Genomic DNA, 139,705 nt, shown 5'->3' on the forward strand with positions numbered 1-139,705 from the left:
GCCCACACATAAGAACCTCCTCTCCCCGCCCAGTGTCCTGCCCCCACTGCCCCAGCATGGCGGCGTCATTGCCTTCTCACAGGTGGACTCCTCTCACCCCCAGGCCTCCGGGTGGTCACCTGTTGGTCTGGTCCTGCCTCCTGCCAGCGTGTCTTAACCATCTCCAGCAGGACCTGGAGGGAAGGCGGCACCCAGGACCGAAGAAGGAGGCCTGAGAGTCAGGGACACGGACTGAGCCCTTGCTGCTGGGAGGCACACCTGCTCCTCTCTGCAGGAAGGACAGCCCGCTGCCCCAGCCAAGGGAGAGCTGGGCCCTTGGTCCTGGGCCCGGAATGGAGCCACACGGCACGTGCAGAGGCCCCCCTCTCAGCCCGGAGCCACCAGACCTGCTGAGCCTCCTCTGCGTGGACAGCATTCAGGAGCTTTTCCAGGACCACACTGGGTGCCAAGTATCTTACTCTGCAGCCGCCTCTGCCGCAGTCCCAGCCCTGATGGCCCCCACCACAGGTTCCACCTGGTGCTCCTCAGGGGTGAAGAACCCTGGATGGTTGGTTTGATGATGGCCGTTGGAGGGGTCTTGGGTCATCCCAGAGGAAACTTGACCTTGGTCTTGGGGTTCTTTGGACCACGGTGACCTTGATGAAGCAGACCACCCAGGGGAGCCCCTACCTGGCCCACACCAGACTGTCTCAGCCACTGGACTGAAGATGTTTCTGAGCCTGGGAATGTCCCATTTAGCTCATGCATCCGTTCGCTGTGGCTGCTGTAAGGAAGTCCCACATGCTGGGCAGCTTAAACAACAGAAATTCATGTTCCCACAGTCCTGGAGGCCAGCAGTCTGAGTCAGGGTGTCAGCAGAGCTGGTTCCTTCTGGCGCTGAGGAGACGTCCAGGCCTCTCCCAGGCCTGCTGATCTGCTGACAATCTTTGATGTTCCTTGGTTTGTAGAGCATCACCCCATCTCTCCCTCCATCTTCACATGGTGTTCTCCCTGCCTGCGTCCGTCTGTGTCCAAATTTCCTCTTTTTATAAGAAAACCAGACATATTGGGTTAGGATCCACCATGAAATGGCCTCATCTTGACTACATCTGCAATGACCTTATTTCCACATTCTGAGGTACTGCGGGTTAAGATCTCAACATATAAATTGAGGGGACACCATTCATACCCCAGCAGCTGATAACACATGGTTTGCCAAGAGATGCCAGGGGGGTCCTGTGCTTGGGCTTAAGGCAAGGAGAGCCGAATCCTAATCTCCTCCAGTCCACAAAAAACCGAGGGGCAGGGGGACTCTTACTGCCAGGGTTACTAGAAACACCTCCTCTGAAGGTTTGTGTCCCCCTGCTCAGTATCTGGCCCCTCTCTAGTGTCTGTGTCTGTCCTCCTCCTCCTCTTCACCATCCTGTCAGGTGGCCCTGTAGGGCTGAGAACAGGCCTGTGTCCCAACAGGATGATCCTACCCCCAAAATGTCTCTTGAGGCGCCTGTCCCTTCTGCCTCTCCCCAAGCCTGGCAAAGGTGAAAGTTCCAGCCAGTGTTTGTGCTGTGCCTGGCCAGCTCACAGGAGGCTTTTAAAAAAATAGCATCCAGATGCCTGAAGGAAGCTATATTGTAAATTGTGTTCTATTTCTGGGCTCCAATATCTAAATGAGGCGATGCACCTGTTGGGTATGAAGGGAGGGAATTTCACAGGCCTAAAATAAAGTTGAATGTTGCCCTCTGTGCCGGCCCATGGAAAATGCTCTTATATTTATATCTGGACTGGTGTAGGGCAGGGCAGTGGAGCACCGGTTGGCAGAGGGGTGAGGAAAGGCCCGGGCACCTGCCAGGAAACTGACATGGAATGAATGGGGGGACGTCCCACTCAAAGCTACATGGCTACAGTCATACCTCGAGGCCACCACGTCTCCCACCGGCCATGCTGCCTGCGGCAACCTTGGGGCTCACAGCTTCCACCCTGCCCTCTCCCCTGATCGTTAGGATTAGTTCAGAAGCCCATTTAACATTTGGGTTTCCAGAGCCCCCTCTCCACACCTATAGAATGAGAATCAGAACAGGGTCTCAGTCTTCACATCCATAAGCGACACACTCAAGGGGCAGACTCAGTGAGCACCAAAGCCCCACTGAAGCAAGTCCTGCTCCATAAGGGTGTCTCCAGCACAGCAGTTCTCCCATTGTAGACACAGCTGGTCCTCATAGCCAATTTGCCTGGAGGTCAATTCCTCCCCGTGATACCATCAGCAATCAAGACTTAACTACAACAAGACTGTGCACACAGCCCACAAAGGGGTGCGCCAAGAGTGTCCACCTCAGGTAATTAGGGAGGCTGAGCCACTGGGCCCTATAGGACACCTAGCACAGAAAGCCACTCTATCAACACAGGGAAGCAGCCAAAATGCAGAGACAAAGAAACATGTCACAAACGAAATAAATGGAGGAAAGCAAACTACTGGATATAGAGTTCAAAACCATGGTTATAAGGTTACTCAAGAATCTTCTAAAAACCTCTGAGAAATTTAGTGAGACCCTCAAGGATATGAAAAAGGACCAATTAGAAATTAAGCATACACTGATTGAAATAAAGAATAATATACAGAGATCTAATAGCAGACTAGAGGACCCCAAGAATCAAGTCAAAGAGTTGAAATACAAAGAAGCAAAAAACACCCAACCAGAAAAGCAAAAAGAAAAAAGAATCCAAAAATATGAAGATAGTGTAAGGAGCCTCTGGGACAGCTTCAAGCATACCAACATCCGAATTATAGGGGTGCCAGAAGAAGAGAGAGAGCAAGATATTGAAAACCTATTTGAAGAAATAATGACAGAAAACTTCCCCTACCTGGTGAAAGAAATAGACTTACAAGTCCAGGAAGCGCAGAGAACCCCAAACAAAAGGAATCCAAAGAGAACCACACCAAGACACATCATAATTAAAATGCCAAGAGCAAAAGACAAAGAGAGAATCTTAAAAGCAGCAAAAGAAAAACAGTCAGTTACCTACAAGGGAGTACCCATACGACTGTCAGCTGATTTCTCAACAGAAATCATGCAGGCCAGAGGGAGTGGCAAGAAATATTCAAAGTGATGAATAGCAAAAAACTACAACCAAGATTACTCTACCCAGCAAAGCTATCATTCAGAATTGAAGGTCAGATAAAGAGCTTCACAGATAAGGAAAAGCTAAAGAAGTTCATCACCACCAAACCAGCATTATATGAAATGCTGAAGGGTATTCTTTAAGAAGAGGAAGAAGAAGAAAAAGGTAAAGATAAAAATTATGAACAACAAAGTGACAACAAATACATATCTATCGCCCTAGCTGGTTTGGCTCACTGGATAGAGCATCGGCCTGGGGACTGAAGGGTCACAGGTTCGATTCTGGTCAAGGGCATGTACCTTGGTTGCAGGCACATCCCCAATAGGGGGTGTGCAGGAGGCAGCTGATCGATGCTTCTCTCTCATCGATGTTTCTAACTCTCTATCCCTCTCCCTTCCTCTCTGTAAGAAAATCAATAAAATATATTTTAAAAAAATACATATCTATCAACAAGTGAATCTAAAAATCAAGTGAATAAAAAATCTGATGAACAGAATAAACTGGTGAATATAATAGAATCAGGGGCATAGAAAGGGAGTGGACTGACAATTCTCGGGGGGAAGGGGGTGTTGGGGTGAGGGAAGAGACTGGACAAAAATCGTACACCTATGGACGAGGACAGTGGGTGGGTAAGGGCATGAGGTGGGGTGGGAACTGGGTGGAAGGGAGCGATGGGGGAAAAAAGAGGAACAACTGTAATCTGAACAATAAAGATTTATTAAATATATATACACATATATACATATATATACATATATACATATACACATAAATATATATGAAGAAAAAAGAAAGAAAAAGGTCTCAGGCTTGTTCACGCTCATTCCCAGGTGATGTTGGCATGGCCAACTTTCTTCTCGGGGGACTGCTATGTGGCCCCCTCCTACTCAAGTATTTACTCATCACACTCCGTCTTCTCCCTAAAGAAAGCCTTCTGATCACACTATCCCAGCATGTGGTTGGAGCCTCTCTCCAAGGTGGGACCTGGGACCTATGGTGTGGGAAGCAGGTGCTGTGACAGCAGCCTGGTTAAATCTGAGCAAAGCAGGCTTCTAAGAAATCAAGAGGATTCTAGACAAGAGAAAACCAGGTAATGTGCTCTCCAAGTTGGGACAGCGGCTTCACAGCAAGAAAAGTGCTCCCAGGTGGCACGTGACAGGTGGACAGGGTGACACCACAGTGCACAGGAGAAAATGACTGGGCACCGCAGGCCTCCTCTTCCCTGACTCACAGACACGAGTGCCTGCCGCCTGAGCTCCAGCCCTGCCAACAGCTGTGAGGGGGACACCCAGCCTCAGTAGCTGGGTCCCTCACCCCACTCCCTGTTGAAAGAAACCCCTCTTGAAACTATAGCCACGCTAAGCTTATGCCTTCCCTTCCAGACCCCGAAGGGCTCTATAAATACCATGTTGGCCCTGGATATTTGGGGGTTCTCTGAAAATAGCCCACTTGTTACTATCTATACTCAGAGAACCCACTCTTGGCTTCCACTTGATAGCTAAGTATAGCTCCCTGGCAAAGTTCAATGGAACAAAAGTTTCCAGGCCCTCATCACCTTGTGGATGGAGGAACATTCTGGCTGCCAAGACCCAGAGGAGCTCAGAGAGAGGCTAGACCTGATGGGGGGCCTAGGAGCACCCTCCCTCTCCTGCTGGAGCTGAGGAGCCTGCAGGGCTCTTGGTAAACAAGGGTGTCCGTGCAGGTCCAGAAGGGAGGCGCCCTGATTCCAGGGATGTCGGGGTTGAGCCAATTCCATTAGGAAGCCTTGGGTTCTGTCTGTAACAAAGGAATCCTGCTGACCTCTATTTCAGAATTCAGGAAAGTGCCAAGTAAACACAAAAGTAAAAACAGGCTCTTAGGTACGGAAAATAAAATATAACTGCTAACTTTACCTGTAGACAAACCCTATATCTCAACTCCTCTTAGAATCCATTTCTTTTTCTCTTTTAAAATATATTTTTGTTGATGTCAGAGAGTAAGGGAGAGGGAGAGACAGAAAAATCAATGAGAGAATCATTGATCGGCTGCCTCCTGCACGCCCCCTACTGGGGATTGAGCCCACAACCCAGGCATATGCACTTGACCAGAATCGAACCCGGGACCCTTCAGTCCATAGGCCAACGCTCTATCCACTGAGCCAAACTAGCTAGGGCAGAATCGATTTCTTGATCACCAAGTTCTGGCTGAAGTAACTCTCCCCTCCAGCTGCCCCGCTCCAGCCCATGAGCTGCCTGAAAGCTAGCGTGGCACCTGTCAGGGCATCCACAGGTGCCAGTAGAGCCCTAGACCAGCGGTTCTCAACCTGTGGGTCGCGACCCCTTTGGCGGTTGCACGACCCTTTCACAAGGGTTGCCTAAGACCATCCTGCATATCAGATATTTACATTACGATTCATAACAGTAGCAACATGACAGTTATGAAGTAGCAACGAAAATAATTTTATGGTTGGGTGACAACATGAGGAACCGTATTTAAGGGGCCAGAAGGTTGAGAACCACTGCCCTAGACAGAGTTAAAGTATGGATGGTGTGCAGGGCGAGAGCGGCGAGGGGCAGGAATTCAAACCATGTCCCTCCTGTTAGGTGTGGGTGTACCATCTTTGGGTATCGAGTAGAGAAGTTGGAGGCCCCTTCTCCCCCCCGATGTTACAGTCAGCACTCCCCCGGCTGGCCCGGCACTGGAGCACTCGTCACCTGTCCCTCAGGGCACCTCTTGTTTTCTCTCCTTGGTTTTCCCTGTCAGGATCAACTGTAACTGGCCATTAATCATTTCAGTTTTGCTTATCCAGTTCAAAACACCAGCACCCATTTCCTTCCCCCGGGAACAGGCCTGGGGCCCAGGACACAAGTGACACCTTTATGGTAACTCAGAGGAGAGGCGTAAGGGTGGTCATGGGATCACAGGTGAAATCTGTGAAATCTGCCTATTCACCTTCTGAATTGCAACTGTTTTTGAATTGGCCAGAAAGAAAAGGCTGAGAGTGAGGACAGTCATGAGCCTGATCCTGCTGCTATTCCTTCACTGAGAATGGAGCCAGGATGGCCTGCTGTCTCCCAGGACCCTCCCGTGGGTGGGCGTGGCACACGTGGGTGAGGCGTGGCCTGCTGTCCCGCGGTCCCATCACCTCCTCCCCCCTCACAGAACCAGCACCCCTATGCCAGCAGACCTCACAGGGATCCTCAGACCCCTTAGGCTACGCTGAAGGAGACTTCTCACTGTTTGGCACACATATCAAAAGTGCAAAAGCAGCGGGGGCTCCTCTGCACCCACCAAAGCAGCACAAGGCAGAGGCCGGCAGGAGAGCCCAGCTGCTGTCGCCATAGAGGCAGACACTAAGGAGATTCTCAAAAATGTAAACAAGGCCACTCAACATCTGGAAACTTTGTTTCAGAAAGTAGCTATTTTTCACAAAAATGTTAACATGTGATGGGTTCCTTAATGATGATTTTAAATAAATTTAATAAATCTTTTAAAAATTATCAATTGCCCGGCCGGCGTGGCTCAGTGGTTGAACGTCGACCTATGAACTAGCGAGATCACGGTTTGATTCCCAGTCAGGGCAAATGCCTGGGTTGCGGGCTCAATCCTGTGGTGGGGCATGCAGGAGGCAGCCGATCAATGATTCTCTCATCCTTGATGTTCCTATCTCTCTCTCTCTCTCTCTCTCCCCTCCTCTCCAAAATCAATAAAAATATATTTTAAAATAAAATTAAAAAGTATCAGTTTTAATTTCTAATATGGGTAAATATCAGATAGTTGCACCCCGCATAAATAATAGCTCTTTAGGGTCCTAATTTTTAAAAGATTTTTTTATTGATTTTTAGAGAGAGAGGAAGGGAGGAGAGACATTGATCGATCCTGCACACCACCTACTGAGGATCAAGCTGGCAACCTGGGCATGTGCCCTGACTGGAATAGAGCCAGCAACCTTTTGGGTGGAAGGGATGACACCCAACCAACTGAGCCATACAGGCCAGGGCAGTCCTCAGTAATTTTGAAGAGTGAGACACAGAGCTTGAGACTCATCACTATTCCACGTGGGGCTGTTAATATGTGGGCATGAACCCACTGGTGCCAAACAGCCGCCCACCCCAGTGCTGGGAGAAAAGCTTGAGAGAGGGTCTGCGCTCTACCTCACGGGTGACTTTAAGGGTTCTTAGGGGTGACGCCATGTGTGTATTCTGCTTTGTCCACGAACTCTGGGAATGAATCCCTGAGGCCATGCGACTTCATCGCAGCCCCACTGCATCAGCGGGAGAACGGTCCCACACTCGCTGCTGGGAGCCCCACATCCCCACACCCATGTCAGTCACTTCACCCGAGTCTTTCAGACCAGCCTCTTCACCTCGATCCCCAGCGTTCTCACCTTAGTTCACACTCTCACAATTTCCATCTTTGATTCGTCCTTTACCCTGTACCTCCAGATCAGCTCTGCAACCTGCTTCCGACCTTGGCATTGAGCACAAGGCCAGTTTCTCCCACAAACCCCCACCATATGGTAGCAACCTCTGTACCCCCCCCACGCCCAACCTGTATCTGATCCAGGGTACTCACTCAGAAAACATCAAGGGAATAAAGGATACTAAACAGGGAACACGCAAGGCTCAGTCTAAATCAAACTTTTTCCCCTTAACCCATCTCTGGGGCTAATCTCACAATCGTGGCTTCCTCTCAGCCTTGATAAGAAATCTCTCTTTAGCCGACACCGGTTTGGCTCGGTGGATAGAGCGTCGGCCTGCGGACTGAAGGGTCCCAGGTTTGATTCCGGTCAAGGGCATGTACTTGGGTTGCGGGCACATCCCCAGTGGGAGATGTGCAGGAGGCAGCTGATCGATGTTTCTCTCTCATCGATGTTTCTAACTATCTCTCTCCCTTCCTCTCTGTAAAAAAACCAATAAAATATATTTTAAAAAAAAAAAAAAGAAATCTCTCTTTAGTGCAGACTTAATGGCCACAGTGAACCCCAGGAGGCAGGGCAAGCAAGCCTCCTGCTCACGGGGCCACATGAACCAGCCCTGGGTCCATTTGCCCAGACGGGCTGTGTGCAGGACAATGGGCGCACCAGCTTGAAGGCGGGTGAACTGAGTGCACGTCCTCTTATGAAGAAAATACTTTCCGTGGTGAGTGACTCGGGCAGAAGGACGCCTGGGCAAGTGCAGGGTGGTGGTGCCAGCCGGCCGGCCCAGCTGGCCAGTTTCCTCGCCACGTGTGTACAGTCAGCGGTGGCATGTTTGGAGCCCTCGTTTTAGAAAACTGGAAGCTAGAGAAGCATGTGAGTTACTCATTGATTTAACCACATGAACATTCTGTTTCTTCTGAAAGGCACCCAGAGCTTCTTGGGGGACCATAATAACCAACCTTTACTGTGGATTGCCCCGGGCGTGACACTGGCATGACCCTTCTAAGGCTTTATCCCTCTCCTACAGGTGCGGAAGCTGAGGTACAGAGGTTAAGCAGGTCAGTGGCAGAGCTGGGATTTAAAGCTCTCTGGATCCAGAGGCTGTCATCTTCGCTGCCCAGTGAGAAAGTCCGAGCTTTCCTTTCACTTGGGAAGCAGAACTAGGGTGCCAGACCAGGACGGCAGACAGTGCTCCACATGGGGGCCAGGACGAGGGCCGCCAGGATGTGCAGGAAGGGTGGCTACCTGGACCTGGAAGAAAGCATGTGGAGCTCTGGAATTCAAGGGTGGGAAGCTGGTTCTCTTTCACCCACCGGTTAAGACAGTGGTTTTCAACCTTCCTAATGCCACGACCCTTTAATACAGTTCCTCATGTTGTGGTGACCCCCAACCATAAAATCATTTTCGTTGCTACTTCATAACTATAATTTTGCTACTGTTACGAATCGTAATATAAATATCTGATATGCAGGATGTATTTTCATTGTTACAAATTGAACATAATTAAAGCATAGTGATTAATCACAAAAACAATATGTAATTATATATGTGTTTTCCGATGGTCTTAGGCGAACCCTGTGAAAAGGTCATTCGACCCCCAAAGGGGTCGCGACCCACAGGTTGGCGACCCACAGGTTGAGAACCGCTGGGTTAAGCGAAGAGAAGAGAAGAGAAGAGAAGAGAAGAGAAGAGAAGAGAAGAGAAGAGAAGAGAAGAGAAGGTGTAATAAACAGAAGGAAAATAGGACTGGAAGGAAGTGTAAGGAACAGGAAGTGCTCAAAATGTTATAGAGCTGACCAGGGTTTGAGAAACAAGACAGAAAACAGCACAGGAGAAAGGAAAGAAGGAGATCAGAGGGCAGCGGCAGAGCAGTAGCTCCAAAGGTGGATTTAGAAAGGATTTCTCCTGAGCAAGGTGTGATGTCCACTCACTAACAGCTGGACTAGGAGCCCAAGTAACAGGCAACCTGCCCAGTGAAACACCAGGCACACAATAGGTGCTCAATAAACGTGCAGCCTTCTGCACTCTGCTTCAGCCGTTTCTACTGGAACCACAAACCTTCAAGGGAAGATCAGCAGCTGGATGCTGGCAGGCAGCTGGAAGGCACCTGATGATTCGCCAGAATACATGCGAGCAGGGGTGCTGAGGGGCCACCTGAGGCAGGTGGAGATGCACAAAGGATCCCTGTCACTGCCTATAGTTAAGTGTGCACGTCTGCTGGCTTCTCCTGAGGCCTCTCCTTGCCTTGTAGACAGCTGTCCTCTTCCTGTGTCCTCACATGGTCATCCCCCGTGCCTGTCTGTCTTTATTTCTCCCCTCATGTTGCATTAGAACCCATCCTACTGACCTCATTTTTAACTTAATGACCCCTTTAAAGACCCTGTCTCCAACATAGTCACATTCTGAGGTCCTGGGGGTTAGGACTTCAACACATGGATTTTCAGGGGATATAAACCAGGCAATAAGAGCTTCCTTTCAGAACCATTTAATCTTACTTCAAAAATGAGACAGTCCTCCCGCTAGCACGGGAGGTGAACTGACGTGCCCAGGGTTTTCCTGCTACAGTGGCTGGATTGGGACTTGAACCCAGCAGCCTTCCCCAGACTCAGGCATCCTTCTGGCGCCTCTCTCCTACGAGGGACAGCAACTCTTTCAGAGGGTGGTGGACTCTGATGTGATGGGCTCCTTGATTTTCCCCAAGCAGCAGCCATTGCTTGCCTTCCCTGGAGCAGACTTAGAAGCCTGTGGTCTAGCCCGCCCTCCTTCTCCAGCAGCTCCTCCAGGGGTTCAGCTGCCCAGGCATGAGGGCCGGCACCCCAGCCTTCTGGCTGCCCCACCCTGTCTCAGAGGCTCCCTGGAGGCTCTGACTAGAACATCAATTCCACACCCAACATGCGTACCCAAGACTAATTCCTAAGCAGAATAAAGAAGGAATTTAAAAATCCAGAAATAAAGTCCTCTCTTCTACGGCTCTTTCTCTAACGGAGAGAAAAGGGAGACAATTGACATTTGCTGAGTGCTTGCTCCCTGCCAAGCCTGTCACCTCCTAACAGGCTCCCAAGAGAAAGGGTTCAGTTGGAAACGGTTGTGCTCAGAGGCTAGGCCTGCGACAGGCTCACTGGCCAATGGCAGAGCAGGGGTTCCAACTCCAGCCTCCCTTCCTCCAAGAAGCAGACAGGTAGCTATGAATGGAATCTACAAGTGGAAGGAAGGAGCACCTGGAGTACTGAAAAACGTGAGGAATTTCAAGAGAGGAGGAGGGACTATGCAAACAGACAAGGTTGGGCCTCAGGCCAAGGTACTGGCAGAAACAGATTCTTCGAGTCTCTTCCTTAATGCGACAGGCCATGCAGAGGACCCGCTGTGCTTGGGTGAGCACTCTGCTATTGTCATCTTGGAATTCTTCATGCTTTTTGGAACAAGGGACCCACATTTTCAATTTGCACTGGGCCCTGCAAGAATCATTGATTGGCTGCCTCCTGCACGCCCCCTGCTGGGGATCAAGCCCGCAACCCGGGCACATGCCCTTCACTGGAATAGAACCTGGGACCATTCAGTCTGCAGGCCGATGCTCTATCCATTGAGCCAAACCAGGTAGAGCTATTAAATTGATTTTTGAGAGAGAGAGAGAGAGAGAGAGAGAGAGAGAGATTGATTTGTTGTTCCACTTATTTATGCATTCATTGGTTGATTCTTGTATGTGTCCTAATGGGACTGAACCTGCCACCATGGTGTATCAGGAAGACATTCTAACCAACTGAGCTATCCAGCCAGGGCCTAATTCACCTTTAACAAAAATACTCTATATGTAACAATTGCAAGTATCAAAAATATTATTTACTGGTTGATTACTGACTACTGAAAAATAACAAAATACTGTTTTTTCAGAGTACAGCTGCCCTTTGGCACCCCAAATGAGGATTTCTCATAATAAGAGCTACAAAGTAATTCATGTAGTGATTAGTTTAGGTCAATGCTTTCTTCTTTCCTATTATTCTTTTCTTCTTCCTCACCCCCAACCCCCAAAATATCCTCAAGTGAGGATTAACAACAACAAAAATACATCATTTGAGTAATTTCAATAATGTACAACTCCTCATGTAAAATGATGTTTTGTGATCACAATTACTTCAAAAAGTAATTACATTCAGCCCTGCCTGGGTGGCTCAGTTGGTTGGAGCTTCGTCCCATACACCAGAAGGTTGGGGTTCAATTTCCAGTCAGGGCACATACCTAGGTTGTGAGTTCAATCCCCAGTCGGGGTCTGTACTGGAGGCAAATGATAGATGTTTCTCACATCAATGTTTCTCTCTCATCTCTCTCTCTCTCTCTCTCTCTCTCTCTCTCTCTCTCTCTCTCTCTCTCTCTCTCTCTCTCTCTTCCTCTTGCTCTGAAAATCAATAAAAACATATCCTCAAGTGAGGATGTTTTAAAAAGTAGCAGCTCTAGCCGGTTTGGCTCAGTGGATAGAGCACTGGCCTGTGGACTGAAGGGTCTTGGGCTTGATTCCAGTCAAGGGCACGTACCTTGGTTGCAGGCTCCTCCCCAGCCTGGGCCCTGGCCGGGGCACACGCAGGAGGTAACCAACCAATTTATGTGTTTCTCTCACACTGATATTTCTCTGTCTTTCCCTCTCTCTTCCACTCTCTCTAGAAATCAATGGAAAAACTATTCTCAGGTGAGGATTATTAAAAAAAATAATTATATTCAAATAACCTGACATATCATGCTTTAATCATTATAGAACCATGACTTGGACACATGGACACTTATAAGTTAGGCAAATGTGAAATGCTAAAGGATGTGAAGGAAGGAAGGAAGGAAGGAAGGAAGGAAAAAAGAGAGAAACAAAAAAAAGAAACCAGGTTAGCCCAGCCAGTGTGGCTCAGTGGTTGTCAACCTATGAACCAGGAGGTCATGGTTTGATTCCCAGTCAGGGCACATGCCCAGATTGTAGGCTTGATCCCCAGTGCGGGGAGTGCAGGAGGCAGCCAATCGATGATTTTCTCTCATCCTGATGTTTCTATCTCTCTCTTCCTCTCTGAAATCAATAAAAATATTTTTTTAAAAAATACACAGATCATTTAAAAACATGGAAGAAAATAAAAGACTTAAAAGTGGTTGCCTTTGACAAGTGGAACCTGGAGGAGAGCAGGTGAGGTTCAGGTCTGGTGAGGAACAGACTGGAACAGTCTGTTTAATTGACTTTTTAGAATGGATTTTTAGAGAGAGAGGAAGGGGGAGAGAGAGAGAGAGAGAAACAATGATGTGAGAGTGAGACATTGAATGGTTGCCTCCTGCACAACCCTTACTGGGGAATGAGCTTGCAACCTTGGATTGGGAATTGGACCATGATCTCCTGATTCACAGGTCAATGCTCATCCACTGGGCAGTAATTAACTTTTTATTGTTTATTTTTATTTTTTAAAGGAGAGACTTTATTCAGGTGAACAGTTTGTAAACAGGTACACAGTCTCCAGAGGATCAGAAAGTGTGCCTTTTATTTATTTTTTTAAAATACATTTTATTGATTTTTTTAAAGAGAGGAAGGGAGAGGGATAGTTAGAAACATCTATGAGAGAGAAAAACATCAATCAGCTGCCTCCTGCACACCCCCCACTGGGGATGTGCCTGCAACCAAGATACATGCCCTTGACCGGAATCAAACCTGGGACCCTTCAGTCCGCAGGCCGACGCTCTATCTACTGAGCCACACCACTAGGGCAGTAATTAACTTTTTAAATCATCTTATATAATAAAAGCCTAACATGCAAATCAACCAACAGTGGAACAACCGGTCGCTATAATGCACAGTGACCACCAGGGGGCAGATACTCAAAGCAGGAGCTGCCCCCAGCCCACAGGCCCCAGCCAGCCAAGGTGGCTGCCAGTGGGGGCCCACCCCACTCGCCCCGCCAGTCGCCCCACAGATCGGGACTGATCGCCAGCCAGGCCTAGGGGCCCTACCCATGCACGAATTTTGTGCATCGGGCCTCTAGTGGATATATAATAGTCTAGTCTGGCTGCTAGAACAAAAAATACCCTAGATTGGGGGTTTAAACAACCATTGATTTCTCTCTGTTCTGGAGGCTGGAAGTCTGAGATCAAGGTGCTGGCAGATTCAGTGTATAGTGACAGCCGGATTCCTGGTTCACAGATGGCTGTCTTCTTGCTGTGTCCTTGCACGGTGGAGGGGGCGATAATGTTCTCTGGGCTCTTTTACAAGGACACTAATCCCATTCATGAAGGCTCTGCCTAATCACCACCCCCAAAGGCCCCATCTTCTGATACTTTGATTATAAACTGATTATAACAGTGAAACAGAAAAGTTGCCCATATAACGGAGGTCTAACACCTCGCATAGTATCTGGCACAAAATAGATGCTTAATAAATATCTGTGCTCTCCCTCCCATCACTATCACAGCAGAACATAAATTACTGGGGTTCACGGGTGACTTGTTTTCAACCCTTTCCTCCGTAGCTCAGAGAATACACCATGACTATTGTCCAAAGCAATCAACCATTAATTCTTCAAAATAAATTTGAGAGGCTTTGCATTAAACAGAAAAGTGGTTGCAAGAAAAACTTATAATAATCATCTGAAATACAAGTGTAAACAACAGTGAGATACCACTGTTCACCCATCATACTGATGGGTGAGCCACTGTGCTGGCACAGTATGCACACTAGACTTCAACAATACATTCAATTTCCAGTGGCAACTTGCCCACAGCTGTCAAAATTACGTCCGGCACATTCCACTTGGCCCAGCGATTCCAAGTCCAGGAATTTCTCCTATAGAAATACTTGCACCTGGAGAGCATTATACTAAGTGAAACAAGCCAGTCAGAGAAAGATAAGTATCACATGATCTCACTCAAATGTAGAATCTAATGAACAAAATAAACTGTTGAACAAAACAGATCCAGAGACAGAAACATGGAACAGACTGTCGAATCTCAGAGGGAAGGTGGGGAAGGGTGGAATGGTGAGAAGAGACCAACCAAAGAACTTTTATGCATATATGCATAACCCATGGATGCAGATAATAGGGTGGTGGAGGCCTGGGGCAGGGTAGGCTATAAGGGGTCAATGGGAGAAAAAAGGGGACATATGTAATACTTTCAACAATAAAGATTTTTTTTAAAAAAAGAAATACTTGCACATGCACATGTTAACGTAAAAAAAACCATTGAAACCTGTAAAGAATTTTTGTGAGTTTATTTGAGCCAAACTGTAGACATATGCCGGGAAGCAGAACCTCAACGAATTGAGATAGTGCTCCAGAGAATGGCGGGGTTACATTTGTATTTACACATTGCAGTCAAAGGAGGGACATAGGTGGGTTATATGAAATTCATTGGTGATAGATTAAGGAGGAGGGATAAAGCAAAGCAGGGGAAACCCTGGGATTGGCTAAAAAGTAAAATGATGGACACATACTTAGGTGGATGCAGGATCAATTAACATGATAATGAAGGAATTTGTGGTACTTGTCCTGGGGCCCAGCACATTTCGGTGTGCCCCAGGGGCTCCAGACAAAGGGAAGTTACAAGTTACCCAGACATTTCAAGGGTATGTTGTCATAGATGCAAAAAAGACAGATAGGCTCAGTTAAGGTGAAGGTTGACCTTGTCAGTGAAGATACAGGTCTAGGATGTAGCTGCCCACCATAACTGCTTTTAGTCAAACTTTAATTTCATACCATCCTTTGTGGTTACTTTAGGTCTCTGAGTTTGCAAGACCGCCATGCAGGCCTCACCTAAGCCTTGTCAGGTCAGCATGTGGCCCCCTTCGTCCACAAGTTAAATATCTAATCACTATATTGTACATCTGAAACTAATACAATACTGTATGTCAACTGTAATTGAAAAATTAAAATCTTATTTTAAAAAGATATGTAGTTTTTCTGGCCATAATGCTATTATTGCATACTTAATAGACTACAGTATAGTATAAACATAACTCTCATATGTACTGGGAAACCAAAAAATTCCTGTGACTCACCTTATTGCAGTGGTCTGGAACCGAACCTGTAACATCTCCAAGGTGTACCTGTATTTTGCATAAAATATTGGGAGAAAGATACACAAAGACACTGTAATAGGGCCCAGGGTGGGAGATGTTGTATTACTCTTTTTTTGTTTGTTTTATTGCTTAAAGTATTACAAAGAGTATTACATATGTCTCCTTTTTTTTTTTTTCTCCCCTTGACCTTCCCCTGGCCTCCCCTACCCCCCAGTGTCTTGTGTCCATTGGTTATGCTTATATGCATGCATACAAGTCCTTCGGTTGATCTCTTACCCACGCCCCCAACCCTCCCTGGCCTTCCCACTGTAGTTTGACAGTCTGTTCAATGTTGCTCTGCCTCTGTATCTATTTTTGTTCATCATTTTATAATGGTCTCTATTATCCATGAATGAGTGAGATCATGTGGTATTTTTCCTTCATTGACTGGCTTATTTCACTTAGCATTATGCTCTCCAGTTCCATCCATGCCGTTGCAAATGGTAAGAGTTCCTTCTTTTTTACAGCAGCATAGTATTCCATCGTGTAGATGTACCACAGTTTTCTAATCCATTCATCTGCTAATGGGTACTTAGGCTGTTTCCAGATCTTAGCTATGGTGAATTGTGCTGCTATGAACATAGGGATGCATATATCCTTTCTGATTGGTGTTTCTGGTTTCTTGGGATATATTCCTAGGACTGGGATCACAGGGTCAAATGGGAGTTCCATTTTTAGTTTTTTGAGGAAACTCCATACTGTCCTCCATAGTGGCTGCACCAGTCTGCATTCCCACCAGCAGTGCACGAGTGTTCCTTTTTCTCCACATCCTCTCCAGCACTTGTCGTTTGTGGATTTGTTGATGATAGCCATTCTGACAGGTGTGAGATGGTACCTCATAGTTGTTTTGAACTTTGTGTTACTCTTAATTCTCTTAATATCTTGACTGCAGTCTGAACCATTTTAAAGCTAAAAATAAATTTTTATAAAGGGAAGAGAAAAATGGGGTTACTACTGTTCAATGGGTAAGGAGTTTCAGTTTAGAATGATGAAAAAGTTCTGGAGATGGATAGTGGTGATGGTCACATGTCAGTGGGAATTTACTTAATACCACAGAACTGTGTACTTAAAGTGGTTAAACTGACGAGCTTTATGTGTATTATACCACAAGGGAAAAGCCCATGTACGTGTTTATGTGGCAACCCATTTCAACCCCTAAAAAAGTAATCCTTGCTTATATGGAGCTTAAAAAAGGAGAGCGGGGCCCTGGCCGGCGTGGCTCCGCTGGTTGGAGCATTGTCCGGGCACAGAAGGGCCCGCGGATCCCGTCAGGGCACACACCTAGGTTGCGGTTCCATCCCTGGTCTGGGTGTGTTTGGGAGGCAACCAATCGTTTCTCTCTCACATAGATGTTTCTCTCCCTCATCCTTCCTCTCTGAAATCAATTAAATGTGTGTGTGTGTGTGTGTGTGTGTGTGTGCACGCGCGCGCGCGCGCGCGTGTGTGGATTTAAAAAACCCTCACACACATCCTTGAGGTAGGATTTAAAAAAAGAGAGAGATGGAACTGGAGAGCATTATGCTAAGTGAAATAAGCCAGTCAATGAAGGAAAAATACCACATGATCTCACTCATTCATGGATAATAGAGACCATTATAAACTTTTGAACAATAATAGATACAGAGGCAGAGCTGCCTCAAACAGATTGTCAAACTGCAGCAGGAAGGCCGGGGAGGGTTGGGGGGGCAGGAGGGAGGGGGGTAAGAGATCAACCGAAGGACTTGTATGCATGCATATAAGCATAACCAATGGACATAAGACACTGGGGGGTAGGGGAGGCCAGGGGATTGTCAAGGGCGGGGGGAAAAAAAGGACACCTACGTAATACCCTTTGTAATACTTTAAGCAATAAAAATAAATAAATAAAAAAAGAGAGAGTGGGCTTTGAAAGCGCTTATCTCTCATGCTTAGCAGCTGCCACCCAGCGGCACAGGTCAGAATGCGGAGCTCGTGGGACCCCCAGATGACAGGGCCAGTGAGGAAGCGTGGGCGGCGGGACCCCGGGCGGCGGGGCGCCAGGAGACCCCAGGCGGCAGGGCGGACTGGGTGGCGGGCCCGAAATCCCGGGGGAGCGGGGGAGGCCTTGCGAGATACTGTGCTGGGGAGCCGGGGGCACTCTGGCATGGTCACCACAGCCTTTCGACCCGAGCTGCTCCCGCGCCCCACTCAGCCTCCTCTCATCCAGGAGAACCCCTTGGACGGAACCTGCTCAGCCGCCCACCGGGGAGGTCTGACCGCTGGATCCGCAGCGCTCCTAGAAGTCCGCCGCTCTGCGCTTGCGCAAGCCCCGCGCCTGCGCGACCGCGCATCACCGGAGGTTCCACGCCTGGGCACGCTCTGTGCTTACGCAGAGCCCGAGCACGCACGCCGGGGACAGAGGGGCGGGCTCAGCCTCAGCAGTCCATCGTTCGATCCCGCTTATTGGCTGAGAGGTGGAGCGTGGGGAAGAACCCGCCATTGATTGGACAACGTGCGAACAGCTGGGACCGCGTGGGCCAATGGTGAGGCCTGCTGGGGCGCGGGTTCCGAAGCCTGGCGGCTGTGGGCTGGGGTCGCTAGTGTTCCTCGGCCATGGCCTCGGAGAAGCCGTACCTGGCGGTGACCTGCACCGCGCCGGTCAACATCGCGGTCATCAAGTACTGTGAGTGCGCGGGCCGAGGGTGCGCGCGTGGGGACCTCCAGCCCGGCGCGGGTGGGCGGTGGAGGAGGTGATAACGCGGTTGGAGGTCCATATACAGTTGTGAGCACTCACTCCAGCGGCCCACCCGGCCCGGTGGTGCGGCATGCGATGCCCCGGATCCACTCCGGGACTGGCCACACGGGACGTCCATACCCGCAGAGGTGGGGACACAGCCCACATAGGACGTATATCTTCTCGGGGCCCGGGACACTTGATGGACATGGTCCACACAAGATGTCCATCCCTAAGATGGAACTCAGCTCCCACGGTCACGCCCACCCCAGCCACCTGGGATCTGCTCTGCATTTCTAGCATGTTCTCTTTTCAAGAATACTTCATCAATGAACAATGGACGCAGCACGTAGCGTTTTGGAACTGGCCCACTTCACCCACTGTAATCTCTGGAGGCTCATGGTAGTGGCATCAGTGCTTTGCTCCTTTAGTGCTGAGTCCTGCCCCCTGGTGCGGCCCGGCCACAGGTCCTACACCCTTTGGAAGGCAGCTGGGTTGCTTCCAGCTTTAGTCTGTTAGGAATAGAGCTGCTATAAGCTGCTTGTATGGATTTTTGTGAGAACATCAGTTTTCATTCTTCTAGGGCAGCGGTTCTCAACCTTCCTAATGCCGCGACCCTTTAATACAGTTCCTCATGTTGTGGTGATCCCCAACCATAAAATTATTTTCGTTGCTACTTCATAACTGTAATTTTGCTACTGTTATGAATCGTAATGGAAATCTCTGATATGCAGGATGTATTTTCATTACAAATTGAACATAATTAAAGCATAGTGATTAATCACAAAAACAATATGTAATTATATATGTGTTTTCCCATGGTCTTAGGCGACCCCTGTGAAAGGGTCGTTCGATCCCCAAAGGGGTTGCAACCCTCAGGTTGAGAACCGCTGTTCTAGGGTAAATGCCCAGGAGTGCCATTGCTGGGTCATAGTTGCATGTTTAGTTGTTTTCTTTAAAAAAGAAACTGTTAAATTGTTTTTCCGAGTGGCTGTACCATTTTACATTGTTTTTTGGCATTTGGTGATGTCACTGTTTTTTGTTTTAGGGGATACATCGTGGTTTTAGTGTGCATTTTTCTGCTGGCTGACCTTTTCATGGGCGTATTTGCCATCTCTGTATACTATTTGATGAAATGTCTCTTAATGTCTTTTGTCCATGTTTTAATTGAATTGTTCGTTTTACCATTGAGTTTTTGAGAGTTCATTTTATATTTTAGATACTGATTCTTTGTTGGATACGTGGTTTGCAAATATTTCCTCTTACTCTATAGTTTATCTTTTCATCTTCCTAACAAGTTCTGTCAAACAGCCAAAGTTTAAAGCATTTTGGTGAAGTTTAGTGTATTAGTTATTCCATGTATGCTTTTGGTGTCAAGTCTAAGACCTCTTTGCCTAGCCCTACAACCTGAAGATTTTCTCCTAAAAGGTTTACAATTTAAATTGAAGTCTGTGATCCATCTGGAGTTATTTTTTGTATAAGGTATAAGACTTGGGTGGAGGTTCATTCGGTGACCTATGGATGGATGTCCAGTTATTCCAGCAGCTTTTGCCAAAAATGCTGTCCCTCCACTGAATTGCTTTTGTATTTTTATAAAAAATCAGTTGGGTTTATTGATGGGGACTCTTTCTGGGTCTCAAAGATCACCTGCCGGGTATGAATCCTTATTACCTCCCGTAACTCTGCCATTCCCCCAAGCCAAAGTGCAGCACATTGTGTGTGCTTAACAAAGAGTTTTGAAATTTCCAGAAGGTTTACTTTGTTTGCCATAAGATACGGAGGTAGAAGTGCTCAGCAGCAGTGGGGTGATTTTGGGTGTCTCCAGGGAGTATGAGCAGGGAGACTTGAGGTATTTTCAGTAACTGAGGCTGCTCCTGTTTGGGAGGAAAAGACAAAAGCCTACCAGTCAAGCGTTCAGTACCCAGTAGGCACTCCAGGGTGACTTGTCCAATGGGTGAAAGACGATAAAACAAAAAAATGAAGCAGAAAGATGGTTAGCCTCCAGCTCTGCTCTGGGACCTGGAGCACAGTGAAGTGGGTAGCAATCCAGGAGGGCTTCCTGCAGGTGTGGGTACAGCAGGAAGAGGACACAGTGAGAGAGCAGGGTCCAGGGGTGTGGGGAACTGTGGTATGGGAGAGGGGGTGACAAGGGAGCACTAGTGGGGAGGAGTGGGGCTTTGGTGGGTGGGGGCAACAGTGCCCTGGTTTGCGGGGCTGGGAAACTGATTAGCTTACCTTGGGTTGTCTGTTCCAGGGGGAAAGCGAGATGAGGAGTTGATCCTGCCCATCAACTCCTCCCTCAGTGTCACTTTACACCAGGACCAGGTTAGTATGGGCTGACAATAAACACCAAAATAAAAATTTACTAACCTTTTGTTTAATAATTGATAGTAATAAATCCCCAGTCCATGAACAGTGTCCATTCCATGCTCCACTGTTAGGAATGCTCGTCGCACATGCACCCCCAGGTCTCCTCTGAGGATCTGTCCCTTCACACTCGTGCCCGGCCCAGTGGCTCTGCTGTGGGAGATGGAAGCATCAGCCTCACCTTGTGTAGCAGTGGTTCTCAACCTTCCTAATGCCGCGACCCTTTAATACAGCTCCTCATGTTGTGGTGACCCCCAACCATAAAATTATTTTCGTTGCTACTTCATAACTGTAATTTTGCTACTGTTATGAACCGTCATCTAAATATCTGATATGCAGGATGTATTTTCATTGTTACAAATTGAACATAATTAAAGCATAGTGATTAACCACAAAAACAATGTGTAATTATATATGTGTTTTCCGATGGTGTTAGGCGACCCCTGTGAAAGGGTCGTTCGATCCCCAAAGGGGTTGCGACCCACAGGTTGAGAACCGCTGCTGTATAGGGAAACCAGGCTTGGGGCTGAGCCTATCTACCACACTGTCTGACCCCCTCCTGTCTGGCCTCAACCTCCTGTTCTCCAGCAAGGCTGTCCCTGCCCCTGAGTGGGTGACAGTGATAGGCCATGGCAGGAAAGGCCTCCTCAGCAAAAAGGGGTGCTTTGCCCCTGAGGTGGCCCTGCATTTTCTTTCCCAGTTAAAAACCACTACGACAGCTGTCATTAGCAAGGACTTCACTGAGGACCGGATTTGGCTTAATGGCCGGGAAGAGGACATAGGGCAGCCGCGTATCCAGGCCTGCCTGAGGGAGAGTGAGTGGGGGTCCCACCTGGGACGTTGGGGCCAGTTCCAGCCTGTTCCTTCCCCTCCTTCTCTTCCTTACTCTGGGTGGAGTCTGAGCACAGCAGGCGCTGCTTCCTCCCCACCTGGCTCCGAGAGCCCCCGGGGATTGGGGACACCTGTTAGCACAGCCAGGTCTGGGGCTTTCTTGAACAAGGAGGCCTGCAGAAATTTGAGGCAGAGGCCCGGTGTCAGCTGTATCTCTGACCCTTGGCAGGCGAGATGCCAGGAGCAGGTCAGGGCAGCTCTGCCCAGTGGCTATCTCCCCCTCCCCACAGTCCGCCGTCTGGCCCGAAAGCGGAGGAGTGGTGACGAGGAGGACCCGCTGCCTCTCAGCCTCAACTACAAGGTCCACGTCGCATCGGTGAACAACTTCCCCACAGCCGCAGGCCTGGCCTCCTCAGCTTCAGGCTATGCCTGCCTCGGTGGGTGCCCACAGGAGACTCATGCTCTTGCAGCTTTCGGGGAGCCCTCGTCTCAAGAGGCTGAGGCCTTGGTTGTCTCACACATCTGAACGTTAAAGTCTTCTGAGGGTTCCATACATCAGACCCTCTAGGTTGTATGTGACAGAAGCCATCTCAAACTGGCTTACGTCTAAAGTAGGGACGTAACAAAATTCCAAGGAGTGCAGCTGCCTTCTGGTGCAGCTGGCCCCAGACTCTCCCACTGCCTCATTGGGCATCCATTTCTTCCTATGAAATCCTGTCTTGCTCACCTCTGTTGGTTCACTCTCTGGTAGGATCTCCCTACTTAGGGGCAAAGCTGGTTACCACAGTGGCGGTCAGTGGGCTCACACCGTCCTCATAGCCAATGAGATCAGTGGCCCATGAAAACCCCAGGGATGATGCTTACTGGCTTGGCTTGGCTTATGTATCCCGGCACCTTCAGGAGCCGGGGGGTGGGTGAGCCAAGCCGGGAGAGGTGCCAGTGTTGGGCAGAGCTCTTGCCTTATGACCCTGTGCATCCTGGCATCAGACCCTTGATCAGGCCCAGCCCTGCTCCTTCACACCCAGCATGCCAGCTACTCCAAGCGTGTACATTTTCAGGCCTCTGTGCCTCGGTTCCTGCCCCAAACAGCACCCCTTAAAAGCCCAATTTTGTGCCACTCCTTGGAGAAACTTTGGCCCCTTGGCACTCAGTCGTTCAGGTCCCCAAGAGTGGCTCCCCTCCACTGCAGCTCCACGGGCTCCAGGGGTCTTTGTATGTCCAGAGCGCGCCTTTGGGAATGCTGAGTGTATGTGAGCGTGTGGGTGGCCACATGGGTGAGTAGGTGAATGCTAACCGTGAGAGTTGGTGGCTGAAATTCTGTCATCTCAGAATTTTTAATTTCCTGTAAGGCACGTTCTCCTAGGGTGCTGAGCATATCTTAGTCCCTCTCCCCTGTCCACCTTCCCTCCTGTGCCTACAGCCTATGCCCTGGCCCAAGTCTATGGGGTCGAGAGTGACCTTTCGGAAGTGGCCCGCCGCGGTTCAGGCAGCGCCTGCCGGAGTCTATACGGCGGTTTCGTGGAGTGGCAGATGGGGGAGCAGGCTGATGGGAAGGACAGCGTTGCCCGGCAGGTGGCCCCTGAATTACACTGGCCTGAACTCCGAGTCCTCATCCTTGTGGTGAGTGAGACAGCCGTGGAGTGCGGGGACCTCTTGGGCTGAGCTGGGAGTGATGAAATGGTTCTTCACAGGGCGTTCAGGAATGACGCCCATGTAGTAAGAGGGTTGCTGATCTATATGCTGCTGTTCTCAGGACTGTCATCTCTGCCAGTCAGGAGGCCTCCATGGTCAGGAGGTGCTGGCCTCCACCCTACTGCCTGTACCAGTGAGGGGAGGGACAGGACAGGGTGGGTGTTTAGGGCTGGGGCCTGGGTGTGAGGTCTAGGCCATCTCTCCTCGGTACAGGTGAGCGCTGAGAAGAAGCTGACTGGCAGCACAGTGGGCATGCAGACCAGCGTGGAGACCAGCCCCCTGCTCAGGGTAAGGCTGGCACTGGGGCAGGTGTCAGCTCCCCAGGGAACAACCTGCTTGTCAGGATACATGCCAGGCTCCACCCACATCCTCTGCAACTGAGCTCATCTGCTCTCCTGGATGTATGAATGCTGGGGCCTGGGGGAGGCCCTACCCGCAGGCCACTGTGCTGGGAAGCAGCCAGCACCTCATTGGGAAGCACCTGTGTCTTGCAGTTCCGGGCTGAGGCGGTGGTGCCGGCGCGCATGGCAGAGATGATCCGCTATGTCAAAGAGAGAAATTTCCAGGGCTTTGGTGAGCTGACCATGAAGGACAGCAACCAGTTCCATGCCACCTGCCTGGACACCTTCCCACCCATCTCTTATCTCAACGACACTTCCAGGCGTATCATCCACCTGGTGCACCGCTTCAATGCCCACCATGGGCAGACCAAGGCAAGGTGGGGCCGGGGCAGCACCAGAATCCCACAGAGTGGGCCTCAGGCCATGATCTTCAGTAAAACCAGCACATGCTTGTCGGTGACAGAGCGCCACGGAACCTGCTTCATGCTCTTGCGTGCAGAGCAGCAATAGTTTCCGTCGCACTCTGTTTCATTTTGGTTGTAAGACCCACTGAGGGATCCCAGGCTGCACTTTAAAGCACTGGTTTGGGGAGCTCCCTTGCCCTCAGTTCTGAGTTGTCCAGCAGAAGTGCCACTGCTCTACTCGGGGTTGGCCTCGCGGGTGCTGTGGGAGGCCCTGGGTCTCTGGGCAGTCTAGAGCAGCGGTCGCCAACCGGTGGCCCGAGGACCACTGGTGGTCCATGAGGTCCGAAAGGTTGGCGACCGCTGGTCTAGAGGGTCTGGGCCAGGCAGAGCCACTGTCCAGATAGTGACGTTGACTGCATGGGTTCCAGGTGGCGTATACATTTGATGCAGGCCCCAACGCGGTGATCTTTACTCTGGACGACACTGTGGCTGAATTTGTGGCTGCCGTGAGGCACAGCTTTCCCCCTGAGTCAAACGGAGACAAGTGAGTTGTGGGTCCCCCAACTTGGGAAGCCGTGGAGGGAGGAGCAGGGTCTCCTATTGGGATCAGGGACAGCTGCTCCTGAGGCTGTGGTGCTGAACGGGGAGTCCCGCAAGAAGTGTAGATCCCCTTGGACCACAGGCAGTGTGTCACCAAGTGCGCCTTGCTGTGACTGGGAACTTCCCATCACATGCCTTAGCCCGTGACAGACACACCCACGCACATGGCATCGTGGCTCCTGTGTGGACAGTGGCTACAGCCCCGCAGTGGGGACAGAGCATTTGGATTTCTTTGCACCCATTTTAATGGTCCCTTCTCAACGTGGGGACACCTTCCTGTTAGAGGTACTGGAAAGGGGGGGCGGTTTACCTGTCTCCATAATTGGGACAGCACTGGTGGCTAGTGGGTGGGAGGCCAGAATACTAACTTCCTTACCAAGTGGGACAGCCATGATGGCCTGGGAGGCCGGGGGTGCCCTCATCAGAAGCTCTGTACTCATGGCCCTTGTCACCGCAGTGGGTGGTGGGCAGAGGAACACAGTGATGGACTCATGCCCGAACTGAGGCGTTTAAGTTGTTACCCCACTGGGTGGAGCAGTAGCCACGGGCCATGGGTGAATCCAAAACCTCAGGGAGGTTTCCTGAAACCCTCCCTTCACGGTGACCCCAGCCTGGCCCTTGGTCATTTTATGTGTGGTGAAATACACTTTGAAGTGTATAGCATTAAGTATATTCATTGTTGTGCAACCAGCACTTCTTTTGGTTCGAGAATTTTTTATCACCCCAAAAGAAACCCTGTACCCATCGTCAGTCACACCCTTCCTGTCTTTGGTCTGCATGCTCCTGTCGATGGGCACACAACACTCCTGCCTTCCTTTCCCCAGGTTTCTGAAGGGGCTGCCCGTGAAGCCTGGCCCGCTCTCAGACGAGCTTAAAGCTGCACTGGGCATGGATCCTACCCCCGGCGGCATCAAATACATCATTGCCACTCAGGTGAGGCCTGGTACCAGCCCTCAACACCAGGACCTGGGGCCTTCACGGCCCAGCACACCCAGGGAAGTTTCTATCCAGTACACAGGCTTCATGGCCTTAGACCCAGTGTGTCCACCAGGTGAAACCAAGTGAAGGGGTTCCCTTTACCCCCACTTCGTCAAGAATAACAGCAATTTCAAGGTATCTGGTCCACTGGTTTGTTTCACTCACTTGCTTTCAGGACACACTGTGACTTGGGCTGTGTTCCCAGTGCTTAGGGGAGAGGGCAGGGCTGGCCATGGAGATGGGGATCCTGGGGACCCTCAGCGCTCACCCACTGGAAGCAGATCAGGATCCTTGCTCAGTGGCTGAGCTAGGATTTCACTCAGATGGTTCAATTCCAAGGCCTCATGACTCTTTGTCTCTACCTTTCACTCAAGTCTGGGTAGTGGAGGCTGGGACCACGTGGCTCTTGCCTAAGGGAGTTGGGCAAAGGGCCAGGGCATCACCACACGGTGGTCAGCTTCTGACCTGTACTTTCCTGGGAGGCTGGAGGGTACACCTGTCCTTCCCTGTCACCCAACTGAACATTGATTTCTCTACCTGCCAGGTGGGGCCCGGGCCTCAAATCCTGGACCACCCTCACGCTCACCTCCTGGGCCCGGACAGCCTACCGAAGCCAACAGTTTGACCGCCTCCTTGAGCGGAGCCCTGGCCACCACTTGGAAAAAGGACTGCTTTGCTGGGACTGGGGAGCTGGGTGTGGCAGCAGCTGTGCCATGCTTGTTGGGACTGGAGGGTGGCTACCTGGCTCCGGGCTGGTCAGTGTGCTATGGCCAAGTGGGGGCAGTGAAGTGACTACTTGCAGGCTCCCAGGCGGCCAGGAACAGGGCACCCCGCCAAGTGCCTCACCTTTCCTGCCTGTGCCGTGCTGAGATGAGGGCTGGGATGGGATGTGGGACCTGGTGGATCCAGCCCATTGGGTTGAGCTGCTGGTGTGCCCAGGTGAAGGGTCTCTGACCCTGAGCTCTGGGGCTACGTTCACTCGCCGAAACAGGAGCTGTTTCACTGAGATGACGGAGAGTTGGCATCCCTCTTTGGAGCTGGAGGACTGGTCACTGTTCAGGAAGCAACTTCTGCAAGCTCAGGATCCCTCTACAAAGTGCTTTGAGCATGACAGTCACCCTAGCTCCTCTGCCAGAGCTCAGAGCGCTGCGTGTGGAGAGAATGTTTCTTCATAAAAAGACTAGGACTGTGACTCCAAGGGAGATGGGAGAGCAGCCCAAGATGCCTTGTTATACGGAAGCCCCACTGTCACAAGGAGCCCTGGCAACTGGGAATAAAGCCAGAATTGCTGATCAGGCTTGGCGTGCTTCTGTGTAACCAGCGTCCCTGTGTGGGCAGTGGGCAGCACTCATCGGGAGGGCTGGGGAGGGCACGGCCCATGTGCTTCTCCTGCCAAAGAACTTGGAACTTGCCCACTTGCTGACTTGCTCCTGAAGAAGCTCCTTCTGACCCAAAGCTCCCCTTCAGTTGCCCAGCCTGCGGTGGGGTACTCATCACACAGCCACTCCCATGGCCACGGGCCACACTAGATGGCAGACATGGTCACTAGGGCTCTGACAGGTATGGGGACAGGGTTCGGGTCTGGCTTGAAGCTTCCAGTCTACAAAAGTGGGAAACGCGTGCAGACGGCACTGATTCGGGAAGGTTCCCTCAGCCCAGAAGCTTATGGTTTCTGGAACCCAGGAATGGCTGGTACTTCTATGAATGGCTGTACTTACATTAGTGTGTGAGTCATTGCACTCTTCCCCACGCTCCCAGCTTCAGCACCATCAGCTTGCGGGAAAAGGAGGGTGGACACCGGTGCCCTTTGACCTGCCTCCGGGTTCCCTGCCTCCACCCCAGGAGGGTCAGATGCTGCTGCTGACCCTTAAGGGAGAGGGCAGAGGAGGGAAATGACAAAGGGACAGGACCTAGCACTCCTACATTCTAGATTTTCCTAGCTTTGCACACCTTGTTCTCCTCCCCTAAGTTAGTCCTATGAGCAGAGGGTTGCCCACCACACCTGGCTAGCCCAGGGTCAGGAAGTGAGGGTTGGACCTGCCACTGTCCTAAGTAGCAAATATTGGCTTCTATGGAGCCTCGCCCCAGGCTCAGGCTCCTTCCTTGTCTGAGGCTCTTCTCCCTGGAGTGGGCATGGCTCTGGACCTTTAAACCCCCTAGGAACTTGGCCTGCTCACACCTTCCAAAGGAGACCCTGCTGGCACTTGCAGGAGGTTCAGCATTTTGGGATGACACTGCCTAATGAAGCGGGTTCCAGCGCCCCTTCCCCCGGGCAGTGCTTAGGGCGCTCCAGGTTGACTGCGGTGGAGCTGGCAGAGCACACTCCCAGCACCAAGCAGGCATCCAGGTGGGTGCGGCCTGCGGTGGGCCCGGGGCGCTGGAGGAGGTGAGGCGAGGGCCCCTCGGACCTGCAAGCTTGAAGGCGTCGGGCAGGCTTCCTGAGTGCCCACCACCGTGGCTCCCCTGCTCACCCAGCCTGTCTCCTAGGGGCGGGGCCGGGGCCGGAACTCGGGACGCACTGCTGTTCCGCGGGGCGGGGCGGGGCGGGGCGGGACTGCCCCGGGAACTAGGGGGCGGGGCGGGGCCGGAACTCCGGGCTGCGAGGCAGCGGGCGCGCGGGGTTCAGTGTCCCAGCGGAGCCAGCCGCGTCCGCCGCCGGAATGGGGCAGATCGAGTGGGCCATGTGGGCCAACGAGCAGGCGCTGGCGTCCGGCCTGAGTGAGTGCGCCGGGCTCGGCACGCGGGCCGGGGCGGGGCGGGCTGGGGGCACAGGGACCGCAGGCTGCGAGGAGGGGATGGGGTGGGCTGGCGATGAGGACCTGGGGAATCAGCGACCCGAGGCTGCAGGCTGGGGCAGTTGGGGCGCCGAGAGCCCAGGCTGCGGGCCGAGGGACCGGGTGGGCGGGGCCGGGGCCGGGGAGCCAGGGTCCTGAGTCAGAGACTCCGGGCTGCAGGCCGGAGGTGGGAGTTGAAGCTTGGAGGTGTGGCCCCGAGACCCCTGTGGAGACCCGCAGCTGCGTGGCGGGAGCGGGGAGCCAAGGGCGGGCTGGGTTCGGAGGCGCCCGGCAGCGGGAGACCTCGGGGCTGCGGAGGTTGTCCGGGAACCCTTCTGCGACTGCAGACCCGCGTGCCCCCGTCCCCTCCCCCCACTGCGGTCCCCTGTTCACCTCTCCACCCCGCCGGGACCTCTCCAGATAGAGGAAGTTGCAGCCCTGGGGGAAGAGGCTGTCGTCCCGGGTGGTTTCCGGAGAGTCACCGCCCTCGAGGATTGGGAAAACTGGGCGGGGACCACCTGCTCCCGCCACCCCTCCTGCCCTGGAGTGGGGCTTCCGCCCCGGGGTCTCCAGGGGAGTGACCACCCCCCCTTCCAGCTCTGAGTTTTCCAGGATATCTAAAACTGCCCAGAGGGAACCCTCCCAGCTCAACTTCCAGACTGCATCTGGGGAAGGATGACAGGCCCCCAGGCACCCTGAGCCTGTGCTCAGGAGCTCTGGTGAAGAAAGCAGTGCGGTCTGCACCCTGCGTTGTACCGGGAAGGGAACCTTTCAGGACGTGTGGGTGAGCTGGGCCCGGGCAGGGTCGGCAGCAAGAGGAAGCTGCCCAGAGGCACTGCCCGCCTCCGGGGACCTGCCACTCCCAGGAAGGACCTGCACCTAGTGGGAGTGAAGATTGTGGGGGACGTGGTGATGAGCAGGGTCCCAGCCCACCACCATTGCCCTGAGAAACACCCTGAGACCCCCCTGCCAGCTGGGGACTGGAGGAGCCTGGCAAAGCTCTGGGAGGGAAGAGAGTAGACATAAACGAAGTCCCTCTGGCCTCAAACTGTAAGATCACATTTTGGTTTGAGCAGCTTTGGTGAGGCTCAGTGGTCTGTTCTGTGTGCAGGCAGGTCATCCCCCTTTTGGAACCTAGAGTACTGAGAGCTCAGTGGGTCAAATCATTCTTTTTTATTATTATTATTATTTAAATCATTAAAAATTTTTTTTATTGATTTCAGAGAGGAAGGGAGAGGGAGAGCTAGAAACATTAATGATGAGAGAGAATCATTGATCAGCTGCCTCCTGCATGCCCTACACTGGGGATTGAGCCTGAAACTCGGGCATGCGTCCTGACCAGGAATCGAACTGTGACCTCCTGGATCATAGGTGGATGCTCAACCACTGAGCCACAGCCAGGCACAGATCATTCTCGCTTCTCCCAGAGCTGTCCCCAGGCTGTCCCCCTGCCTGCCACAGGTGTGAGGCCTTAGACTGCTGCAGGCCGGCCTCCCTTTGTCCTACAGCTCCACAACCCCTTCTCTACCCCCAAGAAGTAGAAGGTGACAGGGCTCCTACTGGGAGCTCTCTGAGAGGCCCGGGTTCTAGTCCCAGTGCGTGCTGATAGTGACCCTCCTAGCGTCCCCACGCATGGCATGCCCACTATGTGCAGGTTGTCCCTTCCTTGCCTTAGCTAATGTTCAGTGTTGTGAGGCCAGAGCTGTTCTTATGTCCACTTTATAGACAGTAAAGTCAAGTCCTAGAGAATTTACAAGCTGTGACTCCATTTCCACCATCAAATAAGGCAGTTTGTTGGAAGGTCTCCCAGGGCCCTTCCCACTCTGAGTTCCTCCTCTTGCTGACTTTTTTTCCCGACTCAGAATAAACTGCAGGCACCTGGGACTGCTCAGGCCTGGCTAGGCCCTAATAGCAAGTGCTTCCAACAGGCTTTTTTATTGCAGAAAATCCCATCTAATCAGAACATGTCACCTCCTGCTGAAAATACTGCAGTGGATTGTGAAGAAGAAAAGCCATATTCTGACTGCTCTGCCCCTACCCGCCTCCCTTCACGGTCACTCCAGCTGCACAGGCCTCCTTTCTGTTCCCGGATCTCCTGGACATACCCCAGGGTCTTTGCAGAAGCACTTCCTTCTGTCTGAAATATCCATGGCTTGCTCCTCCATTCATTTCTCAGTTCAAATATCACCTACTCAGAGAAGTCTTCCCAGAGCACCTGGACATCTCTGTCACAGTCCCTGTTCTAGTGCAGTGCTGGATGTTTATTTCTGTTCCCTCCTGAGACCATAAGCCCCCTGAGAGCTCAGGCCTTATCTGTCTAGTTCCCTGCACCTATAAGAGTCCCAGTATACTGTAGTGCTATCTGCTCATGCGTTCCTGGCCAACCAGTGGTATCTTGCTCCCCTTTTGCTAATGGCAGGCAACAAAACAGGCTAGAAAAGAGAAAATTATATCCCCAAAGATAAGTAGACCACAGGCTGACTGAACACATGGGGAGAACACCCCTTCTCTCTTACAACTCATAGAAGTACGATGAGCAAACCAAAAGAGTTATTACATAGTTGAGCTCAACTCCAAGAATAGGAAATCAGGCAACAAAAACAGTGAGGTTTCAAGGTGCTGTGCTGGGGTGGAAGGAAGAGGCCTGGGGAATCGGGACTGACAGAGGCTCAGGCTTTTACCCAGTGGGATTTGGGGGCCTCTGTGTAGAAAAAGGGCTGAAATGGAGCTGCATGCTTCCAGCCAGAGCTGGGAAAGGTTGCCTGTGTAAGAACAGACTAGAAAACTATCCCATCCAAGGAAGCTTGTCATTTGTTGCCATTTGATGAAGAAAGTCCCAAGACAAAACCCCCAGAAACTCAGGCCTGTGCTGTGCATGGGGTGAGGGCTGAGCCCTACCCTTTAATATAAGGACCACTGACCAAGAAATTCAGATAAAGTCCACCCAGGACTGGAGAAGCCTATAGACCCCATAGAGGCAAATGTGAAACTGTTCTGTAAGGGCATTTCCTCAACCAGGGCACACGGATTGACAGGAAGACAAGCCCTGCTGGGCGTAGCTCGCAGATACCCACCATTTGAGGAAGCAGACACCGTAGACTGGAAAATGTCCTCAGAACTGGTGCCATTAGGAAGAGACTTGAGAATATGGGTACATGTTTAAACTTGAGGGTGTGTTTGAAACTGTTCAAAGAGATAAAAGAATAGAAAATTATACAGGACAAAACAAGAAATGACTAATACAGGATGTCCAGAAATAAACAAAATATAAAGTCATTAACGGTCAATGGATGAGTTAAACACGATATAGAGATGAAGAGAAAATGGAAGGTGGATCTGAGGAAACCACGGAATGCAGCTGAGAGAAACTGAGTCATGTACAATCGTACAAGAAGACCCAGCATCTATATAATGGCAGTTTCAGAGGAGAGAATAGAATGGAAGGAGGCAATGTAAAAGGGATAATGGATGAGAAATTCCAGAATTTAACAAGAAAACAAAGTTCCTTACAGAATAAAGGGATTTATTTAAACCCCTTCTTATCACATTGTAATGAAAATACAGACCATTAAAGAACTTAAAATTTACCAGAGAATAAAATGGATTAGTATCTGACTGATTTCAGACTTAATCATCAATAATAGATGCCAGAAGACAATGGAATAATATCTTTAGTATTGAGACAGCATGAATTCAGTATCCAGATAAACTATTATTCCAGAATGAGGGCATTTTGAAGTATCTAGAGAGTTACTGCTAACAGACCCTCACAGAAAGAGCTACTAAAGGATGTACTTCAGCAAGAGGGAAACTGAATCCAGAAGGAAGGACTGGGATGCAAGAATGAAGACATTAGTGACTAAGTATTGTCTGTAAATAATTAATAGTAATGGGTAATTTGGGAGTGAGATTGAAGTTAAACAGTCTAAAACCCACATGTGGTTCAGGAAGAAGAATTTAAAATTAAAGTTCAATCAAGTCAGAGGAATAACAAGGACACTTGTTAAAGAGAAAACACAAAATAAGATAAAACAAGTTCAAATTATCTGCAATCACAGTCAATGAAATCTGTTAAATTCACTATCAGATTGGTTAAAATATTAAAAATTTAGCTATATTAGCTTATTTGTAATAGCCCAAAACTGGAAGCAACCGAAATTTCCCATAGACAGAAGAACGGATAAATTGAGGTTGATTCATACAATAAAAAACTACACAAAGAATGAGCTAGTGATTCACCCAGACCACATGAATGATCCTGACAACCTGTTGAGCTAAAGAAGCCAGATCTAGGGTTCCCGTGTTGACCGGCACAAGAGAGCTTTCTGGGCTGATGGGAATCTTATGCCTTTATATTATACTGTATGTAAAAATTATATTTCAATATATATTGCTAGAAATTCTGGGGATGGATACACAACAGTGTGAAGGTACTTGATGCCACTGAATTGTTCCTTGAAATTTTTATGTATATTTTACCACAATAAAAAAAATTACTGGGGAGAGAAGGCCCACTGGGATCATACAGAGCTGAAAACAAAGGGAGGGGGTAGCTGACAAGTCCTAACCAAAGAAGCATGAATGATTATCAGTATCAGACAAAAGTGAAAGGAAGGTGAAACACAGGAATAGAGACAGAACAGGAACACCATGCAAGGAGGAGAGGCATCCGTGGAGCAGACCCCACATCAGCTGTCAACGGTGCAGTCTTTAAATGCAAAAACTCAACGAAGGGGTCACAGCGCTCAAGAGTGAGTGTCCAGGCCCCTCTTCCTGCCCAGGGCTGTGAGCTGGCAGGGACACAGGCCCAGCTCCACCAGCCTCACCCCTTCCCCAGCTCACGTGCCTCTTCCTAGGGGAAGGTATCCTCCATTATGTGTGGGCGTCTGCAGCCACCTGAGTCCACTTCCTGGTTGAGGGACTCAAGGGCAGCTCTGTGGTGAGCAGGTGGCCCAGCTGTGGGAGGGGGAGCACTAGGGGAGGTGGCTACAGCCACCTGTGGGCCCCGGCCATGCATGCGAGGATGGGATGGGGGCATGTCTCTCCCATGGGTTAGGGCTTCTACTAACCTGCTTCTCTGCCCACAGTCCTCATCACGGGCGGCATCGTGGCCACTGCTGGCCAGTTCACCCAGTGGTATTTTGGCGCCTACTCCATGTATCCTCCCACTGTAGACCCCATGGGGCAGGTGGCACTGCCAGGGGTGGCACTAGTTGGCTGCGAACAGAGATACCACTGCCTCTGGGGGCACAGCACTTCACAGTTTGCGGACTGCTGCTCACAGTCCTGGCCCTTTAGCCTCAGCAGCATAGGCTCAGCTGTAGTTTTGGAAGCCAGGGCTCAGCAGGGCATTGACTTGTCTGGCGCTGGCAGGGAGTGAGAGGTGTCAGCACCCCCAGGGATCCTCTCTGTCCCCTCTTTTATCAGCCACCCTGTAGGCTGGCTGTTCCAGGTCCTCTGAAACCCAAGACAGGCATCGGGGAGGGAGGTGCAGGAGAGGCAGTGAAGTGGCCAGACCCATCGAATCCCACCTGGCTGTTCGCCCGCGATGTGGCTCTAGGCGGCTGCTGCACCCCTGTTTCTCATCAGCAGAGGGGTTCACTGTGGCGCCTCTGGCTGAGCTGGGCTGTTCCTTAACCGCAGCTTCAGTGTAGCAGGAGTGTTCGTCTGCCTGCTGGAGTATCCCCGGGGGAAGAGGAGAAAGGGCTCCACCATGGAGAGATGGTGAGTCCCCCACCTGCTCTGGGCTTCCTCCCAGGACACTACGAAGCTCCAGCACCAACCCATTTATCCTCCCGGGCAAACCAAGGCTGGTGCCTGCCTGTACAGCTGCTGTGGCCCACGGCCCCTGAGGAAAGAAGCTGGGGCGCTCTGGGGCAGGGTGGGAGGTGGGGTTGCTGAGTAAACCGTCTGTCTTCCCTCCTCACTTGGTCCAGTGGACAGAAGTACATGACGAAAGTGGTGAAGTTGTTCGGGCCCCTCTCCAGGAACTACTACGTCCGGGCCTTCCTGCACCTTGTGTGAGTCCCCGCCTGCTCCTGGGGAGATCCTCCCTCCTGGCCTGGCTGCCTGGGCGGGGGCGCTGGGGCAAGTGCGGTCTCTCTCAGCCGAGCTGTTTTTCCAAACAAACCCAGGTCCCAGGCTCTGCCAGAGGTTCCCCAAACCTGTACTTGTCATCTCTTGCTGAGTAACAGTTCACCCCAAACCTTAGCAACTTAAACAGGAACAGTCAGGGTTCTGGGGTAGACGGAGCTCAGCTGGTAGTTCTGCCCCCGCACGCACGTGCCTGGTGGTGACTGCAGAGGCCAGAATACTCTGTGTCCCTGCAGCTGCCGGGGCGTCCCTCCAGCACGACGGCTGGACCAAGCGCAAGGGCCCCAAGATTGTTAGGGTACAAGTCAAGCAGAGGACAGCTCCAGGGACCCAAACTTAAAAGCCCAGCCTTGGCAGGGCCAGGTGCTCCCTGAGTCCAGGCTCAAGGGGACAGCACACTTACGGTCGGTTTTGTCCTGAGATCTTATGGCCTCTGCCCAAGACCTGGACCCCCTGCAGAACCCCTGTGGCTGCTCTTCTGAGTCTCCCATCCTCTCCCCCTCCCCCCAGGCTGTCGGTACCAGCCGGCTTCCTGCTTGCCACCATCCTGGGGACAGCCTGCTTGGCCATAGCGAGTGGCATCTATCTGCTGGTGAGTGTTGTCTGTGGTCAGCCCTGCTGATGGTTGACACCTCAGTCCCTGCAGCCACCCGTGGGCTGAGCCAAGGCCAGGAGCCTGTGTCCTTGCTCATGCGATGGGGATGTCAGTGATGCTCCCCCACCCCCACCCCACAACAGGCCTGGGTGCCCTCGGGGAGGCGCCAGGCTGAGTGGGCCCCTGCCCTCCTAGGCCTCTTCCACCCTGTGTGCTGCCTGGCTTCTTGACTCAGCTTGATGGGCACGCTGGCCTGACCTCCCTGTCCTCCTGGGGGTGTCTGGGAATGTGTACCTGGAAGTGACCTCCAGGAGGTCTTTCCGAAACCCAGGGATTCCTAGCTCCCTCTTCTTTGCAGGGCCCCCCTGTCCCCTGAGAGGGGTGGGGGCTATGTTGGGGATGGACCCCAGAGGCCCCCCGGGCCCAGCCACTCTGTGTCCTGCAGGCGGCCACCCGTGGTGAGCAGTGGACTCCCATCGAGTCCAAGCCTAAGGAGCGGCCGCAGGTGGGGGGTACCATCAAGCAGCCACCCAGCAACCCCCCACCCCGGCCCCCAGCCGAGGCCCGCAAGAAGCCCAGTGAGGAGGAAGACGAGGCGGCAGCGGGAGTCTCCAGTGGCCCCCAGGAAAACCCTATCCCAGTGACCGATGAGGTTGTGTGAACTACTCTGAGTGGCTGCTGTCTCATGTCGCTTTCGGTGGGGGGACCCACCCAGACCCCCGAGGTACCCCCTTGCCTGCCCTGCGGAACCACAGGCCCTCTCTTGGTGTCATTCCCAGAAGCCTGTCTTTTCTCAATGGTACTTGAAATCACAAGCATCTTCTATTCCATGAAATACAGTTTCTGAAATTCCAAGTATTGAGTTTCTACTCTGGCAATGAAGTTCCCAGGCCTGGGAGGAGGGAGTGTGTGCCCCCCACCAGCTCTCCTGGATCTGCCCAGACTCACCTTCAAGAACCCCCAGTCCCACCTGAGCAGCTGAGTGAAGTGGGAAAGCAGGGGAGCAAGGGGAGGCCCCAGGGAGCCCAGCAGCCTTCACCTTGGGTGCCACCCAGGATGGCCAGGCCGGCTGTGGGGGCTTCAGGTCTGCCCTTGCCTCTCCAGTCCTGAGGCTGCAAACACACCAGACACCTCTCTCTCTCTCTCTCTCTCTCTCTCTCTCTCTCTCTCTCTCTCCCCCTCCCCCCGTCCCAGGAGGGCCAGCCGTGGTCCTCCTGGACACTGCCTGCTGCTCCCCAGCCAGGAGCCCCAAGATTTGCCTGCCTTTAGCTCACACCCCAGCCTGGAAGCCCCTTCCTCCTGAATGGGCTCTCCCCGGGCACTCACTCCCCCAAAGTCTGGAAAAGCCCTTAAACCCTTTGCCTCCTGTTTGTCCCACCTGCTCTCAGCAAATCCTACCTTCAGAACTGGGGGTCTTCTAACATTCCAGGGCCAACACTCCACTGTACCAGCCCTGCCCCAGGAAATGGCCACTCCAGCCTCCAGGACAATAAAACCACAGGCCCCCTTGACACCCCTGTATGTACCCCCACGCCCCCTTTGGGCTCTGTCTTCATAAATCTGCTTGTCACCTCCCACTCTGCTCTGTCTCTGCAGGCAGTTTCCAGCACTGCAGTTGACCTGCTGGCACCCACTCAGCACCACAGACTCCCACAGTCTAGGACAGATACTCTACTCCCTGGCCCCAGTTACTGCCTGCTCCTCGGCTTCAGCCACATTGACCACCCTTGACCCTCAGACACAGGCTGCCTTCTCAGGGCCTTGCACAGGCCATTCCCTCTGCCTGGAACACAGGTCCCTGGCTGGCCATGCCGGCCTTTGCCCAGGTGGCCTCCACGGCCTCCCTGACCCTCTGTTTGGAATTGCAGCCCCTGCCCCTTCCCTGCATCACTGTCCACCGAGGGAGCACTTTACTGCTTGTCCTGTGGTTGTCAGTCACCCCCATGTGTGGGCAGGCAGAGATCTGTCCGCTTTGTTCACTGCTCTGCTCCCAGTGCCCACACACAGAAGCTCAGTAAACACGTGCTGATCTCACAGTCCTTCTAGGCTCTTCCCAGGCACTTGCACGCAATGGGCACTAATCGGTGAGTGGAAATCCCACGGCCCCAAGTCAGCCTTGGAGCTGGCTGGGCCTGTGCCTCACAGGCTGCCCCAGGGCCCCTTCCACAGCTGCTGAGGCCACACTCCTAGAACCTGAACTGAACGCCTCCAGCAGTAACGTGCCTGAACGGGCAGATATGGGACTTGTGCAGTGAGAGCACAGGCTGGGTTGTCAGGTAGCCAGTGGGGCACCTGGCCTAGGGGTGTTGGCCTGCTTGGCTGCCCCTGGTCTGGCAGGTCACCAGTGGTGAACAGAAGCCCAAGGAGATGCCTGGGACATGGGGTGGCCTTTGGAGCTGCCTGGGGCTCTGCTGGGGTTGGGGAGCATGACTCAGATACCTGAAGGTGATGGCAGTCACCCAGGCTGCAAAGCCACCCTCCTGGGAGTTACCCTCAGAGATGTATGTCCCAGGGGTGGAGAGGGTGCTCACTGTCATTACATAGGTTTGGCCTACGCCTTGGGCCTGTCAGTAGAGGAGGGCCGGCCTACATCACATCGGCTGGGCTGTGGGAGTGAGGGCCATCCCCGGGCCCCAGAGCCATCTCTAGGGGGTATCGCCAGGTGGAAACTGTAGGGGCCAGCAGGGCACACCTGTGCTCCACTTTACAAACTCATTCCCCACCTGGTCGTACGTGGGGTTCCTACAGACTTTTCTGGACACACCAGAATCGGGCCACAGGGCCATCTGGGGGCCAGGGCCAGGCAGAAGGGCGGTGAGGAGGCAGTTTGTGCCGTGGATGCTGTGCTCCAGGGAGTGTTTATCATTTTAATGACACACATTTACAACAAACAGTTTTAGAAATACAGGGGTGGTGGGGAAAGGAGCTTGGGGGATCCCAGAGGGACCACCAAGGTGGGGGCCATCAGAACACATTTTCTGTTGTTTTAAGAAGTTATAGAAAAGTAACATTCCTCTAGCCCACTGTCTGTGAGGAAAGGTAACAATGTGGAGAGGGGGCTGACGAGCGCAGGGTCACTTGGCCCTTCCCGTGCCCAATCTTCACTGTTCTTCCCTCAAACTAGAGGCGTGGAGCCCTGGTACCCGCCCAGGGACCCTGGGCAGCAGAAGCAGGGCCACCCAGGGCATATAAATAGCCAATAAATACACATAAATAGGAGGGGCCCTCTCTGCAGAGAGATCCCCACTGTCCAGTCTGGGAGGTGATCCCCGCCCACAGCACAGCGGGACAGCTGAGGCCAGTGGTCACCGTACCACCCTGGGCAGGACGCAGGTGCAGCCGATGGGCACTCTGATGTACTCCGCGTGGAAGGCAAAGGCCCCAGGCGTGGGCACCCCGGATGCGTCCAGGGAGCAGGGCCGGCGGCGCAGCACCAGCAGGCTCTGGTGCAGCGGCACAGAGTTGAGCGCTGCTGTCTCGCGGCCGGTCCTGGCGCTGATGCAACCCCTGCACAGACACTCAGCGACGGCCAGCTTCTGTGGGTAGCGGTTCTCGTCCGTGTCCACACTGCCGGGAAAGACTGGTGAGGCCCTGCCGAGAGCCTCAGCAGGCCTGCTCCCCCCTTCCTGTTGTACCCCATGGCTGCCCCACACTCCCAGGCTGCTCCCGGCCTGAGTGAGAGCTGAAGCGTCAGGCTGCCAGGAGCCCAGTAAGTGATGATTGCCCGTGTCTCCAGTGCCCTCTCAGAGGCCTCCCTCCGTTCCGCCCTCTGAGCCCAGCCCAACCCTTGCAGGGGCTCAAGTGAGGGCCCCCGATTTTCCTAGGGGACGCTGGTACCCAAGGTCTGAGCTAAGATCTGAGACAACAGTGGCAAGGAGGAGCTCATCGGATGGAGCCTCACCCTCCGGGGCAGGGTCCTGGCTGGACAGAGGTCAGAACGCTCATCCCATTGAACTGGTGAAACAGACTCGCAGAGCCTTCCGGAAGCCAGTGCCCGGAAAGGGGAGGGAGCAGCCCACCGCCCACCGTGGGGATCCAGTGCCCAGGGAGCCCAGCCCTCACCGGTATCGCCAGGGCGAGATGGAGCGCTGGTGGATGTCGGCTTCTAGCACCTCCTCAGGCTGCAGCACCGGACACTGGGTCCCAGCTGGGGGCCTCTCCTGCCACCTCCTACGGCCCACTGCCTCCAGGCTGGACACCAGGGCTACTGGCAAAGTCTGCTCCCACTTGGCAGCTCGAGCCAGTAGGTGTGTGGGAGCCTGGCCCAGGGGCAGCTCCTCGGCTGAGTAGCAGCGTGGGGTCCCATGGGTGTGGCTGTGGGGGCCTCTCCAGAGTGCGGAACCGTGGTGGGCCAGGCCGGCAGATAGCCAGAGCAGAAGCAGAAGGCCAGGGAGGAGCTGGTGAAACAGGTGGTGGGCTGTCAGGGGGTGTCCAGTGAAGAAGGCACCTCGCTGCCACCCTGGCTTGCCCTGTTCTCTGTGGAAAGGTAGGGCATAGCCCACTCTCTACAGCTGGGGAAACTGAGGCCTAGAGAGGCTACTAGACCCTTAGCCCAAGCTCCCCAGTGGACCAGAGCTCCTGGGTCCTGGCTCCCTCCTGCCCCAAGATTTGGAGGGGCTTCCTGGACCCCATCCCAACATCATTAGCCCAGAGCTCAGGGAACTGCCAGTCCTTCTGGGCCAGATGGCACCATTCCAGGTGGCGGCGTGGGGAGAGACGGCTCACCATCTCCGTGGTGGCGGTGGCGGCTGGACTCTGAGCAGCTGGTGTGTGCCCGGTGCAGTCACAAGCACACCTGGCTGTGGTCCTGGAGTGCACCAGGTGCTAGACCTGGCCGTGGCCAGCTGGCAGCGCCCTTTATACCTCTGGCCACACCTGGGGAAAATCCGGCACCATTGCTTCCTCCTTGGGAAGTGCCCAGCCCCAGCTTCCTTCTTCCCTCCCTGTGGGTCTCTACTGACTGTCCCCTCCTCTCAGCCCAGGGAAGAAGCCCAGCCCTCACTCCAGACCCCCTCTCACATCCCATTACTCTCCCTCCTCCACTCAGAGGGACTCTACCCCAGGCTAAGCACCTGTGGATGGAGTTGAAAACAGGTCCTGCCTACGTAACATTCTTGAACTTTGTGTGAAGGGTTTTTGCTGAGCCTTCTGCAGCTCACTTCTGATTCCACTGGTATGTCTATATCTGGACCCGCTGACCTGGGTGCCTGGCGGAGCCTGCTCATCCGACGCCGCAGCAGTGCTCCTCCAGGATGGCGTTCTCCTGCCCGGCAGGGGACATGAGGTGGGTTCCATTTCTCATCTAAGATGACGAAGGTCAGGCGAACACTAGCGTCTGTCTCTACCTGCACAGGTGGGAGAAGTTCCAGGAGAGACTTGGGGGGCTGGGCCAGTGAGCATCTTCAGGTTTCTACAGGGTGGGCAAAGGTAGGTTTACAGTTGTAGTCGAAATAGAGTTTATTCTTTATTCTTTATTAATTACTGCATTATTTTTCATATGAACAACTGTAAAGCTACTTTAGCCCACCTTGTATTTGGGCATCTGTTTTCTTTCTTTCTTTCTCTCTTTCTTTCTTTCTTTCTTTCTTTCTTTCTTTCTTTCTTTCTTTCTTTCTTTCTCTTTTTTTCTCTTTCTCTCTCCTTCCCTCCCTCTTTTCTTTCCTTCCTCCCTTCCTCCCTCCCTTCCTTCCTTCCTTCCTTCCTTCCTTCCTTCCTTCCTTCCTTCCTTCCTTCCTTTCTTCCTCCCTCCCTCCCTCCCTCCCTTCCTTCCTTTTTCTTAAACAAAAGTTCAAGCTAAGATGATTGAGATGGAGTGGATGAAAATGCCTTGGAAATGATTTATTATTTACTATTTATTTATTTATTTATTTATAGAGGAAGGGAGAGAGAAGCATCGATTGGCTGCCTCCTGCACGTGGCCTGAAGGGGAACGGACCCACCATCCCTTGGTGTATGGGAGGACACTCCAACCAGCAGGCACACAGGCCAGGCGTGCCTTGGAAACTGGGGTGCAGTGCACCTATGTCAGGAGGCTTTATGTAAGGGGCTCCAGGAGCCCACCTGCATCCCACCCACTCAGTGCCGCTGGAGGGAAGAGGGGTGCTGGGGCTGCCTTTGTTATCCTGAAAAGGAGTTTGGAGTCAGATCTTACAAGGTTTTGAATGGGGTTTGAACATTATCCTGGAGAGGGCTGCCTGGGGTCCCTGGGCACTCTCCTGGCTGAGGGCCTGTCTCTCCTGGTCTCAAATCAGAGTCTAAAATGTCCAGCTGAGGAGAGTCAGGGGTGGGGTGGGGTGTCTTTCTTCACCTGCTGGCAGGTGCCAGAATGTACATACCGTGACATTGCCATTCTCTTTACATTTGAAACTGCATAACTGATGTGGCATGAAGACCCCCTGAGGGGAGGGCCCGAAGAAGGCCCCTGGTCACCTGGGCTCTCCCAGCTTTTCCATTCAGCAGTGTGTGGCTCTGGGGAAGGACTTGCTCTCTCTGGGCCTCAGTACCTGCACCTGTAAACAGGGCTAAGCTGCCCTCTGGGGAGCAAGTGAGGATTATTCTGAATGATGGGTGGATGGATGGAGAGATGCATTGAGTCCCCAGGATGGCCTCTCCTCTAGTGCCCCTACCCACTCACCCTCTGCTTGCATGCTTCCTGCAATGGGAAGCTCACCCTCTGCATTAGTTTGCTAGGGCTGTCAATAATAAAGTACCACAAACTAGGAGGCTTAAAGCAACAGAAAATTATTCCCTCACAGTTCCGGAGGCCAGAAATCCCAAATCAAAGTGTCAGCAGGTTGGTTCCTTCTGGGTTCTCAGTGAGGATTCTTCCTGCCTCTTCCAGCTGCATGTGGCTGCTGGCGATCCTTGGAGTCCTTGGTTTGTAGACTCTGCCTTCCTGTTCACATGGCCCTCCCCCCGTGTCTGTGTCTTCTTCTCAGGACACTCAGCCTAATCCATCAGGTTCTCGTTTCAAGACCCATACCTCCATTATGTCTGCAAAGACCCACTTCTCAGATGAGGACACATTCCTCACAGGTACCGGGGCTAGGACGTCAACATATTTTTCAGGGGGACACAACTGAGCCCAGTACTCCCTCTACCAGGTGGGTTTGGTCTGGTCAAGAGAGAGACCCTCCTTAGGCTGGACTGACCTGTCTCCCTGCTGGGGCACTTGGCGGTCTCAGAAAAATCCCAGCCCCTTCTTGCTGCCTCCAAAAGGTAGTGTGAGCCCCTTGAGGACAGGGACAATGGCCCCAACACACCCTGCCCAGGTACTTAGGTGCTCCATTAACAAAAGGGAGATAAGCCTGGACTCCCCCATGGGAAAAACAGGGTGACAATGTCCCCACATGCAGGGGCACTAGGAGGCAGGCCCGGAGCTGAGTCAGAGCCGGAGGGAGCAGAGGGAGGGAGGCCAGTGGGCAGCAGCGCTCTTCCTTTGGGCTGACAAGTCCGGCTGCATTCATGCAGGTGCTCAATTAGGAAATGAAAAGGCTATAAAACTGTTGTTTGTACCAGGCTCCTGGGTGTCCCCACCCCGAAGGAATGCATGGATGCTTGAGTCCAGCAGGGGGAACAAAGGGTGTCCCCTGCCCAGGCCAATCTGGTAGGGTGTCTGCATTTTCTGTGTTCCTGTTTCTGTTCTGAACAGCTGACTGGGTGGGTGGCGGGAGCTGCACTGGGTGGAGGAAACTCATCCCTGAATTCATACTCATTCTTCCTCACGTTGGGCCCGGGAACTCCCAGCACCGTGCCCCAGAGGCGTGAAGGCCGGTTTCCTGGAGGAAGTTGGCCCAGGGACTGAGAGACAGGGGTCCAGCAACGCCTGCCGAGGCCAGAAGGGCACAGGGTGGACTGGGGCGGTGCCTCATTCCTGGGCTGCTGAGGCAAGTGCAGAAGTCCCAGGTTGGGCAAGACTGGAAAGGCGCTGCCAGAGGAAGGCAGGAGGGCGTCCTGAAGGTGGTGGCAGGAAGACCCCCCTCAAACCACATCCACTGTACCACACCCCAATGGCCACACCCCCAAAAGTCCCAGAGACACACAACCAAGAGGATGGAGATGCAGGAAGAATGTGTGAGAAGATTTAGAAGGAGGAGGAGGCATGGATGGAGACAGGTGCAGAGTCACAGACAAATCCAGGAACAGACTGGCAGAGGAAAGGCAGGGCAGAGAAAAAGGCAGAGGCCAAGGCGGGAAGGCAAAAGCAGGAGACACAGGGACAGATACGCCAAGGACCTGTGTGGCCCCGTCAGTGGCTCGGGGCCCTTCCAGCCCTGACTGGACAGAAGCAGTCAAGTGGGCCTGCAAGAGGGGTTTGCTCCAGGCTCTTTGGGCTCCAGGCTTGAAGTTGTCACCTATCCTGGAGGGAGGCCCACCAGCAGAGCTCAGTTCCCCAATCTGTGAAGTGGGGGTGACAATTTTGGCCCCCCCTTCCTGGAGGGTATGGCGTTCCCAACCACTGAGCCCCAGGCAGCCCTGCCTGTGGTCAGTCTATCACACAGCCCAGTTTTCTTGTTCCCACAGCACTTTGCGCTGCCAGGAATGACCTCTTTACCTCATCCTTGTCCAGGGGGATGCTGTCCAGGGTGGGGAGGGGAGTCCCTGCTTGTTCACCCAGGGCCTGGCCTTCAGCCAGAGCTCCTGAGCCGCCCCTGCTGAGCGAGGATGACCGCTGCTCACGGGGGCTTTCAGTGGGCAGGGGAGTTGGCAGAGAATGGGGAGGGGGCAGGTGGAGGCCCAGGGTTTGAGGGAACAGCAGGGGCTGGGAGATGGAAATCAAGACCTGACCCCTTCCTCGGGAAGGCCCAGTGTTAGGAGCTTCCTGCCTAGTGCTTCCCGGGTCACACCTGAGAACAGTGCTGTGGCAGCAGGCATGGAGGGACTGAGGGATGGGGCCAGCTTGCCTGAGCTGAGAGGAAGCAGGATGAGTCAGGTCAGAGTTCCAGGAACCAAAACAGCATGTGCAAAGGCTCCAGGCAGGCGGGAGGGGTTAGCATGTGCAATCCCTCTGGCTGTGGAGTGAGGACTGGAGGGAAGGGGATCCACAATGTTCTGGACACTTGAGCAGACTGGTGGATAGAGATGGAACTTGAGAAACCCATAATTATTCCCACTATTTGCATGTAACCACCTGTCAGGATCAGTCCTCACATTCCCTTGAGGGCAAAGATGCCTGAGGATCCCATCCAACAGAGGCCTCCCTTTTCTCAGCTGCCTGATCCGAAATGTTCTTTCCACTAGACCTTGGGAGAGGAAGAGCTGGCTCTGGGTGTGGTCCTCGCTCCTCCCAAGACAGCCACCTGCCCAGCCTAGCCCAGGTGAGCTCCTAGTTTAAACCTAGCTTGGGTCAAAGGGACCTAGTGCTATGGCTCCAGCCGAGGCATTAGAGGTCAGGATCAGGTCAGCCTCTTGGGACCAGAAGGGGCTGGTGGGGTGAACAAGGAGGGCTGAGGACAGACTATGTAGTGGGCTCACCTGTGGGCTCCTGGCTCAGAGGGACAGTTGCTGCCCAGCTGGATTGCAGGGCCTAGTGGCTTGGGGCACAGAACTCACAGGGACAGGCTGTCCTGGGTTCTGACTCGTGTCCTTGGAAGCTACTCATTCAGAAAATGGGAGTTCCCTTTGCACTTGGCTTTGACCTAAAGGCAAACCAAATAAGCCTTTAAAACTTGACTGAGGCTGCTGTGACGTAAGAGGATCTGGTGTCCTGTGCTATGCGAGGGGCATAGACATGAAATGAAAACAGTACACTCAGGAGGCCTGGCTGCATGGCCAGCCCACACTAGCCCCCTCCAAGCTTTCCTGTCCAGTGTAATTGCTGTATAACTGTGGGGCAGGGCACCGTGGAATGCACCCTGTAAGCTGGTCGAAGCTCAGGCAACAGATGAGAACCCCAGGCTGCTGCCTGACACTGGCCGGCGGGGTCCTTATAGGCTGGCAAGGGACTGCCATGGAGCTGGGGAGCTGGCAGAGAATGGGGAAGGGAAGCAGAGCTGGAACTGGGGGCAGCAGCGTGGGCTCTGGGGGGCATTTTGTCCACAAGTCCTTATGGTACTTGCTATATGATAACCTGAGGGTGGCAGGGCACCCGGAGGCCTATGGTACCACTTTGAGTTTAATCCCACTAGGAAGGACCCTGAGCGAGCACTCAGGTCCCCCATCCCCGCCCTGGTCGTGACCCCACTGCGGCGGCTCCAGGCTGCGGTGGGTACTGCCAGTGCTGCTGCTCTCAGAACTGCTGGCATTTCTGCTCTGCAGTGGGCGGACGGAGTGGTGTGGGGGGACTGGCTGGCGCATCTAAGGCTCTGAGTGGGGAACTGGCTTTGGGGATGGATGATACAGCCTGGCCTGAGGAGCATCCTTCCTGACTTCTGCAGCCCCAGGGCCTCTACTGGGAAAGGTGTTCACAAAGCCCCACCAGAGCCAGTTCCACTGTGAAGAAGCTGAGGAACAGCACTCCCTGGGGGCCGGGGGCAGAGTGCTTGGGCTAACAGGAGAGTGAGCAATTACTGTTCTGGGTTGAAGGCTCCCAGGGAACGGCACAGGGGCCTCTGGTAAACTCCATGTCTTCAGCCTCCATCAGCCAGGGACCCCTAAAGAGCAGGTGGGCCCCGTGAGGTGGCAGAGCCCGGTGCCATGGGGAGGGTAGAGGGTGTGGAGCCCAGGCAAATGCAAACAGCACCACCAGGGCAAGATAGCTGCTTATCAAAATATTTTTATTTTAGGAGACCCCTCAAAAAAAGACCCTCCACATTAGACAGACGCCCAACAATACCCATGGCCTTTTTTTTTGGTCTTTTCTGTATATTTTCATTTTCAAATCAACTAAAACAATTTGATGCTTAAAATAAAAGACAGGAACTATTTCCCAGTCAGACTTTAGTCAAGAATATATATATATATATTTTTTTGATCCTGGGGATGGGCAGGGGTGGGGAAGAGGTTGCTCAGTAGCACTAGGTGTTCCTGTCCACAGTAGGAGAGCCGTGTGGTGAGGACACGGCACACAGCAGGGCGCGAACTTGCCTGACTAACCGAGGGAGGAAGAGAAGATGGGGAAGAAAAAATGTATGGGCCAGCTGATCCGGGCATCTGGGACTTAAAATTTACATAAAACTGTGCCATGTCCTCGCTCGGTGCTGTCTGCCTGCCTGTCTGTCTCTGCTCTGGGAAGGACTGGTCAGTGTGGTTGGGAGAATGCTGAGGTTCAGCGTCATCTTCATTATGTGTGTGTGGCTTCTTTTCCAGCTGAGAAACTTTTTTTTATTTTTTAATTTTTAAAAAGAATCACAGCCAAAATAAGACATTAACTGCAAAATCCAAAATGGCTGCGCTTACCCTATTTATAAAAACACATAGTCTTTGCCTCTGGCAGGGGAGCTGAGCCCGCGGGGCCCATTACACTTTCCCGGGAATCTTGGCCCGCTTGCGAGCAATGGCGTCCTCCACGGCTTTGAGCTGTTTTAGGAGCTCCTCCCGCCTCGACAGCGTGCTGGCCTTCCCTGATTTGGTGCCCGTGGAGGCGGCAGTGCCGGCGTCTGAGGCTTTACCAGGCACACTTGTGACCTTGCTGGAGCTCTTGGACTGGGGTGACAGTTGACGCTTCCTGCGAGGGTGGGGAGATTGTTAGAGGGGTCCGAGTGCCTGTTCCTCTCTGAGCTTCCTGCCAGGTGGGGGACATGAGGCCCAGTCTGGGGGCCTAGACCCTGTAAGCTGTACCTGCCAGGCAGAAGGCAACCTCTACCCAGTGAATGGTCAAGAAGTGTCCAGGGTCAAGCTAAGCATACTGCTGACCTGCCCCCTCCTGCTTCGGGACCTTGTATGCGACCTCCTTCTGTGGTGAGCTGAAACCCCACACTGCTGACTTAGGAGGACCCCCGAGGCCTTGAGGCCCAGATGTGTGTAGAGGGTTGTACAGCTCTCTGAGTCCTGTGCCCGCCCTCCCCATATCCTCCCCCACCCAACCCTTGATCCTGAACTGCATGGTGTAGGGGCACAGGGACTCAGAGCCGACTTCCAAAGGAAAAGAAAATTACTCCTACTTCATATGCCTGAAATGGAAGGTACAAAAAAGCTGTGACCATCTGCCCCCAAAACTGACCCCCCACCTCAGGCTGTGAGCTGAGTGCCTTAGGCTGCTCCTCATTCCAGGGCCCAATTGGGGGGGGTGGTGGTTGAGTGAGACATGTGTTGGGCCGCCTTCGTGCCTCCAGATCTAAGACATTCCCCAGGTACCTCTGGGTCTGCGGGGCAAAGGAGCCCATGTAGTGTGGCCATGGCACAGGCAAGCACTCACCTGTCTGGCAGGGCCACAGGAGCCTTGGAATTCTGGCCTCTCTGCCGTTCTGGCTTGGGAGAGCCCAATCTCCCACCTGACTTCCGGTCCCGAGAACCTGAAACAATGTAAGACCAGGGTCCCAGTTACACATGGTCTGGTGCAGCCTTACTGATGCTAGTGACCCCATTCCAAAGAGATGTGATAGATCAGCACAGCTTCCTCATTTTTAAAGGAAGAAGCAGAAGGGCAGAGCCGGTGAGAAAGGAGGAAGGCGGGCCCTGATCATGTCAGATTGAGAGCCCAGGAAAACCCCGAAAGCGGAGCTCCAATTTGGGTTCCAGGTTTCCTGAGCTAGCATCTGAACAGACCACTGAGCAGTCAGACTCTTTTCACTAATACCGAGGCCCTGCCCACTCACTGTGCCCTCCTTTCCCACAGCCCAGGGTGGAATTTCCGGAGCCCCTGTGTTTTGTGCTATCACTGGAGATGAGTACCCAGCCGTTATCTGCCAACCAGATGTTAGAAAAACAAAAAACAATGCCACTCCTAGTTATTTTTCATGGGAAAAAAAAGTTATTTGTATTCAAATAGAGTAGCTTATAAATAAATATTAAAGCCCGGTCTGTGTAGCTCAGTGGTTGAGCATTGACCTATGGACCAGGAGGTCACAGTTTGATTCCCTGTCAGGGCATATGCCCGGGTCATGGGCTAGATGCCCAGTAGGGGGCGTACAGGAGTCAGCCAATCAATGATTCTCATCACTGATGTTTCTCTCTCTCTTGCTCTCCCCGCCTTTCTGAAATTAATAAAAACATTGAAAAAAATAAAACTTTTTCTTAGTTTTAACTTCTAATACTGTGTTGATAATTCACAAGATCAGAGAAGTTCCTTGGGGTCCTCAATATCTATATATATATAAAAGCCTGTTTGACTGTTAGCTATGACGTGCACTGACCACCAGGGGGCAGACGCTCAACACACAGGCATGGAAACATGGAACAGACTGATGGATCTCAGAGGGAAGGGAGTGGGCGGGAAGAGATTAACCAAAGATCTTATATGCATACTAGCCCTGTGCATGGATTCATGCACCAGTGGGGTCCCCCGGCCTGGCCTGTGGGGACTGGGTTGAAACCGGCAGTCCATAATCCCCGAGGGGTCCTGGATTGGAGAGGGTGCAGGCCAGGCTGAAGGACCCCTCCCATGCATGAATTTTGTGCACTGGGCCTTTAGTTTTAAAATAATGGATGAGGTCCTGGTCCCTCTGCCCGTCAGGCCCCTGCAGGGATTGAGCTCACCTCGGTCTGGGGATAAGTTGGCCCGCTTGGCTGGAGGAGGGCTTAGCCTGTCCTTGTCTGAGGGCTCATATCGCTTCCTGCCCCCTCTATCAGCAGCCTGAAAAGATGGAGGGAGAACAGTGAGGACACAGGGTCTGAGCTACTGGCCACCAGGAGGAACACAGTGAAAGGAACATAGTGTGACGTCCTCACACCAGGACCTGTTCTCTGCTCCCCTCTTCTGGGCTCCCTCTTTGTGGTCCTGAGTGAAGCAAAGCCCATGGTTTTGGGGCCTTTTTCTGTAGTGAAGTTGCCAGCAAAGATGCTGTGCTCCCTGTGGGGGCCACGAGCCAGAGAAAGGACTCTAGCAGACTCAGCTTCTTGCTCTTCCGGCCCCATGGGTCCTTGGGAACATCAACTCACAGAAGCCAAGTTTGCTTTGCTCTGTCCCAGTGCTGACTTGTGGGAACTGGCCAGCCCAGGCACAGGGAGGAGGGCCAAGGGTGTGGGTTCTCAGGACAGGGAGAGCACCCACCAGGGGATGATCCGATGCCCCAGGACATGCTATAGAACCCATCTACCCTATGCCACACGCCTGTTTCCCACAGGGCTGACCATCAAGGCAGGCAGATGAGCAGGGGTGATATCTGGCTACCAAGTTCAAATGGCCATTTGGTCCCCATTTGGTCTCAGTCCCAGGATGAGCAGAAGGTACGTGGCTCCCTGGAGCTCTCACCAGATGTGCCTAGGGCAGCCGTGGGCAAACTACGGCCCGCGGGCTGGATCTGGCCCATTTGAAATGAATAAAACTATTGAAAAAAAAGACCGTACCCTTTTATGTAATGATGTTTACTTTGAATTTATATTAGTTCTCACAAACACTCCATCCATGCTTTTGTTCCGGCCCTCTGGTCCAGTTTAAGAACCCATTGTGGCCCTCGAGTCAAAAAGTTTGCCCACCCCTGGCCTAGGGCCTCACCTTGTTCAGCAGTGTCAACTTGATCTCCTTGTGTGCCACAAATGTACCCTGCTGGGGCTGCCCAGAGGGTGCCTGCTGGGGAGTTGTGGGCTGCTGGGAGGATTTACTGCCTGTGGAAGATTTTGAGGATTTGGGTGGCTGTGTGGATGAATCCCTTTTCCGCTTATCCTCTTTAATGCCATCTTCTTTTTTAGATTTTCCTGCTGACAAAAAATGCTTGGTCATGGTCACTGATACTAGATAGCGGTTTCCCAAGTGCCACTCGGTGGAGGGGTGCATTATCAAGCAGGCAACATGTGCACAGGGACGAAACTGGGAGTCACCATGCTCTTGTCTGACCAGCTGCACGCAGTGCTGAGGCTACATGCACCCTCCTTCCATGAAGAGCCTGACTCTCCTCTGGAGCCACTACAGCCAGGACACAGGGAGCCCCCATACCTTTCTCCTTCTTGGTCTGGGCTGGGGTGGGGGACCGTGAGCTGGCTGAGGACACAGGGCTGGCCAGGTCTGCGTACATGTCGTCCGAGTCCACGCTGTGCACTGAGCTGCTGCTTGACGTGGCGCTGGACACTGAGGAGACGCTGCTCACGCTCAAGGACCTAGACACATAAAAGCCCATGTCTCTGACTGAGGACGGGTTGATTGGGTAGAGGGGGGCATTCCTATGTCTACTTTCCCCAATTCCCAGTTTAAGGAACGTGTACCCACCAAACCGGAAATTTCAGAGGGGACTCTGGGCAGTTCAAAGGTGCCACATAGTGTGCAGATGCTCACACCATTTGCTGGACAAGAACATATGAGTAAGCGTGACTCAAGAGTTAGTGACGATAGAACTGAGAGTCCTGGTTAATGATGCACAACACAGGGAGAGCTTCAACCCGCAGACACCAGACACTAGATGGGGGACGGCTTTAACATGGCATGTCTCAGGAAAGTATGCAACGATGCCATCTCACAGGTCCTTGGTTCTTTCTCAGCCCATGTTGCACAAGGACTGAAATGCACAACGCTGCTACATCAGTGTCTGCCGAGTGCTTTCTCTTTAGCTGAGAAAACACCAACCACTGTTCTCTAAAGCTGTCAGATGCTGGACAAGGGAGGGGGAAAGAAAGAAAGCCCAAGATTTTTTTTTTAAAGGTTAGGTCTTTAAACCTATTTAGAAAGATTTGGGCAAATGTATATAAACCACCTGCTGCCTAGAACTAAGAGAAAGTTTGACTTAAGGGACCTAAAAGGCCGTCCCCAGCTGCCTCAGGCATAACAGGCCAGGGCAGGACCCAACCCTCCACACAAAACGAGCACGAAGCCTCCGTGTGAGCCTCTTTCAGTCCTGACCTGGAAGCACCCTGGCTTCAAACCTGCCAGGGGCTTATGGGGACAGAGGGCGTCCCAGCCCCTCCACATGCTTGGAGCCACTGGACCAGGCTCCCTACTCTGTGAGCATCAGTCCATTCTCTTCTCTGCATCCAGGTGGAGATAGCCAGCCAGCCACGCTGCTCCTGAACAGCACTGACTGACAGCTATCAGCTGTTAGCCACAGGCTGCCTGATGGGGAGAAAGGCTCACACCTGAGGTGACCTCTCCTAAGGTCCTGGATCCTGACTGGGAGGCAGGAGCAGGGGCAAAGAAGCTGATGGGGACTGGGGCCAGAGAGATGCTGAAAATTACCTGGATCTGGAACTAGAGCCGCTGTAGCTGCTGCCACTGCCACTGCCACTGATGGTCCGCCTGCAACACAATAGAAAGTCCCGTCACATCTCTGAAGACTCGACAAAGGGCAGACAGTCTCTCTTCAAAACCAGGGCTAATCACTGGTCCGAGACAGATGTCTAACCAGTAACTTGCCACAGACTCAGAAGTGGGTAGGGCTCTATTTTCTTTTAAGTGCATTTTTTTTTTCTCAAAAAATAAACTTCTCTTCAGTGTCTTCCCCCCATCCCGCAACTGCCTCTTTCCAGGGAAGATTCTGGCTGTCAAGGGAGTGCCTTCCCACCTCAGGTGGAGCAGTGAGATGGGCTCATGCCTCCCATGGGGAAACAGGCTCAGTGAGGTGGCCTAACTAGCCCTAAACCTCACAGATCAGGGATAGAATGGGTTCCTGGCCTGGGTTGCTTTGTCCAGGAGATCCCCTCCCCTAGCCCTGGCACCAAAGAGACAGAAATCCCCATGAGGCTCCCCAAGAGTAGTGTGTTTACCTCCTGGGGGGGGTCCTGGCTTGGCGCTCCCTCCTCCTGGCTTCCCGAGGGTCTCCTGGCTTGGCAGGCTCAGGGGTGGGGGCAGTGGTCTTGGGCGCCTGTGGTGGGGCTGGAGGTGGGGCTGGTTTCTTCACCATCTTCTCTCTGTGTCATGAGATGCAAAGAGGTCAGACCTGGTGGAGGAGCCCAGCCAACGACCTCAGGGTGTGACTCCAGGGTGCATCGCCAGGAAGGCCAGGTGGGCTCTTGGAACGTTTCTGAAGCTTTAGGCCCACTTCTCCCGACAGGCGGGAGCCAGAGGTGCGTCAGCAGCAAGAAGATGGCTCATCTGAGAGCTTTTGAGAATCGCTGAGAGCTGGTGCTGTGCTCCCCCAGACCTCCTGTCCCACATGTGGGGGTGGCCCCTTGAGGGTGCTGCAGCATGTTCACATGTGGAAACCACACTGCAGTAAAGAAAACAGCCCCCAAAGCTTGTTTTTTTCTATCTGCTAATTGTTTTAGTGGTGCTGAGCACTCCTGATTCAGATGGAGTACAGAGCATGTGCCTATCAGAGACCCTGTCAACAAAGTGATCTCAGCAGGAAACAAAGTCTTGGTCAAAAGCACAGTGTCAGAGGGGAGTCAAATCTTTGCTGATGAAAATGAAGAAACGAAGCAAGCATCCTGCGTGACTCTGTCTGTGAAGTCCTGGTAGGGGAATAGCCACTGCAGGGGCTGGAGTGTCTGGACTGTGCAGTCTCACAGGTTTGTTAACCTGCATTGAATGGTACAATGTAGACGGATGAGTTGTGTTGTTCATAAATTATATCTCAATACAATCCTATCTAATAAAAGAGTAATATGCAAATTAACCATCACTCCACGACTCCCCAGCAACCAGCAGGCAAGCGTGGCCTGCAGGCAGCACCCAGCAGGGCCTGCTTGGCCGTCGCCAGGGCAACCCGGGAGCAGGCAAGTGCAGCCTGCAGGCAGCATCCAGCAGGGTCTGCTTGCCCATGGCCATGGTGTGGAGCAGGCAGGCCCTGCAGAGAGCAGAGAACCATGGGGAGCAGGCCTAAGCCATCAGTAGGACATCCCCTGAGGGCTCCTGGATTGGAGAGGGTGCAGGTCAGGCTGAGGGACCCCCCACCCCCTGTGCACGAATTTCGTGCACCGGGCCTCTAGTTCATTTATGAAAGTTAGCTGTTCAGGATTCCCTAAGTGTTTCTGAGGCCTTTTAGCTCACTCCATTTAGGATAAAACACTGGTAGTATGCAGCATTTCAACGCCTATTATACAGCAGGTATGGGCTCTTTCCCCACTAAACAAGTAACTACTATAAGAACAAGTCAGGAAGCAGGGGCTATCACAAGGACAGGGCCCAAGGCAGGTATGCAGGTCCAGTCTGCTCACATGGAGGCTGCCTTGCCCCTTAGGTGGCAGGATTGATGTCACAGAGAATTAACCACCGACCTCCCTAAAGTGCCTGGCTGAGACACTACATGTCAGGTGTTATAGAATTTAGGTGTTCATATAGTTCTATATGTTTCTAACTTCTCCCATGAGCCATATCTATTGAGAAGGATCAATGTGACTTATTCCAGGAGCAGCAAAGGTGAAGAGGAGACAGAGTCTGGTAGGCTGCTCCTTTCAATGCACTGCAGACACAGCCCCAAGGCTGAGCGTGTCAGGAACCTCCTCCCACCTGCCTGCCTGGTAAGAGGGGGGCTGGTGGCTGCACTTCTTTGGAACCCCAAGGAACACGGACATTACCACCCCCAAACAGTACATGGCCCCTAGGTCTACAGGCCCACCTCTAAGGGTACTGTCTACAGTTCCCCTGGGGCTTGTCCACATATGAGATATGAGGGAGGGAGGCGGATGCTGAGTCAGCCTGGCCTGACCACTAAGCACTTACCCTGCTTTCCCAGGAGGCAGAGCTGGCTCCCCCTTGGTTCGGACAGAAGGTCTGTGTGGAGAAGGCGTTGGAGAGGGGGACGGGGATGAGGAAAACGATCGGGACCTAGGGAGTAAACAGAAGTGTGAAAAGGGAGCACCACAGTGCCCTTGTCCAAGTATGAGCATGCTGGGGATGCCACCTCAAATTCACAGAGGAGGCCACCATGAATTTCTACTTATTTGCCTCAGATTCCTACTTATTTACAGGATTTCAGACAGTTCTTGGTCATTTCATAAAGTACATCGCCAGAGGGGAAAGGAGAGTGCTGAGGGGATAGCTGCTACAACACTGGTGAGTCCTTCTGAGGCCCTGAGCCGTGGGGCATATAAGCATGGGCAGGACCTGAAGGGCACAGGCTCTGCTCTCTGTGTGCGTATGAAACCACAATGAGGAGACACACAGCCTGACCAGGCCCTGGCAGCATGGGAGAAATGGAAGGCCTAGTGGGGCACCTCCACTCAGGTGGGTGGCCCCAGGAATGGCCAGCAGCACAGGCCCACACACAGACGTGACAGTGCTATGCGGCAGAGACTGGTCTGGCCCAGGGAATGTTCCAGCTAAAGCAGTGGTCGGCAAACTCATTAGTCAACAGAGCCAAATATCAACAGTACAACGATTGAAATTTATTTTGAGAGCCAAATTTTTTAAACTTAAACTATATAGGTAGGTACATTGTTATTAACTTAATTAGGGTCCTCCTAAGGCTTAGGAAGAGCCACACTCAAGGGGCCAAAGAGCCGAATGTGGCTCGCAAGCCGCAGTTTGCTGACCACAGAGCTAAAGGATACAAGTGAGCTCATTTGGATACAAGCTGCAGGGGTCAGAAGGAGGGACGAAGTGCTGGACTGGGTGGAGGCATGGCCTGGCCAGGTTGCTGGCCCCACCATTCAGGATTCACACAACATCACACCGGAGGCAACCCTTTAAAAGGTTTATGGGTTTGCTGTATTTTTCTCCTACTTAGAAATGGTCATGTAAGATTTTCGACACTTTCAGCCAAGCAACACCAACAGCTAAGCTAAGACTGGGCTTTTGCAGTCACACATGCTGCAATGTATAGAGACAGAGCTACATAGGAAAAATGCTCTTTTCTCCTGTCTTCACACTCACTGCCTTTGGCTGGGCAGCCTGCCATGGGAGACAGGAAGGAATGCCAGGTTCACTTCCAAGCTTCTGTAACACTGTGCAGCCCGGAATCACCACATGGTGGGGGTGGGAGTGTCACCTCCTCAGAGTAACCTCATCCCTGGTTCCCATTCCTCAGAAGGCTGCTGCAGAGCCAATGCCCACCTGGCGTGCTGCAGGGGGGCACTCTGCTCATGCTCTCAGGTACACATGGGCCTGCCTAGGAGCCAGCAGAGGCATGGAGCCAGGGAAGAGGTGTGCTGAGTGATGGACATTGGAACAGTATAAGCACAAGTCACGGGGAAGGGAAGTGGTGAAAAAGGGCACCTAATTTTGTGGAAATGGCTAATTTCCAAACTAAAAATATCTGAAACTGGTTCAGTACACAGGGCTGCGTCCTGAGTGGAGTTTCTTTAGAAATGGATGACGAGGAGGCCAAGCATCCTCCTTGGGGTCCACCTCCTGAAAGAGCAACCGCGTTTCCGCTGACTCTCGTGCTTGCAGCCCCCTCCCCTCCACACCTAACTCAGCATGAAGAGCCTGGCAAGCCCAACAGGCTGAGGTAGTTTTTTGTCTGCTGTTTGTAGCCTTGGGCCTTGTCATAGCTGTCCCAGTCCTGTCCCTGACCTTAGAGACTCAATGCCATAGGGCCTTCTTAATCTCTCCCGTGTCCACTGAATACATACAAGAAAAACTGTAGGTAACTTCCACATGTGATTTCTAAAATTTCTAAGTTTCCCAGCTTAGTCTCAGGCTTCTTCCTGCAGCTTACCAGCCTTGTTTCTTAAATGAAGCCATACAAGGTTTCTCCCATTGTTGATGCTCTGATTAATAGCTTTCTGTCTTTCACCTCATCTCCTACAGGCAGCATTCCATGGCTGGCAGCTGTTCTTGGTACTGCTTCAACTTCTGGCAGGAAAATTGTGAGGCCCTAGGACCCATAGCTGACCCTCCAGACACACTTAGAAAAAGGTTTTCTTTCTTTATTTTTTAAATATGTTTTTGATTTTTTTATAGAGAGAGGAAGGGAGAGAGGGAGAGAGAGAGATAGGAACACCGATGAGAGAAACATCCATTGGCTGCCTCCTGCATGTCCCCTACTGGGGATTGAGAGCTTGTAACCTGGGCATGTGCCCTGACCGGAAATTGAACCGGCAACCTTTTGGTACATGGGAAAACGCCCAACCAACTGAGCCACACCAGCCAGGACAGGTTTGCTTTTCTTTTTCAAGGTTATTGATATGCACAAGATTCAACATTCGTGGAAAACAGGCCCACATATCATCTACTGTTTGTTCTACAGCCCACTTAAAATGTTAACTTGCCAAAACCGGTTTGGCTCAGTGGATAGAGCGTCGGTCTGTGGACTAAAAGGTCCCAGGTTCGATTCCGGTCAAGGGCATGTACCTGGGTTGCGGGCACATCCCCAGTAGGAGATGTGCAGGAGGCAGCTGATCGATGTTTCTCTCCCATCGATGTTTCTAACTCTCTATCTCTCTCCCTTCCTCTCTGTAAAAAATCAATAAAATATATTAAAAAAAAAAAAAAAAAATGTTAACTTGACTACCAGATTTAATAGCTCTAACGATCTAATGCTGTTCTAATCCTCTTGACAACTGCCCTAAAGTAAGATTGGCTGCCAGGAAGTAGTGCCACTGTGAGACAACAAACCACTGCAAGATAAACAGGTCCACTTGTTCCCCAAACATCTAGTGATATGCTTCCCAAAGAAGCGTGTGTGTATATGTACGTGTGGGTATGTATATGGGTGTCTGTATGTGTGTGATGCCTGATTTCTGATTTTAGTATGCTTCCAAAACAGGCCAACATAGGTGCTGTGTCCCCTGATATGCACTGTGTGTTAAGATCTCCCAGCGCATGCAGTTTGTTAATTGGCCCCTCGCTATGTATTCCGTAGAATGTACCACAAGACACATAACTTGGTGAGACTATTCTGAAAACAGCACCTGGAAGAACACTGTCAGGATGGAGACATGCCACAGAGACATACACACCCAGATATGCACCACACACACACACACACACACACACACACCCCCACACAACCACACACACAGGATAGAGACTTGGGACGACTTGGGCCACACCCAATAAGCTCTGGGGACATACCTGGACTGGCTGCCTGAGAAGGAGCTGTGTCTGGAAGACCGGCTAGAGTAGGAGCTGTAGGATGAGGACCGGGACCGAGACCTGGACGAACCAGAGCCAGAGTAGGAGGAGGACCGTGAAGACGACCTAGAGCATCAAGGGGAGAGAAGAGAGACCAGGTCTTTCTCTACCTTGCCCTGCCCACCGATGCCAGGCCTGCTGTCCTCAGATACAACAGGGCTATATTCACATCCAGATAAATACCCCCTCACAGAGACACACTCACCCAGATACACCCACCCACATATACCCCCCAGACACACCCACCCCTCTAGATACATCCCCCTCACAGACACACTGACCCAGATACACCTGCTCCAAACACACACACCTACCCAGATACGCACTCCCTTCACACGACACACACACACAGATATATTCCCCGCACTCACATATACCCCACCACACTCATACAGACACATCTGCCCTTTGGACACCCTTGTGGACATGCTTAGTCCCACCCTCCTTTTGGTGGGAATGGTGTTTAGAAACCAAGACCTGGATGCTGGGTATCTCACTGTTATTTTTTTGTTTTGTTTTGTGTATCTCACTGTTGCTGTGACAGAGCTCCCAGGCCCTCAGTGTACAGAGCCAGGATACGTGTGCCTGTGTGTGCAGGTGTCTGTGCACACATGTGCCTGCATATTTCTCTATCTGTCCATCTGTGCATGTAGTGAACCCTGACTCCACACTGATATTTCCAGTTCCCATCTAACACTGCGGCTCCCCTGGGTCCCCTTTCTGATCTGTAGTGTCTCTTTCTGACAGGGAAGAGATCCAGCTCTCACCATCCATGACATCCTCACTTGTTTGCGCAGAGCTAGTATATACACAGGTTTCAGAGCTGCTAACCCTGGCTCCCGTCGGTCTCTCCTCTCAGTGCCTCTCCCGGAGTGACCCAGGCAAGCATTCTCTCCAAACACTCCCTGCCCCCCACCCTGGTTCACTGGCCAGGTCTGTGTTCTACTCTGAGTTGCCCGCATCCTGGCTGATCTCAATATGTGAAGCTGTAACATGGTTCTAAGTGCCAGTCTAGTTTGCTGCTAACGCTGTAGCACCCAGTTACTCAGTAAGTTGAGACCAACAAATGCCTGTTTAGTCTTACTGAGTTTTCCCCAGACCATGACAATATCACTCCTGTGTGTTTATGAACCAGCTGTTCACACCAGCCTGTCTCCTTACCTGGAGGAATTGGAGGCAGAGGCTGATGAGGCTGACGTTTTTCGACGCCTTCGTGCACGGCTAGGAGAGACCGATACACCAAGTTTCTTCTTGGGAGACTTGGACCGGCGCCAAGGGTCTTTCCACTCATCTGCTCGCTTCACCTGTGGCCCAGCGGAGACTGCCTCCTTCTTTGGTGGCTCAGCTTGTCGGCTAAAAACAGAGAGGTTAGCAATTCTCAGGCTACCTTCCATTTGACTGTATTGCTACTTTGTGAAAGAAACTGAGATGTGAGATTATGATCTAAGTGGCTTATCTGAGAAATGCCTGAAAAATAATGGGTCATCTACAAGAGGTAGCAGATATTCCACTTAAAACAATAATTATCTTGAACAATAATTATCTCTCCATAAATGGTTTCTGCTCACATGTGTCTTTTTCAGGGGAACACCCATCTTTCTCCTTCACTGTATCTAACTGTACTGGTGTTTCCTTTTTGTAGTATATTACTTATTGAATTCCTATCTTCCCCAATAGAGTGTAAGCTCTGAGAATGACAGGGAAGGAATCAGCCTTATCTAATACATATTCTCTAGAGCTGGTACACAATAAATACTTATGAAATTAAAGGATAACAAAGTTGTTTTTTTTTTTTATTAGAAATTTTGTGAGTTAACAAACCCAAGTCTTAAAAACACTGGTTTAATTCATCCAGAGAACATCCTGATTAAAACCCCAGTGTCCAACTGAGGGCTGGTAGGTTATCAAGGGGAGACTGCTGAGCTCAACAGCAATTCTTCTAACTCCTGGCCAAACTATGTAAATACTAACTACAGGTGGGCAGATGAGACCAACTGGAAACAAATCAAGGCCTAAACGTGAAAGCCACAATCTGCACTGGAGAACTGGGAGTGAAGGGAGGCGGCAGTCACGCAGTCCTAACTGTGGGAGCCCACCCACCACTGTCCATGAGCTCAGGGTGCAGAGAAAGTGGGAGTGGGAAGCTCAGAAGCCCTTGGGAAGAAGCTCAGTACCAAATCAGAAACACCTACAAACCTAAACATCCCCCCTAAACATGAGCCGAAGTGGAGTTCCCACCAACAGCAGCTTAATACGAAGGTATCTGCTGGACCTGTGATTTTTAAAAATTCAAATATTATAAGTTCATTTAAAAGTTTTTAAAAATACAGAAAGACAAGAAAATAAAAGTCCTGCTATCTCAACTCTCCAGGGACAGCCAAGATTTCGCATCTCGGCACGTCCTCCCCATCTCTTATTTCCTACAATGTACGCTTGCACGTGTGCTCACACTCACTCTAGACACAGCCGGGACCTGCCTGTGACTGCTGGGCTAGGCAGGAGCAGCTCTTCCTGTCACCCGTTTGTGGAGATGTGGTCTTTCTCGACTGTGGCAATTCACTGTCAGATGTTACATAATCTGAATGTTTCCACACGGTTAGCTGTTTTTTTAACTTTTAGAAAACACAAATAACATTAAAATGACCCTTTATATATAAATCTTACGGACATCTTTTTTTTTTTTTTTTTTTTTAAGGTCAAATGCCTAGGAAGTGAAACCAGTGGGTCAAAACAAACGAGCATTTTACAGATTTGTGGTAGACTGTCAAACATTTTACCCTAAAGTGAAAAACCGACTTATAATAACCCCACCAGTATGAGGTGTCCATTTTATCTGACTCTCAACAATGCTGGGTTCCTGCGTTACCAGTGAAACACCGTAAGCACCACCAGAGAAAAATAAACCCCAAATGCTGGCAACTGTGGGGTCTTCAAAGTCTAGATGGTTCATACTAAACCTTGTTCTTGCTAAACGTTAAAATGTAGCCCAGTATTTTGTTTGACTGATGAGACTGACTGAAACCCAACAACGGCAAATACTGTTTCCCATTTGTTCCTATTGGTACCTCCAAGGCTGGAAGTTTCTGTCTTCTATACGTCTTGACACCTGTGAGTTCTGGTCGTCTGTTTTGTTTTTGGCCAATTTTCTCATAAGCTCTTCAGTTACAAAGAATTGGAACTCTTTCGCAGGTTACTTGCTTTTTAAGGTTTTGGGTGATGGTGTCTAACATATAGAACATAACATTTTAACTGTCAAAGAAATTCCTTTTCCTTTTCTTGGGTAGCTTCTTATAGGCTTATAAAGTCTGTCTCCGTTCCAAGTCATACTTGCATTTTTCTTCTAGTTGATCTAGAGTTTCTTTCAACTATTCCTGAAGCACTGGCTAACCAGCTCCTCTTTTCTAAGCCGTTTGTGACGGGATGTTATCTTTTTTAAAAATATATTTTTTAATTGATTTTTAGAGAGAAAGGAAGGGAGAAGGAGAGAGAGGGAGAAACAACGATGTAAAAATGTAACATTGACTAACTGCCTCCTGCATACCCTGCATGGGGATCGAGCCTGCAACCTGGGCATGTGCCCTGAATGGGAATCCAACCGTGACCTCCTGGTTCTTTTTTTTTTTTTTAAAATATATTTTATTGATTTTTTTACAGAGAGGAAGGGAGAGGGATAGAGAGTTAGAAACATCGATCAGCTGCCTCCTGCACACCCCCTATTGGGGATGTGCCCGCAACCCAGGTACATGCCCTTGACCAGAATCGAACCTGGGACCCTTCAGTCCGCAGGCCCAGGCTCTATCCACTGAGCCAAACCGGTTGAGGCATGGTTCTTAAGTTGATGCTCAACCACTGTATCACACTGGCTGGGCTGAATGATGATATTTTCAATTTATAATGGGTTTATTGGGATGTTGAAAAGCATCTGCAGTTAAAATTCCAAACACTCTTAAACTCTGACCAACGACTTCTTGGTAGGCCCTGCCACTGTTTATCCATAGAAGATCTTTAGCAACAGTTAGACCCTGCTCCCCCAGTTCCACTGGGCTTTATTTATTTATTTATTTATTTTTAAAATATATTTTATTGATTTTTTACAGAGAGGAAGGGAGAGGGATAGAGAGTTGGGAACATCGATCAGCTGCCTCCTGCACACTCCCTACTGGGAATGTGCCCGCAACCAAGGTACATGCCCTTGACCTGAATCGAACCTGGGACCCTTTGGTCCCCAGGTCGACACTCTATCCACTGAGCCAAACCGGTTACGGCTCCACTGGGCTTTAGATTAGAATGTTATTAAACTTATTAATAGCATCTTGCAATTATTCATGTCTTCTTTTGTGGGTGTCAGCAAAGGATAATAGTTTTCTTCAAAAAAGGTCCTGCCTTTTTGGGGTAGATTTTCAGTTACTATTATAAATTCTCTTCACCAGCATTTCAACATCTAGTTATATTATATCATAACATATAAAAACCATTACCTGTTGATATTTTCAGAACTGTTTAATCAATCCACCAAGTAGCAAGTTCCATGCCTACTATTTGCCAAGAGTAACATACCAGGAGCAACACCCAACATTTAAAAACTGTCCTAAGGACACACTAAATTGAGGCATAAAATCTCTGTTATCTTGGCCCAAACCCCGAGAGCTATTGCCACAAAACCTCATAAGCATGTCTTCCTGGAAGAGTAATCCAGGAAGGAAGCAAAACCTGCCTGAGGATTCCAGCCTGTCATAAGCCACCAGGGAGCTGCTTTCACATTTATACTTCCTGTGTTATTCTTATTCTAAAAATGCAACAGGAAATGGAACACCTTGGTCACTAGGTTTTTCATTAGTTATCAAAGTGGTCCAGCTCTATCAACTTGCAGTCCTTCTAACAGGGAGAGAGGAACAGATGGAAATCAAGGGAATGATTCATGACACAGCTGTGACAGTACTGAAAGTTCTTGCTGTAGTGACTGGGAAAGAGAAAGAATGCTAAACCCTGCCCCATCACAGCATAGAAAAGAAAATCATTTGAGACCACAGACAGGTGACCGACACAGGCCTCCATAATCTTTTAGAGGAAATGTTTCCTCACCAGGAAGAATCTTTCATTCACTCTGGAGATAAGACTATGGGTTTCAAAAAAGGCTGGTTCTTTTAACAGTGCTGGAACAAGACCTGGAGGTGTCCCTAAAATCTTTCATTTTCTGGGCTGGTGCCATGGATGGGCCTGAACACTCATACCACCTCCAGAGCAAGCCCTACACAGAGGGAGCATACAGCTGGCTCCACTTCTCCCTGAAAATCTTCTATATATATAAAAGGCTAATATGCAAAGTGTCCCCTCGGGAGTTTGACCACTCGCTATGATGTGCGCTGACCACCAGAGGGCGGTGCGGAACGAAGGAAGGCCCCGGCTGGCAACTGGCAGCTGGGGAAGGGAGGCCCGGGCCAGCAGCCGGAAAGTCCCAATAGGCCCTGATTGCCGGCCAGGCCGCCCGTGCACGAATATAGGTGGTACTTGGATGTAAAATCATGCAGTTGGCACAAAATGAAGATCAGGGATCACTGTTATTGAGTCACTCTGCAGACCACTAAAGTCAAATATTAATGAGCTGAACCTCAATTGGTTTCTCTCCCCTGACTTGGGAACCCAAACCAGAAAGTAATGTTTTCAGACTTGGATGCAAACTTAAGTATCTATTTTAAGTTTGAAAAGAATGACTGAATTAACAATAAAAAGTTCATTAAAAGTTCCATTTGGGCCTGCCGGCGTAGCTCAGTGGTTGAGCATTGACCAATGAACCAGGAGGTCACAGTTCGGTTCAATTCCCAGTCACAGCACATGCCTGAGTTGCGGACTCAGTCCCCAGTGTAGGGTGTGCAGGAGGCAGCCAGTCAGTGATTCTCTCTCATTATTGATGTTTCTATCTCTCTTTCCCTCTCCCTTCCTTTCTGAAATCAATAGAAAATATATTTTAAATAAAAGTTCCATTTGGGAAAAATGTTCATATTATATTGGGGAAGGGTAGAGGGAAGAGGCAAATCAGGTATGCTCCCAAACTCTCAAGCACAGTCAGTGTGGCAATGGGCCCACGCTGCAACAGCAGCAGTCATCTCCAGGCCATCTTTTCTACCTTTTCTCTTTATTCTTCAGAAAGTTTTCCAAACTTTCTTAAATCATCATGGTTTACATGTATTACAGAAAACACCTCAAACATTACCTAGAAGTTTTCCGTTTCTGCAAATAAAATCTTTTAATACCGTTAGCAAGTACATACTCTCAGGGATTTTACTAGTAATTGATTTTAGTGACATGTTCTCATCTCTTATAGGAACCTCCAAAGGAGAAGTGCCCCTGCCCACTGAACGAAGGCGCTGGAGTCTAAAGTAGCTCATACAGAACCCAACGCCACAAATATCAGTCCTCAACAGTATCTATACAAAACACCATTAGGGCCAGCAGAAGTTGTCCTGTGCACAGTAGCAAATTAAACATGACCCAGTCAGTAAGGGAACAATAACTAGAGAGCAGGGATTAGGCTGATGGCCCTGGAAATCCTGGTAAGGCTGGCACCTCTGACCATGGAGTCCATGAGCCAGGACCCCAAACAAATTTGCTCAGGCTGTGAAGTCATTCTGGTGCCTCAAGCTGATGGCAGAGAAGTAGAGCTGCTTCTGCTTTCTGAGAGTGCAAGACATTGGAAGCCGAAGCCCTTCTCTCACTGAATGACAGCACCCCAGAAGAGAGCCTGGAAAACTAGAGACAAACTACACCCAAATGGAAAACAACAGGCTTGCCATGCCACCCACCAAAGACGAAGATGTAGATGGGAAGAAAACCCAGCTGAATGGAAACAGCTGGTAAGACAGGACCTCAGCCAGAAATACTGCCATCAAGAGCTAGTGGAATAGATTTGGAATTTGCATAACACTTCTAAACTGGGGGGGAGAGGGAGGAAGGGGAAAGATGGAGGGAGAAGGATGACTCTTCAGTAATCTCTGACGGAAGAAGTGCCCTTACCAGGCACAGGTATGACACAATCTTATCTCCCAGGCACCCGATCCTTTGTTCAAGGCCATGGAGAGAGGCTCCAAGGAGCAGAGATCATCTGTTCTATGACTGTCAAACAAAATGTCACAACAAGACACAGCAAAGGGGCCTTGAGTCAACTCAGGAGGAGCTCACATCTTACATCACTGACAGGTGTTAGTGCCAATGATGCAAGGTGGCCATAGAGCATGTCTGGAAACTCCGATCTGGGCAACTGCCAGGTTTGGGGTCAAAGGTAAAAAAAGATAAAAAGAATGAAAGTTCATTTCTAAAATAAAAAAAGGATACACATCTAATATTTTAAAGAAAGGGAATTCGAAGTACACGGACTTTCTCTCAACCGAACTCACACTCAGTTTGGAGAAGCTCGGAATACTTTTCATGGCAGCTCCTCTGTGCTATTTCATCCAGGAACTTTTGTGGAACGTTACAATGCTCACCTTCCTTAACACTGAGCAGAACTGGCCACGGAAGTCTCCAAGTGCACTCAGGGGCCACCACACCCCTTTCCTGGACTACCCCGGGGGCCCCTCCTGCCTGGCCTCCAAGTGCACACTGCCTTTGAATCCCTTCCTGCCCTATGCCACACAAGACAGGAGACTCCTAGTCCCAGGTCACCTGGGTGGATGCTTGCCAGCAGAAGAATCCCAATCCCTCCCTCCCTCTGGAATGCCCACCTTGAGTAAAGTCCCGTGCATTCCCCTCCAAGGACTATCATTACTTTTTACGATCCACCCAGCTGGCTGTAACCCCTCCTCCAACCTCTACCATGCTGCGTGGCCCTCTCTTATGGACCTACGCACAAGTAAGAACGTGATCTAACTTGTATTTCCTATTCCCATTTCTCAACTGTGTCTCTCACAGGACTGAGCAGAAGGCCTGTAGCACATGCCAATACATGCTGAATCAACAAGGCCAGAGCAAATCCCAGAACCCTGACAGGGTGGCAGTGATGGAGTAGGGCTTTCCAATGACAGTCCTTCCAAGGGAAGGTGGGAATAAGTTTTCCCTGGCGGGGGGTGGGGTGGGGACGACACTTGGGGATAAAAGACCCATCACTTTAATCCTCAGATTTTGAAAACTTATTTAAACTTAACCATAAGCAGGTAAACCTGAGAGAGGTAAAATGTAACTACTAACAACTTACCTTTTAAATTCTGAGTGAACAGAAAAAATAAATCTGTACTATTTCAAGTGGTGGGCAGATATCATTAAGACTTCTTGTTTCCAAGGTGAGGGCTTGTCATTTGAATACATTTTATGAATTTCCAAGACTATGAACACTGGCTTAGGTTTCATGTCATTTCTCCACATTCCATCATCCTTGGTCCCCACAATGAATACACAGCTATGACTATAAACAGAGTAAGGTTCACACAGGCTCAACAATGCTTCTTTCTAATTCAGGATTGTACTTGTATTCATCTGTACTTATCTAAATCCTACCCATTCAGATGTCTATATGAATGCATGACAGACAACTATTTATCTTTTCATCTTTATCAGTCGGGCAAGTTCTGGATAATTTAGTCTGTAAGGAGTCAAGAAATGAAACAGGATACACTTTTTTCTCAGCCCAGCCGGTGTTTCCCGCACCAGTGAGACAGGCTGAATCCAGACCAAGTGACCAGAGCGCCCCACCTCTGCTGATGGCAGTTGGTGCTGGGATGGAGGCCCATAGAAGAAGCATAAGTGAAAGTTTGGGGGAGGAAAAGAAGGGAACAACCCAGGTCAGAAATGGGGGACAGATGAGGGGAGAGGGGAGAGAACAGACCTACCTAATTTGGTGAAAAAAGCTGTCTCTGATTTTGGGTAGAACTCACTTAATCAAGCTTCCCGAGTCCCGACCTACTAGCTCAGAAGGACCAAAAATAGAAACATAAAATCAAGCTTTTCTGTTCAAATAAATATACAAAATTCCAAAATAATTTAAAGAGTGATTACTAGATAAGTATCACATGATCTCACTCATTTGTGGAATATAATGAACATAAATTGATGAGCAAAAATAGATCCACAGACATAGAAGCATTTAACAGACTGTCCAACCTCAGACAGAAGGCAGGGGAAGGTGGGAGGGGAGAATAAGAGATCAACCAAAGGACTTGTATGCATGCATATAAGCATCCTATCTAGTAATAGACAAACATGGTAATTGACCGTACACCTCCCATGGGCTAATCAGCACGACATGCAAATTAACCACCAACAAAGATGGCAGCTAATTTGCATACTGCAGGCAGGGCGGGACAGCGTAGCCGCCATCCCGGGCCGCAGGCTGGCCCCAGAAGCTGATGATCAGGGGGAGATGGGGGGGGGGTCTCCTGCCCAGGCCTGACACCTCTGGCGGAGGCGTCAGGCTTGGGCGGGGGGTGGAGCCGGCAATCGGAGGGGTCTGGGGGTCCCCTGCCCAGGCATGATGCCTGGGCCAGAGGCATCAGGCCTGAGTGGGGGGCGGAGCCAGTGATGGGGTGATATGGGGTCCCCTGCCCAGGCCTGACACCTCTGGTGGAGGCGTCAGGCCTGGGCGGGCGTCAGAGGGAGATGGGGGTCCCCTGCCCAGGCCTGATGCCTGGGCCAGAGGCATCAGGCCTGGGCGGGGGGCGGAGCCGGTGAACGGGGTGATATGGGGGTCCCCTGCTCAGGCCTGAGACCTCTGACGGAGGTGTCAGGCCTAGGCAAGGGGCCGATCCTGCAATCGGAGGGTGATGGGGGTCGACGCCTCTGGCCAAGGCTTCAGGGCTGGGTGGGGGGCGGAGCCGGCAATTGGAGGGGTCTGGGGGTCCCCTGTCCAGGCCTGACGCCTCTGGCCCAGGCATTAGGCGTGGGCAAGGGGCCGATCCTGCGATCTGAGGGTGATGGGGGTTGATGCCTCTAGCCTAGGCGTCAGGCCTGGGAGTCCCCTGCCCAGGCCTCATGCCTGGGTCTGAGTTATCAGGCCTGGGTGGGGGGGTGGGGGTGGGGCCAAACCAGCGATTGGTGTGAACTACAGAGGAAACACCTTTTCTGACTACTAATTGGTTAAGCTCCCTGTATGCCACTGGTAATATTCTTAGTAACTTGGGTAATAAGAATCCAAAAAGGTGATCTAGGGTTTTTCACCACACTCCTGGCGAAAAAAAACGAAGGTCCGTTGCTGGAGAGCTAAGAAATGTCATATCCTGCCCTAGCCGGTTTGGCTCAGTGGATAATGCCTTGGCCTACCGATGGCAGCGTCTGGGTTCAATTCTGACCAAGGGCATGTACCTAGGTTGCAGGCTCCTCCCTGGCCGGGACCCAGGTCAGGGCTCATGCAGGAGGCAACCAATCAGTGTTCCTCTCACTTTGATGTTTCTCTGTCTTTCCCTTTCTCTTCCACATTCTCTAAAAATCAATGGAAACATATCCTCAGGTGAGAATAAAAAAAAATAAATTATTATTATATGAAAGACACATCTTGAAAATGCCTAAAGAAAGTTGTCATTTTTTCATGGTGAAGGGATGGGAGTCCGTGTTGATGAAAACACCTTGGTGACTGCGGTGACTGGCAGTGGCTGCAGCAGCGGGGTGATGGGGCTGGTGTCTTCCCCTGATCAGCCGGTCACCTCCCACAAAGGGAGGCCAGACTGTGGCTAAGGCCCTATCCCCAAGGGGAGCAGAGATTGGGCCTAAGCCATCACTAGGACATCCCCTGAGGGCTCCCAGTATGTGAGAAGGAGCAGGCTGGGCTGAGGGACACCCCCCACCAGTGCACGAATTTCGTGCACCGGGCCCCTAGTCCTATCTAATAATAGACAAACATGGTAATTGACCATACCTTCGCTACGCCTCCCATGGGCTAATCAGCGCGATATGCAAATTAACCGCCAACAAATATGGCGGCTAATTTGCATACCACAGGCAGGGCAGGACAGCGCCATCCCGCCTGCCCCGCCGCCATCCAGGCCTGCTATTTGCCACCCGGGGCGGTGGGGCGGGACAGCGCCATCCCGCCTGCCCTGCCACCATCTGGGCCTGCTACATGCGACCCGGGGCGGCGGGCATCCCGTGTGTGACCCGACCCGGGGCGGCTGGGTGGGGCAGCAGTGATCCGCCAGTCCGCCCGGGCGTCCCATGTGCGACCTGACCCAGGGCGGCGGGGTGGGACAGCATGGCTCCTCTGTCACCCCAGCTTCCTCATCACAGCTCCCTTGGGGGCCTAAGCCTTTAGTCGGACATCCCCCGAGAGCTCTCTGGCTGCCAGAAGTATGTCTGACTGCAAGCTTAGGCCTGAGGGGACCCCCCCCCCCAACAGTGCACAAATTTTTGTGCACCGGGCCTCTAGTAACCAATAAACACAGATAGTAGGGGGGTAAGTGCATGTGCTGGGGGGTGGGAGTGGCCGGGGAGAGGTCAATGAGGAACAAAGGAGACATATGTAATACTTTAAACAATAAAGAATTTAAATTAAAAAAGAGTGATTATTGTAACAGAAAAACTCATCAAAGCAGCCTTTTAAAGAATGAACTCTCTCAGTATATCTAAAATATGTGATTTACCCTGAAAGTTCTGTAAGCACATTACTTTGCCCAATGTTAGGAAAGCATGAAAAAATATAACAAATTTAGACCCGGCAGGGTGGCTCGGTTGGTTGGAGTGTCATCCTATACACAAAAATGATTGCAGGTTCGATTCCCAGTTGGGGCACATACTGTATTGTGAGTTCAATCCCTGGTCGGGGTGCATATGAGAGGCAACTGATGGATGTTTCTCTCATATCGATGTTTCCCTCCCCTCCCCGCCCCCGCCCCCCGTCTTCTTTAAAATCAATAGACATATCCTTGGTGAGGATTAGAAAAATACACACAACTAATTTAGGGAGGCCAACTCATTGCAATTCAGATAAAAAATAAAAACATCACAACTAAGTATCCTGCTGTAGCCATAAATAACTCTAAAATGATGGACTACAGTCCTAACATTTACTTTCAGAAACACAACTATATACAGGAAAGGAGCTTGTTTAATGAGAAGATCAAGAAGAAGGAATGACAGCCTAGCCCAGGGGTGGGCAAACTTTTTGACTCGAGGGCCATAATGGGTTCTTAAACTGGACTCAGAAGAAGGAGCTGTGGCCGTGTTTCCCGACATTGCCATGTTAACACTGCTGCTGGTGAAGGAGCGGAGGGGAGAGCAAGAGAACCCTCCACTCTTTCGGCTCCGTGGGCCGGATAGAACAGCTAATGGGCCAGATTCGGCCCGCGGGCCGTAGTTTGCCCACGGCTGGCCTAGCCAGTGTGGCCCAGTGGCTGAGCATCAACCTATGAACCAGGAGGTTACAGTTCGATTCCCAGTCAGGGCACATGCCCAGGGTTGTGGGCTCAATCCCCAGTGGGCAGCGTGCAGGAGGCAGCCAATCAATGATTCTCTCTCATCATTGATGTTTCTATCTCTCCCTCTCCCTTCCTCCCTGAAATCAATATTTACACACACACACACGCGTGTGTGCGCGTGTGTATGTGTGTGTGTATAAATATATGTGTGTGTATATATATACATATATATATATATAAAATATTAATAAAAGAAGGGATGAAAGCTGGTTTCATCCACCAAAAAACTGTTAGAACTAATAAACGAATTCAGTATATTTGCAGGATACAAAATCAACATATAAAAATCAGCTGCAGCTCTATACACTAACAACAAACTATCTGAAAACAAAACAACCCCATTTACAAGTATATCCAAAATAATAAAAATAATTAGGAATAAATTTAACCAAGGAGATAAAAGACCTGTACAATAAAACTTACCAGACACTGATGAAAGATACAAATAAATAGAAAGATATTCCATGCTCACGTACTGGAAGAATTAATATTGTTAAATGTCCATTCTACCAAAAGTGATCTACAGATTCAATGCAATTCCAATCAAAATTTCAATGGCATTGCCCTGGCTGTTTTGGTTCAGTGTTTTGGTTCAGTCTACAGACTGAAGGGTCCCAGGTTTGATTCCGGTCGGGGCACGTGTTGGGTTGCGGGCTCGGTTCCCGATGCGGGGCGTGCAGGAGGCAGCTGATCAATGATTCTTTCTCATCACTGATGTTTCTATGTATCTCTCCCTCTCCCTTCCTCTCTGAAATAAATTTAAAAAAATATTAAAAAAAAATTTCAATGGCACTGATCATAGAAATAGAAAAAAAAATGCTAAAATTCTTATGGAACCATAAAAGAACCAAAATAGCCAAGCAATCTTCAAAAAGCAGAACAAAGTTGGAGGCATCACATTTTCCAATTACAAACTATACTACAGAGGTATAGTAAGCAAAACAGTATGGTACTGACATAAAAACAGATATGGATCAGCCTTGGCCAGTATGGATCAGTTGGTTGGAGCATGATCCCATATACAGAAGGCAACCAATTGATGCTCTTTCTCACACTGATGATTTTCTCTTTTCCATTCTCTTTTTCTCCACTTTCCCCTCGCTCTAAAATCAGTAAGCATATCCTCAGGTGAAGATTAAAAAAAAAAAAAAGGAACATAGATCAATGAACAGAATCAAAAGCGCAGAAATAAATTCTTGCATATAAGGTCGACTTATATTTGACAAGGGAGCCATGAATGCTCAATAGGTAAAGAACAGTCTTTTCAATAAATGGTGCTGGGAAAACTAGATATTTATATGCAAAAAAAGAGGAGGGGGAGGGTGAGGAGGGGGAGGAGGAGGAGGAGGAGGAGGAGGAGGAGGAGCAATTAGACTCCTATTCATTTCAAGAATTAACTTGAAATGAATGAAAATCTTAAAGGTAAGACCTGAGGTCATAAAACTCCTAGAAGAAAACAGAGGGGAAATGCTCTTTGATATGGGTCTTGGCAATTTTTATAGGACACCTAAAGCACAAGCAGCAAAAGCAAAAATAAACAAATGGGACAACACCAAACTAAAAGCTTCTGAACAGTAAAATAAACAATCAACAAAATGAAAAGACAACCTATAGAATGGAAGAAAATATTTGTAAACCCCTACAACTGAATAGCAAAATGCCAAATAGTCAGATTTAAAAATGGGCAAAGCTTCTGAATAGACATTTTCCCAAAGAGGACATACAATCAACAGATATATGAAAAAATGTTCTACATCACTAATCATCAGAAATGCAAGTCAAAACCACAATAAGTTATCTCCTTACACCTGTTAGAATGATTATTATCCAAAACAAGCAAGCAAACAAACAACCCAACAAACAAAAAGCCCAAACAAATCCAAGAAATAAGAGTTGATGAGGATATAGAGAATGGGGAACCTTGCACTGCTGGTGGGAATGTAAATTGGTGCAGCCACTATGAAAAACAGTATGTAGAGTCCTCAAGAAATTAAAAATAGAACTACCATATGATCCAGCAATCCAATTCCATTTCTGGGTATATATCCAAAGGAAATGAAATAACTCTAGAGGTATACGCACTCCCATATTCCCTATAGTATTATTCAGAATAGCCAAGACATGAAATAACCAATGTCCACAAACAGATGAGTGGATTTAAAAAAGTGGTAAATATATTCAATGGAATATTATTCAACCATGAAAAAGAGCACCGTGCCATTTGGGACTACATGAATTGACCTTGCGGGCATTATGCTAAGTGAAATAAGCCAGATAAAGACTCTGTTCTTATTGTATATTTTCATATTGGAATCTAAAAACTCATAGAAACAGAGAGAAGAATGGTGGTTGCCATGTACTAGGGCAGCAGTTCTCAACCTGTGGGTCGTGACCCCTTTGGCGGTCGAACCACAGGGGTCGCCTAAGACCATCCTGCCTATCAGATATTTACATGACAATTCATAACAGTAGCAACATTACAGTTATGAAGTAGCAACGAAAATAATTTTATGGTTGGGTCACAACATGAGGAACTGTATTTAAAGGGCCAGAAGGTTGAGAACCACTGTGCTAGGGGGTGGGAAAAATGTTGGTCAAATTATATAAATTTTCAGTTATAAAATAAGTTTTGGGATCTAACATATAGCATGGTGACTGGAGTTAATATATATATTTTAAAATATATTTTATTGATTTTTTACAGAGAGGAAGGGAGAGGGATAGAGAGTTAGAAACATCGATGAGAGAGAAACATCGATCAGCTGCCTCCTGCACACCCCCTACTGGGATGTGCCTGCAACCAAGATACATGCCCTTGACCGGAATCGAACCTGGGACCCTTCAGTCTGCAGGCCGATGCTCTATCCCAGGGGTGGGCAAACTTTTTGACTCGAGGGCCACAATGGGTTCTTAAACTGGACCGGAGGGCCGGAACAAAAGCATGGATGGAGTGTTCGTGTGAACTAATATAAATTCAAAGTAAACATCATTACATAAAAGGGTACGGTCTTTTTTTTTTTTTTAGTTTTATTCATTTCAAATGGGCCGGATCCGGCCCGCGGGCCGTAGTTTGCCCACGGCTGCTCTATCCACCGAGCCAAACCAGCTAGGGTTGGAGTTAACAATATTGTATTGTGTATATAAGTTGCTAAGAGAGTAGACCTTAAATTTTATCACCACACACGCAAAAAAGGTAATTATGTGAGATGATGCTGGTGTTAACTAACCTTAGTGTGCTAATCATTCACAACATAAATGTGTCAAATCATCACATTATACACCTTAAATTACACAATGTTTTATGTCAATTGTAACTAAATAAAGCTGGAAAAAATAAGAGGCCTCCCCTTAAAAAGAGAAAATAAACTTCATCACAAAGGTGAAACGACAAACCACAGAATTGGAGTATGGATTTGCAAATTAGATATCTGATAAGGGACTTGTATTTAGAATCTATAAAGAGTTTTTAAGACTATCAAATTTAAAAATGGGCAAAGGATCTGAATAGATATTTTCCCAAAGGAGATATATATATATATATATATGTCCAATACGCACATGAAAAGATACTCAACCTCCTTAGTTATCAGAGAAAAAGCAAATTAAACTACGATGAGATAGCATTTCATACCCATTAGAATGCCTATAATAAAAAGGATACATAACAAGTATTGGCAAGGATGAGGAAAAATTGGAACCCTCAGACATTTCTGGTGGGAATGTAAAATGTTACAGCTACTTTGGAAAAGTCTAGAGTGCCTCAAAAGGTTAAAGATAGTTACCACATGACCCAGCAATTTCAATCCTAGGTTTTCACCCAAGAGAAATGAAAAACATGTTCACACATAAAGGTGTACATGAATGTTCATATGCATGACAGCTAAAAGGGAGAAACAACCCAAATGTTCAAGGAATAGTTAAACAAAAGATCATATATTTTGACCAAAGGACCAGTGCACAAAAATTCGTGCACTCGGGGTGTGGTGGTGGTGGTGGTGGGTGTGTCCTTCAGCTCGGCCTGCGCCTTTTCGCAGTCCGGGACCCCACTGGGGATGTCCACTTGCCAGCTTAGGCCCGCTCCCCTAGGGGAGCGGGCCTAAGCTGGCAGTGAGACATCCCTCTGGCAGCCTGAGAGCCCTTGGGGGATGTCCGACTGATGGCTTAAGTCGGCTCTGAATCGGCTTCTGGCTGAGCAGCGCTGCCCTGTGTTGAGCGTCTGCCCCTTGGTGGTCAGTGTGTGTCATAGCGACCAGTTGTTCTGCTCTTAGGGTCAATTTGCATATTACCCTTTTATTATATAGGATTCCATTTATATGAAATGTCCACAATAAGCAAATCCAGAGACAGAAAGTGGATTAGTGGTTGCCAGGAGCCAGATGGGTGTTTGGGGAAAATGTGAAGTGACTACTAATGGGTACAAGGTTTCTTTCTGCGGGACAAAGGTGTTTTAAAATTGTGGTGATAGCACCACAAGTCCATGAATGCTCTATAACCAAATGAAGTTGTACATTTTAAACGGGTGTATTGTATTGTCTGAGAATTATACCTCAATAAAGCTGTAAAAAGCACACACTAAATTTCATCTAATTCTTTGATTTTCTAGAGAGGACCACCTTTCCTGCTCCAGTATTTAAATATGTTTAAAAAGAAAAATAAGCTGTGCGAAGCCCGAGCCAGCCTTGCCCTTTGGGCCTTTACTGTGGAGCATGTCCTCACTGCCACACAGAGAACAAATTAAGTGGAGAGGCCAGCAGTCCACCTGGAGACTCAAGGTCCTGCATTCTAGCTGCTAGAGCACCACACTGTGGCTAGCAACAGACATGCACAATCTAATTTCTTCTCTCAAGCCCCAGATGAACTGGGAATACAGGACTTTACTGATTTAGGAAAATAATAGGGTGGTGCACACAGTGCATGCTTCACAACACACATGTTACATGACGAGGCAGCAACTACTAATCAAAACACATTAACATTTCTTCAGCAACTTACTTTGGGACTGCAGGGAAAGGGCTGTGGGAAGCAGGCAGGGCCAAGACAGTGGAGCTGCAGGCCCTTCCTCCGGCCCCACAACCCAGCAAGGAGCCCAGTGCTGGGTGGCCTACCTTGGTGGCTGTGGGGAGCGGGGCTTTGGCTTCTCCTTTTCCTTCTCCCGCTCTTTCTCTCTGTCTCGGTCTCTGTGCTGTCTGTCCTTCTCGTCCCGTTTGGCTCGCTCTCGCTCCCACTCCTCTTTCCTCCGCTGCCGCTCCTTGTCGCGCTCTCGCTCCCGCTCCCGCTCCCGCTCCCGCTGCCGGCGCTCTCGTTCTCGGTCTCGCTCACGTTCCCGTTCGCGCTCTCGCTGTCTGTTCTCTCGCTCTCTTTCCCTTTCCCGTTCCTTTGTTGAAAAGCCAAACACACAAACACACGCCAGCTGCGATTGAAACACTTATAATGGAAAGTACAAAGAAAATGCAGAAGAGCAAGTGAATGAAGATTAGGGAACAATCTCTGGTGGTGATTTTGTACGGTTTCTCCTTAAAACACAACGTTAAAGAATGGATTAGATGCTAACTTAGGGTGCAACACAACCTAAGAGTGAACGCTTCCAACCACTAATTCTAACCTCATCAGCATCCAAGGGCTGGTGTGAGTCCTAGTTGCCAGCATATGAGCCAGGGCCTTCCTGGCCTCAGCTCTTCACATGTGGGGTGGAGACAACCAAGACTTTGCACAGGCTCAGGCCTGGGCATCCAAAGCACTGTGCGCAGTGGTGTCTGAAACAGAGAGTGCACCTCAAAATGGTGGCTCTTGTTTTTCTAAGCATAATCCTTAAACATCTTTTTCAACTATTACTCTGTTCTCATTCATGTATTTGCTCTAATATTCAAAATTAAAAGTGAATAATGCCTAGATCACAGCACACTGGCAGGCTGTGAGCTTTAGGTGGCTGGGAAGAAGTGAAGTGCACTCCTGACCTTCCTGCTGGTCCACCGTGGGGGGAACGTGGTGGAAAGGGACTCCAGCAGGTCCCTGCTATATTCCAAGGCAGCCCTGCCTGGCACGAGGCACCGCACCCCTATAGCCCAACCCTAGTGAGGAATCTGCTCTACTGGGTAAAGGGGCACGGATGGCCAACCAGGGTCCTTGTCTCTCCATAAGCTCGCCATTTGATGGGTTTCCAGGGAAGTCACCTTCCTTTGGTCCTAAAAATGCATGGCTATCACATAAATCTTAGCATAAAAACTACTAAACTGCTTCTAACTGATCTCTTTCTAGTAGCAGCTTTTTCATATCACCCTAATTCAACTTAAAGGCTGAAGCATATATATTCACAAATACAGATAGTCCTCGGGTTATGTCAGACTCGATGTGTCATTTCGTGGTTACGTTGCCCTCTCCCATTTATTTAAAAAAAAAAAAAAAAAAGTTGCCCTAACTGATTTGGCTCAGTGGATAGAGCGTCAGTCTGTGGACTCAAGGGTCCCAGGTTCGATTACGGTCAAGGGCCTGTACCTGGGTTGCAGGCACATCCCCAGTAGGGAGTGTGCAGGAGGCAGCTGATCAATGTTTCTCTCTCATCGATGTTTCTAACTCTCTATCCCTCTCCCTTCCTCTCTGTAAAAAATCAATAAAATATATTTAAAATAAATAAATAAATAAATAAATAAATAAATAAATAAATGGAAAAGACAAAAAGGCTCCTACCCCCCTGCATTTAAAAAAAAAAAAAAGGTTGTCATTTTGACATATGTACATATGTGCTTTATGTTTTTTATTATTTATTTACCACAAGTAAAGGTCAGGAATTGTTATCTTTTAAATTTTTTTTATTGTTTCACTTCACTACTGCTGTGTATGTGCTCCATGTGAGTGACGTAGGTACTTATGTAAGTGGGTTCTGACTTAGGCAAAAATCGCGTTATGTCGCGCCATAGGAATGGATCTCCGACGTAACCCGAGGACCTACTGTATACACTAAACTCTCAAGAGAAGTACTATTATAGACCAGCTCTCTGTTAGACAACGACATGGTTGGCAGAGGCCCAAAGGAATGTACTGAATTGGTTAAGCATAACAATTATAAATGATATTACTAAGGAGCCTGAAAAAGTAATATGCTTAAGAGGGTGGAACACCCTGCAACTTGTATTAATACCCCAATCACCAAGTGTAATTTAAAAAAAAGGAAAGAACATAGATAAACCCAAGAAAGTCTCTGTTCAAATCACCACATATTTAATATGTGGATCTGCATTAGTTCTTCAGTCAATGGACTGGAATTAGTACACTGTGCTGACATAATTAAGCGCACATGAAGTCCTAGAAATAAAAAAAGCGGGCAATTTTAACAAATCAATCAGTGAAGTTCAGAGCTGCAAATCTAAGTCCTACTTACCCGGTAATTCTGGTACGGTTCTGTTTCTGTATATTGCACCCTGAAATTCTCATACTGCCCGCCACGCCAGAACCGGTCTATTTCATAATCATAATAAGGATCTGCATAAGGCTCAAGTCTGAAAACAAAAACAAAAAAAGTAAATATTTTCACTTAAAAATAGTATTGCAAACATACTACATAAAAATGTTAACAAAAAGAATCCAATACTATGTTAAGAAAATAATATAGCACGACTACGTGGGATTTATTCCAGGAATGCAAGGCTGAGTCAATATTAGGAAATTTATGAGTAAACCTCATATGATAATACACCTAAAGAGAAAATTAAAAGGATTCCATCTACAGATGAAGAAAATGTCTGTGATGAAAATTCAATACCTCTTCCTGATGAAAATACTCAAGAAAATAGGAAATAATGCTTTCTTAATATATTCTAGAATAAAGCCAGCATCTTACTTCAGGGGAACAGGAGAGAAATTTTTTAAGATTGAGACAAGGCAAGGAGGCCTGCTGCTTCCTTAATGACCCACCATTGTGCTGAAGGCACTGCCAATGCTGGCAGTTTGAGAAAAATTAATATATAGAAACCAAAGGCCTGGGGCAGGGAAGGCTAGAGGGGGTCAATGGGGGTAAAAGGGGACATAATACTTTCAATAATAAAGATTAAAAAAAAAAAAAAGAAACCAATGCCTTCATATACACAAATAATAACTAGTTAGGAGACAGAAGGTAGAGAAAACTTCATTTTAGCAAGAAATAAAAAAAAATACTTAGGAACAGCCCTAGCCAGTTTGGCTCAGTGGATAGAGCATCAGCCTGTAGAGTCCTGGTTTCAATTCCAATCAAGGGCACATGCCCGGAGTGCAGGCTCAATCCCCAGTAGGGGTCGTGCAAGAGGCAGCCGATCAATGATTCTCTCTTGTTATTGATGTTTCTATCTCTCTCCCTTTCCCTTCCTCTCTGAAATCAATTAAAATATATTAAAAAAAAAATACTTAGTAACAAAAACATTTGACCAGAAATATGCAGAACCTACTTGAGGAAAACTTTCAGAACACTCTTGAAAGACATAAAAGTCATGGCCATCTCTAGGCATCTTCATGGCCTTCCACTGGCTGCTTTCTAGGAAATCTCTCCTCTGCTGTTTCCAGTGCCCCTGGCAGAGATAATCCAAGGCTGGCTCTGCCAAATGACACAGTTCTTTTTCATCCCAAACAGTCGGACATCTTTCTAACAACCTAACCTCACACCACTCAGATGATATTTTTTAAAATATATTTTTATTGATTTCAGAGAGGGAGAGGGAAAGAGAGAGAATCATTGATTGGCTGCTTTCTGCATGCACCCCCCCCCCCCCCCCCGGATCGAGCCTACAATCCGGGCATGTGCCCTTGACGGGAATCGAACCTGGGACCCTTCAGACTGATGCTCTATCGACTGAACCAAACTGGCTAGGGCCACTCATATAATATTTAATGACAACCATCAATAACTGCAGCACCACATCTGCTACCCAGAAAGGAGAGAATACAGTCCCTGAGGCACAGACTTTTCCTGTGTCCTTAAAAATACAAAACCAACACAATACATAGCCGATGAAGACCTCAGAAAACACTTTTCCAAAAAGGCGTGAGGGTATATGCACTCTCAAAGGAGGGAGTGTGGACAAATTTGTTTTGGGGAAACTAAGCAAAATGAAAATGGCCCCTCTCCTGCAGGATTTCTCAATTTTAGTGTTCCTTGAACTAAAGGGCATGTGGCATTCCCTCAGCTGCCTCCCTCAGAACCAAGCCCGGGCTGCCCACCAGCTCACAGAGCCTGGATCTGCACGAGTCCATAAAATGTTGTCATGAACTCAACCTGGCAATGACTGCCTCCTCAGACACAATCTCAAAGGATGAGTGCTGGCAAGGGTGCATTCCTAGGCCCTGGGCATGTGGCCTGTCTAGCTCGTCCCAGACTAACCCCCTGAACTTGTCTTCAAGGCCTCCTTTTCTCTGACTTCCCAGTGAGCCAAAGCAACCTAGCCTCGGCTCTCCTGTTGCTTCTTCTATGCTCTTCCTTATTTCACTGTCCTAAATGTATTTTTGCTGCAGGTAATAAATTCTTGCTTGCTGTTCTACAAAAATAATAAAAATAAAAATAGAAAAGCATTATTTTTACTAAGTGATCTTGCTAAGTAAATTCTTTATTTTTAAAATATATTTTTTATTGATTTTTTACAGAGAGGAAGGGAGAGGGATAGAGAGTTAGAAACATCAATGAGAGAGAAACATCGATCAGCTGCCTCTTGCACACCCTCTACTGGGGATGTGCCCGCAACCACGGTACATGCCTTTGACCGGAATCGAACCTGGGACCCTTGAGTCCGCAGGCCGACGCTCTATCCACTGTGCCATACCGGTCAGGCAAAATTCTTTATTTTTAAATACATTTTTTATTGATTTCAGAGAAGAAGGGTGAGGGAGAGAGAGAAACATCATTGATGAGAGAGAATCACTGATTGGCTGCCTCCTACAGACTCCTCACTGGGGCATGTGCCCTGATCAGGAATCAAACCATGACCTTCTGGTTCATAGTCAGTGCTCAACCACTGAGCCATGCCGGCCAGACAGTAAATTCTTTCTAATTCCAAAAGCAATTAAAAAAACAAAACAAAACAAACAAACAAAAAAACAAGCAAAAAATAATAATTTTCCCATCCTCTACCATCTCAGAATACTTCCTCAGGAGTTCTTGACCGGGCAGCTTTCCCATGGGTACTACAACCAAGTACCTAGCTCCACATGACCAGAACCAACCACAGTAACTAGGTTCCATGTGACAACTATTCAGAGTTTTTCTATCCCTACAACTCAGCATCAGGTCTGACAGCTGATGTCTCTGAATTGAAATCAGTGGTTCTCACATTTCATTGGGCACCAGAATCACTTAGGGGGTTTGCTAAAAACAGCCATTTGGGTTCCACCCTCTCTAGAACTTCTGATAGGGCGACTCTGAGAGAATGCATTTCCAACAAGCTCCCAGATGCTGCTGCTATTGGTCCAGATACCACTCGCGGAGAGCCACAGCTTTCAGGCCTTTTACCACCTTTCCCCACTTGGGCTGTAACCTTGATCACAGGGCCTGCTGTGTCACTGAGTAAATTCTGTTTTAACAGCCCCCTTACTCCCCACCATGGCAGCCACTTCCTGCAGTTGCTACCTCTTTCTGCTTCTGGTCACCTAGAAGCATGTCTTTATGTTAAATGCTCTCCATTAAAATAGCCAGGTGGTTTCTGTTGGTGAACCCTGGCTAACACAGCCCTTTCACTGACTGCCATCAGAAACAGCTGGGGCACTTTCCTACCTGACACACTTCAGGACCCTGATCCCAGATGTCTGGACCAGGTCTGGGTATGGGGCCTGGCACGTGCATGTCACAGCAAATGTTGAACAAACAAACAAAACACAAGTAAAAACCTGGCTCTAAGGGCCCGTTTTCAGAAGCTTCAGAGTCTGAGAGTCCTGCAGCATCAACCTTTCCTGTCAGAGAAAGCAGGTAGCAAACACGGGGCAGGGTTAGAGCACAGCTGCTTGTGCAGCCGAGGCCACCACAGAACCAGACGTGCCAGACTGCTCCCCATCAGGCACATTTCCTGGGCCCATGCTCTAGCCAGAATGGGAAACAGAGTGTTAAGGATGGACCATGTGGTTCTAAAGCCTCTTCTCTCACCACTCACAAGCACCACACTCAGAGCAGATCTGTATAACTAGCTCCTGTAACTCCCACAAACACCCCCCCCAGACAAGGGCAGTGTCAACACCTTCACTTACACTAGAAAAAGGTGAGGCCTTAAGACCTGCGGCAATATGCCCCAGGCAGCAAATGCAATTCTCACTCAGACACTCCTGTCTGTGACCTAACACTTTCCCCACACACAATTAGGAAGCAAAATCTTAACTACTTTTTAAACCAGCGGTCGCCACCTTTCAGACCTCATGGACCACCAGTTGGCAACCACTGCGCCAAAGGTTTCCTTAAACCAGCAGTCGCCAATCTTTCGGACCTCATGGACCACCAGCACTGGGGAAAAGTGCTGTACTTATCATGTTACACAATTTCTAAAGATTTGACAATATTCAACCACATGTACTTCCTTTGTAATTATTTTTTAAAAGACCAGTAATAAAATATCTGGTAGAACAAACAACAAAGACAGCATTTACAACGAAAAAGTCACACCTCCCACGCTCCTGGATTTTAGTGACAAATTTCATAGGTTTTCCTGGTTCCTGCCTGGGTAACTTGGGGAGACGTGAGGAAAAGACTTATGGGACTTTAAGAACGGCTGTTAATAACTCTCAGAACTTGTAGGAGCCCAATGGGCATGAGTCCTCCCAGTCACATGGCCCTGACACAAAACTAAAACATTTCCTTCATGGAAGCAAAATACTGAGGAAAGTCAATTGCAAAACATCTGAAATTATCTCAGGGATGGCATTCTCAGTCCGGGGAGAGTGGGTAGGCACCTGCCCCCACAGGCCCTGGGGAACCTACATGTTGCTGCTCTCCAGGACCCAAGCCCCACACAGTTGGGGACAACTTAATTCTCTTTCAAAGGGGAATGAAAAGGCAAACCATTCCTTACGTTGTGTCTCTGACATCTCTTGTAATCCGATAATTCCAATCTCGGAAAACTTCATTTTCTTTGTCAAACTCCCGTTCATCCTCACCAATGGTCACAGTAAACCTTTTCTCTTCAAAATCAGGCTCCTGTTCTTTTCGAATGGTTGCTTTTTTTAAAACCTACCGTTGTGAGAAGAAGCCAACACCAGTTACTGTTAGGAAAAACAAAGGGAAACCTGTCTCGATTTGACCCACGGAGGCTTGGCCAGTGCCGCTTGAGCAGCATGGCTGAGTGCTCAGTGGGCAAGGTGTGCCTCAGCTCTATCCCCGGGCAGACGAAGGATCCCATGTACCTTTCTGCAGGACTGGAGTGCCCTGTCCCTGCACAGAGCTGCATCTGGCAGTCAGGACAGGCCCACTAAGCAGTACCATAGAGCTTACTCATATCTTGGGAAGGGTGATGAAGATGGTTGCTTCCTAATAATAGTCCTGGCGTTGAACTAGGGAGCCCCAGATATTCATCAATGATGAGGACTGAGTGTGGAGAGGAAAGTAAGTCTGCTCATGGCAGAAAAGGCACAAGGAGACATTCAAGTCTCAGAGGAAAGGAGGGGCAGTGAAGTATGTGCTATGGGAGGGAGAATGGTTTTGGTTTAGTCTGTCATTTCACTGAAGAGAAACCAACTTAAGGGGCTCAGAAAGCAGCCTGAACATTCAGGGCCAAAGTGTGACCTGGATTAAAGGTGTGGGAAGAGGGCAGGCCCAAGTTGACACCCTGGCTTGAGAGAGAGGATGGTTTCTCCAAAAGACTGCCCGTTTGGGGGTAGCAGAATGTGATGACTCTGGGGAATGGCTCTGAGTGATCAGAGCTGTAGCACCAGCTGGTGTTGTCCAATGCTGCCAAGCCACATAAAGACAGGAGACTGTGCTCTAGGCTGGGACTCCCTGGCGTTTCTGGGCTTGGTCACGACCTAGCATGCCTCAGACAGTTAGAAATCATTTTCCATTCTCTAGCTCTTCAAAGAAGTCATAGAAATATACCCCTCACTTCAGAGACTCTACTGAGTTTTTGATCACTGTCTCTGGATCAAGGAAATGCTATTTTGCCCACAGACCACCCCTAGTATTTTTCTTCTCAGGTTTTCTGCCAAATTCTGTTACCTCCTTTGCATGTCGAAGTCCTCGTTCCCAGGCACTCTCTGTGGGGGGTTCTGGAGGGGGTGGAGGCAAAATTTCCTCAACTACTGGCCCACCCTATTAAAAAATGAGAAGAAAAAGTTGAGAAAGCAAGCAAAACTTTAAAATCTATAGAGAAATGAGAGCAAAAACACCTGGAAGCATCTGGAAGGCAGCTCTGTGACTGACATCACAAAAATGCCTTTTACCCAAGGTGTAGTAATGTGCCTTAAGCTGGAGGGTCACAAACAGCTTAGATGTCGGTTTGCTAGCAATTAAAAAAAAGAGGTGTTGCCCTGGCCAGTTTTACTCAGTGGTTACAGCTTCGGCCTGCGGACCAAAGGGTCACGGGTTCGAATCCTGGTCAAAGGCATGTGCCTCGGTTGCAGGTTTCCCAGCCCCAGTAGGGGTGTGTGCAGGAGGCAACCAATAGATGTTTCTCTCTCTCCCTCCCCCCTCCTCCCTCCCTTCCACTCTCTCTAGTATTCAATGGAAAAAAGATCCTCAGATGAGGATTGAAAATTAAAAAAAAAAAAAGTGTTCACGCACCCAAGGGTTGGCAGGCATCAGTGGGTGAGGTCCGAGAGGTGGGGCACCGTTAGGCGGGAAAGGTTCGGCTTTGGTGATTAGGGAGTAGTTGCCCTTGTCGTTGACTCCAGGGTGTATAAACCTACAATTCATTCCCCAGGTACAGTTCCCTAAGGAAACAAAAGTTAGGTCAGAATGTGTCTACAAGAGCTCATGTGCATGAGGCTAGCTTCCTGTCTGCTTTGCTTAGGTTTTCCCGAGGGCCTGTGACATGCCAGACAGTTTGCTGAGCACACTCATAGGTTATTGGTGTCACCCTCCACCCTGTAAGGTGCATGAACCTGAATACAGACAGGCCAGAGCCAATCACCTGCAGTGCAAGTGTGTGTGTGCCTGAGCCCCTCACCCCATTCGCATACACACCCAGGTGCTTGGCAGGCAGGCTTAAATAGTCACAGACCAGACCCTCAGCTGGGGAGTAAGCAATAGTTCCTAAAGAGCTTCTGAAGGGGACTGGTCATGTATTAGAGGAAACAGCCCCTGTTCCAAGATCATCATATGAATAATTTTCCCCTCAAAACAGAAAAGTCCAAGAGCTTTCCAGACAGTTAGAGGCGGCCCCTGCTCTGTGGATTTACTGCTCAGAGACACTACACCCCCAGTGAGGGTCACAGGTGCATATAAAGAACCAAGATTCTGACTCAAACCCACTCAGACTGAAACAGAAACCGAGAAGCATAAAAACGAACAGAATTCTCCAAGCTTGTCCCCTGGTGGTCTTTATCAGTTCTGTAAATTTGCATTTTTCCTATCAAAAGCCTCACAAACCATTTCATTATATTTCTGGTACTTAAAACACATAAACAATGATAATATATTAGGTGTTTATACTTCACACAAAAAAAGTCATCTTTTAATGTTATTCAGTGATGAGATCATCAGGATTATTCAAGGAAACCACTTACCTTTCAGCACAGGAGGGAAGAAGTCAAAGTTTTAAATCTAATCAGTGAGTAAATCACTTTCAAAAATTTAATTTTTTTAAAGTAGGTAACATGTACACAGGCTTAAAAATATGGCACACAATATCTTAGTTTTAAAAAAACATTTTCAATGGGTTAACTTGTAGTTAAATTTTAAAGTATTTAAAAATATATATTCACTTCTAACACGATATTCCATTTGAACATTTTGTCAACAAAACGATTTTCCTTGTGCAATGTAAATTAAAGAGAAATAATAATTTGGTATTTGGGAAAAAGCTAAATTTTACCTTTTAAACATTATGAATTCTTAATCTTGTATTAAAACCAACTTAATATACTGATCTAAATTAAATATGAAATAAAGCATGCTTAAAATTGCTTCTCTGGGAATGGAAAAATGACAAATTAATTTTTAAAATTCCTAAAAGTGTTTGAGAAATCACATTTAAGTCAGAGGGGAGATGCTGTGCTACAGGGGGTTCAAAATCCCCGAGTCTCAGGAGGGTTAAAGAAGAAGACGATGCAGTCACATATCTAAATAAAAAATCTCAAAACACTATCAAGTTCATCATTTGACTCTTACAAAACTCATATTGCATTTCATACTGAAGTTAAAAAAGTAAAAGCTCACTGTAGAAAATTTGCAAGTACATAAAAGTATGAATATAAACAACTTTCCCGTAATTTTTAAACCTAATATATATCTGGATGATAAATGGGTATTTGTTATATTGCTCTTTTATAATTTCAAAACATAACATTACCCACAAGCTAGCACACTGACAAAAAGGATATTGTATCACTCTTATTGGAAAGGGGAGAAAAGAGGAACAAGGTAGATGAGAAGAAACACATGAGGAAAATAAGGGGCAAGAGCAGGGACATGTGCCCCTCTGAGACACTGGTGAGTGACAGAAGCCCAACCCCTTAAAGCCCCCGGTTCCTAGGTTTGCTAAGATCCTTGTTGAGTGTATGTCTGGACCCCTGGCCACCAAAGAGAAGCCAAAAAGAAAGCAGTTGGAATAGTGCAACCCCATTAGCCCTTTTAAAGTAAAATTTTGTGTAAAAAATGTCTGGAAGTATACACCCCAAACTATTGGGACTGTGGAAGGAGAAAGACTTTTATTATTTAACTAGAGGCCCAATGCACAAAATTCGTACGGGGCCTGGTCCCCGCCACTCTCAGCCCCCACATACTGAGGCCTCGCCCCTGCCTGTGGCAGCGGCCACCTCTGCCTCTGCCCTCGCAGCTCCCGCTTCGTCCGTCTGAAAGGTCATCAGGAAGGACCTCCGGTCTAATTAGCATATTATGCTTTTATTATATAGGATTGTCTTGACTTTCATTAGCATATATTACTTTCGTAATTTAAAAAAGCTATTGGGAAAAACAAAAACAAAACAAAAGCTACTGGGAAAAAAAATTCAAGAAATGGAAGCAAAATTCGATCTTCTGGTTTTAAAATCATATAGTGGTCTGCTTCTGAATGAAACTTCACAAACACAGAAGTTATGTGGATTATGATTCTGACTGGATGAATGAATAGGCTCACAATTATATAAGGATACGAATATGAGCCAGAAGAGAACAGAAAGAAATGGAAACAGCTGTGGCAGGCAGTTCAGTGGGACAAGTTTCTTTTTTTAAAAAAATGTTTTTTCATTGATTTCAGAGAGGTAGGGAGAGAGATAGAAACATCAATGAAAAGAGAGAATCATTGATTGGCTGCCTCCTGCACACCCCCTACTGGAGGACGGGGGGGTAGGGGGGGATGAGCCCGCAACCCAGGCATGCGAACCCAGGCATGTGCCCTTGGCCAGAATTGAACCTGGGACCCTTTAGTCAGCAGGCTGATGCTCTATCCACTGAGCCAAACCGGCTACAGTGGTTGGCAAACTGTGGCTCGCGAGCCACATGCGGCTCTTTGGTCCCTTGAGTGTGGCTCTTCCACAAAATACCAACTTCTGCGCATGGGCCACGAAGTTTGAATCGCACTGTCTGTGCGCGCCCGCATGTGGTATTTTGTGGAAGAGCCACACTCAACGGGCCAAAGAGCCACATGTGGCTCGCGAGCCGCAGTTTGCCGACCACTGGGCTAGGGTGACAGGGTTCTTCATCTTGAAACAGGGTTTCAAAGGCATTGATAGTGTTCTATTTCTTAACTGGATGGTGGGCACATTAGTAATTATTTTACTCATTTATTATTTTCTATGCCTGTATAATAAACATTATAGTATATTTTATATGAAATACTTCATAATTCAATGAAATAAAAGGAATTCATTTAAACAAAAAATTTCTCTAAAAGGTATTCAGCATAGTCTCTATGCCTCCAGGCCCTCCACAGAGGCAATTATCAATTTATTGAGGAATCAATCAATCAATCAAATCAGTGTAGCCATCACTATTTTCTCCTGGTTATATTATACACTTTGTGTTGAACCCTGCTTTTCTTTTTTTTACTATATATCTACAAAAAAAGGAACCTGCAGGCTCAACAGCAATAAACCCTAACTCTTATCAGTGAAACAGACAATATATGCAGGAAACCTAATGGGCCGCATTAGAAATCAAGGAAACTAGCTTGACACAGGGCAGGAAATGAATTCCACATCTCCCATGCCAGCAACCCACTGGTCACAACTCACACACTACACTAGCCCAAGGAATCCATCTCTCCCATGATGTGAAACATCAGAAGCAGTAAGCACGCTGTGTCTATGGGCATGTGTGAGCATGTGTGTGTGGGAGGTCCAGAAACACTGCCAGATTTTAAAATTGCTGATTGTTGGTTCCACTGATCAGCATAGTGTAGTGCTGATTACTGTTTTGGGCTGTGCTGTCACTGTATATACATGTATCCTATTAGAACAGTTGAAATAATTTTACAGTATCTATTTTCCATACAAAGTACTGCTAGAATTTTAAACAAAAACTTATTTCTAAATAAAATATAGTGGTCTTATTTACATATTCCTCACTCCAATTTCCTGTTAGTCTAAATAACTTGGAATAGACAATAAATAATCAGATTGTGAAAATAAAGCAGTTTGAAGTACTTAAGTCTAATAATTAAACACTAAGAATACACCTAAGCTCTACAAATGCGTATTCTAACAGGCACAAATCCAAAGAACCATTGCATAAAAGATTGCAATGATATAACCCCAAGAACTCCTGTATCCCTTCCTTTCCCCTGTCACAGAGAACTGTCAGAAGTAGGTAGACATCAACAGTCACATCCAGCAGTATTCTGAGATATTTTAACTTCTTTAAGAAATAAATTCATTATGGTAGCTAAAAAAATTAAAATAATTTCTGGACTGCTTCTTTATAAATAACAGTCTTAAAACCAACAGTCCTCTAACTTTTTAGTCTTAGGACCCCAAAGAGCCTTTGTTTGAATGGATTAAACTGATATTTTAACTGTACAGGTTAAATTGATATTTACTGTAATTAAAACTGAGAAAATTTAAAGACCTACTATATAATACTAGAGGCCTGGCGCACGACACTTACGGGGAACGGGCCTAAGTTGGCAGGTGGACATCTCCTGAGGGTTCCTTAGCGCTGCTGCAGAGGTGGCAGAGGCTCCTGCCACTACTGCTGCGCTGAGCGGCACTCCCCCTGTGGCACTGCGCTGACCACCAGGGGGCAGCTCCTGTGTTGAGCGCCTGCCCCGTGGTGGTCAGTGGTGGTCAATGCGCATCACAGCGACTGGTTGTTCCACCATTCGGTCGATTTGCATATTAGCCTTTTATTATATAGGATGTTTTATGAAGAGCAGAAAATACTTAGTGATATGAGTAGCATTATTTTCTTTTTTGCAAATCTCTTTAATGCTGACACAGAACAGAAGATAGCTGGATTCTCATGTCTGCTTTTGCATTCAATTTGTTGTGCCAGGTTGTTTTGATTGAAAATCCAGCCGCAGGCAGAGATGTAGCTGGTCAAGGAAGGTGCATTTTAATAGCTTTTTCATGTACTCTTAGATGTTCTTTGAAGCTACACCAAACTCAACAAGTGAATGCTTCTTCAGCTAGCCACAATGTGGGATCTGTAACCTTATCACTAAACTTTTACAACTGTGTTTCACTGCAGTCCACTAGTCTATCTTGAACTGTGAATGGATTTTCTACCTAGGTATGATTTTTTAACAACACCCAGTGGATGTCTGGAAAAGTTCATTGAAAATAAAAAAGCTGTCAAGCTCACAGGGGAGATTTTGGCTCTCCACAATTCTAATTTTTACTTGAGAGCTCAAATTTTACCATTAGCAACAGTTATTGTCAGCTGTTCTCCTTGAAGTAGCAGTCTCATTGGCGAGTCTTTGAGAAGACTTGGTTCTGCACCACCTTGGTATGTCGCGGTCCTTCCTGCAAGTGAACACGCGCTCCATGGGAAGAGCGGCTGGCTCAGCTCACAGTGCAAACCTCAAACGTGCCCTCACTGGAGATGATGACCTTTGCACTTCAGCGTGCAGCAGAGGGGCTCCATATGCACTTCCAATTTCGTCATACTGAATATAATAAAGACATATACTAAGGGCTCTTATTGGGATGATGAAATATTCTAAAACTGGATTGTGGTGGTGGCTGCACAACTTGGTATATTTAATTTAAAAACCACTGAATTGTACACTTGAAACAGGCATATTTTATGGTGTGTAATTATGCCTTGTTGAAATTGTGTGTTTTTTTTAAAAGACCTACACTCAAGTGTAAAACAATTATAATTTTTACTGCTCTATCACAGACATCATTAATTACAATTGGCATTATTTAACTGTGAGTGAATGGTGGTCAATGCCTGACTATAAATACAGACTTAATAATAGGGAAATTCAAATAAAAACCTCAACGAGGTGAAGAGATACCATCCTCACATCCATTAGCATGGTTAGTATAAAATAAATCAGAAAATAACTAATATTGGTGAGGATGTGAGAAACTGGAACCCTTGTGTACTATTGGGAATGTAAAATGGTACAGCTGCCGTAGAAAACAGTGTTGCAGGTCCTGAAAAAATTAAAAACAGAACTACCAAATGATCCAGCAATCTCTGTGTATATATTCAAAAGATGTGAGCAGAGTCTTAAAAAATATATTTGTACCCCTATGTTCACAGCAGTATTATTCACAATTGCTGAAAGATGGAAGCAATTCAAATGTCCATCGACAGATGAATGGATAAACAAAATGTAGTCTATATACACATTCAGCCTTAAAAAGAAAATTGTGACACATGCAACAACATGGATAAACCTTGAGGACATTATACTAAATGAAATAAGATAGTCACAAAAAGACAAATATTGTGTAATTCCACTCACATTAGCACCCAGAATAGTCAAACTCATACAAACCAAAGTAGAATGATGGTTACCAGTGACTGAGGGAAGCGAAGAATGAGTTAGTGTTTAATGGGAACAGAATTTTAGTTTTATAAGATTAAGAGTTCTGGAGACGGATAGTGGTGATGGCCACAATATGAATGTACTCAATGTCACTAAATTGTACACTTAAAAATGGTTGAGCCCTAGCTGGTTCGGCTAAGTGGAAAAAGCATCAGCCTGAAGACCAAAGGATCTCATGTTCGATTCTGGTCAAGGGCATATACCCTGGTTACAGGCTCCTTCCCGGCCCAGGCCCTGGTCCAGGTGCGTGCAGTAGGCAACCAATTGACGTCTTTCTATCACATCGATGTTTCTCTCTGTCTTTCCCTGTCTCTTCCACTTTCTCTAAAAGATCAATGGACCCTCAAAAGAAAAAAAAAGATCAATGGAAAAATATCCTCCGGTGAGGATTAACAACAACAACAAAAAAGTGGAGATGGTAAATTTTATATTATGAATATTTTACCACAATTAACAAAAAGAGAACAGGAAGCAGCTGAGACAAGGAGGTCTGGCTCACAGAATAGGCTAGGGCTAGGCCCTACTGACAGCTGGGGAAATCAGAAATCCAAAGGAGGGCACAGTTTAAAGAAAATGCTATTTATGCCTTTGTGACTAGAACTCAGTGTATTGATGACTCAACATAAATATAAGAGAGGTAAAAATATACCCTAAACAAAGTATTGGTGTTTTAAAATGTTTCAATTTGTTTGCCTAAATACATTTTGTTTTCAATGGTCACAAATACGAAAGTGTCCATTTGGGCAATTAAATGATTAATCTGAAGATCACAACTTGTAACAGAAACAGTTAACAAACTTAAAAGAATTTCCCTCCCCAAATTAAGATACAATTCATATACCACAAAATATCACCATTCAAAGTATACAGTCAGAAAAAAAAGAAAAAACCCCAAAGTATATAGTCGGTGAGTTTTAGTATATTCAAAGTTGTGCACTAATTCCAGAATATCTCATCGCTCCAAAAGGAAACCCTGTACTCATTATACATCACCCCTCACTGTTCCCACCCCCGGCCTATACAATGACTAATCTACTTTCTGCTTCTTATTCTGGACAGGTAAGAATTTACAATATGCAGTCTTAGCACAGTGTCCTCAATGTTCACCCATATTGTAGTATCAGTACTTTATTCCTTTTTATGGTTGAATAATATTCCATTGTATGGGTAAACCAAATTTTACTTACCCATCATCAGTTATGGACATTTGGGTTGTTTCCAATTTTTTGGCTATTACGAATAATGCTGTTATGTTCATATACAAGTTTTTGTGTGGATGTTTTCATTTCTCCTAGATGGATACCCAGAATGGAATTGTTGGGTCATATGGTAGCTCTATTCTTCACTTTCTGAGGAGCTGACATTTTATGTTCCCACCAGCAGTGTATGAGGGTTCCATTTCTATGCATCCTCGCCAAACACAACAAACTTCATTTTTTAAATGACTTCTACTATTGGAAGGAACGTAAACATATCCACCTCAATTTAACACCAAACTTGCAAATCGCAGGTAAGCAAAATCATTTACATCCCAAAACTTTTTTATAACTAAGAAAATCAGGAGCTATGTTCTAGAACACTAAAAACAAAACAAAAAAACCCAAACAAATCATTTACTTAGAATTCTCCGTAGAATAAACAAACAGTATAGGAGGAAAGGTAAATATATTTTAAAAAATATTCCTGAAACAAGTTACTGATCATGCCTAATTACGCTGCAAAAAGGCTGCTTGCCACTAGCTTTAGATTTTTCTAGTGCAGAAAGCCTTACCCACTGGTCTCATTCCCTGAAATCCAAACTAAGCACTCAAGTTTGACCCTGGAGGAGCCTCGCTCCTATTCTGAGGTGACCCCGGGGCATCCATGGAGACGGTGTCCTGTCCTTGTCCATCGGAAATCTCCTCATGATGCTGATCTGCAGTTCCAGCAACAACTTCATTTATATGCATGCTTCTCTCGCTAAGTTCTGGAAACTATTCCAGCGTGTGACTCCAGCACTGGACCAGAGCCTCTCTGGCATGAATGGTGGATACTGCTGCCCCTGCTGTGGGAGTCTCTGGCTAGTTCTAACCAGTGGGCCAGGCTTCTGACCCCCACTTGTGAACAGTGCTAACTGGAAATGACTGCAACTATATTTATGTTATGTGTACATATTTGCTCCACTGCTTTAATCTAGAAATTTCAGAGATATAGTGACATGTGTTCTAAATCATTATGAAAAGGGGGTATTCTGCTAAAGTTTCTGAAATACTGACACTTCATATACTTTCTAAAATGTATTGCACGCTTATCTTAGGGTGGCTGTGCTGCTCATGATGTAATGTCTGCTCTACAGTACATGACTGCTGGCTGTTCCCTCTTGGGCATGGTAGAGCCCGTCACATACAGGCAAGTCAAACTGTTTTTGGCTTGTCATAAACAATAAGCATGTAAATAGCACAGGCCAAGTGCACAAGCCCTGAGGTGCAAGGTGATCTGGGTCCTGAGTGTGCTGGTCCCTCAGCTCCCATGCACCCTCATCATCAGGTCATCCCTCAGTATTAGGGATAGGATGGGGTCATTCAAGGGCCGCTTGAAGTGCAGAGCTGCCTCTCTATGAGATGGGACTCCACTGTGCCCCTGCAATCCCGCCCTTCCCGTGCGGTCAGCGCACAGCTCCCTCGAGCTTCATCAACGCCTCTAATTATTAAGGCTCACAACGGCTCTCTGCCCCTGCAAGCCTCCCCTTCCTTTTCGCTTCACAGTAGTACTTTGGGTCCAGGAGAAAGAAGTCTGGCCTCTGGAGCAGGGGGACTTTGAGGGACTAAAGAGAGTGAATATTGTATATTTTGTACCTTTAACCTGGTCTCTGAATGGTATGGAATTTGATATTGGTGGAAGAAGAGTGGATAATGGTGTCACAACATCTGGAAAAGAAGTACAGGAAGCTCTTGTGAACTTTAGACGGTACACGCAGGCTGGGTCAGTGAGCAAAGTCAAGGGTCAGAGTAAAATTAAGAGAAAAGCATCCTCCTACTTATCCAAGGAAAATGCTAAATTACAAGACATACCCAAACTACTGCTGCATATAAAGAAACCTTAAGAATGGAAAAGTCTCATTTCCATTTCCAAATCTCCCAAGACTTTAGTCCAGACTTTTCAACAAGATTTTATCATATTGCCACCTGTTACTGCTTCTTGACTCACATCATTTACTTTTCAGGAGAGAGAGCCTTGCTGCTTTCAGAGGCCATCCCTTTGCTATTTAGAAATCCATTTCAAATGAAGTATATACTTCTAATTCATCTTGCGGAAGAGTGGTAATTTTCCTTATAGAGGTGGGGAAATGTCAAAACTGGTACTTAGGGCACTTGGCCTTATAAAAAGAACCACTTAGAAAAATGACTGATACTGTCTACATTAAAGTCATGGGTCTGTTATAAACAACTGGGTTTGGAACCACAAGTGTGAAAATGACTAGACTGGCTCCCCTCTGAGTTAGTCATTCAAGTGATTAAAGGACAAATAAAAGAATCTATTGTTTCACATCAATACCACCACCACCACTGCCACCACAAACGGTCATACTCTGACCCCAGGAATAGCCAAACACAGGCTCCAGGGCACTCGACAAAGCTGAACCACCACTACAGTCCCAGAAAAAGCCAAGGCCACACGAATGGGCCATACAAAGGCCCCTCACTCTGATAATTACCTTTCATGAAGAATCGGCAGGTGGGACGAGGCCTCACCTTCCTGTCACTGGGGTCCTTTACTTCGCCCTCTTCCAGATCATCATCCTGAAACAGAGGACAATGTGACTTGCAGAGGGAATCATCTTAGCAAGAGGGAAGAGGAAGGAGGGGTATCTTCCAGCAGGCATGAAACCAGAAAGGATACTGTCATAAGACCATGTCTGGGCCACTCACCAATTCATTCATGCTCATCTTCCAAACCTCAGATTCCTCACCCACACAATGGGAAATCTCAAAGCTTACCTATAAGGCTGAGGAATTCCATGAAAGAATACTGAGTAAAGACACTATGAAGCATGTAACCCATGGGCCAAACCTGGGTTTCGTTATATTTCTCTTAATTACCAATTCCGGGCAGGATATGGCTACATTTCAGGTTTTTAATATTTTGTACATTTAGAATAAAATATCATATGTCCTTAAAATTCAATACTAACTTCCTCTTATTTAAACGTTTGGGGGTGGGGAGGAGGGAAGTTAGGTGACTCAGGTTGGCAATGCCACCTCGCCAGTTTTGTGAACCCACCTTTCATCTCAGATCTAGGCCCTTCTCAGCCCAGAGTTCTTAATCTTGGTTTTCAAACTTTAGAATAACATGGGAGCTTAACTCCAACCCTAAAGAACAGCCACAACCTGGACCACTGCTCTGTGCCCTCCCCAGGCCCCCCTACCGCGGGTCTGTCACCACTGACCTACCTGCACAGACTTCCACCTACTCCCCTTGGTCACTTGTAGACTCCTGCTCACTTGTGCCTCTCAGATGAGACCACCCCCCACCCCAGGGTCACCCCCAGCCCAAGTAGGGATCCAGTTGCCCTGCTGATATTGATATCTCTGTTGGTCTGTCCAGGATGAAACATCCCAGCCTGTCTGAGCGTGCCCTAGTGTAATCAATCCAAGGGGTCCCACAGGCAGAGTTCTGGAGGTCACTCATCCCATCTCCTGTAGCACCACCATCTTCCAGAATATGACCCGGTCTCACCTGGTCAGGGGAAGCACTCCCTAACTGGTATCCCCCCAATCTCTCCCACACACTCCCTACAATGCACAGTGATCTTTTCAAAATCCAAGCAGACAATATTCTTCCCTCCTCTCTCCCTTTTTATTTTTTTTGTTTGTTAAAAATCCAAGGATTTATTCCATTGATTTTTAGAGAGTGGGAGGAAGGGAGGAGGGGAGGGAGAAAGGGAGAAAGAGAAAAATCAATGTGGGAGGGACACATCCATTGTTTGCCTCCTGCATGCACCCTGAGTGGGGCTGGGGATCAAACCTGCAACCCAGGTACATGCCCTTGACTGGGAATCAAACCTTCGACCCTTGGGTGAGCAGGCCGAAGGTCTTATCACTGAGCAACACTGGCCAAGGCTTCCCTCCTCTCTTAACACATCTTACTCTCAGATTGCAGCTTGAGCCCCCTTCCTCGGGGAACTCATCTCCCTTCACAATGGTCCCCACAACCCCCTCCTGTAGCACTGGTCACCACCATCATGGCCTGCTCAATGGAGCTCACAGGACTGTGTCTGTCTGCTCACTATGTGTTGCTGGTCCAAGCATAGTGCTGGGCTCATAGTAAATAAAAAGTATTTGTTGAATGCAGAAATGCTAAAGTCAAACCCTGGATTTATGATGACTATTTTTTTAAAAATATTTTTATTGATTTTAGAGAGGAAGGGAGAGGGAAAGAGAAACATGGATGATAAGAGAGAATCATTGACTGGCTGCCTCTCTCACACCCCCCACTGGGGATCGAGACCACAACCCGGGCATGTGCCCTTGACCAGAATCAAACCCAGGACCCTTCCGTCCTCAAGCCGATGCTCTATCCACCGAGCCAAACCGGCCAGGGCAAGGATGACTATTTTTAAAGCTTAAATAATAGATATATAATTTCTGCCTTGAAAATCTGAGTTATTAAAAAGCATCTTGTAACAAAAAGAACAGATACTTGTTATATCCCATAAGAGAGCCAACAGAATGATTTTTTTTGAAAGATTAAATTTATTCACATTCACTTTTTTAAGGTCCCTAGAATTTACCTTATAATTGCAAGTTTGTACCCTCTGAACATCTCCCCATCTTCTCCAACCCTAGAATTTCTTTAAGTCTTAATATTTGCTTATTATTTTCTCATAGTAATGATTACTATCCTGCCTTAATGTGGTATTTCACATGAACTCTAAGTTTAAAGCAGATTCTCTCTGTTCTCATTAAAAACACAAAGCCCTTTTGATAGGTTAGAACCCATTCAAATCTTCTAAAAATTAATGCATGGGAGTGAAATAATGAGTATAGAATAATAGTTTTTCAAAGTCAGGATCATAGTAGTATACTAGATCAGATTTAAAGAGGTATGTATTTCTGCAAAGGCGTTACTTTTAATATTTGCAAGAGCAAAAAGAAGAACCACCTACCCAACTTAAGATTGGTAAGCAGTCACATGAACCATAAGGAGTATATGCAGCTTCTAAAAACGATCAGTAAACAGACCTAGAAATGCACAGTAAAGCACACAATATAATGTCAAACCAATGAATAGAGAACACTGTCATCTAATCCCCACACCTGCCAGGATAAACAAAGGGCTGTACACACTAGTTTGCTGCATTTATGGTCTCTGTTTTAATTAAAAAACAAAAAACAATCAATAAATCACTCAACAATATAATATCCTGAATTTTCAACCAACCATTCATTTAACATGACTTTTCCAAGTGACAGATGATTAAAACGAGTTCTTAATCTTATAGAGTTTCATGCAAATACAATTCAAGAAAGGGATCTCTACAGACAAACTCACAATGTTCATTGTTTGAGGGCTGTTACATCAAATAATGTCTGTGAATCACTTCAGGCCTCCTGAGCACGTGACCTAGAGCAGCGGCAGCAGATAGCAGAGGACAAGGAGAGGTCTTAGTGGTCCAGCCAGAAGCAAATTGGTGGGTCAATGAGAAGGACAGTGCCTGTGGAGTTCTCAGCAAACATCACCCCCATGGCTAAAATGGTACAGATATCTAACTTGGGGGAATGTGCAAAGCCCTCTACAGTTTACAAATCTAAGGAACTTCCATGGCTCATTGGCATACCTCTATCTGCACTTTCTCAGGGTCAATATGCACAGGGCACATTCAACTTTAACGCCTTTATAAAATACGTATGACTGGATGAAAGGCCCGCGCTCAAATTCTGATGGTATGGCAATTTCCTCTAGCAGAACAGGGATGCATTCAGAGAGCTCACGTGCCTTATATAAAACATGAACAGTGCGTACTTAATTAGCAATCACTATTTTAATGGAAAAATACCTCAGAGACAATGTGCCAAAATACAATTATCTCTAAGCAATGGTAGCATAAGTTGTTTTTGCTTGCTTCTTAGAGCAGGTTTTTATTTTCCTTTTTTTAAAAAAAAAGCCTATACATTACTCATGTAAAAACTGGTTTCCAACAGGGCAGCTCCCATAGCAATGGAAGAAAAGGACATGGTCACCGCATGGTGCTGCTGTGCGCAGAAGCAGATTTGGCATTCGCACACACGCACCAGAACAGAGATGTAGGCACCACCTGGACACTGTCACTCGCAAGTCCTTACACCCTGGATCCTGCATCTGTAAAATGGGGTAACAACACAGGTCTATAATCCCTTACCCCAAAACCTCACAGCCAGATGATTTGGGAATTCAAAATGTTTTGATTTTAGGAAGATGATACAGCGTGGCCTGAAGCAGCACCTGAACAGTCACAGTAATCTTTCTGTGGGGAGATGCGTCACAAGGGGGTATTTTTTGTATGTGGGTAGATTGAGAGCTAACACTTCTGACCAAGGAGTCACGTGGACTATCCACTCAGGACATGTCCTGCTGTCTGTGAGAGGCCACCCCACCAGTATGAGAATCTTGGATAAAAAGAACAAAACATACACCCCAAGGAGATGAGATATTCCAGATCATCAAAGTTCTATTAACTGAATGACAAGATATAAAAACAGAACCACATAAACAAGCCAAGGAGAGGATGGACAGACTATAGGTGGGAAGACACGTCTGTACAGGTGAATCAACGACCCACAAAGGTCATTTGATCCATTCATCAAACCCAAAAGGACGAAATGATTCTGGTGAGAGACTAACCAGAGATGCAGAAGGGTTTATTGTACAAATTCATAGCACTATCAAGGAAACTTCCAAGAGTGGAAAAGTTGGGGAGGGTGGGGGTGACTCCCCCCAAATCAGTTCACCTTGTCCCAGCGACCCACAATGTAAAGGGAGAAAAGCAGGACGATGCACCTGACAGAGGGAAGAGCTCCTCAGTTATAGGAGGATAGTGGCATGGCGTTCTAGACTCTTCAAACCCAGCTGCTGCCAGCAACGCAGGGCCAGACACTGAGGGAGGAGACGGAGCAGCCACATGTGCAGAAGGGGCCTTCTGAACCATGAGTGAACATCTAGATTCAGCCTGCTGGCAGGAAGCCTACTGTGCACGGAACCTCTCAGGGGCCCCTTTGAATGCACATTTCCTCCCCATAATATCCAGGTGGCTCACCCTGATAGCAGAGCTGCGCTTGAAAGCCACCAGGAAAAAGCCCTCTGTAATGTATAGTTTCCATTAGGACCAGAAGTTACTTTTTGTAGATTTAAAACTAAAGGGGACCAGACCAAAGGCCTGCCAGAAGTAGGCTGTTCATGGACCCAGGTACACACCTTTGTTCCCTGTTCTGTCAGAGAAATGTAGCTGGGGCTGGGGACAGGGCATGTTGGGAAAGAAAGAGGATAGTGTGCTTGTAGGGACACAGGGCACACATTCAAGCAGAGATCTGACAGGAAATGAAGGATTAGAACTGGCAGAGAGAGAGAGCAGGAAAAACGAATCAGCAATAGTCATTCTGATGTACAAGCTGATAGGTGTCTAACACTGGGTTTCCCAATGGTGGTTAGGGCTGGTGCTGGTCACCCACAACCAGCGCTTAAACTGCCCTCTCTATGAGAATGGCTCTCCAGTGTAAACCTTCTGCCCACTGCCACTCTACATCTCAATGGCACTCAAACTAAACATATCCCTAAGCAGCAGGTTTCTCTATTTGCTCAGAAGGCAGTTACTGGCTGCCCCTAATGTACCAGGTCCTGGGGATACTGAGGAAGCCACCCCAGTAGGTCCCAGAAGTAGGGAACTGTGTTCCTGGAGGTGGGAAGAGAGAGGTGGGAAGTGACAGGAACAAACATACTAATGACCCAGTTAATTTAACTGTAGCAGTACAATAAAGGTGCCAGGTGCAACAGAGAGGCAGGGGCAGGAGGTAGAGCCTATGTTAAGGAGGTGACATTTACACCAACACTTAAAGAATAGGGAGGATCCTGGAAAGAAGCTGGGCAACTGCAGGCCAGGTGTGCTGTTGTGAGGGCCCACGTCATCAGTGCCTCCCCATGGTGAGGTCTGCCTGTCCCTGAGTTGGGGGGAGACTCTGCTCTAACCTGTCATTATCCTCAGTGCATTGGGACAAGGCTGGCACACAGTTGGGCCTACTAGTGCTGTGCCCAAGAAAACAGACCTGCAGGGGTGACTTGAGTAGGAGGCACAGTCTGGGGTGTGGGAAGGAAACTGCCTCCTGCGACCGAAAGAAACTATGTTCTCAAGGTCTCCTCAGCAGCAGACTATTTCCACGTGTAGGGCCCACGAGAGGGTGTCATGCAGGGCAAAACAAGCCAAACCAACCCATCAACCATGGGATCTGAGTGGGTAAGAAACCAAACTGAATTTTTATTTCACATGCTGTTTCTAGGGGAAACAAACAAATCTCCAGAGGATGGGTGTTTTTCAGGGACAGCTCAATTCAACTCAATGTCCCACACCACCACATCTAAGTGCAGTGGAAAAACCCATTGGTGGGATGACGCCAAAGTCCCCTGGGACCAGCAGGGAGACACTTGACCCCATACAGCCATGGAAAGACAGAAGAGTAGATAAATTTCCTCTTAAAACTTACTCAGAAGGACAAGATGGTGGTGTAGGTAAACGCCTGTACTAGCTGCCTCCCACAACCACATCAAAATTACAACTAAAATACAGAACAACCATCATCCAGAACTGCTGGAAAGCTGGCTGAATGGAAGTCCTACAACTAGAGAAGTAAAGAAGGAAGCACGTGGAGACTGGTAGAAGGTGCGCAATGGGCTGATCTGACACCCACGTGTGTAGCTTTTTTAACTGGGAGGGAGATCTTCTCTGTGGAGGGAGGCCGCCCAGAGGAGCAAGGGGTCCCAGCCCCACACCAGACCACCAGCTCAGGGCTGTAAGAACTCTGGGCTGTAAAAACCAGTGTGGATTGGGGCTCAGTGACACAAAGGCTGCTGGAGACCCAGCTGTTCCTCTCAAAAAGGCTGGCACCATGAACTGAACTTACAAAGTCCTGCTTCCTCTGAGCTCCAGGACCAGGGCGAGGCTCTGGGGAACACAGACACATATGATGAGGACTGGATTATCTGGCATCGGGGCAGGAACTCCGGGTCGGCCTTCTCCTAGACCAGTGATGGCGAACCTATGACACGCGTTTCAGAGGTGACACGCGAACTCATTTTTTGGGTTGATTTTTCTTTGTTAAATGGCATTTAAATATATAAAATAAATATCAAAAATATAAATCTTTGTTTTACTATGGTTGCAAATATCAAAAAATGTCTATATGTGACACGGCACCAGAGTTAAGTTAGGGTTTTTCAAAATGCTGACACGCCGAGCTCAAAAGGTTCGCCATCACTGTCCTAGACAGAGGTGTTCACAGGGATCATTGTTCTTCTGCTGGGACTTCCCCAGTCACAGAGTTGACTGGCAGCCATTTCTGTTTGCTCCGCCCTGGTGATTCCCTAAGACCCTGCCTCATCCAACTTACAACCCCACCCAAGCCTGTCCAGCCCCTTTTGCATATGAATGGATTTTAGTCACCCAGGCTAAAATCTCTCGCTGCAGCAGCTGGGTCAGGAAGCTGACTTTGTACGTCCTGGAAACCTAAGAGCCCGTGTACCTAGCGGTTAGTACCAGACCATACCAGATTACAACTCTACACATCCATAAGCAACACAGTCAAGGGGCAGACTCAGTGAGCACCAAAGCCCCACTGAAGCAAGTCCTGCTCCACAGAGGTGTCTCCTGCACAATAGCTCTTCCACTGTAGTCGAAGTTGGTCCTCACAGCCAATTGGCCTGGAGGTCAATTCCTCCCAGTGACACCAACAGCAATCAAAGCTCAACTACAATAAGACCGTGCACACAGCCCACAAAGGGGCACATCTAGAGTGCCTAGATCAGATGACTGAGGAGGCTGAGCCACTGGACCCTATAGAACACCTACTACACAAGACTATTCCACCAACTGAAGGAGACATAGCAGCTTCACCCAATACACAGAAACAAACACAGGGAAGCAGCCAAAATGTGGAGACAAAGAAACATGTCACAAGTGCAAGAAATGGAAGAAAACAAATTACTGGATATAGAGTTCAAAACCATAGTTATAAGGTTACTCAAGAATCTTCTAGAAACCTCCAAAAAAAATGAAAAAGAAATTAAGAAATTAAACATACACTGGCTGAAATAAAGAATAATTTAGAGGGATTCAACAGTAGACTAGAGGATTCTGAAAATCAAATCAATGATTTGAAATATGAGTAAGCAAAGAATACCCAACAAGAAAAGCAAAAAGAAAAAAAATCCAAAAATATGAAGATAGTGTAAAGAGTCTCTGGGACAACTTCAAACATACCAACATTTACATTATGGGGGTGTAAGAAGAGAGAAACCAATATATTGAAAACCTATCTGAAGAAATAATGACAGAAAACTTTCCCTACCTGGTGAAAGAAATAGACTTACAAGTCCAGGAAGCACAGAGAATGCCAAACAAGAGAAACCCAAAGAGGACCACACCAAGACACATCATAATTAAAATGACAAGGGCTAAAGACAAAGAGAGAATCTTAAAAGCAGCAAGAGAAAAGCAGTTAGTTACATACAAGAAAGTGCCCATCTGACTGTCAGCTGATTTCTCAACAGAAACTATGCAGGCCAAAAGGGAGAGGCAAGAAATATTCAAAGTGATGAACAGCAAGGACATACAACCAAGATTACTCTACTCAGCAAAGCTATCATTTAGAATGGAAGATCAGATGAAGAGCTTCAGACAAGAAAAAGCTAAAGGAGTTCATCACCACCAAACCAGTATTATATAAAACGTTGAAGGATATTCTTTAAGAAGAGGAAGAAGAAGAAAAAAAAATATGAACAATAAAATGGCAACTAATACATACCTATCAACAACTGAATCTAAAAATCAAAATAAATGAATGAGAAATCTAATGAACAGAATAAACTGGTGCATAAAATAGAATCAGAGACATGGAAATGGAACAGACTGATGAGGGAGGCGGGTGGTGGGCAGGAAGAGATTAAACAAAGATCTTATGTGCATATATGCATTACTTATGGACACAGACAATAGGGTGGCAAAGACCTGGGGCAGGAACTGGGTGGATGGAGGCAATGGGGGGAAAAAAGAGGGACATCTATAATAATCTCAACAATAAAGATTAAAAAAAACAAAACTTATTCAACAGTTGAAGCAAAGCGAGTTCATGACTGGTCCTCTCTTAATGGGAAATGAACTGTCCAGAACCCTTAGGCCACAATCTAGAGCTCTCCAACATTCCCTAGTGGCTAAAACACCAAATTCACAAGCAATCTCAACCAATGACCATTTACTGGTCAAAAGTTCATCCACATTGATACCTTGAGTGTCATGACACCATGTTCCCCTTTGCCAACTCCGTGACAGAACTGAAGTTTCCCAAAGTGGAAGGGAAGTATAGCTGGCAAAACCTAAGGGAACCTGCATGATAATGTTCCAACAACACCCTTTTAAATAAGATAATAGCCTTGGCCAGCTGGTTCAGTTAGTTGGAACATTGTCCTGTACACCAAAGAGTTGTGGTTATATTCCCAGCCAACCGCACATACCTGGGTTGTGGGTTCGATTCCCTGTTGGGGCATGTGAGGGAGGCAGCTGAATCGATGTTTCTCTCTCTCTTCCTCTCTCTCTAAAAATCAGTGAACATGTCCTTGGGTAAGATGAAAAAAAATAAAGATTATTTATTTAATAAATAATATAAAGATTAAAATAAAATAAAGATTAAACAAAGATTATTATTAACTCAGGAGATTACACTTAGTTATGAGATGATAAAAAAAATCTAAAATTCTAAACTTATAACCCCACACATGCCCTGTAAAGTTCTGTTCTTATGAACTAAAGTCAGATAAGCAATGTCTAAAACCCTACAAATTCACTAGGCACTCCATGGTCACCACCACACGCTATTAGAGAAGTGTGGTACTTACAGTAAACCTGTGGTTAAGTATTTAACGAGTAACCTTTTCCCTCCCAACCCAAAACATTTCTGAGAGATATTCTACACACCTGTCACTGTGATGACTCTTAGATAAGCAGAATTTCCTGGGGAACTTTAAAAACTTCAGACTCTTTGCCCCAAAACTCAACTTCTTAAATATCATGATTAAAGTTCTTTCAAAAGGCTTATCTGTGATAAAACCCCAAACTACCCATATCTAAGATATATTACCAATCTTACCTTTTCCTGAACCTGAAGGCTAGATTTAAATAAGTTATAAAAAAGTGTGATAGCCTGATCAAAACCTGAGGTGTTCTGGTGTAGAACCCCATTTTATCCAATCCTGAGGGTCTTATTTGGCCCAGCTGGGACCCTCACCAGAGGACAAGCTGTGGGGCAAAGAAAAATGCCTAGACAGAACTGAAGGAAGCCTCTCGAGTCTTTTCATCAGTCTCAAGAACCTGATTAGGACCCAAGATTCATGATGGTTCTGGTTGAATGTCAACTCAAATAGGATTTAAAGATAGCAAAGAGAAAAGGAGAAATTTCCTCTTCACTTGTTAAAAAAAATCCAAAACTGCCCTGGCTAATTTGGCTCCGTGGATAGAGCGTCAACCTATGGACCTAAGAGTCCAGGGCTCGATTCCGGTCAAGGGCACATGCCTGGTTTGTGGGCTTGATCCCCAGTGGGGCGGGGGAGGGAGGGTGCAGAAGGCAGCCAATTAATGATTCTCTCTCATCATTGATGTTTCTCTCTCTCTCCCCCTCTACCTTCCTCTCTGAAATTAATAATAATAATAAAAAATCCAAAACTTAAAACATTTGGGCCAGGCATTCTAATACAATAGCACCAGACAGATGAGTGAGGGTCCATGGAAATTCTGCCAGCTACCAACTGGCAGAAGTTTTCTGAATCTAGACCACTTCTCTTTGAATTTAGCACTTCCTAATTACCATGGCGACTGCTCCCAGACAATCCTCTCATTTCCCTGCACTCCTCCATCCCACCTCCTTGTTCTGAAATGAGGCTAAGTTAATCCTATGAAGAGCTCTCCTCCTGGCACCAGGCCAAGGTGTGGCTGGTGGCAAGAAGTCCTTCTGGGCTCTATCTACACGCACTTGCAACCCAGGGATACTCACATCGATCTCCCCATCATCAATCTCTCCGTCGTCATCCTCTTTTTTTTTCTCCTTGGCTGCCTCCAGGGGCTCCTTTTCTTCCACACTGTGGACATCGGCCTTTCCCTCCTCCTCGGGCGCTCCTTCTCCCTTGTCCTCCTCCTCCTCTGCCCCAGCCTTCTCCGCTTCGTCCTCCTGCCCAGTGGGGGCTGGCTCTTCAGGGACCTCCTCATCATAGTCTAACTCATGCTCGTCCAGTTCCCTGGTGACCGAGGAGGCCTCGTCCCTCAGATCACTTGTGCGGTCTTCCTCCCCCCCATCCCCTTCCTCTGCATGAGGGGGGCTCGTAGGGCCCCTGTTCAGCTCCTGAGGCTCAGAGTCCTGGTCCTGATCCTCCTCATCAGAGCGACTTTCCTCTTCCTCCTGGCTCAGTCCTAGGACAGCATTTTCCTCATCCTCCAAATCAGAAGCCCTCCCTGCAGCTTTGTCCAAATCCTGATCAGACCCACTTTCTCTCAGAATGTCATCGTCCGAGAGCCCTTGCTGCTCCTCCTCTTCGTCCTCTGGAGAGCGAGGGTCCCGTTCAGGGCTCTCAGCCACATCCATCGGTACCCACAGTTCTGGGAGAAAAAAAAAAAGAGAGAGAGAGAGGAGATGAATTCATATCATTTATCAAAACGTAAAGTGAGTCTTGCCTTGGTTTTCCGCCCCCACACTTACTCCTGACCTGCAGGGGGGACCAGGATCTGCATTTTGCTTGGTCCTGCACAACTTCTCCAAACCCGTCCCCACTTCACAGACCGCTACTGTTAGCTGTTCTACCACACACAGCATCTTAACGAGGATGAACTGTGCTTGCTAAGCTGTGTGCTAAGTACCTCACATCTGCAGCAATCTGGCAGGAAGGTACCTGATGTACTTCTTCTCACTAGTGCAACTCAAACAGTTAATAGAAAGTATAGAAAATGAGTGATAAGATATGCATTGCAAGGGGATAGCCTTTTGGATTCTTAGACTGCTGATGAAATTCAAGAAAATGTGCATTATGGAATAAGGCAGCGAAGCTGAAGGCATGCATCTAACCATTTTTTCTGGAGTCTATAACAGAAGGGTCTATAACAGAAACCCGGCCTATCTTTAATAAGAGTCCCCAGGTTGTAGGCTGTCTCCTGTTCCTAAATGCAAGTCTCTAAATATGGCCTTGATTTCCTCATCAGATACATTCGGCACGATCTTGGGCCTCACCACAGACCTATATGTTGGAGCTGCCAATGGAGGCCCCGGAAGGTATTTATGTACCCTGTGATTCTCACAGTAAAGTCAAGATCCACTGTTCTAATACAGATATGTTGTGGAAAAAAACTCTGGCAGAACATTTTATATATTTAAGAACAGTTGACTCTTAAATAACATGGTTTTGAACTGCAGAGGTCTACTTATATGTGGGTTTTTTCAACTGGCCCATGGAGTTCAAACCCACATTGTTCAAGGATTAACTCTTCGGTTGGGAATCTGAGCATAGAAAGGGCTAACTGTAGTTATCCCTGGCTTTTAGACTGCTCAGGAGGTCAGCACCTCTGACCCCAGAGTTGTTCAAGGGTCAACTGTATTTTCTGTCAAAAGACTAACATGTCATTTTTAGATTTCATTTCTATTTTACTAATCTAGATTTAATTATAAAGTGAATATTTTCTGGTTTTCTCACTTCAGTGTGCAAAGATAGTACATTGTTTCATTTTTGTTAAAACATATTTTTGAGAGGAAGGGAGATAGAGAGAAACATTGATGAGACAAGAACGTCATCGATCAGCTGCCTCCTGCACACATCCCTACTGGGGATCAAGCCCACAACCTGGGCAAGTGCCCTGACTGGGAATCAAACCAGCAACTTCTTAGTTCCTGTGGTTGATGTTCAACTGCTGAGCCATACTGCTGGGCTATTCCATTTGTTTTAAACACAGATTGTACAAAGTGGAATAAGAGTGTGAGTGCATGAAACCAACACCAAACAGTCTATAAGCAAACACCATTCACCAATGAAAGGTATAGCTAGTCACCACCACTGAGTTAGTTCGAAATATTAGAAATAGTGAAAGGTTAAATGGTCACTTGATTCTTCAAATTTTTTAATTTAAAATAATGTATGGCCCAGCCAGCGTAGCTCAGTGGTTGAGTGTCAACTTATAAACCAGGAGATCATGGTTTGATTCCCGGACAGGGAACATGCCTGGGTTGCAGGCTCGATCTCCAGTGTGGGGCATGCAGGAGGCAGCAAATCAATGATTCTCTCTCATCACTGATGTTTCTCTCTCTCTCTCTCTCCCCCTTCATCTCTGAAATCAATAAAAAAAATAATGTATGTCACAGCCATGCAGCTTGACATCTCAGCAAGATCTGGAAACATACACACAAATATATTTGCAAACCTTAAATATATAATTATTATATGTAATTACATAACTAAACCTACAGTTGTTTTTCTGGGGGCTATCTTTTTTTTTTGCACTTATCAGGAAAATCTTTTCCTATTGATTTCTTAAGAAATTCTTTATGGTCGAGAGTATTACAGATGCTCCCCTCTTGTTCCCCCTTTTGGGCTGTTAATGTAAATTATTGTAAGTTAGCACACATCAGGACAAATCACTTATAATTCATCACTTTATAAATAAACGAAGTGATTAGCAGTAATAGAAATTTATGAACCAATCAATTCATTCAGTCATTTAAATATGTAGTTTTGAAAATGATTCAATTTTTAGTCTTCAAACTACACTACCCAGAGGTAGAACTTTGGAAAAAATTATTAAAACGTTAGTCCTTGTATGATATATTCTGCTGAAAATGAAAATACAAGACTATTCCTGTGACTTCCTGGCCTCCTTGTGCAGACAGAGCCTGTCACTGCACACAGCACACTTCCATAGTCCAGGGCATCAGCAAAGATGAGAAAGCTACCAAGGAGAGGGCTGGCTGTTAAAGCCCCCCTATACTCTTAACTGTTCTAGACGGGGAGGGGGGGAGGTGGCAGCCAGCTGGTCCCTTGGTTAATGATATTAATAAAACACATAAGATTTTCCTTTGTGCATGATACCCTATGCCTATCTCTGTATACTTTTTGTTACACTGTATATAAGAAATCTTCACAGAAGGGCAGGGACTTTCATCTCCCCAGCTGCTTAAGCTAACACCTGGTACCTTGTAGGCAGGCAGTCACATGAAACTGATTACTGAACCTATACATCACTACTTGAAACCAAATCCTGATTTTCATACTTTATAGTCTAATGGCGACCTTGACACAAAGCTACCTCATAATCAACCAAAATTGAATGTCTTTTCAAACTATAGTTTTTTTTAAAAACCACACAACTAATACTCTGCAGAACCTCCTCCCGCCCCACGCCTGTGATTGGCCTTGCAACATACTATCTGTTCACAGCCACAAACTCTCATAACCTGATAACAGCCCTCTTCCTGGGCCCAGGTGCAAATTGGTTTGTTCTGGTTTCATTGTTTGATTAGATCCAATCCAAATTGCTTTTTACATTAGAGTAAGAAATGAAAAAAGAGGGCCAAACTTCAAATAATCCAAGAAGTGAGCAAGTAACATGGGACTTTATCTCTTGGTACACTGTATCTTTGCAGGGGTACATGGGCTAGTGCAAACAGTGTGCACTTCTGAGGTAGAACTTGAACCCCCAGCTATATTGTTTCCTAGCTTTAAGGATCTTGGGGGAAATTATGTAAACTCGACAGGCCCCAGTTTCTTCATCTCAAATATGGGGATAACGGTATCTACTGTACAAGACCATTGCAACAATTAGATGACATGAGCCTGATGATGTGCCTGGCACATTTTTTTCTTCTTAATCCTTACCTGAGGGTATGTTTTTATTGATTATTTTGTAGAGAGGAAGGGAGAAAAAGAAACATTCATGTGAGAAACATCTGTCAGTTGCCTCCTGTATGCAATCTGACCAGGAATTGAACTCCCAAACTTTTTGTATACGGGACAACACTCCAACTGAGCCACCCAGCCAGGGCTGCCCAGCATGTTTTAATTTAAACTGAATTAATGTGAAGATGAGTAAAGGCAATCCTTAACTTCCAATAGCCACACTCCTTTCACCCCTGTCAGGTTCAGTTCAGGTCTCTTACACTCAGGAGTAATTCATTCACTATTTCATGCAGCAAATATCTGAGAATCTACTTAATGCAAGACTCTATTATTTAAAAAAACTTCTGCAAAAATTCAACAGCTACCACTGTCCACTGAGACCCCACTACTCTGTGTCAGGCGCTTGATCAATTTCCTCACATCAACCTTCCAAATAAGTGATGGTCTCCTTCATAGATAAGGAAACCAAGGCTACCTAGGCACTGAATGGCTATTCCAAGACTGCAACTTAGAGCTGCACCTCAAGCAAGTACTCAGTCCCAGAGCCCTAGCCTCTGCAGGAAATGAGTTTCTGCTCCCTGCCTGGGAGCTAACTCCCATTTTTTTGCCATTGTTCCTATAGGAAAATGGGACCTGAGTTCCAAACTGATTTTATAAATTCTTTTTTGGAACACAGCTCATGCATTAGCTGGGGACTTCTGCACCAGTAGATCTTGCCTGCTTTTCTTTTCTTTCTTCCAAAGTTTTGTGCTGATCCAACTATACTCCTATCTTAGCCCTTCTTGAACCAAAACACACCTTTTCATATAAAAGTAAAAGTTAACATATTGATACAGACTACTAGTTAAAAAATAGTGATGACCACATGGAGATCCAATCTATGACACCGTTTTATGATTTTAAATTTGGCTGAAGTTTGAATTTTAGATACTTAAACTACATAGGAATGTCCTCCACAGTTTGAACTATGGGAATTACTTCAACATTCTAAAGATGCAAAGATAACTTCCCAACTCTCAAAAGGTAGTTCTCAGCACGGAACAGACAGGAGTGGCCAAAGGTCCTGAGTGCACCTGCTACTATCAGGCAAGGCTCGGTGCTCTCTATGTCAGCGGTGCTTAGCCTTTGGGAGCAAGGATTACTTTAATAAGATGAAGGGTCAGCTTCCCTCCCTAGAAAAATCTGGACACACACAATACATCTTCTATTTTAGGGAATTCAAAACCTCCTGAGGTCCACCCATGACCCACAGATTAAGAACTCTTGCCCTAAGTATATTGTACATTATTCTGTTATTTATCCATACTTACCATACTGTACTGAGACTATGTGCAAAGTCTGTAGGAAGGCCCTCCTGTACCCCATGAAGGGTCTGAACGGAAGGGGTCACACTCATTTCTGTAGTTTCTGGGCTCAGCAAACATCTGACACTTAGTAGCAGAGCTCCCATGTAATTTACTGTCTAAGTTGGAACATGTTTGAGACTGGAAGGGGGCACTGTTAATTAAAAAAAGCATGAACAGGGGCTGTCCAAGGCACATGGGGATATCTAGTCACCCTAGGAGGCCCTGTGGGGTCATCTGGGAGTTATAATCTGAGGCTGCTCACAGGTGAACATCTTGCAGAGAGAAATGTGCCAAAGAATCTATCTCCCTGTTATTAGAAGCAACCTGAGTCAATCTGGCTGCAATGAAGAGGAGAGTCACTGGGGGTCAGAAGATGGCTTGTGTTCCACGGTCTGCTCTGGGCAGGTTAACCATCTCTCTAGGCATCTGTGTCCTAAGTTAATTTGAGATTAATTCAATTTGGCAAAACTCTTAAGTGCATGCTCTCTTTCAGGTGCTAGGAAAACCATGTGGCCTATTAAGTGTAGACAATGAAATGGAGGGTCCTCTCGTCACGTCTTCACTAACTGCCAGGTGCACAGATTTTTGTTTGTTCTCACACAATCATCCTGTAATAGAGGATTCTTGGTAAAGTTTAGAACTAATTCTTTTGGCCCTGACTGGTTTGGCTCAGTGGATAGAGTGTCGGCCTGCAGATTGAAGGGTCCCAGGTTCAATTCCAGTCAAGGGCATGTACCTTGGTTGCAGGCACATCCCCAGTAGGGGGTGTGCAGGAGGCAGCTGATCGATGTTTCTCTCTCATCGATGTTTCTCTCTATCCCTCTCCCTTCCTCTCCGTAAGAAAAATCAATAAAATGTATTTTTTTTAAAAAAAGAACGAATTCTTTTGTTCTTTTATCCATAAAATGGTGAACTTGCCTAGAGAACAGAATAACAAGTATTCATCACTGTGTTCCCACTGACTACTGCATTTGGCAGATGGTGAGTGATGAGGAATGACAAAAATCTCTTTACTTGATAAACTACCTGTTGCATATCAGAAATAAATTTGAAATGAGTGTCTAATTTTTAGAAGACTATACCAGAACTCAGGCATTGCAGCTGCTGTCTCATTTCCCAGCAATCACCCTGGAGGCTGCACACCAATTCCAACGGTACTGCTAAAGTACAGAACATTTTGGGAACTTCTCTTTTGAGTAACCTTTAGAACCTGCAGAACCCTCTCCTGGAGCTTTTAGTGGCAGCAAATCTTCCTCTTCTCAAGGCGGGTCACTTTGAGAAACTGCAGGAAGACATTCAGAGCCTGGTCTGATAAGTGAGGTGAGTTACCAAGGTAAGACAATTTTGGGTCAAACATGGGGTGTGACTATTAAATAAGATACATTTTCTCATATGGCTTACCTATTTTACTACCAAAACAGGAGGTTTTGGCAAAGGAACACCAATGACATACAAGCATAACCTTTCAGGCTAACAATTTTACAAAGAAGAGCCCCTATTTGAATGCCTAAGTTCTGGTACATCTGGTTAAAATTCTGCTTCATAACGTCATGTACATACAACATCTAAAGGAAGGCTGGCAAGGCTGCGGAAAAACACCACCCCCAAAGTAAGCTTGACCACCAAAAAAACTCAGGGAGGAAGCACTCACCTTGAAATGATCTATAGCTGTTGAAAAAGTAAAACAAAAGCAAAAACCTTTTAAACATGAGCAAGGCCACAGCTTACCTGTTTGCTCTCTGGAATGATTCCACAAAGCTTTCTTACAGAGTTGGAGCATTTCCCACCCCAAATCAGAGAAGAGTTCCAGCTTTAGGGACACATTTGGTTACCAGAGCCGACTGGGCTCCACACATAACAGTCTGTAAAATTATCAGGCAAAGATCCCTTCTCAGGGCTTGGAAGTGGGAATCAGCCTGCATCCAGGCTCACCCTGATAATCGCAACCTCTGCTCCGGGCAAGGACCACTCCGAGGGATATACATGGAGAAGGTCTCAAGGGAGAAATGATGAGAGCCCTTGCTATGCCTCGGAACAGTACCTGACACGTCAAACACCCTCTTCTCTTTTCCCCAAATGGATGCCAAGACTGATCTACTCTTGCAATTGAGTTTGCTGGTATTTAATGATCAACCACTCTACCCAGCAAACTCGGCTGTCATTAAGTGTTTAGGAAAACTTAAGTTTCAGCAGGAGCAAGCCTGGCAGTAGGTCCTTCCAGCATCGTGGTTGTAGTTAGTTTCTACCAAGGACGGGCATTCTTTGAGCTCCAAACCAAAGGGGCAAGGAAGTGACTTATTCTGAAGAGCGGTGCGCGTCTCGGGCACAGCCAAGGCCTCCAGCCTGTGCACACTGGGCAGCTGAGAGCAAGTTCCAGGAGGCTCAGAAAGCTCAAAGTTCCGAAGAGCTCATCCCCGGGCCGGGAAGGCCGCCTCTGCAAGGAGAACCTACGTGCTCCCCCCCCCACACACACCTTTGTGGGCGACACACATGTGCCACGCGAATGTCCCGGAAGAGAAATGACAGGTTTAGGAGAATCAACCCCGCCGCCGGGCGCGGAGGCAGCCGCGGGGAGCTCGGGCTCTGAGGGGTTCCAGGGCCCCCCCGAGCCAGCTCGCCGCGGACGGAACGCGGGATCGTGCCTGTCTCAGCGTCCTCTACCCCGGGTCCATGAGCCACGCTTCGGCCGGGGGCGGGCAGTCCGGGGCGCTGCCCGGAGGCGGAGGCGGCGGGTTCCCCGGGCCTGGACTCCGCGCCGCCACCACGATCCCCGCCTGGCCGCCTCGGCCTCCTTCCCGCCGGCCCACCCGCCCCGCCGCCTACCTCAGCGCGAGGACGGGGAGGGGGCCACGGTTCCGCTGGGGAGGGGGCGGCGCGGGGAAGGCGTCCCTCGGCCCTTCCGCTCCTTACAGACTCCGACTTGAGGCGCGACGCGAGCGGAACAAACGGGCTCCACTACCCGCGGGGGCCGGCCATTGTGCGACGTCATCAGGCAGCGACGGTCGTTCTACGGGCAAGTGGGTTTCCCTCGCTTCCCTCGCGTGCCCCGCCCTTCGCCCGCATCCTTCCGGCCTCCGCGCGGTCGCTCCGCGCCTCCCCGCCTCCGCGCGGCGGACGCCCGAGCCTTTCACTGCGCAAGCGCCTCAGGAGGCCCCGCCCCCGGGGGCGAGTCTGAGCCTGTGCGTGGCGGTCGCCCCACGACGCGTGGTCACGTGGCGCACCGCGGATTTGCGTACTGGGTGGGAGGGCCGCCCTTTGCAGAGGGACTTTGCAGAGGGAGGGTGGTTTCGCCATTGGAGTTCAACTGCTTCCGTCAGACTCAAGAGCTTTCGTTCTGTTAAACGTAAGCACCCAACAAAAAGTAATCATTTTTGAGATATTGAGGTTAAATATCAAAGACTAAACATTTAAAACTACTTCCGGAACGGTATTAAATAGGCTTCTGCTGTATTAAATATAATCACTTTAACAAGATTAATCATTTTTGAGATAATGAGTTCAGATATCAAAGCTTAACATTTTAAACTATTTCTGTCAGGTTCCATAGCTCTGTGTCTTTTAAATGTGATCAGCTTAACGCTATGTAACGTCTTCATGATCAGAAGGGTATAATGTGGTATTTGGAGTATTTTTACAGCTTTCCAACTTCAAGAATCTTTTTATAGCTTTCCAGAACATCAAGAATCTCCCAGGCCTGAAGACCTCCAGTTGAGATTTAAGTTCAGTTCCCAGCCCCCCAGCCCCAATGTCTGTGTCTCAGGACTGCGAACCCCAGGTAGCCAGGTCTCCCCACTTCAGGTGGCCTCTCGCAGGCTGGTAGAACATAGGTGGCCCGCTTCCATCAACTTTCCCGCAGTCCAGACCATTCACGTGGAATCACCTAGAACCTTTCTGCCTTAAAATTCTTAATCATTTTTTTTTAAAGGGGCCCAGGTTTTCATTTTGCAATAGACCCTGCAAATTATAAAGGTGGTTCTGGGGGTAACAGGATTTTGGGGTATGGTGAGCAGAGCAGGCCTTTCCTCACCCCATCTTCCTCCTCCAGGAAAACTCTTCCTTGGCGCAGCCTGCCACTATTCCACCCACAAATATGAGTGTCTGGCCCACAGTAAAATTGAATGAACGCATAGATGTTTGCCCCAGGTTATCTGAATGAATGAAGGAGCAAGGGAAGAAATGAGGACATTAACATAGAATTACCATATGATTCTTCAGTGCCACTTCTGGGTAGCTAACCCAAGGTAAATGAAACGTGCACATAAAAACTTGTATGCAATTGTTCATAGCAGCATTATTCACAATAGCTCAAAAGTAGAAACAACCTAGATGTCTCTTAACTGATGATGGGTAAGTAAAATGTGGTATATGCATTCAGTGTAATATTATTCAGCCATATAAAGAAATGAAGTCTCTCAAGAAGAGATATCAGAGGGAGACCCCTCTCCCTCTATCTCTCCCTTGAGGACACAAGAAGGCGGAGTCTGCAAGCCAAGAAGGGGGCTCTGACCAGAACCCAATCATGCTAGCATCCTGATCTTGGACTTCCAAGTTCCAGAACTAGGAGAAAATCAATTTCTATTGTTTAAGGTCCCTAGTCTATGGTATTTTGTTATGGCAGCCTAAGCTGACTGACACGTTCCATTTACATGGAATATCCAGAAGAGGTAAATCCATAGAGTCACAAAGTAGATTAGTGGTTACCAGGGCTTGAAGGAGGGGGAATAGGGAGTAACCACTAAATGGGTACAGTTTCTTTCTTTCTTCCTTTCTTTCTTCCTTTCTTTCTTCTTTCTTTCTTTCTTTCTTTCTTTCTTTCTTTTTAAATGTATTTTATTGGTTTTTTTACAGAGAGGAAGGGAGAGGGATAGAGAGTTAGAAACATCGATGAGAGAGAAACATCGATCAGCTGCCTCCTGCACACCCCCTACTGGGGATATGCCCGCAACCAAGGTACATGCCCTTGACCGGAATCGAACCTGGGACCCTTCAGTCCACAGGCCAACACTCTATCCACTGAACCAAACAGGTTATGGCGGGTACAGTTTCTTTTAGGAGTGAGGAAAGCATTCTGGAATTAGGTAGTGGTGATGGCTGTACAGCTTTGTGAATATACTAAAACTCGCTGAAGTGTGTACTTTAAAAAAGGGTGAATTTTGTGGCATCTCAATTATCTTATATAATAAAAGGGTAATATGCAAATTGACCCTAACAGCAGAATGACTGGGAATGACTGGTCACTATGACACACACTGACCAGCAGGGGCCAGACACTCAATGCAGGAGCTTCCCCCTGGTGGTCAGTGCTCTCCCACAGCGGGAGATCTGCTCAGCTACAAGCCAGGCTGATGGCTGCCAGTACAGCGGTGGTGGTGGGAGCCTCTCCCACCTCCTCAGCAGCGCTAAGGATGTCCAACTGCAGCTTAGGCCTGCTCCCCGCTGGCAGCGCTAAGGATGTCCGACTGCAGCTTAGGCCTGCTCCCTGCTGGCAAGTGGACATCTCCCAAGGGCTCCTGGGCTACCTGAGAGATGTCTGACTGCCAACTTAGGTCCAATCCCCTAGGGAGTGGGCCTAAGGCAGCAGGTGGTCATCCCTTGAGGGGTCCCAGACTGTGAGAGGAAACAGGCCTGGCTGAGGGACCCCCTGAGTGCACAAATTTTTGTGCACCAGGTCTCTAGTCCTATCTAATAAAAGAGTAATATGCAAATTGACCATCACTCCAACCCACGAGATGGCCGCCCCCATGTGGACACAAGATGGCTGGCAGGGGAGGGCAGTTGCTGGGGGGACCAGGCCAGCAGGGGAGGGCAGTTGGGGGCAACCAGGCCTGCAGGGGAGGGCAGTTGGGGGGTGGGACCAGGCCAGCAGGGGAGGGCAGTTAGGGGCAACCAGGCCTGCAGGGGAGGGCAGTTGGGGGGACCAGGCCAGCAGGGGAGGGCAGTTGGGGGCAACCAGGCCAGCAGGGGAGGGCAGTTGGGGGGACCAGGCCAGCAGGGGAGGGCAGTTGGGGGCAACCAGGCCTTCAGGGGAGGGCAGTTGGGGGGTGGGACCAGGCCAGCAGGGGAGGGCAGTTAGGGGCAACCAGGCCTGCAGGGGAGGGCAGTTAGGGGTGACCAGGTCTGCAGGGGGGGGGGAGCAGTTGGGGGGGACTAGGCCTGCAGGGAGGACAGTTATTGGCGACCAGGCTGGCAGGGGAGGGCAGTTAGGGGTTACCAGGCCAGCAGGGGAGGGCAGTTAGGGGTGACCAGGCCCGCAGGGGAGGGCAGTTAGGGGTGAGCAGGCTGGCAGGGGAGGGCAGTTAGGCATTGATCAGGCTGGCAGAGGAGTGGTTAGGGGGTGATCAGGCTGGCAGGCAGGCGAGTGGTTTGGAGCCAGCAGTCCTGGATTGTGAGAGGGATGTCTGACCAGTGGGATTGGGCCTAAATAGGTAGTTGGACATCCCTTAAGGGGGTCCCAGATTGGAGAGGGTGCAGGCTGGGCTGAGAGACACCTCCCTCCCCCATGCACCAATTTCTTGCACTGGGCCTCTAGTACCTTAATAAAGGTATATTATTGTTGTTATTTGTTTTTTGTTTTTTGTTGTTATTTGTTTTTTGTTAACCCTCACCTGAGGATATTTTATTCATTGCTTTTACATTGAGAGAAGAAGGGAGGGAGGGAGGGGACAGAGACAGACAGACAGACAGACATTGATGTAAGAGAAATACATTGACTGGTTGCCTCCCACATGCTCCCTGACTGGAGGCGGGGATTGAACCTGCAACCGAGGTACGTGTCCTTGACTGGGAATTGGGACCCTTCAGTACGAGGATTGGGACTCTAACCACTTAGAAACACTATCCAGGGCAAGCTTTTTTTTTTTTTTTTTTTTTTTTTTTTTAAGAAAAATGAAGGGGGATCTTGTGGGAAGAGCTGAAGCAGGCGCTCCTGGCTCGGCGCAGCCTGCTTCAATCCGTGGAGGAACGCATCGCCGAGCCACCATCATGCCTGGGCATTTACAGGAAGGCTTCGGCTGCGTGGTCACCAACCGATTCGACCAGTTATTTGACGACGAATCGGACCCCTTCGAGGTGTTGAAGGGAGCAGAGAACAAGAAAAAAGAAGCTGGCGGGGGCGGTGTTGGGGGCCCTGGGGCTAAGAGCGCAGCTCAGGCCGCAGCCCAGAACAACTCCAATGCGACAGGCAAACAGCTGCGTAAAGAGTCCCAGAAAGAACGCAAGAACCCGCTGCCGTCCAACGCCGGCGTGGCTGACAAGAAAGAGGAGATGCAGTCACCGTGGCGCTTAAGAAAGAAGGAATAAGATGTGTTGGAAGAAGACCTGATCAACAACTTCAGGGTGAAGGGAAAATAATTGATAGGAGACCAGAACGGCGACCACCTCGTGAAAGACAATTTGAAAAGCCACTTGAAGAAAAGGGTGAAGGAGGAGAATTTTCAGTTGATAGACTGATTATTGACCGGCCTGTCCGAGGCCGTGGTGGTCTTGGAAGAGGCCGAGGAGGACGTGGACCCGGAATGGGCGAGGAGATGGATTTGATTCTCGTGGCAAACGTGAATTTAATAGGCATAGTGTAAGTGATAGATATTTCTCACATTACAGTGGCCTGAAGCACGAGGACAAACGTGGAGGTAGCGGATCTCACAACTGGGGAACTGTCAAAGATGAATTAACTGACTTGGAGCAACCAAATGTGACCGAGGAAACATGAGAAGGTGAAGAACATCCAGTTGCAGACACTGAAAATAAGGAAAACGAAGTTGAAGAAGTAAAGGAAGAGGGTCCAAAAGAAATGACTTTGGATGAGTGGAAGGCTATTCAAAATAAGGACCGGGCAAAAGTAGAATTTAATATATGAAAACCAAATGAAGGTACTGATGGTCAGTGGAAGAAGAGATTTGTTCTTCATAAGTCAAAGAGTGAAGAGGCTCACGCTGAAGATTCGGTTATGGACCATCATTTCAGGAAGCCAGCAAATGATATAACGTCTCAGCTGGAGATCAATTTTGGAGACCTTGGCCGCCCAGGACATGATGGCAAGGGAGGATGAGGTGGCCGTGGGCGTGGAGGACGTCCAAACCGAGGCAGCAGGACTGACAAGTCAAGTGCTTCTGCTCCTGATGTAGATGACCCAGAGGCATTCCCAGCTCTGGCTTAACTGGATGCCATAAGATAACCCTGGTTCCTTTGTGGACCCTACTTCTCTGAGGTTTTGTATGCTTAAGGATCCCAACCGTCTAAGAAATTAAAAAAAAAAAAAAAAGACTGTCATTCATACCATTCACACCTACAGACTGAATTTTATCTGTTTTGAAAATGAATTTCTCTCGCTACACAGAAGTAACAAATATGGTAGTCAGTTTTGTATTTAGAAATGTATTGGTAGCAGGGATGTTTTCATAATTTTCAGAGATTATGCATTACTTCATGGATATTTTGTATTGCTGCTTGCAAATGTGCATTTCCAAACTTGAAATATCGGTGTGAACATGTGTACCAGTTTAAAGCTTTCACTTCATTTGTGTTTTTTAATTAAGGATTTAGATGTTCCCCCAGTTACAGACCGGTTTTAAATATTGGACATAATATCCGTTTTAGTACCTGCTTTGCATTTACACTTATGGTCAACTGGGACATGTAAACTCTGATTGTCAAAATTTATGCTATGTGGAATACTAATGACTTTATGTATTTTAACTTAGTTTTAATATTTTTATTTCTGGGGAAGATCCTTTTTCACTTCTCATGTAAAAAAAAAAAAAAAAAAAGAGCCCTAACCGGTTTGGCTCAGTGGATAGAGTGTCGGCCTGTGGACTCAAGGGTCCCAGGTTCGATTCCAGTCAAGGGCATGTACCTTGGTTGTGGGCACATCTCCAGTAGGGAGTGTGCAGGAAGCAGCTGATCGATGTTTCTTTCTCATCGATGTTTCTAACTTTCTGTCCCTCTCTCTTCCTCTCTGTAAAAAATCAATAAAATATATTTAAAAAAAGAAAGAAAGAAAGAAAGAAAAATGAAGGGAGACAAGAGAGAAGGGGAGAAAATGCAGGGTGAGAGCAGAGAGGAGGTGGGGGTGAAGAAGGCAGAAAGGCTGGGTGAGGAGGGAAAAGGGGTTTGGGGGAGAGGAAAAGGGGCCAGGACTCCTGTCCACAGCTCTGCCTCCTAACTGAATCTTCCCTTTTCCCCATTTCCTTTGACTCTGGTTCCAGCCACCATCACCACCTACCAGGATTAATGCCACAGCTCCAGCTTGTACCCTGGCTGTCTGCTCTGTCACTGCCCCTGATGCCCCATCCTCCCTCAGGCACCCAGAACCACCTTTCTGTAATCTGAGGTTGGTTCCACTCTTACCACTCCAGCCTGAGGCTTCTCCAGCGGCTCCCTCCACCTCCAGATGAAACCCGATGCACCTGCTCTTTATAATCCCACCCCATCAGCCCTTGACTTGCTCCACACTTTCCTTTGCTTCCATGTCTTTGCACATGTCACTCCTGCTGGCTGAAACACCATTCCCACTTTCCCCCTTCATCTGGCTAGTTTTTAATTGTTTTTCATATCTCACTTTGGATGGGCCTCCTCCCAGAGCCCTTGTCTGTCTCTGCAGCTAGGCACAAGTTCCTGGAGGGCAGGACTGCAGTGGTCAGCCTGTAACCTTGGCTCAGGTCCTGGGTCAGGCACTGAGTTGCTAATTACAATGTTTGCAACATCTGGAGTGTGTGTGTGCATTAGTGGGGAGCATTTAGAACAGCGGTTCTCAACCTGTGGGTCGCGACCCCTTTGGGGATCGAACGACCCTTTCACAGGGGTCGCCTAAGACCATCGGGAAACACATATATAATTACATATTGTTTTTGTGATTAATCACTACGCTTTAATTATGTTCGATTTGTAACAATGAAAATACATCCTGCATATCAGATATTTACATTACAATTCATAACAGTAGCAAAATTACAGTTATGAAGTAGCAACGAAAATAATTTTATGGTTGGGGGTCACCACAACATGAGGAACTGTATTAAAGGGTCGCGGCATTAGGAAGGTTGAGAACTACTGATTTAGAAAGACTAAGAAAATGACTAAGGTGGGATTAGAATCTTAGGTCTCTGAATCATGGGCTTGAACCTCTGCTCTTTGAGCCAGAAACCCTGGGTGTGAGCGTGCAAGCATCATTCCTTTAAGCCTCAGCTTTCCTGCTCTGTAAAGTGGGCCTTTTTACACCTGCTGCCTCTCTCTCTCTCTCTCTCTCTCTCTCTCTCTCTCTCTCTCTCTCTCTCTCGGGAATGAAGAGGTATCTCTACTTTATAGTTTGGGAAACAGAGGTGTAAAGTTGCAATTTCACCCCAGGCAGTTGGACCACAAAAACCAAGCCTTTTATGGAATAATGAACAATACTGTCTCCAGATTATGTTACTGTGGTTGTGATGTATGTAAGAGAAACTTAAACATTTGTTTTATCAGGTGGGATCACTGTCACTAGTAGCCACTCTGATACTAATGGGCACATTTCCCCAAATTCTGAGTGCTGACGGCATGGTCCCATCCCACAAGGGCTATTGAGTCAGTCGAGGACAATGGCCTAAATTCACATTATTTACCACTGAGCTGTGACAGACCATGGAATAGTGAATCTGAATTTAACAAGGGTGGTAAGTTACATTGGACCACAATGTGTTGGAAAACAATGTGGCATTTTTGAGAGCAATACCCGGTGACCAGCAATTCCATCCCAGGCATGCACCTAGACAGGCTTTCTCAAGGTGAGGTCCCTGGATGGGCAGCAGTAACAGCATGGGGATTTGTTAAAAATGCACATTCTTGAGCCCATTGCCACAACTACTGCATCAGAAGCTCTGCTAGTGGGGTCAGCAGTCTGCAAGTTAAAAAGTCACAGGGGCCCTAACCGGTTTGGCTCAGTGGATAGAGCGTCGGCCTGCGGACTGAAGGGTCCCAGGTTCGATTCTGGTCAAGGGCATGTACCTCGGTTGCGGGCACATCCCCAGCGGGAGGTGTGCAGGAGGCAGCTGATCGATGTTTCTCTCTCATCGATGTTTCTAACTCTCTATCTCTCTCCCTTCCTTTCTGTAAAAAATCAATAAAATATATTTTTTAAAAAAGTCACAGGGATCCTGCTGCTCCATGGAATGGTAACTTTCTTGTGTCTGGGCACCAGGAAACATGAACAAGGATATTCATAGAAGATCTATGAGTAGCCGGTTTGGCTCAGTGGATAGAGCGTTGGCCTGTGGACCAAAGGGTCCCGGGTTTGATTCCAGTCAAGGGCATGTATCTTGGTTGTCGGCTTCTCCCTAGCCCGGGCCCTGGTCAAGTCGCATGCAGGAGGCAACCAATCGATGTATTTCTCTCACATCAATGTTTCTCTCTGTCTTTCCCTCTCTCTTCCACTCTCCGTAAAAAGCAATGGAAAAATATCCTTGGGTGAAGATTAAAGAAAAAAGATCTTTCAGTAATAACTGAAAGGAAAAAAACATACAAATGACCCAAGTGTTTATAGGTGATTGTAATATTGTAATTGTTAAAAATTGTAATACATGAATCTCAGGTATATACATATAATATCTACAGATTAGTGAAGCTGTTTTCTTTCCACTCTGAGAAGCTGCTTCCAAGGGAGGGTATTGACCTTGACAAATCCCTTTTCCCCTGAGGAGCAATGGGGAGCCATAGTAGACTCTTGAGCAGGCGAGTGACATGAAAGAAGTGGCATGTTGGTGATTTTAAAGCCTCTATCTTAAAGCTCCTACCTCTAAGTCACCAGTGTACCTGTTGCTTTTCCTCTTGGTTTTCAGTGCTCTGGTCCCTTTTTATAGCATGCTTTGTACTTTTTTGATGTTGAATATCGTGGATAAATTATTGCGGGGGCATTTGGATGGAGTTATGTACTCACAAAGAGGGCAGGGCTTTATTCTTACAGACTGATATTTTCAGCAGATCCCTGGGCCCTGGTTAAGGCTTACTTCTAGGCCTCATAAGTGCTGGTCTGTTTCCAAGAGTGTGGCTGGTCTTCCTGGAAAGTGTACCTCCTGCACTCTCAGAGGAAAGCCTGCACTGTCTGCTTGGCCTCCACCTCTGCAGGTGTGATCTGCAACCTGTTTCTCCCTGTGGCTGCCACAGGGGCTGCTGCATGTGTGCGCAGCTCCTTATCCTCCAGGTGCTCTTTTCTGCTGGTTCTCGCAGTTTTCCGGGCTTGGGCAGCTTAGGGTTGGCCAGTCTCAGGGGACGTGGACTAGTATCCTTGTCTCCTTTTCTGCAGGGTTTCTCCTCAAGTCCCAGCTGTTTTGAACCCCTGTCTGCTCAGCACAGCAAGCCTATATTTGCTGCTTTTATGCGGGGGGTGGGGAGTGGGGGAGGCTACAGCTTGAAGGGATGTGTATGTCACTTTGTTGTTTCCCTTCCCTCAAGGTCAGAGACCCATGCCCTATCAGTACTGGCTGTCCTCCAAATGCCTCAGCATGTGTATCTGTGTTTATCCTTTTTTAAAATTGATTTATTGATTTTTAGAGAGGAAGGGAGAGAGCGAGAAAGAGGAACATCAATTGGTTGATTCTTGTATGTGCCCTGACCAGGGATTGAACTTGCAACCTTGGTGTATCTGGACAACGCTCTAACCCCATGGTCGGCAAACTGCGGCTCGCAAGCCACATGCGGCTCTTTGGCCCCTTGAGTGTGGCTCTTCCTAAGCCTTAGGAGGACCCTAATTAAGTTAATAACAGTGTACCTACCTATATAGTTTAAGTTTAAAAAATTTGGCTCTCAAAAGAAATTTCAATCGTTGTACTGTTGATATTTGGCTCTGTTGACTAATGAGTTCGCCGACCACTGCTCTAAACAATTGAGCTGCCCAGCCAAGGCCTGAAAGCAGCATTTTAGAAAGGCAAATCTGATGTTTGAAACAATGGGGAGGAAAGCACCAGAAGGCTCTCCCTTCTCCAAGTTTACCCAATGCGGGTCCGCCTTTGCTGTTTCTCAAGGTGCCGCCAGAGGGTGCGTCAGCCCGGATGTGCTGGACAGGCAGGACGCTGGATGGGCCTGGGGCTAGGGTGTCTGGATCTACATAATCCGGGAGTGGGCCAGGGCATCCATTGCTTCCAGGTGGATCAGGCTGTCTTAGCTGCCAAGTCCTGTCAGCCCTTCTCATTCTCAGGTCACAGCACGGAAGATGTCTAGAAAGCACAGTCTAGACATTCAAATTCTGTCCAGCCTCTTTCACTTGCTCAGAGCCACATAGTGGATGCAGGAAAGCCCCCACCCGCTTCTGTGTGGGACCCCCATCACATCACAGCTTCTACCCAAACTCAGTCGAGGTGAGAAAGAGAGGGGCCTGACCCCTGTGGACCCTGTCCCCTCCAGGCTCCTACCCAGCCTTGGTTGGGGACCCAGTGTCAACCCCACTCGGCCTCCTTCCCTCCCTGGAGACATCCAGGGTGACCCTCAAACTGCCTGCACACCTCTCTGACAGGTCCCCGGGGGAAGTTGGGGAAGTATTCCTAGGACCTCTGCGCCTGAGGCTGGGATTTCTGCTGCTTCTTCAGCTCCAGCATCCCCCCACCCCCGTCTGGGCCCTTGCAGGCTGGTTTGGGTGAATGGATGATGGATGGATGGAAGTTCACTTCCTACCACAGAGACTTTACTAAAGGCCTGGGATTTCTTCCACGGAGACACTTATGGCTTCCCTTTGGCATATCTGAATTGCCAGCGTTACAACTATTGCACTTTGGGGTCGTTATTAAGTAAAATAAAGGTTACCTGAACATAAGCACTGTGACACCATGTCAATCAACCTTATAACTGACCAACTACTAAGTAACTTCAGGTTGGGGAGCTGGGCAAAGGGATGATTTATTCCCCGCAGCATGGCAGATTTCTTCACACTACTTAGAACAGTGCATAATTTAAAACATATGAATTTTTAAATTTTTGTTAATACTCACCTGAAGATTTTTTCCCATTGATTTTTATTTTTTTATTTTTAAATATATTTTATTGACTTTTCACAGAGAGGAAGGGAGAGAGATAGAGAGAGTTAGAAACATCGATGAGAGAGAAACATCGATCAGCTGCCTCCTGCACATCCCCCACCGGGGACGTGCCCGCAACCCAGGCACATGCCCCTGACCGGAATCGAACCCGGGACCTCTCAGTCCGCAGGCTGATGCTCTGTCCACTGAGCCAAACCGGTTTCGGCTCCCATTGATTTTTAGAGAGAGTGTAAGGGAGGGGGAGAGACAAAGAGAAAAACATTTATGTGTGAGAGAGACATCGATTGGTTGCCTCCCATATGAGCCCTGACGAGGGCCAGGGATTGAACCTGCAACTGAGGTACGTGCCCTTGACCAGAATCAAACCTGGGACCCTTCAGTCCTTGGGCCAATACTCTATCCACTAAGCCAACCAGCTAGGGCTCCATTTAATATTTTTTAAGCATGGTAGACTTTGAGTAACTGAAATTGTGGATAAGGGGAAATACTATCCTGTACTTCTTTAAGACATCAGTTTTAACAGTCAGATCTCTGCTTTGGGGACACAGCATCAAGTTCTTAACACTCTGAATGGACATTTGTCAGCAAGTTGTTTTATTATGAACTAGAGGTCCGGTGCATGGTCCCTAGGCCTGGCCGGTGATCAGGGCAGGTCGGGGCCTTCCAGCTGCCCAGCTGGGGCCCTCCTTTGTTCCATGCCAACCCTTGGTGGTCAGCACATGTCATAGTGAGCGATCGAACTCCTGGTCTCCCCGTTGAACTCCTGAGGGGACACTTTGCATATTAGCCTTTTATATATATATAGACTAGAGGCCCCATGCACGAAATTCGTGCAAGGGGCTCAGCCCTAGCAGCCCTGGCTTTGTCCAGAAGGTCATCGGGAAGGACGTCTGGAAGGACAGCTGGAAGTTCATTTGGCTGTCTGGTCTAATTAGCATATTACACTTTTATTATTATAGATAAATGCTATGTAACTGTGTTACTCCTGGGAGTGCCACTAAGGATTGTTTTGCTACTCTGGTGGTTGGGGGCGGGTGAGGATCGCTGCTGGCTACAGAACTCCTAGGCACACAGAGGTGGGGACATGAGAGAATCTGTGAAATGTGGTCTGTCCACAGGTGAGCATGAGAACCCAAGGCAGATTGAAAGCACTCTCTGCGTAGGTGCTGGGCAGGGATGCTATTGCTGTTCTGGCTGTCTTGCTTCTGTCCTACAGGGAAGAACCCCCCCAAGATCAAGGGCAAGGGGAGCGGTATGGAGGAAGGGCCCAGCATGAGACCGAAGAAGCATATTTCAGTCCCAGCTCTGCTGCTTCTAGACGAGCTTTCTCCTTCAGAGGGGGTAGGAGGATAGCATCCTACTTTCCAACCTGCCTGCTGTGTGAGTTGACTGGGGCAGTCCCCACATAGACAGCCAGGCGTCTGGGATGTACAAATACTCACTGGATCTCAGTTTTCATTGCCAGTTTCACCCTGTTACTGCCGTTAGCTGTGTGAATGTGCAAACTGCGTTCCTTCTCTGGACCTTCATTTTCACTTCTTGTGACGAGGGCTTTGGTGGGGACAATTTTGTAGCCCCATTCCGTTCCATTGGATTCTGTTCTCTCCCAAGGCCACTGAGCCTGTGGCTTCTGGAAGGCTGCATGGAAGGCAGCAAGGTGGTTTCAGTACTGTCGAGGGAGGACAGCAGCCCTGGAGCTGTCCATGGAGCTGAATTCCTGGGAGTACCTCCAGGAGGAGAGGGCAGGAGAGGTGTGGGCGGTGGGCTGGGCGTGGCAGCAGCGGATGTCGAGAGATGGAGCAGCAGAGCCTTGCCTGCGACTATAGCCTGTGGAGTCATAGCTGCCCTAGCTATCCCAGGCAGCCCCCGTGGGGAGCTGGGTGCAGTTTTTCAGACGCACTAGGGACCACAACCTCCCACCCTTTTTTCTTCCCATCAATCCTTTCTCCTCTCCACTCACCTCTGTTCAGCCAGGTCCCGGAAATCAGCCGTTTTGGGGACCAAACTAATGAAAATACCACTGAGCCAGAGCTCCTGTACAGAAGTCCAGCAATAGTGCATCATGCACGAACATTTGCAGCCTCGTCCTGTGGGGAAATATTACACAGCTGTGGGAATGGATGAGCTACAGCCACGCCCAGTGGGGATGAGTCTCAGCGCGATGACGAGGGGAATCAGCAGGACACAAACAGCTACGTGTGGTCCTGGCTACAGAGGGCTCACACGCAGGCAGGAGAGAGGATGCTGTTCGCAGGTGTGTGGCTGGGAAGTGGCAACCTCCTTGGAGGGAGGGCAGGAGCTGGGAGGGCAGGGATGATGTGCTCCCTTTATTCATTCAACCATTAATTTCTCTTTTGTATGCCTTCTCTATAATATTACATTTCACAATTAAAATGTAAAGAAAGAGGACACTAGTGGCCATTGGAGTTTCTGGGGGAGAAGGCTATTAAAAGACATATTCGAGGGCACTGCTCCTGGGTACTTGATTTGGAGGCCCAGGAACCTGCATTCTAATGGGTCCTCCTGGGCTCTGAGGAGGCGCCCTGGCTTGGAATCTTCATTCTAAAGGCCTGGGAAGAGCCGGGCCCCTGGCTATTGAGGGGAAACGGTCTGGGATTCCTGCTTTCTGAGCTAGCTGAGAGGCCCCTTTGGGGTCCTTTCCCAAGAGAAGGGGTGCCAACCGTGCTCCTCTTGGGGTGCACAGCAGCAAGCCCCAGCCTCAGCAGGAAGGGTCTTGGGCACCCCTGCCCCCCAGAGCCTCCAGCCCTGGGCCCAAGTCCCACTCCTTCACCTGAGCCGGCCACTCCCACTCCCAAGCCTCCGTTTCCCCTCTGGCACATGCTACAGGAGGTGCTCAGCAGTGTGTCCTTCTTTCCGTCCAGATCACTGTGAAGGGCCCTCTGTGGCGAGGCCCCCACCAGGTCACCTTCAGATTCCAGGCGGCTGAGCACTGCCAATTAGTCCCATGCTGGCCTCTCTTGGAGAAGGGGACTTGTCCCCGCCCTCCTCCCCGATCTCTGCCTCCTCCTGTTAGGCCACCTGTCAAAGACTCACCTGGCTAGTGGGGGTCCTTCCCAGCCAGATGAACTCCAGGGAAACCCGCACCCCAGGCCTGGGAGGGGAGGGCCCTGGGCTTTCTCCTCACAGGTCTCCTTGCTGGGTGGGCCACATCAGCTGACATGGGGTTGGCATGTTCAGCTACTTGGGGGTGGGGGGAACCGGGACCTGAGGGAGCGGGAGAAGTTGGCCGGCCCCTGTGTCTGTGCGTACGTATGCGGCATTGCAGCCCGCTGGGTGAGAAGCCTTCGTCCATGGACGGAGTCCTCGCAGGACTGGTTTCCCTCTCTCTCTGTCTCCCCAGGAAGAGGAGGAAAAGGCTCTTCACGGAGTAAGTTCTCAGCGCTTGCGAGTTTCTCCTGGGGCTGGGCTGGGAGACAGCAGCCCCAGCTGCCCACCTGGTGGAAGGTTCTGTGGAGAAAGACCAGTGCAGGCAGTCGGGGGAGGCGGGGAGGGGTGTTCACTGAAATGCTGAGGTGGCAGGCATGGCTGCAGTGGTGGCGGGGGCTTGCACATCTGGAGGGGCAGCTGTGAGAACTCTGGATTCAGTCCTCGAGGCTGCCAGCCTCTTCCGCTGGAAGGGGCATGAGGCCTTTGGGGGGGCATGCAGCGGCACGCTGGGACTCTGGGGTGATCGTCTCCTCTCCTAAACAGAAAGGGAGGCTCATTTTCAGGAGAGCGATGGGCCTAGGGTCCGGTGGATCCGTGAGTGGGTTATGCAGGTGTCTGTGAGTACAGGGGTGTGCTGTGTGTTCTGTGTACTTGTGCATGTGGGCGTGAGAGAGTTGATGGTATGTGTCCATGTTTACAGTACATACACCTGTGTTGTGAGGTGTGAGAGAGCTATGTTGTATATTTACATATGCATGTGTGCATTTGGGTCCCTGGGTTTTGGGTAAAGGGTGTGTGTGGGTGAGTGCAAGTGTGTATTCATGAAGAAGTGTGTGCTGCACGTGTGTGTGTTGAGGTTTGTTGTATTTGTGTGTGTTGGGTATGCTGTGGAGGGGAGTTTTGGTTCATGAGTAATTTTGTGGTATATGTATGTGTTTCTGTGTATTGGTGCACATGGGGGAGACTTATGGGCTTTGTGTACAGCATGTGTTTGTGAACATTGATGTGATTGTATTGCATGTGCATGCTTGGATGTGTGTGCAGGTGTGTCGCAGGTATATTGTGTGCATGTGTGTTGTGGGTAAGTAAGTGTGATGTGTGACTGTTGTGTATGTATATGTGTTGCATGCCTATGTGATGATGTTGTGAGTGGCATATGTATGTATGTTGTATGTGTTGTGTTTTATGTGTGTGAGGTATGGGTGTGGTGTGTGTATGTGTGTGTGTCCTGTGTCCTCATCTGTCTGCCCAAGTCCCAGCTTTGACTTCACTCATTGAGCAGATGACTCTGGCTCTATCAGCTCATAATAAAACCCCTATTGCTGTCATCCCCAGAAGCCTGAGAAGGGAGGGGGCACCTCTGAACAACAGGTGGAAGGGGGTCTGGCTGACTCCGGGTCCCTTTCCAGAGTGAGACAGGGCAAGAGCCGGTCATCAGCTTCCAGCTCTGCCGCCGGGAAACCAGCCTTTGCATCACAGACCCTGGTGTGTCGATCTCACTCACTCCTCACAGAACCGTGGGAGGAGCTACAGTTATTATCCCCATTGACATATGGAGAAACCGAGGTTCAAAGAGATTAAAGTTTTAATATTAACATTAAACAATGGACACTGAGCCTTCAGCAGGTTCCAGGCCCAGAACTTTCCAAGCCTCAACATTTCACGAAAATCTCACTGGGTCCCTTTATTCTCCCCATTTCACAGATAAGCTCATTGAGGCCTAGTGATGCTATGTGGTGACTTCCTAATGACAGAGGGCAGCTGACAGTGAGCACTCACGTGCCGGCCAAGGGCTCGACATGCGTGCTGCCTGGTTTAATCCCCACACGGTCTTATGTGTCAGATGTGACTGTTACCTGTATTTCCCCACCAGGAAACAGGCTTGTGGAGGGATTGACTCACTAATAATATTAATGGCAAAGACTAGAACATGCATTCCCTCTTCTATCACCTCACCTGGCTGAGCAGATAACCTCATAAGTAGGGGTTTCTGCATGTCCCCGGGGCCTGACTCATAGGAGAGGCAGGAGTTCATCAGGCCTTGCAGCTGCCCTACTGGTGGTGGAGGCCTCCTGGAAATCCTTTTTGCCTCCAGCACCCGATCAGCCACCACAGAAAATGGGAGCAAGCCAGACAAGCCCGGCAATGTGTTGCTGGAGTGAGGCACTGCCGTCCTGGGCCCGACTGAGTACAGGAAGGCCTCGGTCTTCCTGGTGCTCTTAATGTGCGTGGTGGGCATTGTGGGCAATGCCGTGGTGGTCCTGGTGGTGCTGACCATGCGGGACATGCACACACCCACCAATTGCTACCTGGTCAGCTTGGCCCTGGCTGACCTCAATGTGCTGGTGGCCATGGGGCTGCCAAACATCTCAGACAGCCTGTCTGGGCAGTGGATCTGCAGGCATGTACTTGAAGTATCTGGGCATCAGCGTCTCCTCCTGCTCCGTCCTGGCATTCACTGTGGAGAGGTAGGTGCTCCTAGCCTTCCACCTGCATGCCATTGCCCTCACCACAAAGCGATGCAGCCAGGACTTCCACTGGGCTCAGCTGAGCATAGTGGGGAGTTGGGTGGGACCCTGGAAGCACCTGGTGCCAGGGGCAGGCGTTGGAAGCGGGGTTCTCATCTCGCCTCTGTTGGTAAATCGCTGTGGGACACCAAGTCAATCCCTGCATTCCTCTGGGTCTCGGTTTCCCCATCTGGAAAGTGGGCATTTAGATTGGACAGTCTCTTGGGTCTTTTCCAGTTCTGCTTTTAGCACCTGAGCGGCATTCTAGCCTCGGGTGGAGTATGTGGATTCTGAAGCTTGCTGCCTGGATTCAAACCCAGCTCTTCTGTTTCCACGCCTTAAGCAAATAGGTGGCATGTCCAGGGCCACACAGAGCTAGGACATAACTGAGTCCTTCTGACATCCAGGTGTTGTCCCCGTCCTGGCTCTCCCTGGCTGTGCCTGTCTGGCCTCCATCTCCTTGCCATGTGTATTGACCTGGTGGCCTGGGTATTGCAGGGTGAGGGGACCCAAGTCTAAGCTGTGAGCCTGGCCATGAGGGACAAGAAATGTCTTTGGCCCTAGCCGGCTTGGCTCAGTGGATAGAGCGTCAGCCTGCGGACTAAAGGGTCCCGGGTTCGATTCTAGCCAAGGGCACATGCCTGGGTTGCGGACTCGATCCTCAGTAGGGGGTGTGCAGGAGGCAGCCAAGTCCTCCACGGGCTCATGGGGACAACCTTGCTCCAGAGCTCCCTGTCCCACCTGCCCCACCGCAGGGCTAATGAGGCCTGGACAGAGGCAGGAACCAAGTAGGGGCCACGCCATGGGCCAGGCCGGGGCTTGGGTCCCCAGTGACTTTCTTCATGAGCGAGGGCATTACAGTGTCCTGGCTCAGGTGGTTGGAGTTCAAGGCTGGACTGCATTTGAGTAGCTCTCTCACCTCCTCCAGAAGTGGGGAAGGTGAGAAATAAGAAGCTGAAAGGACCCAGCCTTCATCAGTGTAAAATTATGACCTTCCATCGTTACTTATTACTTTAAGCATTTTTTTTTAAAATATATTTTATTGATTTTTTACAGAGAGGAAGGGAGAGGGATAGAGAGTTTGAAACATCGATGAGAGAGAAACATCGATCAGCTGCCTCTTGCACAACCCCCCAGTGGGGATGTGCCCGCAACCAAGGTACATGCCCTTGACCGGAATCGAACCCGGGACCCTTCAGTCTGTAGGCCGACGCTCTATCCACTGAGCCAAACCGGTCAGGGCTAAGCATTTTTTTTTAATCATGGGAAAATCCTGCTGGGTATTAAAGGGATGCACTTCTGTCCTTTGCCAGGATCCATCCATCAGTCTAGCTGTGGACAGTGCCACCTGGTGCCACATCGAAAGTGTACCCAGCTTCCCCCAGACACTTCCCGCTGCCCCATCATTTGCACAGATGCCATTTGCAGGTTGCCACTCATATGGGCTAAGAACGACCCGGAAATAGGACTCCTGCTTCCCTCCCTTTAGAGTTCTGTCCCTGGGCCAGACTCCCCGCGTGGGACAGTTTCTGGGTTATAAACAGAGGAGAGCACTTGACTTAACGAGAAATGGGAAGCCATTTCTGAGCTCCCTCACTCCCAAACGTGCAAGCTCAGTCTATGGGGCCCACTTTGACCCTCAGGCATAGCCACTTGTTCTCCTGTGGGTGAGCCGAGGAGCTCCTGACCCCGGAGCCAGACATGGCAAAGGCACGGACCCCTGACCCGCTTCCTGTCCTTCTCGAGATGATTGTCCTCTTGGGCCCCTGCAGTGGCCACTGAGAGCAGACTTGGTGGAGAGCTGTTTGGGGGCGTGCGTTTTCAGAGAGGGCCCAGCGCAGCCCTGGCAGCGGGCGCCTGTGTAGGATGAAGGAGGGTCAGCAAGGGTGGAAAGGCATCGTTAAGCTGGGGCCAACCCAGTGGGTGGTTCAGGCAGTGGTGGGACTGTGCTTCCAGGAGGGCTGGAAGGATGGATGGGGAGGACGAGAAGGTCGGGGGCCTCCATGAGGGAAGGGCACCCACACTTGCACACTTGTAGCTGAGCTCAGTGGACACGGGTGCTGCTGTGTGTGGGCCCCTCTGAGCCGTCTTGGGACCATGCTGGACTCTACCTCAGCCTGTGCTCTCAGAAAACAGGGATGGGAGAAGCCCCGTAACCCTTTTGCTTCGAGAGGATCCTGGGAGATGGCTTGCTGCAAAGAACCCCTTCCCCAACTCACTCATGACCCACATAGACCCACAGAAGACCCCCTGGATTACCTGAGACCACGCCAGATCCTGACCCTCTAACTCCCGGTTCTTTGTGTCATGGTTGGCTGCCTGAGATTAGAGTTGTTTATCCCCCTGATGGACACAGAGGCAAACGTTTCTTGCTCAGCTGACCCTGACTCCCCCATTGCAAAACAAACCCACTTGCAGGCCACCCACCTGTCACCTATGTACTTCCTATAGAGCCCAGGGCGAAACCACCTGGCAGGACATGTGGTCTTCAGACCCATGGAGCTCTCCTAGTGAATGAAACTAAGGGCCTTCCTATGGTCTTGTCTTTGGCATCAGCCCCAGCAGTGGTTTCTGGCTGAGAGTTTGGGTGGGTGCAGAGGCTGGGAGGGTGGAGGAGGTGGGAAGTGGGGAGCCATGCTCCGGGAAGGGAGTAGCTCTGGGCCCTCTCCCAGCCTCCATCTCTCATTTTCCACTTGGACGGATCCTCGTGGTGGTCCTGAGGGGGAAGGAGGATGAAATGTGTGTGGTGAACTGTGAAGTGTCCTGGCATATGGGGTTTCCCCAGGCAGTGGGTCATTTGGTGGCCTGATGGGAGCTTCTGCTTGGGCCTCTGAAGGCCCCAGCCAACCAGCTGGTGGAGGCCACCTCCTGTTACAGGGACCCCAGGCCCAGGGGGCGACCTGGAAGGGCTGGAGGGGCAGAGGATGGAGGGCTGGACCTGTGTGGGATGGGGGCTTTAGCTCCCACTGGGATGAGTGCTCTAGGGTCGATGCTCCCTGCCTGGCCTGTGTGGGGGTGGGGGTCAGGGGTCAGAGTGGTCACTCATATTCCTGCTGCATTAGAACAGGGGGGCACAGCCCGGCATGGAGAAGGGCGGGGAGTCGAGGAGCACTGGGCTGTGCCTTGACTGGCTGTGAGGCTAGACACCACATTGATGTCAGTGAGCCTCCAGTTTCTTCTTTGGCAAAATAGAGAGCTCACCCCCGTGACCTGGGATGGAGCTGGTGAGCACTTGATCCAGCAGTTCTCAAAGTGTGGTCAGCAGAACCCTCAAGGTCTGTGCCATACAAACCACTTATTTGTCATTTACCTTTAAAAAAATGTTTTTTAAAGTGATTTTTAGAGAGGGAGGAAGGGAGAGGGAGAGGGAGAGAGAGAGAAACATCAGTGTGAGAGCAGAACATCCATCGGCTGCCTCCTGCTGGGGATTGAGCCCACAACCCAGGCGTGTGCCCTTGGCTGGGAACTGAACCAGCAAACTTTCAGAACACGGGAAAAGGCCCAAACAGATTGAGCCACACTGGCCAGGGCATCATCATTTGCCTTTTCACTTTCTCACTGACAGGGCAGAGGCAACATGGTGAAACTGCTGATGTCTGAGTTGGATGGAGGCTGGGGCCGCAAGCTGTGCTCAAGGTCACTGTGCCCTTCACATTCACACATTCAGTCAAAGAAACACGGCTTCCCCTGAGACTGTCCTTGATGAGGCAGCGACAAGTATTAATTGCATTGAATCTCAGCTCTTAAATTCTGAATTTTTAATGTTTTTGGTGAGAAAATGGGAAGTGTGCAGGTTGTGTGGAGGGAGGGCTTGCGTGCCAGGTCTGTGCTGTGAGCTGAGCCAGCCGCTCTTCCCACGCAGTGCGTGTTCCCACGCAGCAATGACTTCCACAGGCCATGGTGACACAGCACCAAGTCTTCCCAAAGGCTCACCAAATGAGCCTGCTGCTTCAAGGAGAACAGCTGACAATACCTGTTGCTAATGATAAAATTCAAGCTCTCAAGTAAAAATTAGAATTCAGGAGAGTCTGTCTCCACCCTGAGCTTGAAGCTTTGTAGTGTTTAATGACATTTCTGATGAAATTGGTGGTGATATTAATGCGTGCTATGCATTATTATATAATGAAGTGTGTCACCATTTGGAAGATTAGTATGACTCAGTGAACTTAAATTTTCCAAATGACCCAGTGTGGGATGTTTGAAATCATGCCTCTTGGGTAACAGACCCTTTCAAAGTGCACAGTTGACTAATGGATTTTTTGTTGTTGTTAATCCTCACCCGAAGATATTTTTTCCATTGATTTTTAGAGAGAGTGGGAGGGAGGGATAGGGAGAGAGAGAAAAAAAACAACATTGATGTGAGAGAGACATATCAACTGGTTGACTCCCTCACACGCAGAGACCAGGGCTGGGGATCAAACCTGCAACCCAGGTGCATGCTCTTGACCAGGAATCCAACCTGAGACCCTTTGGTGTGAGGGATGGTGCGCTAACCATTGAACACACCAGCCAGGGGACCAAATGATTTTAATGTAACAGAGAATAAAAAGTTTAGTGATATGGCAGCAGATTCCACATCTAAGCTATTCTTTAGGAATCTGCCACTTGTTGAGTTTCATGCAGCCAAATGGTCTGACAAGGGTATAACACCCTTCTCTTTCCAACTACAAGTCATGCGAGGCCAGATTGTCTTTGTATACGTCAACCAAAGTAATGCATTGCACCAGAGTAAATACAGACTCTTCCCACTGAATTTTCTTTTTGTTTTGGAACTACTATTTTTTTGTAAAAACATTATATTAACATGCAATGGGTTTATTCTCGTTTGTTTTAAATAAAATAAGTATTTTAAAATTGTCAGTTTTAACATCTAATATGATAAATAGCTATTGATACAACCCACATATTTCAAAGCTGTTTGGGGTTCTCAGTAATTTTTAAGAGTGTAAACCGGGTCCAGAGACTGAAAGATTGTGAACCACTTAATCAAACAATAGATGCAAATTAGTTTGCATAATTGGCAAATACTGGTCTTGATAAATGATCATTTCCTTCTTCTGGTTTACTTTTGGGGAAACTGAGGTTTAGAAAGGAGAGAATCACCTACGGACACAGGCAGAACCAGGTCGCTGCCGGACTCCCAGCCAGTGATACCTGCTCTGTTTTCTCCACCCTCTTCCTGCCACCTGCCTCCCCCCCCCCCACACACACACCTATGACTCCTGAGCAAAGGCATCTTGGCGCAGTATTTCTCTGAGCAGCTTGGAGCCCTCAGGACACTCACTCACAATCTGCCCCTTCTCCTCAGAGGCCACCGGCACCTGGAAAGCCTCAGGAGGGCAAATCACTGAGGGGCTTCAGAGGGAGAGAAACCCAGCGCCTGCCTCGAGGAGCCTGCATCCGTGTCCCTAACCATAACATACTCACTGCCAGTGTTCAGCTGTAAACAATACGTGCTCATTACGGGAAACTAGGAAACGAGAAAAGCTGAAGAGCTCCTTTATAGGTTTATCTAATATGTTACAGTACCATGTATAGTTGACCCCTGAACAACTGGGAGGTGAGGGGGGTCGACTTCCCACGCAGCCGGAAATTCTTGTCCCTCTGCACACTCAGATTCCAACTGCAGAGTTGAACCTCGAACAACTTGAGATTGAACTACGCAGGTCAATTGAAAAAAACAATTTGTGTATAAGTGGACCCATGCGATTCAAACCCGTGTTGTTCATTGGTCAACTGTAATTTAAATCATCATCCCAGGTGCGTTTCTCCCGCCCGCCCCTGCTCCCCCCTCCCCCCGCCCCGCCCCGGCCACTGGGGCAGCTACCCGTGCTGTCGTCTGAGAGCTGAGGAGGTGCAGGGGACTGTCCACAGTCAGAAGTGTCTGGCCCAGTCCAGACCCAGGCTTACACCCTCACCTGCATCTAGTGTTGGGGAAATATGATTAAAATAAGTCTGCCCACCCAGAAACCTGTCCACAAGGGTAGAAGAGAGAGAGGATGGTCTCATTACCGGATAAGCATGACCCCAGAATGTCAGGCGTGTCACATCTGCTAGGGAATGGGAGATAGGAGAGCCCACCCTTTCGTTTAGCAGAGATGCAGCCCCTGACATATGTGTTACCAAAATAGACGTAGTTCACGCTCAGTCCACTGGTAATGGAGGGCCATCTGTGCCAGCTAATTGCCTTTATCTAAAGGAATAGAAACACTTCTGTCTCTGACAGGGTCCAGGCTTGCAGCTGGGAGCTGGGCACCTGCTTAGATAGTATCCTGTCCTCCACGGGAACTGGGAGGTAGGGGGCCTTTTTCTTTTTCAAAATATATTTTATTGAGTTTTCACAGAGAGGAAGGAAGAGGGATAGAGAGTCAGAAACATCGATGAGAGAGAAACATCCATCAGCTGCCTCCTGCACGCCCCCTACTGGGGATGTGCCCGCAACCAAGGCACATGCCCTTGACCGGAATCGAACCTGGGACCCTTCAGTCCTCAGGCGGACGCTCGATCCACTGAGCCAAACGGGCCAGGGCAAGGGGCCTTTTTCTTAATGATCACATTCAACGAGGCAGCACCCAGGTCCTCAAGAGAGACAGTCCTGGGTCATAAAACATGTATGTTTTAATCTTTATATTTATTTATATATTTTAAATTAAATACATTTCAAAAGGGGCAGAGCAAGAATTTACAAGTTTTTTAGATTAAATAATCTAAGAAAGGAGAGGTGGTGGTTCTATTCCCTTTTTGCACCCGGAGAATGAAATTGCCCCCCTATTCTGATGTGTATTTTGCTCTTGCCCAGCTCATCAGGGTGTCTTGAAGGGGGTCGGAGGGAACCGGCCTGCTTGCACCTGGAGCAGGGAGAGGCCACACAGAGAAGCAGGCTGTGAGAGGTTAGTTCAAGTTCAGGAGCATTACACCTGTGAGGAACTGGCAGGGTGTCATTGAGTTCCAGAGGTGTTGGCTCTTCTTGACTGGGGAGTGGGGAGCCTGGAGCCACAGGCCACCAGAGCACTGAGCTGTCCCCTGGAGAAGCCCAAGCCGACCAAATCCTTTTGAAACATAGATTCCAGGACCCGCTTGATTCGGTTTCTGGTCAATTGCTTTCTGTGTCGTTGGCAAATCAGAGTCTTAGAACGGGAATACAATCCAGCTAATGTTCGCACAGAGCCTGGGCTGGATGTGCCTCTGCTCCTGCCGTGATTTTGGAGCAGGAAAAAAAAAAAAGAATCTGGTGAGTTTCCATGCCTGGCTCAGCATCACGCCACTAGGACACAGAGGAGGCAGGACTTACCCTCAGTTTTAACTACAAACTTTGTCCTCTCCAGCCTGCTCCACTGCCCCCTTGCTTTTTCTTGACCTCAACTTAAGATTTAAAATTTTTAAAAAGTCTAATGTGAGAACCCCCCACCCCAGGAAGTTGAACTGAAGTGTCTGTTGGATAAGAACGTCTGTGATGAGGAAGGAGCGTTGCTCTGACAATTAATGCAGGTCTCCTGTAAGCAGGTCAGGTGCAGGTGCAGATGTAAGAGAAATGGGCTTGGCCACTGTGCAGATATGATTGATGGCCATAAACCCAGGCCCCCAGGAGTCCCGGCCCACAGGTTGAGAGCCACTTAAGCCAGAACAGAGCTCTCAGTTTCCGGGGAGACTGAGGCCCTAAGAGGAGAAGGGACTTGCCCAAGGTCACTTAACGACTGCAGTTCTGGGCCCCAGTTGTCCGGATGCTTGTGGGCCTGGAGTCCTTCACAACAAGGTCTCTCCCAGGCCCAGGCTTCTCTGCTTGGCTTGCTTGCATTGTTCTGTCTCCTTAGCAACCAAGAGGCATCTGCGGTGGGTTTTGTTTTCTTGAATATAATCAGGGCTCCTGTCCTCTCACAGCAGGCAAGGGGTAGCTCCGATCCTGCTTCTCACCCTTGCGCATCCTGCAGGTGCCCCTAGAGCCTGACTCTAAGGCCAGGGCTGGGAGGGGACCCGAGGGCTCAGCCACAGCACCCCCGTCACAGAGGGAAATTTCTGGCTCACTCCCATGATTTTACAGTAAGTCACTCCCATGATTTTAGAGAGTTTACAATAAAATGATAATTCAAACAGGCTTTGCTGGGCAGCTGTCCTTCCTGCTATCTTGATTCAACGCTACTAAAACTAGAGGGTTTATTTTGAGGTAAGACTGTGTGTGAGTGTCTTTGTGTCCCAGGGCTGCTGTGACAAAGAACTACAAACCGGGAAGTTTAAAACAACAGAAATTTATGATCTCACAGTTCTGGAGGCCAGTGTCTGAAATCAGTAGCACTAGGTTGGACTCCTGGTGTCTGCAGGGCTGCGCTCCCTCCGGAAGCTTTAGGGGAGGATTCTCCCTACCTCTATCATGTCCTGGGGGCCCTAGGCATCCTTGGCTTGTGGCCACATCACTCCAGTCTCTGCCTTCATGGTCCCATGGCCGTCTCTGCTTCTGAGTGTGTCACACCTCCCTCTTGTAAGGATCTGCAAGATGACACTGGGTCCACCCAGATGATTCAAGATAATTGCCCCATCGCAAGATTCTTAATTTAATCACATCTGCGACGACCTTTTCTCCAAGTAAGGTCACATTTATAGGTTCCGGGGCTGAAGACCTGGCCTATTTTAGGGACTGTAGGTGGCCAACCATGGTGAGTATGAACCACTGGACTAAGTTCTTGGAAGTCATGGGGTTACAGGAAGGACAAGAAATAGTGGCTCCTTAGCATGCGCTCAGATGGCTAAGTGTGTCTCTTTGCTCTAATTTCTCTAAATTTCTAGAAATTTCTCTATTTTTCTAGAAATTAGAGCTAATGGAGGTTAGCTCAGGCTTTGAGTTGGACGGACCTGAATTGATGACTTTGCTCTCTACTCACGAGCCCAGTGGCAAGTTCACTGAACCATCCGAGCTTTACTGTCCTTACCTGTAAGCAGGGCTGGAAGCAGAATGTCACCCAAGGTGCTCTTAAGTAGGACGCTAAATGCTTGATAGTGGCCCGGCCTCATGGGAAGATCCTAAAAACGGGAGCTTTCAGTATAAAATAGAGTTTTTATTGAAGCAATCATTGCCCTGTCACTTTACTGAGACCAATCGTAAGAAAGAGTGGGGGAGACAGCGCTGGAAAGCCAGAGGATGCCCTGGAGCCCCCTTCCCAGAGTGGGCTGTCCCCCCCAGCTCTGCAAGCTGGGTCCTTCCAGATTGGACCCTGCTCTGTGAAACCCTGACCGGACTGACTCCTTCCTCCCCAGATCTCCCTAAACAGGGTTGGCTCTCTGTTTCGCACATTTCATTCTCATACATTATCTTTTAATTGAAAGTTTATAAGCTCTTTAATCTTGCACATTGTAGCTGAAATAATGTACACTTTTGTAGCTTTATTGAATAATGAATCTGTCGCCTCCCAGATGACCACTGAACTTGCCTTTCGTGGCAGGTTTGAGGGAGAAAGATAAAAGCATTTCACTTGCAATGCTGACAAAATGTGGCTTTAAGAAAAAGCATAGATGCCCTGGCCAGTGTGCCCCAGTTGGTTGGGCATCGTCTCGGGCACCAAGAGGTTGTCAGTTCGATTCCTGGTCTGGGCACATGCCTGGATTGTGGGTTCCATTCCTGGTGGGGATTGTGCAGGAGGCAGCCAATCAGTGTTCAGCGCTCACATCGATGTTTCTCTCTCCCTCTCCCATCCTCTCTCTCTTAAAATCAATAAAAATATTTGAAAAAGAAAAGGCATAGGAGAAATAATGAGGACTCTGAGGAACATCAGCCTTTGAAGGCCTTGGCAAAGTATTTCCTTGTTGGTCTTCATTTGTGGTACAAGGTCCATAAGGAGCTTCACCGACTGTCTTCCCACTGTCCCCAGCCATTGTTAAGTGCCAGGCGTAACAATAATAAATGCAGGCTTTGTCTTTAAGGAACCTTTTGTTTGGTACAGGAGGTAAAACCTGCACATAAATCACAATAATTCATGAGATGAAGTTATAAGGCCCCTGGGTGAGTGTCCTGGGGCTGCCGTAAAAAGTACCTCACAGGTGGGTAGCTTAACACAACGGAAATCTATTCTCTCAGTGTTCTGGAGGCTAGAAGTCTGAGATCAACGGGTGGGCAGGGCCAGGCTCTCTCTGTAAGCTCCAGGGGAGGTTCCTTCTGCCTCTTCCAGCTTCTGTGGTTACTGACAGTCATTGGTGTTCCTTGGCTTGTGCCTGCATGCTTCCACTCTCTGCCTCTGTCATCACACGGAGTCCTCCCTATGTGTGCCTGTGTCCTCTCCTCTTCTTATGACACCTGCGATTGGATCAGGGCCCACCCAAATCCAGTGTGACCTCATCTTAACCTGGTTATCTGCAAAGACGCTGTTTCCAAATAAGGCGTCCACGGGAGACAGACACAGGCAGGTGCTCAGGAAGAAAGAAAAAAACATATGATGTGGCCCCTGCTCAGGAGACCCTTGCAGGGCTCAGACCCCCCAAGGGGAGTTTTGGGTCCCATGGGGCTGTGGCACCCCAGGCCTTGTCCCTCACATTCAGTAGTGTCCTGCTGTGGGCTTATTCACTCTTTACATTGAGGTAATTTGTGCACAGTGAAACACACAATTACACCTCTACATAAGTTATAAACCCAAGATAGCACTTTCACTTTTATTTTGGTATTTGACTTTTAAAAAGTTTAAAGCCAGAAAGAGAAATGTTGTTTTTTCTTTTTTTGTTAATCCTCACCAGAGAACATTTTTCCATTGCTTTTCAGAGAGAGTGGAAGGGAGGGGGAGGGAGGGAGAAAAACATCAATGTGAGAGAGACACATCAATTGGTTGCCTCCCACACACGCTCCGACTAAGGTTGGGGATGGAGCCTGCAACCCACGTGCCCTTGACCGGGAATAAAACCCGAGATCCTTTGCTGCACTGGTTCTCTAACCACTGAGCAATGCTGGCCAGGGTGAGAAATAGTTTTTTATGTTCCCATGCTTCCTTTTATTATATGGACCCCGGTTCCCACTCGTGTCATTTCCTTTCATCCTGAAGCACTTCTTTTAACCTGGCACAGATTTGCTTGCTACGCTTGTTTATCTTGAAATGACTTTTCTGCTCCTATTCTTGAAGGATATTTTTGCTGAATGTAGAATTCTGGGTTGACTGTTACTTCTTTTAGTCCTTTAAAATTT

The 139,705-nt window shown here is 48.6% G+C and overlaps 5 protein-coding genes and 1 pseudogene across 23 annotated transcripts in view; 4 read left to right on the plus strand and 2 right to left on the minus strand.

Annotated features, from left to right (window-relative positions):
- The window catches only part of SNAI3 (snail family transcriptional repressor 3), a 12,842-nt gene extending 10,652 nt beyond the window's left edge, over positions 1-2,190 (plus strand). Inside the window, exon 3 of the mRNA XM_036346624.1 lies at positions 1-2,190. This exon is cut by the window's left edge and continues 1,425 nt beyond it. The gene's annotated coding sequence lies outside the window, so the exon portion shown is untranslated.
- A 15,851-nt stretch (positions 2,191-18,041) lies between these two features.
- Positions 18,042-26,765, plus strand: MVD (mevalonate diphosphate decarboxylase). The gene is made up of 10 exons (XM_036346272.1): positions 18,042-18,204; positions 20,510-20,580; positions 21,323-21,437; positions 21,744-21,890; positions 22,874-23,073; positions 23,359-23,433; positions 23,640-23,858; positions 24,319-24,434; positions 25,315-25,423; positions 26,013-26,765. Exons 1-10 carry the CDS (start codon positions 18,135-18,137, stop codon positions 26,091-26,093), a joined length of 1,203 nt encoding a protein of 400 aa, XP_036202165.1. The 5' UTR covers positions 18,042-18,134; the 3' UTR covers positions 26,094-26,765.
- A 1,281-nt stretch (positions 26,766-28,046) lies between these two features.
- On the plus strand, positions 28,047-35,788 carry LOC118674356 (cytochrome b-245 light chain). Of its 4 annotated transcripts, XM_036346040.1 has the most exons (7): positions 28,055-28,186; positions 30,186-32,993; positions 33,330-33,399; positions 33,892-33,966; positions 34,179-34,262; positions 34,846-34,927; positions 35,376-35,788. In XM_036346040.1, the coding sequence occupies exons 2-7, from the start codon at positions 32,957-32,959 to the stop codon at positions 35,589-35,591; spliced, it is 564 nt and encodes a 187-aa protein (XP_036201933.1). In that variant the 5' UTR covers positions 28,055-28,186; positions 30,186-32,956; the 3' UTR covers positions 35,592-35,788. The 4 variants fall into 4 exon arrangements, with proteins under 4 accessions (XP_036201931.1, XP_036201935.1, XP_036201933.1 ...); XM_036346038.1 differs by lacking the exon at positions 30,186-32,993 and having other exon boundaries at positions 28,047-28,186; XM_036346042.1 differs by lacking the exons at positions 30,186-32,993; positions 35,376-35,788 and adding an exon at positions 35,289-35,321 and having other exon boundaries at positions 28,047-28,186.
- A 1,989-nt stretch (positions 35,789-37,777) lies between these two features.
- Positions 37,778-40,555, minus strand: IL17C (interleukin 17C). Of its 3 annotated transcripts, none has more exons than XM_036346036.1 (3): positions 40,130-40,555; positions 38,993-39,327; positions 37,778-38,497 (listed from the first exon to the last, which is right to left on the minus strand). In XM_036346036.1, exons 1-3 carry the CDS (start codon positions 40,223-40,225, stop codon positions 38,236-38,238), a joined length of 693 nt encoding a protein of 230 aa, XP_036201929.1. In that variant the 5' UTR covers positions 40,226-40,555; the 3' UTR covers positions 37,778-38,235. The 3 variants fall into 3 exon arrangements, with proteins under 3 accessions (XP_036201929.1, XP_036201928.1, XP_036201930.1); XM_036346035.1 differs by having other exon boundaries at positions 40,003-40,555; XM_036346037.1 differs by lacking the exon at positions 40,130-40,555 and adding an exon at positions 39,656-40,115.
- A 5,071-nt stretch (positions 40,556-45,626) lies between these two features.
- On the minus strand, positions 45,627-111,934 carry ZC3H18 (zinc finger CCCH-type containing 18). Of its 14 annotated transcripts, none has more exons than XM_036345382.1 (19): positions 111,705-111,934; positions 103,659-104,257; positions 93,089-93,173; positions 92,229-92,351; positions 83,016-83,164; positions 82,452-82,544; positions 81,313-81,470; positions 76,680-76,797; positions 74,410-74,678; positions 58,074-58,265; positions 56,853-56,978; positions 53,556-53,660; positions 51,659-51,802; positions 51,132-51,191; positions 49,902-50,062; positions 49,464-49,666; positions 48,506-48,602; positions 47,226-47,322; positions 45,627-46,535 (listed from the first exon to the last, which is right to left on the minus strand). In XM_036345382.1, the coding sequence occupies exons 2-19, from the start codon at positions 104,241-104,243 to the stop codon at positions 46,328-46,330; spliced, it is 2,973 nt and encodes a 990-aa protein (XP_036201275.1). In that variant the 5' UTR covers positions 104,244-104,257; positions 111,705-111,934; the 3' UTR covers positions 45,627-46,327. The 14 variants fall into 14 exon arrangements, with proteins under 14 accessions (XP_036201275.1, XP_036201272.1, XP_036201271.1 ...); XM_036345379.1 differs by lacking the exon at positions 111,705-111,934 and adding an exon at positions 111,355-111,673; XM_036345378.1 differs by lacking the exon at positions 111,705-111,934 and adding an exon at positions 110,610-111,305.
- Positions 111,935-115,814: 3,880 nt separating this feature from the next.
- LOC118674639 lies at positions 115,815-117,141 on the plus strand (annotated as a pseudogene).
- The last annotated feature ends 22,564 nt before the right edge of the window (positions 117,142-139,705 follow it).

Source organism: Myotis myotis, unplaced genomic scaffold (genome assembly GCF_014108235.1).
Source record: "Myotis myotis isolate mMyoMyo1 unplaced genomic scaffold, mMyoMyo1.p scaffold_m19_p_19, whole genome shotgun sequence".
NCBI lineage: Eukaryota > Metazoa > Chordata > Mammalia > Chiroptera > Vespertilionidae > Myotis > Myotis myotis.

What these genes read in the sequence shown, in the direction of transcription:
- MVD (XM_036346272.1), top strand. Translation starts at nt 18,135, where the DNA reads ATGGCCTCGGAGAAGCCGTACCTGGCGGTGACCTGCACCGCGCCGGTC. An exon ending in TCACTTTACACCAGGACCAG is followed by an intron (nt 20,581 to 21,322) that starts GTTAGTATGGGC and finishes TTTCTTTCCCAG; the next exon opens with TTAAAAACCACTACGACAGC. An exon ending in AATACATCATTGCCACTCAG is followed by an intron (nt 25,424 to 26,012) that starts GTGAGGCCTGGT and finishes TCTACCTGCCAG; the next exon opens with GTGGGGCCCGGGCCTCAAAT.
- LOC118674356 (XM_036346038.1), top strand. Translation starts at nt 28,129, where the DNA reads ATGGGGCAGATCGAGTGGGCCATGTGGGCCAACGAGCAGGCGCTGGCG. An exon ending in GGCTCCACCATGGAGAGATG is followed by an intron (nt 33,967 to 34,178) that starts GTGAGTCCCCCA and finishes CACTTGGTCCAG; the next exon opens with TGGACAGAAGTACATGACGA. An exon ending in CGAGTGGCATCTATCTGCTG is followed by an intron (nt 34,928 to 35,375) that starts GTGAGTGTTGTC and finishes TGTGTCCTGCAG; the next exon opens with GCGGCCACCCGTGGTGAGCA.
- IL17C (XM_036346035.1), bottom strand. Translation starts at nt 40,155, where the DNA reads ATGAGCAGGCTCCGCCAGGCACCCAGGTCAGCGGGTCCAGATATAGAC. An exon ending in GTTTTCAACTCCATCCACAG is followed by an intron (nt 39,328 to 40,002) that starts GTGCTTAGCCTG and finishes CTGTTTCACCAG; the next exon opens with CTCCTCCCTGGCCTTCTGCT. An exon ending in ATCTCGCCCTGGCGATACCG is followed by an intron (nt 38,498 to 38,992) that starts GTGAGGGCTGGG and finishes CTTTCCCGGCAG; the next exon opens with TGTGGACACGGACGAGAACC.
- ZC3H18 (XM_036345375.1), bottom strand. Translation starts at nt 108,900, where the DNA reads ATGGGGTACAGGAGGGCCTTCCTACAGACTTTGCACATAGTCTCAGTA. An exon ending in CATAGTCTCAGTACAGTATG is followed by an intron (nt 104,258 to 108,845) that starts GTAAGTATGGAT and finishes TTTTTCTCCCAG; the next exon opens with AACTGTGGGTACCGATGGAT. An exon ending in TTCTCAGGCAGCCAGTCCAG is followed by an intron (nt 53,661 to 56,852) that starts GTATGTCCCCAG and finishes TTTACTCCCTAG; the next exon opens with GTCCCGATCGTTTTCCTCAT.